The sequence below is a fragment of the Bactrocera tryoni genome, chromosome 4 (assembly GCF_016617805.1).
Source record: "Bactrocera tryoni isolate S06 chromosome 4, CSIRO_BtryS06_freeze2, whole genome shotgun sequence".
Taxonomy (NCBI): domain Eukaryota; kingdom Metazoa; phylum Arthropoda; class Insecta; order Diptera; family Tephritidae; genus Bactrocera; species Bactrocera tryoni.
The window spans coordinates 5,832,956-5,977,134 of NC_052502.1; the positions used below are offsets into that span (position 1 = coordinate 5,832,956).

General features: G+C 38.8%; 2 protein-coding genes across 3 annotated transcripts; one reads left to right on the plus strand and one right to left on the minus strand.

The window, feature by feature from the left end:
* The first annotated feature begins 26,381 nt into the window (after nt 1-26,381).
* LOC120774314 lies at nt 26,382-28,366 on the plus strand. Its single transcript, XM_040103849.1, has 4 exons — nt 26,382-26,868; nt 26,996-27,164; nt 27,478-27,795; nt 27,866-28,366. The coding sequence occupies exons 1-4, from the start codon at nt 26,498-26,500 to the stop codon at nt 28,277-28,279; spliced, it is 1,272 nt and encodes a 423-aa protein (XP_039959783.1). The 5' UTR covers nt 26,382-26,497; the 3' UTR covers nt 28,280-28,366.
* Nucleotides 28,367-36,945: 8,579 nt separating this feature from the next.
* LOC120774318 lies at nt 36,946-113,319 on the minus strand. Of its 2 annotated transcripts, none has more exons than XM_040103855.1 (2): nt 112,219-113,319; nt 36,946-37,501 (listed from the first exon to the last, which is right to left on the minus strand). In XM_040103855.1, the coding sequence occupies exons 1-2, from the start codon at nt 112,454-112,456 to the stop codon at nt 37,392-37,394; spliced, it is 348 nt and encodes a 115-aa protein (XP_039959789.1). In that variant the 5' UTR covers nt 112,457-113,319; the 3' UTR covers nt 36,946-37,391. The 2 variants fall into 2 exon arrangements, with proteins under 2 accessions (XP_039959789.1, XP_039959790.1); XM_040103856.1 differs by lacking the exon at nt 36,946-37,501 and adding an exon at nt 111,797-112,065 and having other exon boundaries at nt 112,219-113,274.
* Between the last annotated feature and the right edge of the window lie 30,860 nt (nt 113,320-144,179).

A 144,179-nucleotide genomic window follows, 5' to 3' on the forward strand; every position in this document is an offset into this window, starting at 1 on the left:
CATATTCCTCTTAAAGAATGTCAAAAAATGCGAGTTTAGTACATATACCACAGATATTTTTCCTTGCTAGCTTTCCACTTACAAACTTTTTTTCTGCTTTCATCTGCTTCTGCTTTTCAGCTAATAATTTATTCGCGTTTTTATTCGCATTTGCCTTGTGACCATATTGTAACCAATTTTATTGCTTTGTTTATTAGTTTCGCAATATTGGATTTCAGCCAAGCAGATAATAAATTGCCGCTAAATTTATGAATTTATGCCAACTCTTTGCGGAAACACTAGAGTAGGGATTTATTTTATAAATGGTAAGAGGGGCATGGATATTGTGGTGGAAACCCGACAGCACTCAAAGTAATTAGGCTGACGCTCGACAAATAGAAGCCTTATTTGTAATGGAGAGTGCCATACGTTGCTATTAAAGCAGAAGCTTGATATTAGCGGAGCGGTAAAGGAGTTGCTGTGCATGGAGTAGAGAGAAGGGAGAAAACGGCACTGACAGCGGAAGCGTTGGGATGCCGCCTTTGATTAGGTAGCTGCTCACAAGAAAGGCGGTGTGCGCCGGTGCGTTGTCGTGGTGCAACTTCTAATCGGCTGCGTTGTATTGTCGGACTCGATTGACCCTTCGTTTGAGTCTCTTGAGGACTTCCACATACAACTTGGTATTGGCGTTTTGTCCTGGTGGAACAAATTCATTGTGGAAGATGCCTTTGATGTCAAAAAAGACAATGATTTGCTCACTCTTCCGGTCTTCATCAGCGACCTCTTCCCGGCCCTCCAAAAAGGCCTGCTTCCACCGAAACACACCACTTGTTGCTTAAGCAACATCTGGGTAAGCTTGATCATATCAAACGTCTCTGTCGCATATTTACCGAATTTTACACAACATGTAATCGCTTACCTCTACTCAAACGAATGCTGCATGTTTGGCTTGCACCACTCACAGAAAATGTTTTTTCTGACTCTCCAGGCGATCGGAGACAACCATCCTCTCGTTCGTTAGCTAGGAACGCCCTCTATCGAATCCAGTCGGTGCGCGCACAGTTCGAAATATAGTCGCGGCCGAAGAAAATCAGTCCTATTACTTTCCGGACAAACCCTGTATGTTCTAACTCCTCCGGGACAAATTCCGTCTCCTTGTCGTGCTCCATACTGAGCACTGCAGAAACACTTGCCGAACACGGGCATAGCCTTTTGCGCAAAGATTTGGTTTTGCGGCATGGAACAAGAAAGTCCAGAACACCAGATTCAAGATTGCCCAGCAATTTGTAGAACCAAGCTCAAGTTATCACATCACCTCCATCGCGCAGTGCAAAACCTCAATTATTTTCTATCTACCTATCTACTAATAATATTAATCTTTAGAAAATGATAACCATTGATAAACTCTTGTGAAAAACACAGGACAGTCTTTTCAACTCACAAGGAGAGCCGCAATATGAACATAGGTATATAAGGAGTGCCAAATACACTTGTATGGGCATTATCAGCTACTAGGAACTACGAAATAGTCTTACTAACTACAAATATGCTTTGAAGTCGTATATAATTTCTTCTATCTTGGAACTATCAACACCACCAACAATGTCAGCCTGAAAATCTAACGCATTATAACTCTTGCCAACAAGTGCTACTTTGGACTGAGTAGGCAATTGAGAAGTAAAGTCCTCTCTCGACGAACAAAAACCAAACGTTATAAGTCACTCATTATTCCCGTCCTGTTATATGGTGCAGAGGCTTTGACGATGACAACAACTGATGAGTCGATGTTACGAGTTTTCGAGAGAAGAGTTCTGCAAAAGATTTGGGAACGATGAGCTGTATGAGATATACCACAATATTAACATAGTTCAACGTGGGCTAGATCATGTCGTCCAAATAGACGAAAACACTCCAGCTCTGAAAGTATTCAATGCAGTACCCGCCGAGGGAAGCAGAGGAAGGCCTCCACTTTGTTGGAAAGGCCAGATGGAGAAGGACTTGACTTCGCTTGGAATCTCCAATGGCAAAAAGTAGAAACGACTGGCGCGCTGTTGTTAACTCGGCTATGATCGCGTAAGCGGTGTCTACGTCAGTAAAGAAGAAGAAGAAGAAGAAGAAGCCGAGGGAAGGCTACTAAAATCATGTTCCGGTCCAATATTTTTGAAACAATTTTTTTCAAATTAAAATGGCTTAATATATCCGCTTCTAGTCAAAAACTCTACAAAATCTCTCTGTATTATCTTAAAAAATTACTATTCAAATTTAAATTTTAAATTTACAGTTATCTTTGTGAAATTCATTAACACTTTTACATATGTCATAAGGCGGCAGTAAAAACGATTTGTTAAAGATCACAATTTGAGAGAAAAATGCCTAATTTATCCACGGTATTATTATTAAAGCGGTTGGACAGTATCGTCGCTTAGTTGCAGCAACGAGCTGTCACAAGACATAGATGCAACCAGCTAAAAATAGGCATGTACAATTTATAATTGCCACACAGTTGCTTAATAGCGACAGTTTACAACAACAACACGGCAATGGAAGGAAATGTCAAGTACAAGCCAGAAGCTCCGCTTCAAAGAAGAACAGCAAATAAAATAAGAGAAAAAAGTCAATGCGACAAACGAATGCCACCCAACTGTAAGCGACAAAAGCGTGAGTAAACACAAAGCAGCAAAAACAACAAGCAGACTCGTGAAGAGTAAATCGCGCCGCCACCAGCACCGCAATTGCCGCCACGAATTCGCGAGAAATTCCTTGCAAAAAACCATGTCAACTGTCAAGCAACAATGCCGACGTTGCCACCACCGCCGCCACCACCAGCATTGTCAACCATCAGCCGTTGTTGTTATTGTTGCTGCCACCAGTTATAGGCAATCGCTAGTTTCTTCCATTTGAACATATTTGCAACGTTGAATTGCCAATTGTGACGCTGCAGTTACCTGTTCTGTGGCATGTATTTGCTTCTATTTTTACTGCAGTTGTGTTGCTCTTGGTGTTGCAAGTGTGCTGTCATGACTCTTCGCTTGTCCATTTGCACAACGAGGAAAACTATGCATGTCCGTCGCCGTTGTCGCTGCCTGTCCGTGTCCATCTAATCATCATTTTTCTTGCGTGTTGCATTTGCAACCGTCAGTCGGCTGGTCGGCAGCTGGACAGTTAATATGGATAGTGGTAGCAGTTGTTGTTTGTGTTTCTGCCGTTTCGCTTTGCGCAGATTCGATTGCCGATCAATTTGTCACTGAATAGAAAAATGACCTTCTGCCGCGCGCATGCGCAGTGAGGCTCGTGTGCAGCGGCACCCATAAGGCAAGTGCGCGTTTTGTGGCACGTCGCCTCGGTAGTTTCACAAACGCATGAGGCGGTTCCGCACAGTTGTGGCACCTCTTCACTTTATTTATTTTCTTCATTTACAATTTTGTTGTTGGCCAGGAATGCCTCATATACATTCATCTCTGGCAGACAGTCCATCCGCCTAGCCACCGAATCGGCATGTGTGTGCGTGCCTTAGCTTGATTATGTGAGTGAAAAATGAAGCCGCCAACCACAATAGGCCATTTGGCTATATGTGGCTGCAACATGCCCCCCTCTTTCCTGGTCCTTCACCAGCACTAAGGCCGCCTTCCTTGGTATTGCGTTTGTTATTCGCGGTGCCGCCATCGTTGCCGTCATTGCCACCGCACATCAGCGGTAACCTGCACTGAATACGCAATTTGTTGTGCAATTTATTAATATTCCATTAACATACGCGCTGGTCAGGCAGTTTGACTCGCCATCAGTCATGCGGCGAGCTGCGAGTTGCAACCAACCCAGTGCGAAGCGGCGTGCTCCCTCTCCATAGTTTTATACTCGTGTCAGGGGCGCTCAAAAGGTGGGTGTGCGATAAATAGTGGAGCAAGTACTGCTTGTGGGGAAGGTACTTTAAAAGATTAACTAAACTCGAAATAATTTTTAAACGCCATTGAGATCGTTGGGACATTCTGTATTGAACTTATATATGAAATGATATAGTTTTCATTTTGGATGCTGGCATATTAGATCAGGTTAAAATTAACAGGGATCTCACTAGGTGGGTTTAAGATGCTCGTTTTTTCCAATATAATTCATCAGAAAGATTCTTATAAATTAACAAAGCTCTTTGAGCTTGCTAAACATTTTTTGAAGTTATGTCTTCTGATTCGATTCCGAGATCTTATATCTGTTTTAATTATAATAACATCTAGACATCGTTTTTAAATATCTAAAACACTGACAGCGTCTTGCTCTTTTCCGTTCTAAAAATGTTTTATTTTTTATTTTTTATTTTTCGAACACTTACTTTTCAAGAGATTTTTGGAATAATTCGCAGCATAAAATATTTAGTACCGAACACACACTTCTATTTGGTTTCTTTTCTATTTCGTTCACTAATGATGATAACAGCTGATCTAATTGATTTTTTTCGCAGCCAACTTCACTCTTAACCGCTTTAAAGTTATCAATTTGAATAGATGATATGTGTAGTAAGGCTTGAGTGTGACAAATTTCTGGAAGCACGCTTGAAGCCGATGTTGATAAAATAAAGTCATTTGTCGCTGAAAATCATCGAATAAGAACTCGAGTGTTTGCTGGAGGAGCAAGTCACGATCACTCACAAGCCCAACGAAACGTTTAGGAATAATTTCGAAGCTAGAGTTGCTCATGTTCTTACTCGTACAGTACGAAATTAGCTTCATCGCAATAATAACTGTCATTTGCTTATCAAACGTCAAAGAAGTGATCCAGTTTTGAAGCGTGTTGCTACTGGTTGGTAGTGAGCAAGAACTTAAAAAGTAATAGATCATGGTCTAAAAAGGATGAACCAGCTCAACCATTACTTACCAAAAAGTGGTTATGTTGTCTGTTTGGTGGGATTTCAAAGGGTTCCGGGACTTGGCGCTTTCGGACTATTACATGCTTCGGTCTCTGCACAATTTTTCTGTTTGGAGTTCTTTTCAGATCAGGACGTCGGAAAGCACCTTAAGCCAGCTTTTTGCCTGCAACGATATATTATGAGAGTGGAATCAATCTCTTGCCTGAAAGATGGCAAAAGGTATTGGATCAAAATGGGGAATATATAATGTCATAAAATCTTTTACACAATGAAAAAAATTGTGCTTAAATCGCACTAAAAATAAACGAAATTACTTAGTGAACGACCAAATGGTGTAGTCTCAGTCGCACCCTTAACGACTCTTTTCGTATTTGCCTCTAAATGTTTGTGATATTTATTGAAAATCTTCGCGATTGCTGATTTTATTGGTTTTATTGAGTGCATCGGGCGTGGAGGCCAATATAGAATTTTTTTACCCTATGCGGAGTCCCTCCATTACGGTTTTTTTTTTAAGTGTGGTCTTACAATTTATAATTGTGTGAAAACATTGATGTCGTTTCAAGATAATAAGTGATATTGGGTCGTCGAAAAAGTCTTTTCGTAGATGTAATTGCAGTCGTATATCTCCAGTGCTACCAATCACATTGTGTCATACCATATTTTGTTGGAAAACTGAAATTTTAAGCTTCATTTGCAGCCGTTCAAAAATGAGTGAAAATCATGATGAAGTTCGCTACATTTTGACATTTTTGTGTAAAAAAGGGAAGAATACCACGCAAGCCACCAATGAAATTTGTATTCGTTCGTCTAGCATAATAATGGCTCGCTCGCTTCCGTTCTAAAAATTTCGATTTGTAAGACACACCACGCTCTGGTCGAATGAAATCAAAAATCTCTGGAGGGAATGGTAACAGGAGATGAAAAGTGGATCAAATACGACAATAATGTGCAAAAAAGATCATGGTCCAAGCGTAGTAAAGCCAGGATTGACGCCTCGAAAAGTTATGCTTAGTGTTTTGTGGGATTGGCTCATCCACTATGAGCTGCTCCTGCACTGTCAACAACTGATGAGATTGAAGAAAGCAATCGAAAAAAACTACCAGGACTGATTAACAGAAAGGACTTCGTCTTCCATCAGGACAGCGCTAGACCACACACACCTTTGAAGACTAGGAAAAACTGAGAAAGTTTGGTTGGAAAATTTTGATGCAAGCACCTTGCACCATCGGACTAGCATTTGTTTCGGTCAATGCTGAACTCCCTTAATGGAGCAAATTTGGCTTCAAGAGAAGCCTGTGAAAACTTTTTGTCACAGTTTTAGTGCATTGTGGGTGAAATATATTATCATAAAATAATTTATTTCTCACGGAGAGAAACATATTGCAAAAGTTCTCAACAGATTTAATGAAGCTTAGAGTCTTTTTGGATGTATAATCGAATACTTTTACTCTTATAATTGCTTGAACATAAATCATTTTAAAGGTAATTGCTCTACTTTATATTGTGAACTTGACATTTTGGCTTTAAGATTTTTTTCTGTGAATTTCCTACCGGGTCTTTAGGATTTTTTTTAATTTAATATTTTTTGTGTTTGAAAAATGGATGTGTACGAAGAATGCGCTATGAAAAATAGCGATTTAGTGGTGTAAGCGCGTAAGTGAACATGCAAAATGATTTCAATTGCCAAAACCAACAAAACCGCCGGGCGCTTATATGCGGCGGCATGTGGCATAAAATTGATGCGGCAGACTTTGAAGTCGCTGCGGTAATTCTGGGCTAATTTTTCATCAACAGCATCTGTTTGCTGCAGTTCACTGGCTGATCGTTTTGACATTTACTCGCTCGACAAGGTGTGGGTGGTACTGCACATGAGCGCGGTAGGTGGCATGCAACAAATGTACTACTAACGGCTACTTTTCTCAATTTATCTGCTTGATTTTGCGCTGCAAGACAGTATAATGAATTGCTATATCAATTTACTGGAAATTGTAAGTATGTGTGTTCATGTGCGCGCATGCGTGCCACTGGAAACGAGCTAATAGAATACACCGTTGCAAATATGTGTGAAGATGTTGCATATACTTACTATAATAGCATAAACTACAAAAGAAAAAAGCATAAATAAATAAACATAAATAAGTATGTAGTTGCTCAAGAGCTGCATGTTGCATCCACATATCTGTTGCAACGCCGTGTGTTTATTGCAATTTGCCGGCGCACGTACTAATTTGAGTAAACATTTGCGCACATGCCTACATACAAAGACCGCTCGTATCTGCGGGCATGCCACAAGCGAGTTGATCGACTGAAATTGCGCATGCGCATCCACCTCACGTTGCACGAATTCAAATGTGCCTCCTGCCATTGTGAACTCGCCGAACGCCTGCTCGCGCCGAAGCGCTTATGTGTTTAGACGCCGCCCGATAACCGGAGCGGACCTAATACTCGCTATTGATTTCCACCACTCACTTGCCACATTGTTGTTGCTGCTGTTACAATGTGTTGTGCGCATGCAACTTATGATTGAAATCATGCAATGCCATAAATGTGGCTTTTACATGACATAAACACACACAATGCACCGCAAGGAGTGCTCCAGCACTTACCTGCCACATGCGGCAAGTTGCAGGCAGATGTCAGCCAAACCAGCAGAAGCAACGTTGGCGGTGCACCCTTGTACGTGGCATTTATGCAACTCTTGTTGTTTTTTGTTAGTGTGTGTGTTGTGTTCGTTTGATTTCTACATTTCCGTCTTTGCCAGCGATTTCTGGCATTAATAAAATCGCAATAATAAATTATGTTGGCGTATGTGATTCTTATTGCGCTTTTCTTGCAACATTACTGTTAGTGTAATAGTTGTTGTTATTGTAATTGTCATTACTATTGTTATTACTCGCACCGGCACTTCGTGCAATCTTTTGTTTGTTGCAACAACGACCGGGAGTCCAATATATATGTATGCATACATGTATGTGTGTGTGGCTTGGTGGCTTTTGATAGATTGCGCGTCCCACTTCGCTGTGTCGGATGCGATTTGATTGGTTTTTCGTGTCAAATGAGTATTTGATTTGGTTTATCTTTAAATATGTTTAATGCTCATATTTTCATAAAAAGACTTCATATACATTTGTAATATTTTAAGGATCCATGTTGGAAAAATCTTTATATAGTAAAATAAGTATCGCAGTAAGGTGTGTTTTGTAATGCTGGGACTTGAATCAACAGCGTATAATAATATGTTCATATGGAAGATCGATGAAGGTACTCACGTTCTAAATATTGCACGATTTCAAATACTGGTTGACATACTATATAGTATAAGGTCAATCAGAGGGACAAAAATCTTGAAACGATAAGTGGCGACTAAGAGAATTCTTTTGATCGTTTCTGTAACAATATTGGCACGTATTAGTTAGGATAGGTTAGTGATGCGAATATATGGTAAAGTCTCTCAACTACACCACGGTGCACCCTGTCGATTATAAAAGAGGCGCTGGTGACCATTTATTGGCGGCATAACCCTAATTATCTAGGCAATTATAAGAAGAAATGGCAACTTGACGTCTTAAAGTTTAACAAGCTACCACATAGCTGATAGAATTGACAACCCACTCTGCGGTAATGACTTGTTATGAAAGCATTTCATGAGGCTCGGTAAATATCCCAAAATCCAGCGTTGGCGACCGGAAAACTCGTAAAAAATGTAGTGAATAGAAACACGGCTCTTGGAATATAAGGAAGTTGCTTGCTATTTGTGAAATGGACATCGTGACCCTACAAGAAATGTGATGGAAGGGCTTTGGATCAACCCGAAGCTCACAAGAAGCTGTAGCGCCAAAAGATATTGATTAGTTCGAGTAGTGTGTTAAAAAATAACGGGAATTTATTTATTCATTTTCTCTAAAGCAACCGCTAAAGCTAGATTGTTTTCATGAGCTGTGTGGTTTTCGTTTGCTAAGAGACCACATTTCGTTGCATGTTCGTGAATTCTAGATGGCAAAGACTCCATAATCGCCAAACATGGCTCCGTCTGAGTTTTTCCTATTTCGAAGCATAAAGACAAAATATATGTTTTACAATATAGATGAAAATCGCGGAAATAGCTAAAAGCTACCTGGTAATAATCGGGTTTGAGAAGTGTTTCGAAGATTGGAAGAAGATTGGAACAACATTGATATAGACGAATCAAAAAATTTCTTTTTCAAAAATCGAAATTTTCCGTTATTGTTATTCTTCATAGAAACTTTGTATTTTTACTTTAGAATACGCTGTTTTAAAGGCTTATAGGGTAAGTTATTTTCCAATTATTCTTATTTTAGACGTAGAAGTATTTGTCCGGAAAGTAATAGGACTGAATCGATTTAAAAAATTTATTGAACCAATCATTACAATTCTTTAAAAAGTTTCAAAATAGGTTCCTTCTGAAGCCGTCCCTGAAGGCTTTTTCCGGAACAGCCTTGAGAAGGCAAGGAAACAAAAAAGTCCGGGGGCCCACATCTGGACTGTAAGGCGGCTGCAAGGATACCGGCCTTAGGATGCCGACCTTGCTTAGGTAGCTGTTGACAAGAAAAGCGGTGTGAGTTGGGGCGTGGTGCAGCTAGTCTTTTGGGGACTTCCTCGTAAAACTTGGCGTGTACGGTTTGTCCAGGAGGAACAAATTCATGGTGGAAGATGCCTTTGATGTCAAAAAAGTCAATGAGCATAGTTTTCACTTTGGATTTGCTCATTCATTTGCGACCTTTTCTCGGCCCTCCAAAAAGGCCTAGTATCACCCAAATTCCTGCGTTTCACACAGAATTTAATCGCGTACCTCTGATCTAACGAACGCTGCATTTTCGGCTTGCACCACTCTCACAAACACATCGTGCGAAAAGTTTGTCTTGACTTTCCAGGCACTCGGAGACTACTGACCAGCCGCTCGTTCGTTAGCTCTTCTGAATCCAGTCAGTGCGCGCGCTCTCCGAAGTACAGTCGCGGTGGAAGAAAATCAGTCCTATTACTTTTCAGACAAGCCCTGTAGTTTTCAGCAGTGAAAGTTTTCAAAAACTTTGCAGTTTGTGACTTGTTTTCAGGAGTTATTTAATTGATTTTAAGCACTAGTTTACGCTGAGTGAATTACTACCACTTATAAAGTTTTGATCAAGTGCTGACAGGAGTATAAGTAATGAATTAGAAAACAGAGTAGCAAAGGCCAGTGACATAAGACTTATGGATTCATTTCAATATTAATCTATAAGAGCGAGCAAAGTAAATTGAACTAATAGAAGTTCCCTATGGCTCAGTGGGGTTCAAGTTTTCATTGCTCGAGCAAGTAAAGGATTAAATTTATAATTTAAGCTTCATTAATTATGTGAAAATTTAGAGGAATTATTATTATACTCTGAACAGGGTACATAGTACTAAGTTTGTCACGATATTTGTTATAACCAAAAGCAAAGACCAGACAAAATAAAGTATATGAAAATGATCAGCGTGACGATCTGTGTCGCAAGCTGCGATTTTCAAAGACATTTTTATATGGCTGCCTTACTAAATGACCGATCAAAGTTGTTGCCAGGAATCTTTTGTTCTTGTGAAGGGTATTATAGCTTCGCTACAACCGAAGTTAACGTTTTTTTTTTTTTTTTTGTAAGGCAATAAATTCAATTCATTTGAGAAAGAAAATTTAAAATGCGATTTCAAATGATATTTTAATGATTTAAATATTCATATTCTCGTGCATTTTTTTTGTTTCTACCACTTCATGTGATTACGATATTAATTACAGATTACAAATAATCGTAAATACGTATGCGTGTGTCCTCGCATTTGTGTGTGTGCCCGAAAGACCGCATGTGTGTTTGCTTGCTTTGTGTTGAAGTGAAAAGTTTAAATTACCTGTTAATTGCCGAAGCCAGCCACAAAAGATGCCAATATAGAAGCGAAAATCAACAACAATACAATTTTGTTTATCGATAATCGTATCAACAGATCAAAAATTGATTTACACACTTATCTGCGTCTGCATCACAAATAAGTGGCAAACAAATGATTAAAATCAAACGGCAAACAATGCAGCACGAATTGTTTCAAGCATTGTAATTATGGCAGCAAACCGCACAAATGTAAAATAATACACCGTTGTTTATACTAACATGCATATGTATGTATATTGATATATAATGTATTAATTTATATACTATGCGGTCATAGGCTCAATTTCGAGAGCGCAGCAATTTAAGAAGTGAATGCTAGAATTTAATCGCACACAAAGTGTTGTTGTAATATTTGTTGTTGTCTTAACATCTGATTTAATTGTAATTACAACATGCACATTTACAATAATTTGCAGATATTAATGATGTACAGTATTTCCTAACATGTAACTTTATAATATGTACATATATATAATTTGATGCTGTGGATTTTACTAATACATTACTCCTGTTATACTTTCAACTCGTCTACAAGAACTACCTAAATCACTTTAGAGCACTTAAAATTCTTAAATTCCTTTGAAATTAAAAATAATAAAATTAATATGATGTAAAATATTTAGTTTGCTCGAGAGCTATCGTTTTCCTTATATTTAGATTAAAATAAAATTATCTGAATTCTTCATTCATCTTTCATTTAGTCTAACCTAACCAATTAGAGAACAAAACAAATTTTAATCAACAAAAATCGCCTTACTTCATTTCAAAATATTCGCAAATAGGATCTTTTGCATGCATTTGAACCAATTGTCGAAGCACTTTTGCCACTCTGCTTGAGGTAACTCCAAAACATGCATTTTTAACATTTCATTTTCAAGTGCCTCTTCAGGTGTCGCCTTTGCTTTATATCAGGATTATAAGGCATATGACTCATCAAATTGATCTTTTGACTGCTCAAAAGTTCGGTTGTTTCACTCGATGTGGGGAAGGTTGCATTGTGGTGGTGATAAGTAATCCGTCACCAACGGTTGATTTTCCTGATTTCTTAAAAGAGCAGGCAAATAAGTGATTGTATAGCACTCAGAATTTGTTCGAAACAATTGTTAAAGTCAATTTCGAGAATAACCTTCAATGTGCGTAGCGATTCGCGTTTAATGTCTTCAATTGACTCAAAACGTGGCGGTCGCTTAGGTTTGCTGAATAGCCAGAAGTCACACGGAGCTAAATCAGGCAAATACGGTGGTTTCAGCACGACATTGGTTGGCAATTTGGTGAAAAACTCAAGAAGAATCAATGCAACATGCGACGGTGTATTATCGTGATGTAAAAACCAAGAATTGTCGGCCCATAATTCCGGCCTCTTTTTACGAAAAGCTTCGAGCAAACGACGCATAACACATAAATAGTATTCCTTGTTGACAGTTTGGCCGCTCGGAAGGGATTTGGAGTGCACCACACCTCAATAATGGAAGAAAACTGTCAACATAACCTTAATGTTTGATCTGGGTTGACGACCCTTTTCCGGCTTCGGCTCACCTTTGCCACGATATTCGGTCGATTGATCGTCTGTTCCAGGTTGAAAGCATAGATCCAAGACTCATCGCCAGTAATAATTCGTTTCATGGCATCGTGGTAGTTGGAAATCATTATTTCACAGATGATGAGGCGACGTAGTTTTTTAAAAGATAAGAGTGATTTTAAAACCAATTGTGCATTCACTTTTCGTAGGCTCAAAATCATCATTCAAAATGGTTTTCACTGATCCTATCAATATTTTAACGATGGCAGTAAAATATGTGACTGTTAATCGTCGATTCTCAACCCCCGATTCCTTTGTTTTATTGACATGTTTATCATCAGTTTATGTTGATGGCCATCCTGGACGTTGTTCAACGTCAACGTGTTTTCGGCCCTCGTGGAATAGTTTCTACCAATCAAAAACACTTGTTCGCGACAAACAATTATCACCGAAAATATTCTGAACGTTTGGCACCAGAAATTTGATACCGCATACAAAATTTAATGAAACTTCTTTGTGGAATAATTTCACTCATCGTACAAATCGCCGAATGCACTTTATGTACTTCAGAAAGAGAAGCGTACAGGTATGTACTTGTATACCAAATACTAATGGTTATTTAAATATGACATTTGGCAGAGATGTCACTGACAGTCATATCAACATAGAAACAAAATATTTCGACAAAAGGTTTAAATTAAATAGTGCTACTATTTTTTGCTTGCAGACGTTTGCGCACAGCATCAATAGCTTCCGAAACAACAAACTTTTCACCTCCACGAAAATCGTCTTGGAGTGATCTACGACTACCATCGATAAGCACTGAGCCTTGATTGAGTTTAATCGTCAAAAATTTAATTAGGTTGATCGACGCACAGCTGTTGAGTTAATCCACGTCGAAAGTTGTAAAAACTAATCATGCGAAAATGCTAGCGATTTCATTCAATTTTTGGCGAAGATGAATATTTTAAGTTACCATAAACAACACAAATAATATTCGCATGTCAAAACATTATGAATATGTAATAACATCAAAAATTTCAAATTTTACGATAAAGTTGTAAGTTGCCAGATTGCAACACTAGGGTTGACAGATTTCGGAATATATAAGGCAACCTACGTACCGATTAAATAAATTTTTTGTAAAAGAAAGCTCAAAATATTAGAAATCGGGTTTATATTCTAACTCTAAGTAATCTTTTGCCAAAAACCCGTTAATTGGGTGTGACAACTAAATAAAATCACCGTTCATATGTAAATCAGCTTGGCAAAAGCCGAGTAAAAGATCTCAGTTTCGGCGCAGAGAAAAGAAAATTTTGATTCAGAAAAAAGAACAAAAAGACTAGGAATTGATAAATGATACCTTGTCAGTTTCGACTTGAAACACAAACAAACTTTCTAAGTTCCAGTTCCAGTCTAAAGTTTGAAGAGCAGCCATGTTGTCCGGATTGATTTTTCCCGCTGCGACTGTACTTCGGAACGTGCGCGCACCGACTGGATTCGGTAGACGGCGTTCCTAGCTAACGAACGAACGGCTGGAGAGTCAGGACAAACAGCTACGCGCGACGTGTTTCTGTGAGTGGTACAAGCCGAAAATGCGGCGTTCGTTAGAGTAGAGGTACGCGATTAAAATCTGTGTGAAACTGCGTTAATCTGCGACAGGGACGTTTGATAGGCTCACCCAGATGTTTTCTTAGCAAGAAGTGGTGAGTTTCGGTGACACCGCCCTTTTTGGAGGGCCGTGAAGAGGTCGCTGATGAAGACCATGCTGGGAGACCTGCGACTTCAACAAATATCGAAAATGTGAGTCGTGTTCGCAAAGTTTTGAACTGAGACCGTCGACTAAGTATTCGTTTAATTGCCCAGATGTTAAATTTAAGAAGAAATCTTTCGAGTGGCACACGCCGACAGAGGGGATCCAACCAGCATGCACCTCGGCTTTCAAGGCTATTCCGGAGAATGCTTTCCGTGACGCATATTTTGAAAGTTTTTAAAGAATTGTATTGATTGGTTCAATAATTTTTTTTTTTAAATCGACTCAGTCCTATTACTTTGCGGACAAACCCTGTAAGGTAACCATTTATTCTGGAACAAAGGAAAAAGAATAAAAGTTCTCTCCTCTATAGATAATATTTTTGACATTTTGATACAAAATGGTAACTACGGGGTTATGTTTGTAACCGAAAGAATTTGCTAAAAATTGTTTATAAAAAGGTCGCTAATAAAAAAACCTTACGACGTTTACTCGATAAATTTACCGGAAAGCTATTGTTCAAATTTGGATGCGTGAAATAGCCTCCGAGTAACATTGGACATCACCTTCCGATTTGTAAAATGTGTTCTCGAGAATAACTGGCTTAAAGTTTTATGTACTAAAGCTGGTCGGTATTACAGCACATTGGACAGGGTGAACATTTTGACTACTATATGAATTAAATAATGTTTCTAAAATCTTACTTTAGTCATAAAAATTTGGGTTTCAGAACTCACGATACCCTATTGCACATTTATTAAAAGTCCAATCTGTTTATAAGAAGTGAGGCGAAATTCGAATGAACAGAAAAATATTTCTGTGATCATGTAGAATTAGAAAAAATTTAAATAGAAATTTTGCATTTAGAAATGCACATTTGAGTAGACTTTTTGATTATTCTAAGGGATATTCCAAGACCGCTGCGATGTCTTCGATTTCACTCAGCAATTTAAGTAAAAAATCATATTCGAACACTTATAGAACGCTAAGGAGGTGAATTTCTCAAATCTTTTCGTTTCTGATTTTCTAATTTTAAATCAATAAGGTCGGATTTGGTCAGTAAAGTATAGAGATATGGAACATTTTCTTGCTGGACACAAACCTAATATATCTAGACAAGCTGGTTGCTCTATCTTACTAATGCTTGTATGTGTAAAGTGTTCCATGAAAAATATTTAGTACTTTTTCACCACATAAACTTTAAAGCGAATTGTCTTGAAGTTGCTATTTTCGTTTGAATTCTATCCTTGGACCGTAACACGGATAATTAAGTCATATATTTATTTTATTTTTAGTACTGCATTCGCGTACATGCGCGCACAATGCATACAGACATAAATATTTATGATATCTCCAGTTGTCATCGGCAGCGGCGAGCACTCTGCGACCCATTCACTGCGCGCTTCGCCCATTTATGCGCGTAATGCAATATTTATTATTTATAATGACACAAGTAAATGTTATCTAAGTGCGCGCATCCCGCTCGGCTACTATAATCCATGCCGATAGCAATGGCTGCTGCTGTGGCAGCCACTACAAGCTCAACTCGTGGGCAAGAGCAGCAGGCGCGTGGGGAGCAGACGAAAACCGCAATGCTTAAAGTTTGCTAAGTTCAACATACATACACGCAGCAACAACAACGGTGGATTTATGTTCGTTGCTGTTGCTGTTGTTGTGAGTGCTGCTGCTGCTGCGCCCATTAACGCTTATTGCCGACGCGCACAAAACGCCCCTCAGTTGCGGTAATTTGCACTCATCGCTGGCATAAATACCCCATCAAGGCAGCGCTGGGCGACAGCGGGGCGAGAGAGGAGGACGCTCAGGACGCTTAAAGTGTGAACGCCAAAAGATTAAAAGCGTGGGGAGCGGCGCACGTCGAGTTCGGTGTGCGGTTGCATTGGGCGGTCAAAATGCATTTACAACATTTATGCAACACACCACAAACACTTCCAATCGCTTGCTGCATCGGCCAGGGCAGCGAGGTTCTACTCTGATCGGCGCGCTAACTCATTCTCGACGGCTTGAATAGCTGATTGTATCGAAATTATTACGATGTGGTAATTTTATGAGCATACAAGGCGACGCAATGCGCGTAGCTGCCACACCAACAACACCACAACAGTAGTCATAATAATGAGCGTTCCGAAACAAAAGTGGACTGTGTGCCACAAATTGGATTTGCTAAGATTTGCCTTATGAGCGAATAAGCCAAGCCACCGACTGACCAACCGACCGGCCTACCGATTCGCCGCTCAGCGCGCAAGCTCGCGTAGCTCTCAAGCAAATGTATGCTGGTGAAATGCATATATTCAGTAGTATATTAAATATATATAAGCATATGCGCTGCACCGGTTGCTTGTCCGGGTGAATTGTGTGCAGATGGCAACGTTCTGATAAGATACTCGGCCGGCGATATCGGCTCATGCTTACCTCCGCTCTGCGGTTGTGGCATGCAGCCTCAATGCAGTTGCATTGGTAACCGCTTACGTAACCAGCGCTGGGATTCGTACATTCCTAAGTTGGACTATAAATTGGTCATTGCGAAGGTTAAATGACGGTTTTAAGGTTATTAATGAAATCATATTATTATACATACATATATACATTTCGAGCTACCAACTGATTGGTGCATGCACCCTACGAACGGATTTACTTTGTTGCACGGGTGAAATAAGAAAAACGCATGTGATGTCGGGCTAACACTTCAAGGCATTTTCTTTAAGAAGATTTTTTTTGAGTTATAGGTTTAGCAGAAAATTGATGATTACATTCCTGTTTCCTGCGCATGAAATATTACTGTTTCTAAAGATTTTAGCACGATTCTTTGCTTTAATTTGTATAATTATTAATTTAGTTTCTCATATACTTGTTATAAGCCTCGGCTGGGATGGCTTTCAGAGCCTGAAGCGACTTTGGTTTCGACTCATTTGTAGAGCGTCATTAGCTATGTTGTTGGCTGGTTTCGATGTCATATTTACAAACCCAACATTTCATCATAAGAATGCGTCCTCAGCTGAGTTATCAAGCATATCTTTTGCCGTCTCTATTCGCCGTCGTTTTTGCAAAATATTCAGGACTTTTGGTATGCTTCATACCCAAAATATTAACCAAAATATATTGAGGAAATCCATGAGAGACTTTGAGCTTCTCAGCTATGTCTGTGATGCCAATACGACGATTTTCAGGCAATGTTTCCAACTATCATAACACACGCCCACCTACTAACGGGTAAAAGCCAATCCATTTGCCCCCTTTGCGATGACACCGCTTCTATCAAACACTTACTCACACTCTGTCCGATGCTTCACTCAACAGCCCACAACTCTGGCAACATTGATCTCATAAAACTACTAAGTGAACCTTCAGAAAAAAACGTTAGGATTGTATGTAGATTCTTAAAAACCAACGATTTCTTAAAACATATTTAAGCAACTTACATCTTTACTAACCCGTAGCAAATAGAATTTTTTCACCTAGTTATAATTACAAGGCGGCTGAAGGCCTCGTAGCCAGTGCTGCGTTTATGTATTTATATAATAAAACTCTTTTTGTTATATGAATTATTATAAATAAATAAATAAAATAAATATTTATTTCGAAGTTAAGAGCCTGAGCCAAGTTTTCATTAAAATGTTCATTAAGAATATCAAATTTTTAGTGATGAGGACAAAGCTGAATTCTTTCGTAAGAGAATACAAGTTGTATCATCATCCAAAGAGCAGCCTGTTCAGGGATTACCGGGACTGTTCGACTGATGCGCTCAATATACTCTTCCATCAACTACCCATAGACGTGTATACTTTGAAAGTAGCGGAAAGTTCTGCTATTAGGATTAAGAAATTAGGAGGATGGAGTCGAAAAGAGTACGGACATAGTGCCATCCTTAAAATCAGATTATATTCTCCCAAGGTTAGATTTCAATGGATACTATGAGGTTTCCTCTAGACGCGTACGGAATAATAGAGGAGGAGGACGCTACATCGCTATCTAAACCGATGGGTCCAAAATGGACTGCAGAGTGGGAGCGGGAGCATACTCCAATTATCTCTATAACCTCTATATTTGTCCGCCTACCAAACTCAGCCAGCATCTTCCAAGCGGAAGTACTAGGTATAGAGCACGCCTGTGAAGTTCTATTGAATAACAGGGGAGGATACAGAAATCAATCATATATACAAACAGCCATGCGGCTTTGCTTGCCTTGTCGGCACCACAGATTTATTCAAAGGTAATCAACAACTGGTTTTAAGCTTACCGGCAGGATAACTCCACTTGTCCATAATTTGGGTTCCTGGTCACAGGAACATTTTCCGCCACGAAAAGGCGGACGAGTTGACAAAGTTCGGAGCCTCTTTAGACGAGTCCGAAGCGGAGCCAGTACTATGCCCGCTGGGAACGATAAAAAGGTAGCCTTTTAATTTGAACAAATTGGACAGAACAGATGGAACACAACAATTAGTTGCAAGATGACAAAACAAATGTAGGTCGAAATATGACAGGAATAGAACAAAGGACCTGCTATCGAGATCTGGAAATAGCAAATACACACTTACAGGTACTATGACGGGACACTGAACTTTGGACACTTTTTATGCGAACCATCAGGAAACATCAGGCACAAAACATTGAACGGTTGTCCACAAAAAGCATAACGGACATAAGTAGTTTCAACAAAACGGAATAGCAAAGCTTTAAGGTCCTACGACAGTTCACCATAATGGCGCATCCAGCGAAAATTGTGCTCCTGGTGGCGGCACTCGTACCAATCTACCTACCTTTATCTCAATTTCCCAATGTTCTGTATGAAATTGTGTTTATCGTCGCCAAAAAAACGATCACGTTCTCTTTTAACTGTGAGGAATCCTTAAATGCAAACACAATGATCATATTTTAAGCTACCTGATCTTGCTCCTTATAACCTAACCTAACGTAAGCATAGCGGTAATATAGAACATAACTACATGAATTTGCCGAAGATTAAACATTTGCTCGTAAGTATGGAGTGTTACTGGTTGAGAGTTCCTTCAGCGTAGAAAAGGTATTGAAAACTTTGGAGCTTACTGCTGTGTTTTGAAATTTTTGCCACTGATTTTTCATACTGTACTTGGAGTAAAATACCTAAGTCACTTCCAGGACACTTGAAATCAGTTCAGTTTTGTATAAATTTATATGCTTAAGAGTCTTTGTAGCCGTTAGTTTCAGTATATTTCTGCGTTCTAAATTTGTTTGGCTCAAATTGAATTATTTCAGCAACACCTTGGTCGCTAGTCCATTGCAGTTAAGCTACACAAATAGTAGTTGAAACTCCGGACAACAATTTTTCTGCTGCAGCGCAATATTTTTTCGTTGTTGTTGTTATGTTATGCCATAAATTCATAACAGAGTACACATTAATTCAAATCTCGACCATCGACAGTTCATTTGATAGCCTCAGGCCATTGACGCTGATTATTATGATTATTGTTATTGCGCGTCATGGACACACACAACCTTGCACTAGTAAATGTGTATATGTATATCACATAAATGGTGCAGCCGACCAACAGCTAGGATGCTCAAGCACGTGGGTTGGGACAATGAGGCGGAAGGTGCGATTACACATACATACTGATATACTCGTAAGTCACCAACAAAGTGGTAGCACTATATGTTTTTATATCTAAGTTATATATTTATGTTGCTGGCTACAATTTACACATATACTTATTTATGTGGTGCAGAGTCAGCGTAGTGAAAAACCTCGACTATGATATGCAGAGTATTTGCTACTTGTAGTTTGTGCTGCTACGCAATGTGGCATGAACGAAATAACACATCGCTAGCTGTCAGATGAAGGACACCAATCGACGGTGGAATGGGAGCAGAACAAAAAAATATGAATAAACTGAAATTTGTATGACTAGAGGCGGCGTTGCGCCAACAACTTCGCTGCATGCTATAATAATGAAGTAAGGAAGAAATTCATTACAGTGTAATTGAGCAGCGAAGCGGAGCCTGCGCTGCCGAGGGGTTTGGGTGCGCGCCACTCGGGTGATGACTAGCAAACTGGCGGATTGGTATATGGCACAGCAATGGACGCTGCAGTTCCCCTGCTGGCGGCAGTCGCGCTAACAAACCAAAGACATTTGAGCGAAGGCTCCGCTGTGCGAGTGAAGGTCGTTGGAAAGCGGCGGAGAAGGCTACTTAGTTAAGCAACATGGGTGGGTACAAGCCGCCTGAGAGGGGTGTTGGCTGCCGTTAATTTCTGCTTTGCTTCCGTAGCTCTCTATGCTCCAGCGAAGTTTGTGCTGGCTGCCGTTTTGTTGCGATGCTGTAGCTGCCACATAGTTGCTCTTGCAATTCATATTCATTCACTTGGAAATCAACAGAAAGTTCTTAATTCATAATCGACAGCAGTAGCGGTGGAACAGTGTATTAATTAGGGACAACAAGGCGTAGTATTTTCATTGAACTTAAGCTTTTCAACAAAAAAATATTTGGAAAACGTTATGCTCCCCAAGAGTTCCTAAAAAGCAATTATTAGGTGCGCAACAAAGTTCTCGCTTCTGCTTTTTTTGTTACAAATGCAATTTTATTGTAAAGAAATGTTAAAAAATGAATTATTCGAATAGCCAAGCCATTGTACGATGTCGTCTTGTGAGTGGAACTGCTTTTGAGCCAGACCAAATGCGATCGCATGGAAAAATATTTGGGGAATAAGGCAGGTGGTGTAGGATTTCCCGTTTAAAAGTTTCCAGGTGCCGAGCTTTGTCACGTGCAGAAACACTTCTTCGTGACCTTTCCTGGTATTGAGGTCGTAAATAACGCAAGTTCCTTGTTTCGGAATCAAAAAATCGGGCATATTCACACAACTAGAAGTATATGACAATATAAACAACTTCACTTTCTCAAAAGTCTAGGTTAAGTCTATCAGCGTTACATCAAAATCGATCACCACTAAAGGCTTCTACTTCTAGATAAAAGAGAACTTAGTATTAGTGGAGGGGTCATCATAGCGCATCTACTGGCTAGATGTATCAGGCTTTGTCTGGTTTCCAACTAGGATTAGAATAGGCTTAGCAAAGGCTTCAATGCAGCTTCCTGCGGTCTAGTGCTCCTCCAATTTCAACCACCCAGAAGTCTCATAAAGTTATCTCATGAATGTTCTCTAATCACACACTCTTGAGGTGACTATTGAGAAATCGTTCGAAGGTATATGGTAGAGTCTAACAGAGATGGAACTAAAACCATATATGTATATTCATATATCGATTTGGATGGTGAGTCAAAAATCATTTCCGATAGGAAAACGTCATGTTACACAAATATCCCGCACGCCTTTCGGCAGAATTACAAAAGAACGGAAAACTTGAAACTTAATTCAAGTAAACCAAATTAAAATATAATTAATATCAAATGACAATAGTTTACATAGTAATTTTATTACCAATTTAAATCATTTCAACATATGTAATCAACTTCAAGTAGCAGGCTTCCAGTAGAAAGCTTTCGAACTGATAATAATAATATATTGTTCATGTCGAGTGGTAAGGTTTGATAACAGCTACACGTTAGGTCATTTATCACGTGTAATTTTTAATCACCCTCTTGAAATTGTAGACAATTGTCTACTGGAGGTAAAACTCAGAAATCATCCTTCTTCCCTTGAAGCACATATATTTTCGAAAAATCTTGCTATAAGTTCTGTTAATGCTGTAAAAATTAAACTATAATACATTTTTTAATAAAGCTAATTTGTTTAAATTAAAAGAGTAATTTACCAAATTTTATACGAAACGGTCACCTTTTGCTTCCACAGAAGTTCTCAAACCATCCGACGATCAATGCATAATGTTTTCTAAGACGTTTAAAAGTTCTTATGGCTATTTTGCCCTTTTCTGCAGAATAAGCTCATTTGTCGGAACAAGCGATATCAGATCACTATAGCAAATAGCTTTATACAAATCGATCAATGAAAATCAAATAGAGATCTTTCTATAGCCTTCTATGCTATAAGAAATGCTCGTGATTATAGCTGCTGAGAGTTGGTCAACAAATATTTAATATTGCAGTTGCTTTTTGCCAGCATATAATGGAGACCTCATACTGATAATACTGTCAGAAATGACTATCTTATCAAATACTTAAAGTGTTAATAACGGCTATTTGGGTAATTAGAAGCTTTATTGATCTTCCTAAACTCTTATTAGCAAAGGTCAGAAATGAGAATTAATTCACTGAGCCGAAAACACGATGCCGTTAGAATATGTATGCACATGTAGGGTGTCAGTATAACCGCAAAAATTAAAATATTAGTGATAATCAATCAAACAAACTAATGCTAATAGTGAAAAGTGATGACTTGACCATACCTAATATTATTTGCCAAAGTGTGTTATAACATTGGTCAATATTGATAAATAAACAAAAGGTACACTAACTGAACACCCGCAAAGCAAACAATGGCAATTATAGCCAATCTGTACTCAACTGAAGTGATCGAGCCGAGCACTCAATCGCTCATTAATTAGCACTCACATTCATTGTACAATTTGACAAAAAAGTATCTAGAAATTGTAAATGAAAGACAAAATATTTAATTATTCATCAATATTTATTTTATGTCGCCTTAAGAGAAATCCCCATTAGTCCTCGAAACACATTTCATAAACAATTTTTAGGATGACCTTCATATCCTTCAGAAAATTTTGTTTTATCTTTTCGATCGACCGAAAATGGATTCCACGGAGTGGCAATCTCAGTTTGGGAAACAAGGTAAAATCACTCGGAGCCAAATCTGGTGAATACGGTGGTAGACCGGTGGTATTCATTGCGTTTTTGGCTTTAAATTCGGTCACAATCGTGGTTCGATAAGATGGTGCATTATCAACGTGTAAAACCCATGTATTGTTCTTCCACAATTCTAGAACTCCTTGTTAACCGTCTGTCCCTTCGGAACAAATTCATGATGTACCAAACCAAGAAAATCGAAAAAATTAATGAGCATCACCTTGATTTTTGAGCGGCTTTGCCGAGATTTTTTTAGTTTCGGCTCGTGTTTTTCCCTCCATTTCGATGATTATTGACTTATTTGCATGTCACACTCATAAAATCATGTCTCAACTGCAGTTTCAATGCTCTCCATGAATGTGGGATCGAAATACACACGAACAACCATGTCCAAAGGGAATTTTTTACGGTACTTTTTTTGAACAAAATTGAGCTTTATCGAGACGAGTCGAGCATGAACGCGCTTCATACCCAAATTATCCACCAAAATCATTCGAGCAAACTCGCGAGAGATAACGATGGCTCTTTTGTCATCTTTCTGACACTTGCCTGACGATTTCCAAGCACCACATCCTTCACTTTTTAATATTTTGAAAGGTCCAGAACGAAGCATGTTCAACGACCTCTCGACTGCCATTGCTGAAAACCACTCATGGTTCGCACACGAAATATGTTTAGAAATACAACATTTGAGACCAACTCTTTGTTCGATATTTTTATCCATTGTAAAAATCGCAACGCACTAATGGGGTGCACCGACTTAAGCAGCTGTTGTAAACAAACTGGTTAGTAATTAAGGTCAGCCCTACCAACTTAGGATGATACCATTTTTGAAATATATATGTATTTAACCGGGAAATTTAGTTACAATTTCCGGGAACTTATTTGTCACATTATATGCGAAATGAGAAGTATTTTCTTCAATGAAAGGGCCCTGTTAGCGCTGTATACAAGTAACCGGCATTTCATATCTCAATTGTGCAAGCTGACTTCACACGTACTACATATGTATTTACGCCAGAAAAAATAATACCCATGGCCATGTTGTTAAGATAAATGTGCGCTGAACGAAAATTTGTTTAGCATTATGAATGCTTTGTGGTATTAAAATGATTGTTTATTATTTATATAAGGAGCCCATATTTGCACACAGTTCTGATTAGTAACTGATAAAATATAAGATAAATGGAATTTGGTCTGATAATAAATATGTCATAATCTTACAGTCTTGGAAGCCCCTTTCATTTATTTTCTCATAAGTTGTTGTTTTGTCGGTGCTCAACGAGTAATGGAGAATTCGCTCTAAAACTGTTGCTTCTCCGTGCTTATTGGTATATGATGTGTAGCTGATAACTGCATTTGAGATGAATTTTAGCCTACGCTTGTGTACTGATTTGGAGTTTGGCTTAAAAATGCACTGTAATTTCATTTCACATACAGTTCCTCAAATAATTGATCAAATGTTTGCGGTGTTAACTTAGATATTCATGGATAAAAGAAAATAAAACCAAAATTAAATCGAAATATATTTTATTAACAAAAGGAGAGGTTAACGTTTTCTAAAACCAAAGCATATTTCATTCAAAAAGTGAAATAAAACGAAGATAAAGCCATTCGATCATTAATTTGAGGTTGAGCTCAATATTTCGTATAGCCACCGCTTGCTTGCAGAACGGCTCTTATTCTGGTAGGCATGCTGCTCATTAGTTTCTGGCAGGCTTCTATTGTGATTTTGCTCCAGTGCACTGTCACTTGTTGCCAAACTACGTCAAGGTTTCGGGGAATTGAATCAAGAATCTTTGCCAAGAATCTTTTGAGTTCTACCACCCAAAGGTGTTCTATTGGGTTGAGGTCCGGTAACTGCGGGGGCAATCGAGAACTTTAAGTGTTTTATCTTGAAAGCTGACCTTGAGCTGCTTATTGACTTCTACAGCTTTATCACTTTGCACCTGTCCTGATTTGCTTAATTATTTTACGTTTCAGTGACTGAGACAGAAGACATTTTCGCAAATTTTCTATTTTGTTACGTATTATGGTAATGGTGGATGTAGAGCAATGAGTCCTGCGTGCTATCTCACGGTAGGAATCAGCAAAGAAATATTTAAAAAGTTGTGCACACTCGATCAATAAATTGAGGAACTGTAGCTCTTTTCAGCATAAATTATTTGTCTTTATCACGAAATCGATAAAAATTTTAAAAATTGTTTAGCAACCAGCCAGGGTGATACATCATATAATTTTCATAAGTTCTGTTACAAATTATAAAACTCAAACAAAGGAGCACACACAGTTCTGTTGAAGCAAAGGGTCAAAGATTCTTAGAGACTCTCCAAATTTCTTCGGAATATTGAACAATTCATCTTCTCTAACCCCTACCACCACCTACTATAGCTATGAAGTCAGGAACATTATGTTTAAGCCACTGGATTTTAGTTTTTGCATTGTAGGCTGGAGCAAATCCTTGCTAGAAGATTAAATACTCTCCATCTAAGAGAGTATTGCTTAATTGCTTTACCACGCCTTCTAAAACATCCTCCTTGTACACTTTTGCTCCAGTTTTAATCCCTTCATAGAAGTGAAGTCGGTTAACGCCTTTACAATAAATTTCGCACCAAGCCATTACCGCAGGTGGATGGAGACCACGTTGACCCTGGGTATAACATTTGTTGTGCTTTTGGTGGTTTTTGCGTCGATTTCTTGGGTTCGCTTGTTAAAAGGCTTGTTCCCGAATAAGTCTTGCCATTAATTTGGTCGATATATCCATTTCTTCTCAGAAATTTTTCTGTTATGTATGGAAATTTAAGGGTTTTTTTTGGCTACTTTGTCCTTCCCAGTCAAAGAAGTTCATTTGCCGGAATAAGCGATATCGAACCAATTTAGCAAATTAATTTAAATGCGAACTGATCAATCAAAATCCACACAGAGATCTTAATACACTCCCTTTTAATATAATAAATGCAACTGTGAAGGGCTTTATATCTGCTGAGAGTTGGACAACAAATATTTAATATTGCAGTTGCTTTCTGGGACATATAATGGAGACGTTATTAAAAACGACTATCTTATTTCTTTGCGTAATTAAAAGGTGAAAAAAGTTCGGTCTTCCTAGAATGTTAATGTTAGAAAAGAGAACTAATTTACTGAACCTAAAGGTCTGAAGCCGTTAGAATATCTATGCCCTTGTGGTGTTCACTCGAATAGTCCAAGATATCAGTGTAACGGCAAAAATTAAAACATTAGTGATTATCAAACAAATAAACTAATGCAAATAGTGAAAAGTTATGACATGACCATAACTACTATTAAGTATTTACCAACGTGTGTTCTAACTTTCACAAATATTGATAAATAAAAAAGGTGCATTATCTAAATCACCACAAAACAAACAATGGCAATTATAGGCAATCTGTACTCAACTGAAATGATCGAGTCGAGCACTCAATTGCTCATTAATTAACACTCACACTCAATCTATGAGAAATGAGAAGTATTTTCCTTAATGAAAGGGCCCTGTTATCGCTGCCCTTTTATAGCTGAATTTCAAGTGTGAACTTGCTCGTCTATAAAAGCGCATCATTTGACCAAGCAAATTTTAGTTTAGTGAACTGCGCTGAACATTCTGGTTTGGGTGATTCATTTTGAGCTAAAAGCTGTCAAATAAAAAAAAAAAAGTTTATTTTCGATAAATAAAGAAACTAGTTATAAAAATGGTTATCAAAAATCCGAACAATATCGTTGTGCCCGATTATTTGAACGAGAACTTCTTCGTGGCCGCGCTCGAGGAAGGTTTGCGTGCAATCCAGGTGACGGTTAAAGAATTAACTTTCGAATGGGTCACCAACCCCGGTGATAATTACTGCTCACGCATCTATCGCATCGTGGTCACCTATGACCGTCTGGTTGACGCTGATGAGCCGCCAGTACAAGAGCAAAGGTCCTTAATCGTCAAATCGATACCGGTTTCGAAAGACACCCGTTTCCTTGAAGATTTAGGTGCTTTTCTTAAAGAAAAAATTTCTTTTTTGGATGTATTGCCACGGCTGCAAGTACTTGTGCCATGTCCGAAATTCGGAGCCACGTTAGTATACTCAATAAAATTGTGGAACATTTCTCATTAATTTTTTTTTGTAAAGCAATTGAATGTTTTAAAATGTATTGCAATTTTTTCGGGTATTCTCAATTACGATTTCTTTTATTCTGTTCAGCTGCTGTTATGCAATCAAATCCCCCATTAACACCCTTGTTTTTACTGACTTGAAGTCTGAAGGTTTTAGGGTTGCGCCACGACAGGACCAGCTAGATTGGGCACACTGCGAATTGATCTTGCAACAAACGGCGCGCCTGCATGCCACCTCAATGATTTTAGCCCAGCGAGTAAGTATGTATGTATATTGAAGAGGCCTAAATAAGCATTTTTTATACCATTATTGCTCAGTGTATAACGGGAGTTATTCAGAAAGGAGCTGTTAGAAATGTAGTGAAGATGTCCTTTGTGCAAACAAAAGCAACTCAAATGCTCCGAAAAAGTAAGGTTTTCAGGGATAGTATGAATTTTAACTGAGATGTTCATGTCTCATTTAGTATATACTGAAAAACGATATGAAAAGTGAATGAATGTTTTCAATTTAATTTAAATAATTTTCCAAAATCGTGACAAATCATACGTATATACTTATATCATCTATAGGATCCCGACATTACCAAGCGCTTGGTTGACGGTATGCTGTGCGAGAAGTCTATAATGAAGTCTGATACCTTTAAGCAAGTGTTCAGCGTTTCGCTGAAGTACTTAGCCAACAATGCAGCCGAGTGGCCCGGTTTTGAAAAGATCGCACAAAAATTGCACCATTTCAATGATAATTTCAGGAGAATATGCGCACGCTTATCAGATCCTCGTAAAGGCGATCGTTTCGTTGTGATGAATCATGGTGATCTCACGGTATCAAATATCATGTACGCCTATGATGATCCCAAGCAACCCAAGAAACCAACCCGCGCTATTTTTGTAAGTTCCACTAAAATCCACAACTTTTTATTTCATTCCATTAATACATTAATATTTTATGAACTTTCAGGTGGATTTCCAACTTAATTTCTATGGCAGCCCTGGCTGCGATCTCAATTTCTTTCTCAACACTAGCGTACGTCTAAACGTGCTAAAGGATCGACGAGATGATCTCATAAATGTGTATTATAAAACACTCAAGGAGACGTTGGAGTACCTTCATTATGAGAATATACCGACTTTAGATGATCTAAAGTACGAATTGCGTGCTCGTGAACTTTATGGTCTTTTCGCTTTGTTCGGTTTTCTGCCCGTAATTACTATGCCAAAGGAGCTATCCGGAGATAACAGTATTGAAAATATGATAAATGAAGAGAACGTCCGTGAAAAATACCAAAAAGTATTTGCACAAGAACACTTAAAAGCCCAGCTGAAGTATGGACTTAAGCGCTTAGAGGATATGGGTGTGTTGGACGAGTTTTAGTTACCTTTGATATTGGGTACAACTACTTTATGGGTGTTGGGTACATGTAAATATTTATATATTAATATAGGATATATAAAATTGAAGTGAAAAATGTTAAGCTGCGCTTCTTCTTTCCTTATTTCCTTACCTGTCCTACTTGTGTATAGCGTGTATCCATACAAGCGATGCTAAATGAATTCTCGAATATGTTAGACAAGAATATGCTAAAAAAGATGAAATTTAGTTTCTTTGAACTTTTTAGAAATGAACCTTTGTTATTCACATTTTCTAAAGGAAAAAGGTCACCCTAGCAAAAAGGGTCACCGTAGTAACATGTCCATTAACAAATTGACTACTAACTGACTTTTGTTATTGCGCTGTTGCAAGTGATTTAGTCTGCAAAGTTTTTTTTTGTCATTAGTGCTTTATCACACAGCAGCACACACACACACGCACACATCCGCACGCATGCCGAGCTGGACCGGCAATAATTTGCTTATTGTGCGCAGCAAACAGAGCAGACAAGTCTCCGCAACACTCCAGCGATTCATTGTGTGGCACATCATGCCACTGCGTAGCAAATTCAAGCGCACACATTTTCCAACAGATTTCAAGTTCGCCAATACAATACTTCCGCTTGTTAGTAGTTACAAGCGCATATCCGTATACACATATCGGCTGGTGTTATTCATATTCGTAGAATTCTTGTGGCCTCCACCACTGTGCTGCACGCTGTTGGCATTGCATTAGCCTCGCAAACTCCGACACTATCATCATATCTATCAGCAGCAACGCGCTGCCACTTGGATCGTACTGCCAGTTGCTGCTAATGCTGCTGCCCGCTGCCTGCTACCATTGCGTTGCGTCGTCTGCCTTTGGCTTTGCCGTGGCCATAGCCATTACCGACTCATATAAATCATTCATCGAGTGGACCCCCAATTATTTGTCAATTTATGTCTCCTTCAAGGGCAGCAGACTATAAATAATTGTACTACCGGTGCTGGGCTTGCAGTTATTTTATTGCTATTGTTGTTGCTATTGTAATGTTGTCGTTATTGTTAGAATACTACGAGTACAAGTATTGTTGCCACAGTTGTGTTGCGATGTCGAGCTCTTCCTGTTGCTGCTTCAGCTTCCCTGAACATGCGCTAAATATAGTATACACATACATACATATATACATATATACTTTTGTGTGTGTGTACAAGCATATATTTACAACGTTTTACTCTACGACACAGTTGGCTTGCAATGCTACGATTATTAGGCTCGTGCATGCGATGCTACGGACTTAGTAATGGATACATACATACAATAATGCATAACTACATTCTCATGCCAGTACAAGTATTTTATATGTATGTATGTGTGTTAAATGGTTGTATCAGCATACTCGTAGCCAGTTTTTTGCTTAGAATGCATCCTATGGTCGGAATCGATACTTCCTAACATGGATCTGAATTTGCAAATGTGGGCGTGCTAAGAGATCTATTGCTTATATCACACATTATATATTCCAGCTTATTATTATGTGCATATATAGGTAGGTTAGTTTAGATTAGGATACAGTTAAAAGTTAAGGGAATCGTATACCACATTTTGAATTGAAATCAATAACGTATTCAGACTTGGACTTCAACAACAAGTTGGAAGAAAAAATATACATATATAAACAAGAACATATTTTTCATTCCTCTGGAAGGAAGTTCGATGCCATTATGTATGGAACTCGACTTCGTTTGCGTAGTCACCACGGGTACGCTTGCAGAAGTCCAGACGCTGAACCCAATTCTCGACGTACGAAATACATCAATCGTCGCTGGCTTGTTTGCATAGACCATAAACTTCACTAGAAAGAGGCTAACGGGGTCAAAACGCACCACCGAGGCGGTGAGATAACATGTTCACCAAACTTGGTTTTCAATAAATCGATTGTGACATTCGCTGTGTGGCTTGTGGCACCATCCTGTTGGAACCACATATTATCCAAGCCTATATAATCCAATTCGGGCCAAAAATATTCGGTTATCATTGAGCGATAGCGATTCTCATTCACAGTGACATGCCGGTCTTGATCATCACGGAAGAGGTACGGACCAATGACGCCGCCATAAACCTCGCCAAACCGTAATTTTTTCGGCATGCAATGGTGACTCATGAAGTACGTGTGGAATGCTGACTGACCAGTAAGGCATATTTTGCTTATTGACGAAGCCATTCAACCAGAAATTAGCCTCATCGCTGAAGATGATTATTCGATGAAAACCCGGAACATTTTCAAGTTGTTGCTCAACTCAACTTTAGCGGCGCTATTGAAGATCCCGTTATTTGTGTTGCTTACGGCAACTTAAAATATTCGTCTTGGCTAAACAATGGAATTAAATGGCGAGCATTTTTTCGCAACTTTCGACTTGGAATATCTCCTCATTTTGTGACAATGAAACTCAATCAAAAAGCAGTTTGTATTGATGTTGCGGTGAGTTCTATCGAGGTCATAGATTACTCCAAGACGATCTTCCTGAAGGTTGTCCAAAGCTAGTTGTTCTTTCGAAAACTAAACAAACTGATATTGCAAGAGCGTCATGTGACTTGTCCCGATATAGAGACAACTATAGGCTTTAGTGGAACCAGCATACATTCAGTATTACATGAACATTTGATTGAAAAACATTAAAGGAATTTTCGTTGATGAATATTAGTTTTTGTTCTCTAACAGGCAGTAACAATTTTTGTTTATATGCTCTCCAACATAGAAAAACGAGTTCTTTCGCTGATTCTAGAAGTTACCCGTATATGTCTCTGAATGACTTGTTTTAGCCAATGGCTGGTGGACCATCAGAATCGTACTGAAAAGGTTGAAATTATCCGAAATATGTTGCTTTAGACATATTGTCATGTTCCCTCTCTCTGATATTGGCCAAAAATTACAAATCCTTGAGAGTGTACTCGAAGACCTTGGACAATCGATTCGGCGCCGTTCACAGTAACTCAGACTGACGTATGAAACGATTTGACGCAGTTTACGTCGAGAACGCGTACAAAATGCAGCTTGTGCAAGAATTTTTGTTTAGCGACGAGACCAATTGGGCATGTTAACAAGCAAAATTGCCCCATTTGGACGAAGAGCAACCTGAAGAGATTCAAGAGCTGCCATTTTCATCTAGAAAATCAATCCAGCTATCGCTCCATCTTCAAAAATGATGACGTTATCACGCCATGATAACCGACCATTTGATGATTGAAATTGAAGCTCGTGATCTCGGCAACATTTGATTTTAAAAAGACGGCGCCACTTCCCACACATCGCATCAATCAATGGATTTATTGAAAAAACACTTCGATGAGGAGATAGTTTCACGTTTTGGACCGGTTGATTGCCTACCAAGATCGTACGATATCACACCGTTGGACTTTTTCCTGTGGTGATATGTAAAGTCTACAGTCTATCCGGACAATCCCGCTTCGATTCGGGCTTCGGATAAAAACATCACGCTTGTCATTCGTCACTTACCAGTCGAAATACTCGAACGAGTCATCGAAAATTGGATTCAATACGGCTTTGGACTCGACTTAATAATAATCATTCCCCATTAAAATGGAAGTATCTATGTTTTTTCTTTAAAAAAGTAGGGAAACTCGAAATGAGTCGCCCTATATAATCAATCATCTATCTATTTTTTTCTAATAAAATTTTTTAGTAAACAATTTTCAATAAAAATATTTTTTTATAAAGCAGCTTCTGTTGCACAAAAATTAGTGTGGTGGGGGTCTTTGTAGACTACATATGAGGTAAGGCGTCAGTAGCGATTTCTTCAAGAAAAGGTCGCTGTACAGCTTACATATCACAGTAAAATAAGGTTCAGTTTGCATTATTTTGTATGCCTAAAATGTCAGCTTAATTGAGGTAGTCCACGAAATTAAATATCGATGCAAACAAACTGAGTGCGCCTTAATAAAATCTTCCAGGCAGATAAACGAAATTGTTGCGTTCCTCGCTTTGGCGCAAAATGTCAACAGAAATTAATAAGTCAGTCAGTCAGGCGCTGACCCACACAAATAACCCAAAGAAATGAAAGAATGTGGGCTAAAATTTCTATACCGTTTATATGGTATAATACACGAGTATAGCGACGACCCAGTTAGAAGAAGAGGAAGCAGAAGCAGAATACCGTGAAATGCCAACGCTTTGACAGTTGAAGTGGAATTTTGTTGGTTTCTTTGAAAGAGGTGCTTAATGTAATATGACATGAGAATATTACACAGCTGTCAGCGACACCACTGCATTCACACAGACACACACACAAACACATTTGTTGATATTTATCAGCATTTTTGTATATAGACTGTGCAGTTTTGTGTGCTAACGCCTGACCACTTCGGAGAAAATGTGTTTATTAATAAAGATAAAAGAGAAGGAGGAGGGGGTGGCGATGAAAGCTCAGTTAGACAGCTGGCACATGCTGGCAAATATCACGACGAGACGACGAAATGGAGAGAGTTGGAGCAAGAAATTCGATAGCAAGTGTTGCTTGGTAGCTTCCATTGCTTGTTTGCCAAGCGACAAGCGCTGTGACGCCTAAAAAGCTGCTACAAGCAAAAGGCTACAGAGCTGACTACGCGTTGATAGTGGCGCTGACATGGAACAGATTCTACAAGTAATCGATACCAGCGTCCGCACCCAAAATCAAACAGCCACTCGACATAGACTCTATTTATTGGACTAAATGAAAGTGGTCACTCGACAGCCCGGTTGCGGAGGCGACGAGCGGCAGTGCAGAGCAAAAGGGAAACCGCAAATTATACGGCGTTTTGTGTCGATTGTTGACTTTGGCGCTTATGTAATCACTCGAAATTGTTATTTTGTTATTTCAAAGGGAAAATATATACACACTTTGGCTGCGGAAATTGTAGCGGATGCAATTTTTGCGATTGTCAACCGGACGAAAGGTAAACAAATCACGATTTTGTTTTTGAATAAATAATTGTCGATCAAACAAATGCAAATGAATTGGTAAACACGGCCATTTTTTTACCCTTTAATTGTGTGCGTGTAATTAAATAATTTATTAGATAAAATTGCGACTAATTTTTTTCTATAATGATTTCTATTCTATTTTAATAATGAAAGGGCAATATTATTTTGAAATATATATTATGATTCGAGTGATGGACTAAAAATGTGAATACGTTAAACTAAAGTTGTTTAGTGCCTAAAAAAGATAGATGAATGGGTTTCAGTAACTTGAACGATTTACTATGATTGAAGAGACCACTGAGGAATCTCGAAGTGGATTTCGTAGTGGAACTGGCTACCAAAACACAAGTAATTTCAAAATTAGCTTTTACAAATATGTAGATATAATATAATGTTGCCATATGTCTACTAGTTGCCTCATAATATTGAGTAGTCGAAAAAGTCTTTTCGCATTTTGTCAATAGATGTCGTTGCAGTCAGTATATCTCCAGTGCCACCAATCACATAGTGTCATACCAAGGTGAGATTTTAAGCTTCATCTAGCCAAAAACCAAATAAATTTTATTCGGAGAAGTTAAAAATACCACGCAAGCCACCAATGAAATTTTCGAAGTTTATGTAAACGATGTGTAGCACAAAAATTGTTCGCTCCCTTTCGTTCTGGCAAGTACGATGGGAAAGATTCACCTCGCTCTGATCGACCTATCGTTGAAAAAGTCTATGAAATTATGGAAAAGATGGATGAATGCAACGTCTCGTAAGCAGCCATGGCATCGCTAAGGAACTTAACATTCATCACCAAACGGTTTTGAAACATTTAAAAAAGGCTGCCTACAAAAAGAAGTTCGATGTTTGGGTACCACATGAATTGTACGTGAAAAATTGTATGGACCGAATTAACATCTGCGATTCTTTGCTGAAACGAAATGAAATCGAACAATTTCTGAAGCGAATGGTAACAGAAAACGAAAAGTGGATCAAATACGACAACATTCTGCGCCAAAAATAATGGTCCAAGAGTGGTGAAGCTCATCAAATGGTCCCATCGCCAGGATTGACGCCTCTTGAGGTTATGCTGAGTGTTTGGTGGGATTGGAAAGGAATCATTCACTACGAGCTGCTCCAGCCTGATCGAACGATTGATACTACATTTTATTGGCAAAAACTGCTGATATTAAAGCAAGTAATTGAAAAAACGGCAAAAACTGATCAACAGAAAGGACTTTGTCTTCCATCAGGACAGCGCTAGACCACACTCATCTGTGATGACTCGGCAGAAACTGGGAGAGCTTGGCTGGGAAGTTTTAATGCATCCACTATAGATACAGCCCTGACCTTGCCAGATCGGACTACTTTTTGTTTCGGTTAATGCAGAACTCCCTTAATAGAGTAAAATTGGCTTCAAGAGAAGCCTGTGAAAATTACTTGTCGCAGTTTTTCGCCGAGAAACCAGAAAAGTTCTACACTGATGGAATAAAAAAATCTCGCGGAAAAATGGCAAAAAGTGGTTGACCAAAATGTTACTGTTTTGTTCGTTATTGTTCATTATAAATATAAAAATGCGAAAAGACTTTTTCTTCTACCCAATAATTCGATAAAAAAATCGTTTTGAATTGTGCCAGCAAAGCACTCATAAGCGCATTTTCATTGGCTTCCCCAACACTCACCTGAAAATTTGCGGGATTTTTAATATGCAACACCATTATTTAAAACAATTTTAAAGCAGCCCATTTGCTATTGTTGTTGTTGTGATCTCATTATGCCTTTCGACGCTTGTGTACAGAATTTTTAATTATGCTCCACCCTCCGCCAACTCGCCACTTGCCACACGCCGCTAACGCTGCATTTGACTGGCTGTCAGACTGTTTTTGACTGCCAAACTGCCGAGCGCGTAAAAATTGCGCATCAAATTAAGTTTTTAAATATTGATTTCCTCCTGCCCACAATTGGCACGCCCACTGCACCACGCACAGCCAATATCGGCAATTGCGCGGACCGTTAAAGTGCAATCTGCGTTAATTGTGACATTATTTAGTTGTTGTCGGTTGGCCGAGTGTTGGCGAAAATTAAAATCACGCTGTCCTGCAACGCATGCGGCACGCACTCGCCGGCTATGCCCCACAGCCGTCGCTTGGCGTGACGGCGCGACTCGCGTGTGTGTCTGGCAGCGTTTGTTGTTTTCACTTAAATGCCATCAATATTGGCAAACAACACACGGCTTAATCAAATGTAAATTGGAAAATTGCGGTTTTTACTATAATTTAATATGGTAAATGTGTTGGTGCACTGGTTGAACGCACCACTCGATGAAGGGGCGCTGTGCAGTGGGCGGAATGCGTAAAAAAATAATTTTACCTTATACATACAGGGACAATGAGTGAATATATGCTTGTGCTAACCGAGACTTTTATTTATATAAATTATTTACATACCATTTAATGCTGCCAATTTAATGCAACCGTGTCCCGCTCCCGCGCTAAATCAGCAAATGTGATTTTCTATATTAAATAAATTCTCTAAATTTTACTTTTTGTAATTTAAGCGTTTTATTTGGTATTTAAGTGGACTCTGTCAGAAGTTATTTTCATCAAAAAAGTTGCTGTGATGCTCTAATGTTGAAAAATCGGGTTTAGAAAAAAACTTAAAAATAAAAAAATATTTTGAAATGAAATGTGTGAAATTCAGAGAAAAGCTCTTGAAAATTATCAAATAATTTGGACAAAAAACATTAAGTACATACTGTAACAAAATGAAATACCAGGGTTGCCTATTATATTTCGGGATTCGAGAATAAAAATATTAATAGTCGAAAATCGCTTAATTGCCTTTCAAAATATTCCACATCGTGATCTATTTGCAGGCGTTTGAGCCGGTTGTCGAAGCACTTTTGCTACTCTGATTGAGGTATAACCAGTCAAATCGACGATCATTGCTGCCAAGTCAGGACTTCATCAAATCGACGATTCATAAAATCAATGTTTTGAGTCGTTATGAAAAGTGATCCGTCTTCGGCGGCTGGTATTCCTGATTTCTTGAAAGGCAACTGGCAAACAAATGATTGTGTAACACTGAGAATTTACTGGTAAGTCTTGTTCCAGTGCTGTGGGATGTGGTATGCAAAGTTGTGATTGCAACACTATGGTTGCCAAATCCCGAAATATGTTCTACATTGAAACTGTTTTCGCTAAACTTAAATCTTGGTGCTGAAATCGAATTTATACAGATAAGTTCTTTTTGGGCTGTGTATTGTTTTATGATTATGTAAACAACACCAATAGGGCTTTTAAGCCAAAAAATTTTTAGGGAAATTGTAATACACATACATTTGCCACCAATTTTTCCAGTCCTCGAAATACTTTTCATAAGCATTTTTTAGGGTGACCTTCAGCTCCTTCAACGAATTTTGTTATATCTTTGCGATTGACTGAAATCAGGTTCCATGGAGCGGCAATTTTAGTCGGGCAAACAAGAAAAAATTACGGGTGAATATAGGGATGATTTTTGGTTCTAAATTCGGTCACAAGCACGTCTCGATGCGATGGTGCATTATTATGAGATAAATTCCATGTATTGATCTTCCATAATTAGGCTGAGCTCAAACGCCACAGTAGAGCCAAATAGAACTCTTTACTGACCGTGTGTCCCTCCGGAACAAATTCAGGATGCACCAAACCACGAAATTCGAAAAAAGCAATGAGCATCACCTTGCCTTTGAGCGGCTTTGGCGTGTTTTTTTTTTTTTGTTCTTTGGTTTTGGCTCGAACTCATAAACCCATGTCACGTTTTCTGGCACTCGTTTTCTGGCAATCATCGTAAGCGTTTTAAAACATTCCTAACGATACCGCACACGAAATTTAGTTAGAAATACAAAATTTTAGACAAATTCTTTCTTCGATATTGGTATCCATTTTAAAAATTGCAACGCAGTACTTAGGTGTACCGACTTAAGCAATTGCTATAAACAAACCGGCTGACAGATCGCGCTCATATTGGGCGTAGTAATGAAGAACAGTCCTACCAATTTAGGGCTTTTTTTGAAATATCATTTAACCGGGAAATTTAAATTACAATCTCCAAGTACTTGCTTGTCACAATGTAATATCTTGGTTCTGAAAACTAATTTATACAGATCAGCTCACATCGGTCAGTATTTTGTTATAAGAGAGCGATCACAGTGCAGAATTTTATGTTTTTTTCTCTGTGGACTTCGCGTTCATAAGTTAAGTGTATTGGGTTCATCAGGTCGTTGCTCGCTTGTCTGAAGACTGAAAGTAAAAATAAAGTTATTTAGTAAAATTTAATATGAAAAAATATCTGGAGACCTCAATAAAATATTACTATTATATCTCTAATTTATTATTTATTACCTAAGATCATAACGAGGTTTTGCCAAAAAATTCGAAATCGAATTTTTTATTGATTACGAAACAACACCAAACCATATACAGGGTCCAATTAAAAAAGCCCTAAATTCGGTTTGGAAAATTATTTTTATTTATTTTAAAGTACAAAATGTGTGAAAATAATCATAAATTCAGGACCAATTCACTTTTGCTCGATATGATCACCTTTTGCCTTAACTATGGCCTTGGGGCGGTCAAAAAACGAATCGCAAGCTGCCCGAATGTGCCAGTATTTTGGCCCACTCACGGACAATGGCTTTCTTCAGCATCCCGAAACTGATGTATTTTTTACTTCGAACCTTGCTTTCAAAAATGGCACAGAGAGACTCATCCATTGGATTCGCATCTGGTGAATTCGAGAGCCACTGTGTGGTCATAATGAAGTTCGGAACGTTGTTTTCAGCCATTCCTGGTTCACTCGCGCTTTGTGAGACGGTGCTGAGTCTTGCTGAAACGTCCATGGTTTGCGACCGAAATGTTTGTTTGCCCACGGCTTCAAAGCAGCCTCCAGAACACTTTCCCGATAATATGTCGCATTTACTTTGACGCCAGGCTCGATGAAAGCAATTGGAGAGCGCCCATTTGCGGTAACAGCGGCCCAAACCAGTCTTTGTGGCGGGTGCTGCCTCCTGGCGGCCAACCGATGACTTAGATTCTCGTATGAAGGGTCGGTCAAGTAAACCCTATCGTTTTGAGAGTTTACGAATTGCTCAATTGGAAAAATTTTAATGTTCGGAATTTGACCACTTTCGGCCAAGCGAAGCACCTGCTTCGCTCTCTCAAGTCTTTCTTGTTGTTGCTTCGGTGTAAGATCATGGGCCTTTTGGAACTTGTAAGGCTTGACCTTGAGCTCATTTTTCAATATGCGTCGGATGCTGCGGTCGGATATTTTCAGTTCTTTAGCCATTTGATTGGCACTTCGTCGTGGATTTCGCTCAAGTCGCTTCTTTACTTTCCGAACCATCTCACGTGACGTTGCAGTCTTTTGGTGACCACCTCCATGGCGTTTTGCGATGCTACCAGTATCATTGCAACGTTTGATGGTGCGATAAACAAAAACTTTGAGTTTTGTGTTTGAGCTCACGAACAATTACTGTCTGTGATTTTCCAGCTAAATATAAACCAATACACTATTATGCTTGAATTCCATCGCTGATCATTTTTTTGCGTTCACTTTTGGCAAAACGCTTTTGTACAATTGTGCACAATACTCTGAACTGTCATTCAGCAAATTTATAAACAGCTGATACGAGTGCGACAGCTGCGTGAACGGTCTGAAGTTGGTTACACTTCGAGTGTAGTGACCCTGTATGCAACATTTCAACCCTCTGCTATCAGATATACCCAACTTGTAAACAAAATCCGTGTGGGACTCCTAAGCCACTGAACCGATTTTAGAAAAATTCAGCACACTGTGCCCAGTTTAAAGCAACTTAGAAGAGAGGATAGTTAAAAAAATTCTGAAATAAGAAATTCAGTAAAGCTGTATTAACTGGGCGCTCTATTAATTCGACGTTCCATTAATATATTGATCATATAATACAGTTGAACTTCCATAATTCAAAACTTCTTTAACTATAAGGGACATTTTCTCAATATCTGTTTAGCAGTCATTTGTAAGTTAAGTGGTTACCATTTTATGTCGTTTTCTCGTTCTCTTATAAACTTACGAAAGGTAAGGTTATGTGTTTTCGATTTTTTGGGGGTTGATATGTGATTTATGGAAGCTTATGTTTACGATTCACCACTCTGATAGTTCTAACGAGGCGGTTTGTTTGTTCGTTTAGCATCATATGATTACGTTAGTAGTGATTGCGTTTAAGACTCGGTTTCTTCGTAATCATAATAGATCAAAATTTTTCATATCTCATACACCATGTGAGGTTAAGTTATTTAAATTTTTTGGATAACATAGCAAAATTTCCAAGCTACTAAATCTTTTTAATTATAATAACTCAGTATTAATTAGATCAGGCTTAGAATTATTGATTGATCAGCAGCTTGTGCCCAAAAGTCTACCAAATCACTATGAATAGTTATAATTTCGATTCTTAATACATTTTAGTGCATATTATGAAAAAGGTATTTTTATATTTATTTTAGTTTCCTTCCATTCACTTTTATTGACAAAACAAAGGCTCATAACTTTTATGCCCATCCACAGCTTTAGAAACCAATATATAATAATTCAAACTTTTAGTGGAAATTTTCACTTAGTTTCACTGCTTTGAAGCGCGCTCCATATTTAACTGAAAATCCGCTGAAGTAAGCATTCAAAGTCGCTTGCTTTCATCTTCCTTCACTGCAGCAACCAATAGTTGTAGTAGCTCGTTTATCTGTAGGAGTTACGTGCGCGTAATGGCAAGTGATGAAGGTGTTGCAAGCTTTGAAAGGCTTTCACTCACCTTTGTGGCACATTCAGGCGCTTCACAACTTATTCATACATTCACGCATTCGTTTATTTATTCATTCAATCGTTCATTGACTCGCTCACGGCAGTGACGCGCTTCGCCTGTTGCCTGCTGCCATATTATAATAGTTTTCCTCACACACACATATGCACATCCACACACACGAATTGTTTATCTTGTGTGTGTGTGGCTGCTTGTGTGCATGTACCTTATATGTACTTATCTACTTTCGTGTAATGCTTCCATTCAGCGCATTTTCCTATTCAACTTGTGAAAACACGATGTGGCATGCAACACAAAATATTTAACAGCAAAAATCTTAATGACTGACGCGCTCAAAAGCTTCAGCATAAATCGCATTTAATACGCGTGATCAGTCAGTAGGTGCGAGTGCTTCCCATACATACAATATACACACATTTATTTATATGTGTGGGTGTGTGCAAGTGTTGCCCGTATTTTTCAACTATAATTAAAACTTAACGTCGGAAGCGGAAATGTTAGTATTTCATTTAAAATATACTATATATAAGCAAACAAGCTCCACAAATAGCACACCGGGTGCATAGATTCGTTACCCAGCGGTATATTGGTTTGTTGAATTATATAGCGAGCAACGTACTTTACATTTTTTCACATATTATAGATATAAATACTGTAAGGAGAAAATATTAAACACTCTACTGCAATTAACAGCTATTTTAAGAATTTTGGAACCGTTATTAAAGTTCCAGAACCAATACCGGGGAGGTCTTGTTTTGTGCTTCCATAGCCAATTATTTGAAACGTGAATCCAACGTTATACGTCTCACTAACAGATCTTGAAACGTTAGTTTAAGCTTCTGGATAATTCTTTTGAAGAACCAGAGCCTTATTTTGATCCATATGCCCGCTTTCGAGACCATTTTTGTTAGAATGCGTAGTTGCTGAATGTCGAATACTAACAGAGAGCTAACAGAGACTGTCAATTATCTACATTAGAAAAGGTTCTGGATAACATTTGTGAAACAATGCTTTCCTAGGAGTCATGAAACATATTATTACTGTCTATGAGCCTTGCGTTAATGCTTACGACCCGAAAACAGACGATCAATCCTCCGAATATCGTGGCAAAGGTTTGTCGAAGCCGAAAAATACATGTAAAATCAGGTCAAAAATAAAGGTTATATTGACACTTCGAATTTCTGCAAGGAATACTATTTGAATAGCGAGGCTATTGGTAAAAAGAGGCCGGAATCTTGGCCGAGAACTCTTGGTTTCTGCATCCCGTTAATGCACCATCGCCTACTTCATTGATTCTTCGTGAGTTTTGCGCCAAACTATCAACCAATATCGTGCCGCAACCACTATATACGCCTGATTTAGCTCAGCGCGACTTCTGGCTATTCAGGAAACTCAAACGACCGCTCCGGGAAATCATTTGAAAGAAAATTTAAAATTACTATTTTTTCTGAACTAACTTTTCTAACCGTCTACTAACGGATCATAGCTATCCTACCAATCCTAAATACCAATCGTTCGACTCTGTTTAACTTTAGTCATAAATTCGGTAACTTTCGAAAAAAGATTTTGAACAAGTTTAGGAGCTGATAGCGTCATCAGGGTTCTTCTTGGTACCCTTATTGTAGGAACACTCACAAGCCACATTTAGTACAAATCTCGAGGGGTCTCATATCGAACTAAAGAGATATCGCACAATCATTCCACTTTCCAAGGAACCGCTGGGTTATCGTCTTTAGCTCATATATAATATATGTACGATAGTATTTGTGCGCATCCCTTTAAAATGTAAACAAAGGGCCTCACCACATCATTCGGAAAGAGATGTGTATGAAAAATGATATCATTAAAATTAATTAAAGTTTAATTGAAAAGCACTTGTTGTGGTTTTCCTTTTACATTCGGCGCATTGGGGACTTGGCGGTATTCACTCGGAAGTAGAAGTGAAAATGCAGAAAAGCTAACAAAGGAGGCAAGAGCTTTTCACACGCCAAAACACCACAACACCACCACACATACACACAACAAACGAAAGGTAGCTGGCTGAACAGAAGTAATTCATTGTTGTTTTTGTTGCTGCGTAATACCAGCCGTTGCCATATTAATTGCAGTTGCTCAGCGTATGTCCGTCTTTCCGCATGCGATTTCAATAAATCAATCAAACCGAAATTACGCAGAAAAAAGGTGTTCGCGAATATTTACTGATGCCACCAAAAAGCGACGGGCAAAAAATTATAATGATCACACGATATCAATGATGCCGCATACCCCGCGACCGCAGCAGCCAAAAATTCATTATTAATAATGACATTTGCGACGTGCTACGCATACGAGAGCACAACGAAATCGCCAATGACAGAGGAGCCAACAACCGAGACCATCTATCGTCATTGCGTGAGTTTGTTTGTGTACAAATTTATAATTTACCGTCTTTCAAAACTGGCAAGAATATTATGCAGGCCGCACGAAATGCATGCTTGCAACACGCTGTTTTTTTGTGTTGCCACATATCAACTGTGCACTCGTAGCAACGCACGCTTGACAGATACAGCAAAATGCGCCAAAAATTCGCAAGATAAAATGATATAAAATATTTCAAGCAATATTGCGAAAATTGCAAGCGGAGCAAACAGCAGTCGCTGTGTAAAAAATTGATGTTCCAAAAAAGTGCGAATGACAAATCATACTGCATTGTTGCAACATGTAGCAACATGCTTTCGGACATTTTATCATAATTGCTTGAGAGGGTTTCTTGTTGGCGCAAAATTAATGAACTCATTAAAAAACAGTGCTTTTTTTTGGAGACCGTCGCTGGATCCATTACACTGCTGCCGCAAAATGATTTTGATGATGGCAGATATTCAGTGGTGATGGCAAGCGACAGCTTTAACACATATTGGAGTTCTAAACTAAATTATTGAATATTAGTGAGAATCCCTCAGAAAATAGTAAAATTAATTCAATAACCTTTTGAAAATAACGTCAGCAAGAAGTGCTTACAGACCAACCTCTTGGACCTATGTAAAATAATGTTTGCTGACAATTTTCTTTTGCAAAAATCACCTAATTGGTCTTTTGTTTATTTTTAAGGGAAAAATGAAGCGATTTACAAAATATGCAACCGACTCCACACGACAAAGATTTGTTGACAATATTTTCCATAGAGCAACAAAGATTTTCCATTCCTTGCTGAGCCACGAGCTACAAATATCTATATAATAATTGGTTTCTTCATTATAACTTCACACTTCATTATATGCCATACTAAGTGCTCAGTAGAGTATAAATCGGGCGAGTTTCAAAGCCAATTCATGTGTTGAATACTTAGATCATTAAATGTATTACCCAACTAAAAATAAAAACTCGAGTTGAATAGGATTATACCATATATACTTACATATATTGTATAGATGTTTTAAAAACGATTTGTTTCCAATATAAAATTTAAAAAATAATGAGGTTTTTTTTCTTCAGCTTTTAGATTGGCTTCGTCAGTAAGCAAAATATGCAGCAATCCACGCGAGTCACCATTGCATCCCGAAAAAATTATAGTTTAAATGGGCGGTGAAGTCATTGGGCAGCACTTCTTCCGAAATGATCAATGGGCATCGCTACCTCTCAATAATATCCAGATATTTTTGGGGCGTATTGGATGATATGTACTTGGACAATATGCGGTTCCAACAGGACGGCGCCACAAACCACACAGCGAAAGGTATAATCGATTTAATGAAAACCAAGTTTGGTGAACGCGTTAACTCAAGAAAAGGCCCAGTCAATTGGCTGCTTCGGTGGTGAGCTTTGATGCGACTATTACCTGTAGGGCTACGTCAAGTCTATCGTCTATGCCAACAAACCAGCGACGATTGATGAACTTTTATAGAAGTAAAGAATTTCATTGATATCCCAAGCCGTTTAAAAAAAAAATTGTAGCGCTTATTTGTATTTAAATCTATCTAAATTTTAGTCGTAAAAAAAATGTGACCCAAAGATATGCCGCTAGAGGAAGAGCAGTCAAGCGACAAAGGCAGAAAATGAAGACTTGGACAACAAATAAAAACACCGATTGCAGTTTATGAGGCTGCGCCTCTTTTATTCTACGCGTTTTTTGCGACGCATTCCAATTGTTGGCGCAATAAAGCAAGATTTTTTAATTGGCATAATTTGTTTGTGCGCGATTTCGCTTTGTGTCCTTCGCATTGTGCCTGTCACCGTTTGTGTTTGCAGTGTTCTTACTTTTGTTGCTGTTGTTGCACTTAAACTTAAGTGCTCGTTATACACTTGTATGTCATTGTTGTTACCTGCCTGCATTGTTTTCAATGTCGCTGTCGCAGTCGCTTCGCAAACTCTTTTCAGCGGAGGCAAAAGGCCACACCCGAGTGTGCCTACGCACTTCCTTTGGCGCAGCCGACGCATGCATGTGTGGCGCGTTGCCAGTTGGCTGGCGGTCGATGCGGCGTAAGTGCATTTGTGCTGCATGCGAAATCAAAGCGCCGCTATTTACCGCGTTTATGTGCACATTGCCGCCATGGCAGTGCTTGTTGATTTGTTGCATGCCACATTGTTCGCACATATGCGTATTTGCATGTTTGTTGCACACACAACGCGACATTTCCCCTATTGTTGTGCTGATTGTCGCCACTGCCTTAGCCGTGTCTGTTGGTGACATTCTACTTGCCACATACACACAAACCTTCCCCTATTCAAGCAACATTTGAGTTTATTAAAAATCAGCCACGCATAAAATCCTTTAGATATTTGCATTGCCTTGCTTTCCACGTGCTCGTTTCGTATGCACCCTTGCTTATTGCCAACGGCCGGGTGTTGCACGCAAACCAGCTATCAACATTTATTCGCATCCTTAAACAGTACTTCACATAATTCATTTCGTAATCATATAAAATGCAGATACGCAGTTACGTGCAACATCGTATGTGCAACAAGCAACAGTGCTGTGGGTGGCAGCATGAGAGTTGCAAGAAAAATATACGCACATGTGGCCAGTTGAAAGGTGAGGCACGTGTGTGGCGGTGCGATGTGGCAGTACGCACAATGCTGCAACAACCCAGTTGCCGCCCGGCAGGCAGCCAAGTGAGTGCTTCCAAAGAGTCAGGCAGTTACTTAGCAAGCCAGTTAGGCAGCATGGTGGCAAGGCAGAATGTGACATGTCCGTCGCCAAGTTCACACATACACACACACGCATAAATGTACTGCACAAGCATACTTGCCACATATATTTAAATCGTTGACTTGAAGCAACAGTAAAATTCTCGCATACAGCCACTTCCTTCAACTTGCAACAACACTTGAAGCATTCACCCTTCCACTCCGAGGCTTCGCACTTGCAACAGCAGCCAGTGTGATGCAAGTTTTCCAGCACTATGTTGTTGTTGCGCCTGTTAGACGCTTTGCTAGCTGCGAGCACCTTTTTGACTGCATCATTTTTTACTCCAGCCACTGTCGTTGCCGTCGCCGTCGCCGCCGCAGCTACTGCCAGCACTTAGACGTTGTTATCGGTGTGGCATCTTTTTCTCCCGAGGCTTTTAATTGTGTGCAGCGGCGGCTGCTGCAGTGGCTCCAGCGTCTTGGTGGCAGTGGCGATAAAAATAACAGCTTCCGTGTGCTAAACACAAATTAAGTGCGAGTGAGTAAGTGAGCGAGTGGGGGTAATAGGCGGCCGCGTTTGAGGCACTGCATGCAACTTGTTGCCATTTTAAAGATTTTTCACCCGTGATATGTGTCGCCTTTTCCTTGTGCTGCCATTTATATATTTTTTCGCCGTGCACTTTCGAATAGGAGCAAAGTGAGCGACGCGCGAGGCTTTATCCTTGACAAATCTTTGTAAATTGGGCGCGCCATGTGTATGTGTGTGGGTTTTAGATGTGTTTGTGTATTCAAAATTTCACAGTTAATGGGCTTAATTATTTAATTGATTAACGAAAAATTTTGAAATAAATTTTATGTAAGAAAAGTTGAAATAAAAAAACTAAATTTTGCCAAAAAAATATTTTCTTTGTATGGCTTACTTGCGCTGCGTCTTAAGCCTTACTTAGCAAGTTTTGTCTTAATATTTTTACCAGGTTTTTCCTTGCAACTTTCCAGCACTTTCCACATTTACGAAGTCACGTTGAACAGTTAACTATTTCGCGTTGGCGTAGAAGTTTTTCTTGCTGTAGTTGTAAAGTTTCTGCAACTTTGCACAGTTGTTTGGTTGCTGAAAATGCACTGCAGCGTTAAGATACTTTGTTGCAAGTGAAAGATACAGCCAGTTTAAGCGCAGCATTGAAATTCTAACGCTATTTTAGCCTACGTACTTTGTTTTTAAGACAGTAGTTGTAAGGGAATTATCTCAAAAGTTGGTGAATCTTTAGCCAAATCGACTTCGCAGCGGTTCAGCGCCCAATTTCTATTATATATAATTTCTCCAGCATGTCCTACAACTTCAAATATATATACACAGTATTAAATCTTGTAAATATATATAAATTATCGCCATCTAGTAGACTTAAGAGAGCTTAATAAGAGATAGACGAGTTTTATTTTGAGCTTAAAGCTCTTAAATGGTATCAGTAAGCACTTTACCATCGTTCTGGAAACAATTAAGAAAAAAATCAGATACTTTTATTAATATTAATATGAAGTCTTTCTAAAAAATTGAAGATAAACAAAGTTTGCTTTCGTAATTTTTTTATCACTATGGGGAGCTTTAGCACAAAAATAAAATGTTCTCCGTAAACCGATGCGTATATAATGGGTAGTCTAAAAAGTCTTTTCGTATTTCTAATAAAACTTATACTTATTTTTTTTATATTTATATTGAACTTTAACGAACCAAATATGAACCATTTTGGTCGACCACTTTTTGCCATTTTTCCGTTAGGGATATTTTTCCAAATATGTGTGTGGTCTAGCGTTGTCCTGATGGAAGACAAAGCCCTTTCCGTTGATCAGTTCTGGCCGTGTTTTTTCGGCTGATTGCTTGAATCTCATCAGTTGTTGACAGTAAAATGTAGAATCAATCTTTCGACCAGGCTGGAGCAGCTCATAGTGGATGATTCCTCTCCAATCCCACCAAACACTCAGCATAACCTTAAAAGGCGTCAATCCTGGCGTTAGGACCATTTGACGAGCTTCACCACACTTGGACCATGATTTTTACGCACATTATTGTCGTATTTGATCCACTTTTCGTTTCCTGTTACCATTTTCTTCAGAAATGGTTCGATTTCACTTCGCTTCAACAAAGAATCGCAGATGTTAATACACAACAATTCATGTGGCACCCAAACATCGAACTTCTTTTTGTAGGCAGCCTTTTGAAATTGGTTCAAAACCTTAGCGATGTCATGGCTGCTTATATGACGATCCTGGTCAATCTTTTCCATAATTTCATAGAATGTTTCAACGATAGGTCTACCAGAGCGAAGTGCATCTTCGCGACCTTAGGTCTATTGTGCCCTCAACACTCGAACTGATACAGCATTGTCTCCGTAAACTTCACAAATTTCATAAGTGGCATTCTTACCTTTTTTATTCAAAAGTTTCAAAATGTAGCGAATTTCTTCATTAAGTTTGTCCCGAAGTTTTTAACACCCAAAAGGAAACGTCAGTGACCCGTCTGTAAGTATAGTATGTATGTATATGAACTACACTAAAATTTGAAATTTTGCACCCGCCCTTTTCTTTTCAAAAAGCTGCTCATTCGTTGAAACCAATATCAAACCACCATAGCATATAGCTACCATACAAACTGAACTATCGGACTTAAGAGAGAGCTTTTTCATTTTTCATTCTTCACGAATTTTGGCAAGGATTTTTACCTAAACCAATAACTTAATCTGAAGAAATTGTTGAAATCGGATCGCTATAGCATATGGATGCCATACAAATTGAGCGAGCCGAATCAAAAGATTGTATGGAAAGCTTTTCTATTCGACGCGATATCTTCACGAAATTTGGCACGAACTATTGTCTAGGCCAACGATGCAATCCCCGAGGAAATTGTTCAGATCGAGTCACTATATTATACAGCTACCATACAAACTGACTCAACAAAGTTAAAATAATATTTGGTATTTTTGATGGCTATTATAGCTTCGCTAACACCCTAACACAAAATAATTGCATTTTTTTTGGTACCTCATTATTTTTTCAGTAATTGCCCTTGGGTTCAATTTTCCTCCTGCCACATAAAATTTTAGTAGCACTATTTGCTATTAATCGCCTGACTTGTAACACATCGTCTTTCGCTCCCCTTCCGTGACTTTTTAACGCAGTACTCTTATTTGCTGCTTTTGGCCGTTGCTTTAACTCACCGAGTGCTTTTCGCTGCTTTGTTGCACGGTCGACCTACATTTCGAACTTTCCACCGAAACTTTTTTATTTATTTTGCGCACTTTCGTTTTGCATTTTTAGGACTTGCAGCTTGTGTTTTTTTTGTTTTTGTATTTCAACTTTAGCAACAAAACAAAATTGCGCGCCATTTTTTATCTGAAAACTGTGTTTAAGACGCCGAAAAGTTTTCCATGCCACACGCTTGAGTTATGCCGTAAACTACTCTGGAGCTTACATGTCAGCCAACCGCTGTCTAATATTGTTCTTACCGAATTGTTGTTGTTTTTGTTGTATTTTTTAATACAAGCAGAGCAGTTGCTGTAACACTTACGCTAAACCACTTACTTTTGCTGTCAGCAATATCCGAAAATCCTAATAAAGCGCAGCGTTTTCGCAGCAAAGTTTGTGTACGCGCGCTCACTTCCGAAATTGGGGTAACTAGAAGAATACACGGAATTCAAAAACACTTTCCCGCTCATGCCAGCAGTCCTTCGCCACCTGTGCATGGGAGTGTACCTGCAACATGCCACTCAGCTTAAACCATTTCACACTGAAACACACAAAAAATACTCCAACTATTGTTGCACGCAGCACGTTCTGTTGCCAGTGCCATTGTTGTTGCATTTATAGCTGTCTCTCATATTTGCAATTTCGTGTTTTTCTTGCTTGTTTTGTCGCTAGCTTGTTGGCCATTGTTGTTATTATTGGTGGTGTCATTCCCATTTGCGGTTACACCCGCCGCCGACCACTTTCCATTCACTCCAGCCCCGACATACCGGCTCGCTTCAGTGAGATTGAGCGTCACCTGCAATGCTTTATTCCTTTGGCAACACGGGCATCCGACACACACACTCACACAGAGATGTACCTGAGTGCTAGTAAATACACTTCGTAGCTTCCCCTTACCCATTGGTTGATGTCATCTTATCTGTTTTGGTCTTTTGATGTTGCCGCCTGCTGGCGTGTTGACACAGTTTTTCGCGGAACTTGCAACTTTTTCGGGAAATTCGCTTTTATCTGCTGTTGGGATCGGTCGATAGCAACCGAAATTGTCTCACTACCAGTTGACGTTGGTGTTGGTTGTGAAAAGTTCGTTGAGTGGGATTTACATTGTTTGCCAGCAGGCTGCATTCATTCACTTTTTCCTTCCGCTTTTTGCTTTGTGTCAGCGAGATTAGGGAACTGGGGCATTCAGCGCTGACTTAAGAGTTAAAGCTTCAAAGTTCGCTACAAAACTTGAGTGCTTTAAAATTTGGAAATAAATTAAATGCGAAATTGTTTTGGCAGCGCGAAACTCATCTCATTTAATAGAGAAACAATCTTTCGAAGGATGCTTCCCTCTCATTGGCGATTTGAGCGCTTTGCGACTCACCTATGATGATTGACTCTCTAACAGGATTTAAGCTGAGTTTAAACTTCGCAAGTGCTAAACAGCAATATGGTTAGTGGAATCAGGGCTTATACTAACATGTGCCTATGAGCTAGAGCTTCGACTTTATTGATTCCGTGTGCTCCCATCAATATATCTCATCGACTGGAGACCTTGTAAGCTTATCGTCTGTTCGTTTTAAGCCAAAAACTCGAGTTTAAGGTTGTGACTCTAAGAATAAGAAATTGTGTTTTAGAAAATACACAGAAACTTCAAATCTAATGAGGAATGTTTATTGTCGTTCGAAAGAACATTCTTTGATATTCATTTTTTGAAGGTTATTACTGTCAAATGTTTGTCGCGGCTGCGTCTCAGATGGTTTATCCGTTGAGTCCAATTTAAGATGACTCGTTCGAGTTCGTTTCGACTGGTAACTGGCGAGTGAAACGAGTGATGTTTTGATCTAGGTCTAACAATGTGATAAAACAAGATCTTGGTGGCCCATCGGCAGGGCCTAAAAGTGAAAATGTGTGGGGAGTGGCGCCGTCTTCTTGAAAGCAAATGCTGCCGAGATCACGAACTTCAATTTCAGGCATCTGACTTATAGGTTACGACGATGGTATTCATTCTTAACCATTGCAGATGATAATATGGTGCGTATCTACCAACGAATTCTACCACTTCGGGTTCAAGTAGCGTTGGATGCGTCATTTGGTTTCACTGGCGGTAAACCTCTATAATGTTGCATTGACGGTTACCTAGTCCCCTTTAGCATGGTAAGGATTAGATAAGTTATCATCGAGGTCAACCCCCTTCAGGCCCAGGAAAAATGCTGTTTCGACGGGGTCGGACCGTAAAGCTTTCTCCTGGGTGTCTGATATACAGGGTTAGCAGGGAATGCAAAAAAGTGGTTAGTGTCTTATGTGGACTCGTTGCACGCTGTAGTAGGAGTTTAACCTTCTACTGTATCTAGAACGTAGCTGCGCAAGGGTCACTCTCGATTCTCGCGGCAATTCGAGCTCTTCGTCTGCAATAGGTTGTGGTTTGACTCCAAGTACGCCATTCTCTGAGAGGAAGTCGGTGAAGGTGCGAAAGCGAGAGTGTTAGGTGCCGTGCAGTGAGGAAGCGAGAAAGGTCGGAGAGCTACCTGTTTATGTTTGAGCACATGCCATCGTTCCCATTGCCCGACGTCATTATCGTTTAAAATTCGTTTAATTCTCCTCAATTAAGAGCTTTTACCTCAAAACAGTGCGGCTGATTGTCGACCGCTCAGGTAGTTCATAGTTCACCTCTGGATTCCTAGAGGGCGCGTAGATTTTTCGATGTCCTCATGTCTTCTAAAATCTTGCCATCTCCTCTCATCTTTGCGTTCAAACCATTCGGTGCTCCCAACAAAACTGCTTATATTTATGAAGGATAATATAATCTATTTCACTTTATTAGGCCATCATATATGCAATAAGGACACACTTTCATTTTCCTCGCATCCGTTAGTGACGACTGCATAAGAGCAAACTTTTCCAATAACATGATTTTCGTATTAAACTATGAAAAATATTACTTGTAATAAAATTATATTAACTAATGTTGCAGTTTAGCTAATTGCTTTGCGAAGAAAAACAAAGTTTTATGAATTTACTATGAGTGTGTGTCATTTTTTCCAATGCTTTGCCAATATTGGTTAGTTGCAGAAACTTGCAACTGAGGCCGCACATGCCCCGACGCCAAATAGTTGCCGCCAGATTAGTGAAGCAAAGTAATTGACCTGTCGGATTTTTTTTGTCAATTTTGTCGGACAAACCTCAAATTTGTGGCAAACTTTGTTCAATAGAAATTGCTTAGTTGCACAAAAACACAACAACTAGAGTGCGATAGCGTGTGTGAGCGCCACCATGGCAATGCCATCGACACACCAACACTTAAACCGCCAATATAACCGAGCATAATCACCATTGCTGCCACCATTAAATTCAAAGTGTGAGTTGGTGGACGAGAGAGCGAGGGCGGGAGGTTGGCTCTGGGAGGTGCTGCATGCCGTTGCCATTACAATGCGATAATGCCACAATTGCTGGTCATCAGAGTGCGCTAACACAAATTTTTGTCAATAACACACACCCGAGCAATAAAGAAATTGCAAACAAACGTCGACACTGTGAGTGGTCGAAGAGCGCCCTGACAGGGAGAAAGGAGCCATTAACGAAGTTACGAGAAAATATGACAAATACAAACAACAACGCACAACTAAAACACTAATATTAACTTTTATTTGTTGAAAGTGCGGGCATGGCAGCCGGAGCCTTATCTACGAGCACTCATGTTCATGTAGCTCAACTGTGTGTGGCGTAAACTCTAGAAACTCAGTCAACAAACCTCAAATGCACACATTGTCCGAGAATGACATGGCAACTGGGACGCAACGCAACTGGCCAATAGAAGCGGAAACACTTGACCCACAATCGGAATACAATGACGGGCATATTGATCTGGAACATAGTTCGGATTGAATATACAAACGGCTATGTATGCATGTATGTATGTATTTTGTTTCACCATAATAAAACTGTAGTTATGTGTCTGATTTAGCTTTTGCCGTTGCTGGACATTTTTGTGTTGTAAAATGGCGCGGTTAAACTGAAGCTGAAGTTGAGGTCTATACTTATATGACGTAAATTGTGATTTTTGTTTCAAATCTAAGCTGACATAATTGGTATTGTGATACCATTTTTTTTCAAGAAAACTTCAAAATATTCGGAGTTTGTAAGTCATATCTATATACCTTTTTTCAGGTTCTAAATGAATAAATGATATTTTTCTTGATAGATGACTATTGTTGAAATATAGTCATAGGATAGTATAAAGAAGAGAATAAAAATTGTAGTATAGTATATACATATAGATATGTATATAGATAGATTGAGGAGAATATGCATCGTGACCATATGTGTATTGTGTCCTCTGATTTATTTTGCTCAATTTTGAAGCTCTTATAAGAACTAGGATGATTGAAGGGTTGATTGTTGTAATCAATGACTTTGCTTCGGCTGCATGACTCCTAGATGTGTCAGCCTTCTTTTAGCCACATCATATGTGCACTGGTGTTTCGAATTTTAGATCACTTAGTCACTTCGCCTGCCTCTTTTCAGTTACCTGCACGGTACACTTTCATATCGTTACTTGCTGAATTGTATTCATAAGGTAGTCTAAAAAGTCTTTTCGTATTTGGTTAATAGATGTCGTTGCAGTCGTATATCTCCAGTGGTACCAGTCACATTGTCTCATACCATATAGTGTTGGAAATTAAATTTGATAAAGTTGAAAAAATTAATTGTCTGTGAAAAATTTAATTGACCGAATTGCTCCAGCCTGGTCGAACGGTTGATTCTATGTATATTTTACTGAACAACTGATGGGATTGTAGCAAGCAATAAAAAAAAACGGCAACAAAAAGGGCTTTGTCTTCCATGAGGACAACGCTAGACCACAAACACTTTGATGACTCGGCAAAAACTGGGAGAGCTTGGCTGGGAAATTTTGATGCATCCACCATATAGCTCTATCCTTGCATCATCGAACTACCATTTGTTTCGGTCAATGTAGAACTTCCTTAACAGAGCAAAGTTGGCTTCAAGAAAAGCCCGTGAAAATTACTTTTCGCAGTTTTTTGCCGAGAAACCAGAAAAGTTTTATACTATTGGAATAATTTCTTTGGGTCTTTAAAGTTCATTATAAATATAAACAAAATAAATTGAAGTTCGATAAGAAATACCGAAGGACTTTTTCGACTACCCAATGTATCTTTGCCCAACACTGTGAAATTCTCATTCTTATCTTGTTCTTGTTGCTTTCCTTCTTTCTGCGTCTCTAACCTACAAGGTTTGGCAAGAGTGCTACCAAACCTGCCGTTGAGTGTAAAGTGGTTTCTACTTATTCTGCTGAAACAGTCATCGTCCATGCATGTTAGCTTTAAGCAAGCTCTTTCTTGTAACACTTTTTAATAATTGCAACAAGTTGTAGACAAGTTTATACAAACCCGCTCCTTCTTCAAAATACTGGATGTATAGGATGGCCTCAGTATCCCATATATACAGACTTGGTGACATTCTTATTTAATATTGTTATCAGTTATATACTTCTTAGAATCTCATGTCCTGTACAAGTATTTGCAGCAATAATTTGGATTGAAATAATTTCTGAGACGTACCTAAAACTTGAGATTTTCATTCAAAAGGAGGAAGACGTGGCTTCATTAGGAGGCAACTTTCCTTCAATTTATTTTACCGGCAGTTTTAAAAAACAAGCACTCAAATTCAGAAATAACATGATTTTGGCCTTGAGATAGTGCGAATGCTTTAGCGCTCATTGTAAGTCCTGTATACCAATTTGATAGCCATATTGCAAAGAAAAATATTCATAGAGAAATATTCATATTTACTTTCGATGTTATCATTGTTTGTAAGTTTTCTAGGATCTTTGCTTTATACGGCATCCAAATGCCGCACACAGTATCTACTTCAGCAGGCCTTCTATATATTTGATTGGAGGAAGTTCAAAATTCTAAGAGAGACTCTTTCTTCGAAGTTAAAAGTACCATTCTAATTGAAGTAATGATTTCAATTAAAAAATCTTCCTGAAAGCTTGAAAGCATTGCTTAACCTTAGCATAAGGGAAATTTATTTAAGAAATCTAAGAAATAAACATTAACGAATACGTGATCACTTCACAATGCCGCAGTGATCAGGATAATTGCCGATGCATGTTCCATACAAAAGTAATCCGTCTCCCGACCGCATGCACGAATGTGCCGAAAAGTATGGATATTTACACGCTGCAACGCGGACGAAATTGGTTGAACTATGCACCTGACATTTTTGCTACTCGACAGTAAAATAAAATTTAAGCGAAGTACATAGCTCAGCGCACCAAAAGAACATACATACGTCCAATTCAAAGTGCAATACAAATGGACAGACTGGCAAATGTCCCATGACAACCGCGCAAGTGAGCAGGGATGCGCAGCTGGAGCGGCGCGCGGGCGTACGCGGGCTCAGTCAGGCGTGCTGGGGCGTTTGAGCCGCCGTCGCAGCAATAAAGTCGTGCAATTAATACATGATCTCGAATAGATTGCATTCGCACGACTTTAAAGTGGTACACGTGTTTGCTGCGCCGCGCCCCACCAACAACAGCAAACCAACAAGCCAACAGCCTACTACACCACATCTCCTTGAACGCCCGCATTTGTGTTGCAGCAACACACTTAGCCGTCATCTACATATGTATATTACGTGTATATATGCATCTGCGCCAAGACTTAACATGCAAAAGTGCACACACAAACACACACCTTCTCACGTGTGCATGTGGCAGTTAGTGGAAGTGATGCTGCTGCACGTTGCACGGTCTGTTTCGGTTGGGTATCTGCGGCATGCACGGCAACGCGCAGCGTCATGCAGCAAGATCGGTGTTTTTGAGCGCACACAGACGCGCGCACATAGCCATATACTTAAGAGCATGTGTGTAAGCTTTTAAGGTAAGCATGCAAACATATTTGATTTTTACATCTGCTTTTATTTTTCCGCTGTTATTGTCTGATTTTTTGCGGAACGAAGTGTTTTGTGGCATTGTCAACATATGCCATTACAACAATGTTGCCTTTGCAATCGATATTGCACCGCCGCGACGGCTGCTGCTTGACTGGCGCGGAGCGTCTACAACGTTTAACCGCCAACCGAAGCTTGTAGTGAACGACAGCAGCCGCGTTGTTGCCGCGTTTGCTTGTGTGTTGCTGCTGATCGGCAAATGCCGATAGTGCACGCGCAGTCAACAATGCGCGCAACGGCTGCCTGTTTGATTCTTGGCGCGCTTTCGAGTTGAATGCCTGCGCCTGCGCGACTCTTATTAGAGAAATTAGAAAAAATGCCTTAAATCGTTGACGACGGCCGTCGCCAGCGCACGCGATTCACTTACATTGCAGCTGTGTAATAAGTTGAAGTAGCTGCGGTGGTAGAGGCGCAAGCAGAAGAAGAAGCGCCGCGAATTCCAAACACCTCTTTCACACCTTCTATTCCATTTATTGTAAGTGCTATTTTGTTATTGTCGATGCTGTATCACACGATTGCTGCTAACAATGTGTGAATTTGAGAAAAACCACCGACACTTTCGTGAAACACGTGAGCCAATAGCTCAGGTAGCCGCAAAAAAGAAGCAATGGCTGCAAGGGAGTTTAGGTGGGCGGCTGGTGGTAATCAGGTATTTCAGTGGCGGCACAGCGAGCCTCAACAAAAACGATTGCACTGAATTAGATGGAATGATTACTAGGTTGAAGGCGTTGGGATGGGATCACTTATGTAGTGCATTGGTGCGATACTTGCGGCTTATGCAACGGAAAGGTGTTCGTATTGTAATTTTTTGGAGTCGGAAATGTCAAGGTACTAATTTGTGGACTGTGGTTGCTTTTGCATTAATTTTTGCGTTTTGTGCTGTGGAACTGTAGTAGTTTTAGTTCCATTTGAACAAAATTTGAAAAGAAAACGTACATAAAAAAAAAAGTTTGCTTAGTATTCCAAAATAAGCTCAAGGTAAAGGATTGGGGATCAATAGTTTTGTGTTTTCAACGAAACTGGATGGTGTCTTCAGTTCTTGCTACTAATTTTGACATTAAAACGTCTAGTATTTTAACTGTTTAAATGAGATCCCGTCCTTTTCGTCACACAGAAATTCGAATAGAAACGTAACCTAACAAGGAGTCAACTAATAATTAACATCACTAACAGTACTTAGGACCAGAAATTAAGGTTTTGTTTAGTAAAGTCAAGTTTATTTTTGGTAAAATCATTATTGTGAAAATATACATATGTATGTATGTATATCAACTCTAGAGAGACTTCTCTGAAAAAAAAAACTGATTTTTCTTTTAAGAAAAGTAGAAATTTACCTAACTCTTGCCAACAGGTGCTACTTCGGACTGAGTAGGCAATTGAGAAGTAAATTCCTCTTTCTCGACGAACCAAAACCAAACTCTATAAGTCACTCATTATTCCCGTCCTGCTATATGGTGCAGAGGCTTGGACTATGTCACCAACTGATGAGTCGACGTTGCGAGGTTTCGAGAGAAAAGTTCTGCGAAAGATTTATGGTCCTTTTGCGTGTTGGCCACGGCGAATATCGCATTCGATGGAACGATGAGCTGTACGAGATATACGACGACATTGACATAGTTCAGCGAATTAAAGGACAGTGGCTACGCTCGCTAGGTCATGTTGTCCGAATGGACGAAAACATTCCAGCTTGGAAAATATTCGACGCAGTACCCGCCGGGGGAAGCAGAGGAATAGGAAGACCTCCACTCCGTTTGAAAGACCAAGTGGAGAAGGACTTGGCTTCGCTTGGAATATCAAATTGGCGCCACGTAGCAAAAAGAAGAAGCGACTGGCTCTCTATTGTTAACTCGCCTATAATCACATAAGCGGTGTCTACGCCAATAAAGAAGAATAAGAAGAAATTTACTTACTTAAGTTCGGACTATCAAATTTGCAGCGAGTAAGATTTTTCTTACTAAAAGCTCTGGAAAGACTGATGGACTAGTACATAAGGAGGCGCATTCAGAGAGACTTTTTATCAGGAGTTCAACATGCTTATTGTAAATCCAAGTCAGTGTATACTGCCCTGCATACTACCGTTCATTGCTTGAAGAAGTTATTAGGGTTAAGAATTTCGCTGTTGGAACCTTCTTTGATATTCAGGGAGCTTTCAACAATGTCCTGTCGGAAGCAGTCGTTACTGCTTCGGACGGTCTTGGGGTTGAATTAAACCTCATTCTCAGAATTCTGTGCGACAGAATGATTGAAACGGAATGGGGCAACGCACGCGCTCTGCGAAATGTGGGTACCTCAAAAGGTAGAGTTCTCCCTCTTCTTCTATGCATCGCGGTCGTTAACAACCTACTTAAAAAATTTGAGGATTATGGCTGCTGGGTGATTGCCTATGCAGTCGCTGTAGTACTTATGGTCAGGTCAAAAGAAAGTTCCAGGTGTTTTCCATCGTTTTAAAAAATTTGGCGGTCGGAAGTGGTATCGCCATTAACCCAAGAAGAATCGAGATGATTTTATTTACTAGAAGAGATAAGATTCTGGTGGCACCGCTGCCGCAAATGGGAGACATCCATTTGCAAACGGCGGACGCAGTGCAATATCTAGGACTCATCCTGGATAGGAAGCTTTCATGGAAGCCGAATATCGAAAAGAGAGCAAAAAACCCATCGGTTGTTTTATACTGCTGTAGAGGAGTCATGAGAAAAAGGTGGGATCTCTGTGGTCCTCGGGCTCCTCATAGTCAAGCCCATTATATCTTATGAAGTAGAGGGTTCTAAAAAATACCACACTTACAAAGAAACTCAAGAGCGTTCAAAGGGCGGGACTCATCAGCATTTATAGTACACTGAGGTCCACTCCAACCAAGGCAGTTAACGCCATCTTTCACATAGTGCTCGTAGACATAGTCGGAAGGTGTATGGCTACGAAAGTGGCTATCATGCTCAGAGAATCTGGGTTCTTAAAAGAGCACGTATCTGAACACTCGAATATCCTCACACACTTTGATCAGCCATCTAACCTAATTTAACCCAAGGTTATCGAAATGGTAATGAAATTTTTGGATCTCATACTATATTTGTGTAAAGTATACGTATTAGGACCATGTAGGTCTATAATTCAAACTTTACACATAATTAAGTAACAATACTTGTATAGTCAAAATTATAGGCCTAAAAGATAGGCCTTGGACTAAGCTCTCATGTCAAAGATATTATGTGCGTATTGCATATATACATCTAGACTTGACTGCGCCATTTTAATTGATTTATGTGAGTTGTTTGTTCGATTCGCCACTCGTCACAATGTTGCGAATCGAGAACTTCCAACAATAATTAATATTGTGATAAATGCTCCCAAATGTGATATAAGTCCATTGCTGATCTCATTGTGAAGGGAAATTTATAAATAATCAAAATCATGTACCATATAAATTGTTAATTATAAACATTTATGGCAAGATTGCACTTAAATACAGATGACCTCCAGAAGTTAAGTACGCCCTGTGTCAATTTAACATTTTGCGCATTTTTGCAAATTGCGACAGATGCTTTTCGGCTTAATGTTTATTAAAGTCCGTTCCGCTAAATTAAAACATAGCGGCGATGGCAAAACGAAACAATTTGAGACGAGCATGAAAATAATTTATGAGACATTTTTTACAGTACGAGTAGCGGCTACGCCTCCTTCGGTTATTTACATACAGCCGCTTTCAAGACGCATCTGTTTTTCGAACACGGCACCGTAGCACCGCAGCAGCGTGGTCCTCAAGGAAGCTACACACGAACAACTTGGCTGTGCGGCACATAAATAAGCGTAACTTTCCGGCCCATATCAAATTATGTCAAAATTTCTTTTTGCTTTTAATTAATGACGAACATCTTTCTTCGCGAGCGCGAATATGAAAATGAGTAAAACACAAAAAAAGCGAAACACAAACAGAAGGACACACACAATCAACAGCGAAAGAAGAAGACCAACATTAAGCACTGAGAAAATAAACGGAGGTGGTGGTGGGGTGGGGTATTTTTTGTGCTGAGTGTCGAAGCTCCGTTGATGACTTGAATGGCGCGTAAAATGAGAAAATAAGCTGTACCGTAGGAAGGGGAGCGGGCGCCACCGAAGAAATATCAGCATAATAAAAAGATTACAAATCGCGCCGTTCTTACGGCATGGCCAAGGCAAGACTGCGTTTGCTCTCCGCGCGACTCTCCTGACTCGACAAGCCGCGTCGCAATGAAAGCAGCAGGTCGCACGGCACGCAGAGAGAGAGAGAGAGATGATGGCGGGTGAAACGCTGTTGGCTGCTGGTGTAGCCGGTATATTTACCAACCCATTGAAGCGAATTAATGTGCGTGTAATTTCTCACTTCTTGGACATGTGCGCGTTGAACAGCAAGAACAACAATAACAATTACGGACGTCGTATGCCTTCCTCGGCGTATATAAAAATTATAAAGAAAAGACGAAAGACGCCAGCAGCATTCGCAAAGTACGACCTACTGACCAAGAAGCTTAAGTTCTGCTCGTTTTTTAATTTTGTTAACTTCTCAACATGAGCGCCGCTTGCTCGGGCCTCAGCAATTAAAACGAAATGTGCAATTTTCTGCGAAATTTCATTTTATGTAATCGAAATTTTGCATCGCCAATCGCAGGGGCAGCGTGTGCACTACACATTGTGGAGGAAGGGGAATGGAAGAAAGGGCAAACAACAGAAAGCGCGTATAAACGTCGGCAATGCAGCGTGAAATGTGAAAGTCATGCGCCCATAAGCTTTGCTTGCGAAGTTTTGGTTGCAACAGAGGCAGTCATAATATTGACAAGACCTTTGGCACCCCTTTGTATGGCACAAAGGTAAAATGCACAAGAAAATGATTTGTGTGTGCGAAAGATTGAAGTGCGAGCGAAATTAAATAAAAAATGTACGAAAAAATTATGAAGGCTTTTACTTGGCTGCACTGCCTTCGCAAGCACGCGCAGCTGCAATCGAAAGTTTGCCGAGTTTCAGCTTGCTGTTCTGTGAAAAATCGCGTGCCGTTGCAATATTTAAAAACTTTTAATTCTCTTCATATTTTGTTAACGTTTACCCCCAGTTGGCATTGCGAATTTATTAAGTTTAAGGCTGTAATTTGCAATTCGTCATCTTGCAACACATACGCAACATGCCGCAGCAGACAATAAATTCACAAACACAAATATAAGAGCCTTTTTTCGGTAATAAATGAGTGCCAACTCCCCAAAAAGGCTTAAGCGCCTGAATGCAAGCCGCATTACGCTAATGACCAGCGCTTAAGCTACACGCAGAGCGTAATTAGTGCGGCGCAATTTTTCACTTCATTCCAAGCTATGTTATATGCTTTCACAATAAACGCGTAAATAAAGCGCATAAAGCATCTTTCAAGGAGTCAAAATTTAAATTTCTTGCGCTTCTTGCAAATTCTTGCAGTTTTGGCGATCTTTTAAGTGACTACTAAAAATCAATAAATGCCCACTTAGGCACCTAAGTCAAATGTTCGCAAAAGCGCCTACTCGTATATAGACATGTGCATAATTTTACATAAACACACAGTCATATATGTATGTATGTGTGTATGAGCGCTCGCCATTGTGTGCCTACTCGCAAAATTTATGCCGACGTTTGTCGGTCAAATGCAAATCTCCCGTCCATTATGCAAAATGGCCCATCATCAAATAGCCGAGAACAATCGAACACATCGATCATTGTGCTGCGTACTTTGCATGCACCATCCGCAGGAGGGGGACTGTTACGGGGTTATGGCATTACAGTGACATTTTCTTTGCTTTCTTGACTGCATCGGTGGCGTTGACATCCGGCGTTTGATTGAACAATACACGTTCATTTGATGACAATTTTTGGCACCAACGAAACGAACGACTCTTGCGCTCTGATGACTGTTGGAAGGGGGAGTATAGGAAATGTTTTAAGCGATTTTCTGAAGTGAAAATATTGTGCTTAATATAATTTAGTAAGTGGTTGAGACCCCTCAGCTTTCTAGGCTGGTTTAGAGTGCTCAAAAAAAGTAAGTTGCATCGGTGATTCTAAGCAGTCAATAGAATAAGCAGAACAAAAAGTTCTTGATGGAATGATGATTTGTCATTGAAAATAATTCTCTCCAAGGCTGGTGTACCAACTTATATTCGATCATAATTACGAGACCTATTCAAAGGTGTTTCTGATAAATATGATATGTTGATATTCTTGAATGAAATGGGATTCCAGCATAATACTTCTAAATCAAAACCAGTCAAAGTAAATGTACGGTGAGAGTTGTTGGCATTTCTTTGGATAATGGTACAAGTTTTCGAACGAAATACCAGATCGCTCCATATATACCAATTAGTTTCTGGGTTCGAAACCGCTTTGATCTTTCTTAAAAATGTAAATGTTAATATTTCTCCACACAATCATTAAATCATTCGAGAAATGTCAGGTCTCTTTATAAGCATTGAGTTCTTTATAGTGGGCGCTAGTAATTTCTTAAAACAAATTTCTGATCGGTTTCATTTAAATAATATTTTTTAGATGTCCCAGTTATCGAAATATGAAGATAATTCATTTGTGTGTCAACTTTCGGATATATAGAAGACCACAGAGTGGGACGAAACTGATGGAGAGAGGTATATTGAGCTTCCTCAAAGCTGGGTCGAAGTTAAGGAGAAGGGTAGGAGGTGGAGCCTTATGTCGGGAGCTCTCCGTCTACTTTAGTTTCAGGCTACCAGACCACTGTAGCGTCAAGCGCAGGTGGCTACTATTAAAGTAGCGGTAAATATACTGCAATCTCTTGCCCGGTCACAGCGGAATCGGCGTAAACTACAAAGCGGATGGGCTTGTTAGGGAGAGCACCCTTTGCTCAGTTTCATTCGACTGAAAGAGAATCAGTTGGCCTCCTGCGCTCTAGTGCAGGACCTATAGATCATCAGGGAGCTTGGCAGGCGCTGGTTTATATGCAGAATTTGTGCGACTGTGCGATCCTTCTAGCACAAAGTGAACTGCAAGAGATGCTCCGAACTACTGGCTCTTTGCAAGTCATACTGGCCGAAATTGTAAGTCAGCCTCGCTTCAAAGGAGTTCTGACTAGACCCTCTCCTTTAGGAACACAATCGGTATGACTAAATATTTTTCCGGACGCTCTTTCCCAAAGCTGTATGGAAAAAGGCGAGGTGAAATCATTTTGTCATTTTCTCCTCTATTCCTCTAGATATCTCGGTAGAAACCCTTTGGATAACCAAGCAAAGTAGCTGGGATTGATATCAACCGCCTTAATAAATTCCATGATGATGCCCTTTAAGTTGATTTGCTAAACACAAGAGACCAATATCTGTCCAAGTGAGATCCAACGATTTTGGTTCAACAGTACGACCTATTTTAACCCAGAAGATCAGCCTTTTTTGCCACTCCAAGCGAGTAGCACATTGACGCATTACAGAGTTCGTAACGCTACAATTAGTTGATAGAAGTGTCATATTGAGCACAGCTGCTGTAATGAGATTCTTTATACAGCGTCATAATCGTTATTTCCATTTCCTTTCTTTCGTTCCTTAGAGTTGGCACTTCATCACATTTTTTCGTCGCCAACACTTCCTACTTAGGGGATGTGGAAAGAGAAGTGATGCCGTCTGTAGAGACTTAGAATTTACTCAAGAAGACTATTATATATTTGATTTCGGCTGACTCAAGTGGGCTTTTTTATACTTACAACTTTTAAGGCTATGGTTACGTCTCAGATAAAGGTTTGAGGTAAAACTCTACAGAAGTAGAGACAAATTTGCAGAAACTCATGTTTCAAGTGTCCGAGCATTGTTACAAGACAAAAATTGTAGCGAATATGTATTGCGGAAATGACAATGGTTTCCTTGCATTAAATAATTTCTTAAAAAATATTTTTTGTGAATTCAAGCCTCACATTAAAATTTAAATTCAAATTTAAGCACAAAATTCCTACCGGCTACCGAAATCACTGCAGGCAAATAAGCCAAATAAGAAATGGAAAAACGTAACCCATTTCAATCCAATCAACGAAAGAAAGAATGGAATCACATCAAAAATGATAAAAACAAAAACAGAAAAGCGAACACGCCAAAAAGCACAACAACAAAAATAAACGCGGAGACGCTTATGGCTGTTGATGGAGCTATGTATTTTTACACCCGAAACTGTAACCTGGCAAACTCTTCCACTGGCAATCTGTGGCACCACACACGGCTATGAATGTGACATGTTGCATATGTAGGTAGAAGTCATTATTCAAAGTTACGTCTACTCAGGAGTGACAAAGTGACAACTCACAAAAATTTGAATACAATGGAACAACAGGGGCAATAACAGCACAACAGCAGCAACAACAACAATAGCAGCAATATTAATAATAGGCCGGCAGTAGCAACAGTAGCTGCAACAGGGCGACACGGCGTTTGATGAATGGTTGACTGCACCGAAAACGGTGAATGAGTGACACACGGACGGACGAGCGCGTGGATTGAAAGACACAGCGGCGGACAGACAGATAGAAAGGCAAGCAGCACAAAAGGAAGACAGCGAGTTGTTTTGTAAGCACTTTATTTCATAATAATCAATGGAAAAAATAACAACTGCCAAATGTAACAACAATAACAATCGCAGCCAAACGAGTACATGACATGGCAAGTGATGAGTATGGAAAAAGTCAATAACAGCAGCAACAACAACAACAGTATTTGCATGGAGACAGTCAGTGCCTTTGCGTCGAGCGCAAAAAACGGGCAGTCAAGCAGCGCTGGGATCTTTGGCCCCGATGCTGCCGACTGCCAACTGCTGTTGCCGGGTTGCTGCCGACACACACGTTATTGCAATTTAGCATATTGAGGCGCTATCAAAAAATGCTTAAAGAAAAATGTGCACAAAGTGCGACAAGAAAAAATTTAAATGAAAATTTCAAATCCAAGAACTTGCAACAATGGCGGCAATAGTTGCAGCAACAGTGTCGGCATGGAGTGACAGCGGCACTGACAGCCTGTGTGTGGCAAGGTAACACAGAAATGTCAGCAGAGGCGTTGACGCATGTTATCGGCGTCGGGGAGCGGAGAGCTCTTACACAAAGGTGAGCTAAAAATTGGAAAAAATTTCGTTTTGCTTACGTCGATGCTGCGAGCAATTGCAAATGCTCAATATGGAGCGTGTAATAAGATGCAAAATCTGGCAGACAGTAGAGGAGCAGCAATAATTGCATGGAATGTGAATTATTTGCGATTGTTTTAAATTTTTAAAGGAGAAATGGAAAAATATTTTTGAAAAAAATTTTCTTTTTTGAACTGAATTTAGATAAAATTTACTAGAAGAACCTGGGAGCACTTGACATTTGTAAAATTTACTTTCCGCAACGTTTTTAAAAATACTTTCAACAAGGTTATCAACAACAAATTGTATAAGCATATTTATTAACGGTAAAATATGCTAAGTCATTGTATCGTGCGTCATCAATCAATCACTTTTAAATCGCGGCAGGAAACCAGGAAAGTGTGCCACTGGAGAAGACAAGACACAAGTGTGTGCCTTTATTCACTCGGATATTTTTTATTCGATACTTTCTGCCACTGTTAAGGGTGTCTGTCTTGCCTATCGCATTACATTGTGTTCTACAAAGCAAAACACCGCAATTTGCGGCTCATTAGGGTTTTTGCAAAAAAAAATAAATTTTTTTTCCTTATGTTAACACGCACATATGACTTCATGTTTTTCTTTGTAATTTTTTTTTTTTCTTTTTTTAGAAAATTGTCATTGCTGTTTTGTTAATACTTCCACCTCAGGAGAAATTTTAAAAAAAATTTGAGAAGAAGCACCTGTAATCGAATCGAGAAAGTACTCTATTATCTATTAAACATATTAATCAGATTCTTGGTGTTAGGTTAAATAAGTCCCACTTCTCCACTCGGAGCATTTGAGGAGTCACCATCGATAAGTGTGGCCTGATGGAACAAAATTCCTCTCCCATCAGGCAAAACTGACTGACTGGGCAAATGTTATTTTAGTAGGTCCAATTATAGGCAGTACAAGTCCGATTTGAGAATTTGGTAGAAGGGAGCAGCTCATAGTAGATGATTTGCTGTCAATCCCCCCAAAAGCCTACGACGCAATACTTCTACGGCCGTTTTTGGTTAACGTTGCCCTAAGTGACACACCTTATAGTTATCTTCTTCAGAACTGTGTCGCTATTGTTACGAGTCATCAACAGAACGAAATATTCTCAGAAAGAAATTCGGTTCTTGTGGAACCCATACATCGATCTTCTTCTTTAACCAGCCTAATTTAAATCTAAACGATTTATTTTGCAATGTTTAGCTCCTGGTCTATCGAAACAATGCTTACTTCACGGTCGAAATCGATGATTTCAATATATTTATCGATACTTTCGAGAATTGGCCTCCCAAAGATTAGTTCTTTACTTTAATATTACCAAATTGTGCATGATGGACCCTTACATTATCAAAATAATGAACACTATTCCCATTTTTAACCGCCTGGTTTGAGTTTCGGCCTGATCGAAGGTAAAAAATACTTAAAGGCTGTCATAATTAACGCAAAATTTAAATTTGCCACCAGCTATGCAGTTAAGTGTGGACAACTCCAAAAAAAACTATACAAATTGACAGCTAACAGTTTGGGTTCAGTAAAAATGGAGCATACATTATAGAAAAACGTGTCTTCATTATTCCATTATTGAAATCATTGAACAATATATAATTTTTTATTAGTAAATGGATGATGATTCATTCCGATATTTGATGAGATTAATGCTGTTTCAACAAGACGGTACCCCTTGTCAAGTAGCCCTTGAAATACTTCATTAATTACTGCATAAGACATGTCTTTTTTTCTCTCTTGTTTTGTAGATCAGAATTAGCTTCCTAGATTTTGTAATGTAACACGTTTCTTTTTATGGAGCTATTTAAAATCACACGTCTATTGCAATAAGCCCCAATCATGCATGCCTCAACGGTGAGTCAATGAAATTAAGCCACATTTGTGCAGAATAATCATGAAATTTTTCGACGTGCGATTGCGAATGTGTATGGCAAGCCCTGAAGGCTAACTAACTACAATATTTGTTTTATAATTAAGTTAGCGATTCCTACGATGAGTCAATAAAATAAAGCAATTGGTGTTTGAGAATCGACTACTAATATTCAGAGATTGGCAACGCTGGAATATCGCAGGGATCTGTGAAAACCACGGTTCACTTTGAATCCCTTTTATTTTGCGTCATTTTCGGGAACCTAAAAGAAGCTCTTGTTTCTCTTTGTTTTCGCATCACAATAATGCACCGTTGCATACTGCATTGATTCCTCCTGTTCAATTTGAAAGGTGAGTTTTGTCCATTTCATCTCCTTCAAAGTAATTCCCACCCGCTGCAATGCACTTATGCCAACGAATTTTCCAATCATCATAGCACTTGGAACAATTCTTCGTCATGATAGCCATCAGAGCCTTCTTCGATTCAGATTTTATATCCTCAATTGAGTCGAAACGGTGTCCTCGGAGTGGTCATTTGAACGGCTGAATAGCCGGAAGTTACAGAAGGGTAAATCAGACGAATGCGGTGGTTGTGGCACGATATTAGTTGAAAATGTGGCGAAATGTTCACGAATAACCAATGCAGTATGAGATGGTGCATTATCGCACTTCTGTGTTCACTAAATTCAGACATAGTAAAAATCGAAGAATTCACTTTTAGAGCCTCACAAAACGACGCGTACCTCAATATATTACGGAGGCTGCTATATATATTTCTGGCCTAGGCAACACTAAGTGTTGCCAGGTGCAATCTGACATTTCCATTGGAAAGTTTGACATTTTTTAGCATAATATCACTCAGAAGGTTTGTCATTTAATCGCGAATTGTTTTATTTACAGGGAATTAAAAAAATCATCTCGGCCAAAAAATGGGATTAACTCGTGAACATTTTCGTGCGATCATTTTTCACAAATTTCGACGTGGATTATCACGACAAGAGTGCATCGATGAATTAAAATCTTTGTATGGCTATGAAGCACCATCCTATAGCACTGTGAAAAACTGATACAACGAATTCAATCGTGGTCGACGCTCGCTCAAAGACGAATTCCGTGAAGGTCATCCAACAACAGCCGTTGTGCCAGAAAACATCGATGCCGTAAGTGAACTGATAATGCAAGACTGTCATGTAACATACCATCAGATAGAGGCATACCTATGCATTTCTCCCACCAGCATACATTCGATATTGCATGAGCACCTGGCCGTAAAAAAGGTTTGTTCTCGTTGGATCCCGCACAATTTGACAATCGCTCAAAAAAAGGCTCGTGTGGATTGGTGTAAAAAAATGCTGAAAAAATACGATCGCGGTGCTTCAAAAGACGTTTATAAGATCGTCACAGGTGACGAATCATGGATCTATGCGTATGGGCTCGAAACAAAACAGCAATCGACCGTGTGGGTCTTCCAAGACGAGCCAAATCCAACGAAAGTTGTTCGTGGAAGAAGCACTTCGAAGCAAATTGTCGCCTGTTTCTTCGGCAAAATTGGTCATGTGGCGACTGTTCTGCTTGAGCAACGTAGGACGGTCAATTCTGAGTGGTGCACCACCATTTGTTTGCCTGAAGTCTTCGGAGAAATTCGAAAAACGAACAAGAGAAAACGAATCATTGTGCACCATGACAATGCGAGCTCTCACACATCGGCTCAAACCAGCGCCTTTTGGACCGGCCAAAACGTCGAATTGATGGGTCATCCGCCGTACAGCCCTGACTTGGCACCCAATGCCAGAAGATGCTGTTGAAGCATTCAAAAACCATGTTTTGGAGGTGTCTCAATCGGAGTGGAAAAAGTGCTCCGAAAATTGGTTTGAGCGCATGTAAAAGTGTATAAATCTTGTTGGAGAATATTTTTAAAAACAATAAAACCATTTTCGTTGATAAATATTCCTATTTTCATTATTAGGCCAGAAATATGTATATATAGCAGCCCTCGTATTATATATATTTTGACGTAAAATTTAGCACAGATGTCGCTAACAGTACTACAACCTACAGAAAAAATTACCAATTCTACCGACTCAACTGAAAATTTAAAGGAATATTTTGTTAGACGAACTTCGAAACCAAAATATAATTTTAAACCTCGGACTTTATAATATTTCTTTGTAAATATACGGTTAAAAATATAAACTGATGCGTAATATGTATCTTTTAAACTGAAATTAACTTTACTTTCTTATTGCTTTAGAGCATCGTCTTGCACTTCTTGTCTAGACGAAGTCTAAACGCGTGCAGAATTGCTAAACAGGAAGAATTTCCTTTAGTTTTGCTGTTAATAAGTAAGTGTGTGCTGCTTTTCTATTTCGTACACACTGAAATCCTTGGACATACAGTAAACATTTTCATAAAACGGATTGAATAATATTAAACATGCTTGCACACATGCGGAGAAGTGTTTGTGTTTTTGTGTGAAGCATTAAAGTGTATACTAATTACTAAAGTAATATCATATGCTTGAATTATACACATTTTATTTAAATGTATAAATCAAACGATCAATCAAAATAGTTCAGTAAAAACTTTCAAAGTATTAATTTAGGAGGAAATAAACTGTTGAACTATATGGACTGGATATGAGCTTCTCTTAACGACATAGTTATGTTTTGTTCTAAAGCTCTTCTGGATTTAATACAGTTATAGTCGTTAAATTTCAGCACTGAAAACTTTTTTTAGATTTTTCTAAGTTTTAAACGTTAACTTCAGTGAAGAAAATTAAGCACATATTAATTTTTTAGAAAGCCTGAAAAATTAGCAAGCAAAACACAATAAAAAATAAAAAATATCAAATTAAATAAAAACGAAATACTTTCTTGAGAAAACACATGGCATTAGATAGCTGTAAAAATTGCTGGGATTGAATTTCCAAGAGTGTCTTACATAACTACCAAATGCGGCGTTTTGAAAGCCACGTGTGTTGCAAGCAATAACAGTTAAGGTTCAAGAGCGATGTAACTTGAAGCAGCAAGTGCACAGAATAGTAGTAGTAGTTGGTAACACAGCTTGGCAAGACACTAAATGCCAGCACATAAAGTTGAGCGGAAAGGATACTGATATGCGTAAATATGTATGCACGTATATTTAAATGTTTGTATCGTCTAACGACAAATAAATGTGATGGCTGCTCGTCCTAAATATGTACATATGATTGCACTCTGTAGTGAAGCAGAAACGGCCACAAAAATTCTTTGTATTAGAATTTGAATGTATCAGTACTTGAAAATCTTAAAATATATTTTTTTATTTAATATAAATAAATGAGTCTAAAGCGCCACCTCTGTATGCCGAATCTCGAGTTTGATGATTTTTCGGAGTAAACTGGAAGTTTTTTTATTCAAGTTTTGTCCCTGTTCTCTTTATTCTCCACTTTTTATTCTATGCGTGATAATGACAATGAAGCTCAGCGCACATATTCTCACCTATGTATACTTATGATATTATACTTTATATAGAAGACTCAGTTTCCAATTTTTAGACCTTCGCTATATTGAATTCGCTAAGCTCTGAACTCGCCGAAGAAGTACTGAACTGGCTACTTTCCTTCCATATGTGTACGAGATATAAAAACATAGAAATATGTAGTTTCTTATATAGTATATATATACAGCGAGATGTTCAGAAGCATCGCTAAACCCTTTTTGCTGACTTATGTGTCTTTTAGAAAACAAATACATATCTTATTTCTCGTAAAATATTTTAGGAGAAGAGGGAATAATTTAGTGCTTTTTTTTATTTGTTTCAAAAGCTTAAGAGTAGAGATATTGCTTCCTGAATCTTATATACAAGTATCAGGTGATTTTGTAAACCAAATAAAAGGCTATTGCAACTAAATAATTGATAAGATTCTAAAGAGGTAAATACAATGTATAGTACCTTGTTAAAAATGCATTGCTCATCCACTATGTATCTCGCGCAACATTTTTTGTTTTGTCTTTTTTGTAAAATTGCCTTTGGAAACCCAACAGCATTAATGGCAAAATTTTGGGATTTCACTATCAATAATGTTTTCAACATAACCACTCAATTATCAAATTTTTTCAAAAATTTATTTTTGAGTAGGCTTAAAACTAACGGGTGATCCAAGTAAAAGAACTATTTTCAATCACGCGTGAGTCGTGACAAGCTGTTAGGTACTATTCGCAACACAATCACCCATCTTGAGAACCAGCATTCATTATTGGATAATATTCGACCGAATAGACACGTCTAGCACGCAGTAAAGAAAATAAAGCAGCCCTGACTGAGAGTGTACAAAAGAGTCGATTTGGTGACCTACATATGAAACGACTTCGCACATTTTACGTCGAGATCATAAATTAAAAACGTGCAAAATACATCTTGTGCAAGAACTGATACCGCTCGACCTTCCCTAACGAGTTCAAAGAAGATCCGGCGTTTTCGTGCCAAATTCTGTTAAGCGAGGAGGCCCATTTCTAGTTCAATGGGTATGTAGGCAAGCAAAATTGCCGCTTTTGGGACGAAAAGCAACCAGAAAAGATTCAAGACCTTCCATTTCATCCAGAAAAAAACAATGGTTTGATATGATTTGTGAGCCGGTGGATTCATTCGGTCTTCGATTCCCGCTTCGATTCAGGTCTTGGAGCAAAATATCACGCAGTGAAAGTTACCAGTCGAAATGCTCCCAAATTGGTCTCAACGGATGAACCATCTAAGAAGTAGCTGCGGCCAACATTTCAAAGAGATAATGCTCAAAAAATAAATGCCAAAGAATGTTCTTTTGATTGATAACATTCCCCATTAAATTTATAGTTTGTGGGTTTTTTTTTTTTTTTTAAAGTAAGGAACCGGGAAATATATCATCCTTTATATTTCTAGATAACACATTCTTTTTGAATCATGTCTGTTCTATTTTCAAATCAATCATGATCATTACTATTTTAAATTTAATTGGCTTGAGAACAATCATAACTGACTTTTTGCTAAGATATTAGAAAGCATTCTCCAGATTTTAAGTTTTGAGCTTTTCTAATATTTTTCTTTATAAATTTTTCTTACAGTTATAATTCAATCGGCTTATAAGACAAAATGTAGCTGCTATTTTCGCCAGACTGCAGCGGGAATATACATACATCTCGTATACTACATTAGACCCTGAGAGTGCACTTGAGAATTTTATATTGTACCGTTACTTAAACGTTCACACACATAAACACATAAATGCACGAATGCACCTGTGTACGTTTAGAAACATTTACTGAGTGCGCCGAAGCAAATATATTTGCATTTGATTTTCACTGCCAGCGCAGTGTCCTTGATGTCCTTGTGCTCGAAAACTCATTTCGCCGATGCTTTGTGCAACACATAAACAAAATTTAGTGCAAGCATAACACAGAATCTCCATTTCGATTTTCATTTATCTTTTGCTATTGTTGTTATTGCCATTCCTTAGTAGGGGGTGCGCAAATAGCCGAGTGGGTGCAGCGGTGCAAGCGAGGAGCAGGGAGAGCACCAATAAAAGTTCGTGCCGAACAAAATGGGCAGCAAGTGGAATAGCGTATGTTTTGCCTTGGTTTTATTTAGAATTTTTTTTTGTGTGAATTTAAGTGGAATTCGAAAAGCACAAAGCGACCATTTGAGCAGCCGACTCTAAGCAGTGTCCTTGCTGCACATCGTTGCCTCGTTGCAGTGCAGCTGTGCCACACATTAGAAACTTTTAAAAAGCAATTTCAGCTCACTACGAAAGTAGTTTGTGTTGTAAAAAGGACATTCAACTGCAGTAAATAGATGTTATTGTTTTTCTAGTTTACCGCTCTCCCCTACTTCCTTTCTCCTGCTGTTGGTGTGGGTGCAACGTGGGCTGCTGCTTCATTTGAGTGCATCTGTGCTTTCAAGCCCAAGATAGCATTTAGACTGCACTTTTGTTGCAGACATTAATTGGCGACAGCTGTTGTGGTCATTTTGGTTAAGCAACGGCAAATTCTAGAATGTGAGTTGGAATGCTTTAAAGTGGATATGTTTATATAAGTACAAAAGAGTACATAATGCAGCAATGCAGTTTGGGGATAGCCTTTAAGGTATTAAAGGTATTTTAAAATAACGCAAACTTTTTCTCACGCTTTTGAATAGTTAGATTGAATTTGTTCATACATTTCGTATCTTAGCAATATTTTAGACACACCATTTAATTGAATTTGAGTTAGACTCACGGCAAAAAATAACTCGGTCTTCACGTATTTTAAACAAATTTTTATTACGGCCTTCAAACATGTCACCCATAAAGCCAATTTTCCATGCATATGTTGTAACTCTCGGCAGGAATTTCGGCAGTGCTTTACGTTTTTTCATTTCATTTTTGGAGCACCATTCCTTACATAGTTAGAAAGTTTCGACGGTTATTCGTTAATCCAAGTCTTATCACCATTAATGAAGCTTTTGAGGAATACGAAGTCCTTGGTTATGTTGTGAACCATATCTTTTGCGACCTCTATTCGTTGCAGTTTTTTCAAAAGATTCAGGACTTTTGGTACGAATCTAGCATCGGCACGTTTCGTACCCAAGACATTAACCAAAAGAGAATTGTGTCGATCCAAGAGAGATGTTGAGATCCTCTGGTATGACTCTCCGTCAGGATCGGGAAGGACTTCTCCGAGCCGTTTGATTCTAAACGAGGTTTCAGACAATGCAACTCCCTCGACTTCTAAAATCTACTGCTGAAAAAAAAATTTTTTGAGCTGTAGTGCTTAATCGAGCAGATACAATCTTCTATAAGAGTGTACAGCAGCGACGTTACGGGTTTTCGAAAGAAAGGTTTTACGAAAGATTTATAATCCTTTGCGCGTTGGCTACAGTGAATATATCATTCGAAAAAACGAGGAGCTGTATGAGATATACCACGATATTGACATAGTTCAGCGAATTAAAAGGCAGCGGCTACGCTGGCTAGGTCATGGAAGGATGGATGAAAACACTCCAGCTCTGAAAGTATTGGACGCAATGCCCACCGGGGGAAACAGAGGAAGACCTCTACTCCGTTGGAAAAACCACGTGGAGAAGGACCTGGCTTCGCCTGGAATTGGAAACGACTGGCGCGTTATTGTTAATTCGGCTTTAATTGCATAAGCGGTGTTTACTCCAGTAAAGAAGAAGAAGAAGAACAGATTTGCATGAGGCAAGTTTTCGATGACCTCACGATCTCCCTTAGAAACTCAAACTTCCCAGTAATTTCGTTGTTCTATGGTAAAAATCGTTAGACAAACCATTAGCCTCGTAAATGAACTGCTGCCAAACATTAGCTTATTGACCTATAAGTTTGATCTGAAAATTAAAAAAAAATTGTGTCAATCCGCTTTTATCGACCTGTCCAAGTCAAATTTGGTCATATGATATATTAGAGGAAACGGATTGATAAAGATTCTCCCCCATTAAACTTGTCGTCAAAAACAAATTTATTCCACAGCGGATTATTATCAATGGAACACCTTTCTAGGCCCTGTTGAAGCATTTTTGAGACTGAAAAATCGTGTCTATGCCTGAATCGAACTTCTGCTATGAGCAATCTAGGAGATGAAGTTACTAGAGGGCAGTTGCTTCTTTGTCACTTCCTTTTGATCCCAAAAATATTGCAATTTAGTGAAGATAGCTTAATTGTCTTAACAGTGCGATCGTGCTTCGTCAACAGCTACGCCTTCGGAACCTCGATATGTTTTTTCCGAATCATACATACTAAGCGATAAAATATTAAAAAAAAAGAGCCAAAACTATTAAAATCCGTTCTCGTCCCGAATAAAGGAACTATTACAATGTCGGAATGTTGCAAAATTTTGGAAATTAGTCAAAAGGAAAAGAAAAACCATTGGAAATTGTCGAGTAAGCTGGCCTTAGTTACTTCCTATTTAAACTCTACAAAGTCCGATTCAAATATTAAAGAAATATTGAATAAATATTGAGAAATCTTGGAACTTTAAGTAAATTATGTATTTGAGGACATTCTTTGAGAGGAAAGATAGCCAGAAACTCGGAATCCGGCTTTGTAATTTCAAATTCATGCCTGCCCATAGCGTTGACTACAAAATCTTAGTTGCGTGCGGGCATAAGCTCTAAATTCCAATTATCCAGGTGGTAAACTGCATTTCAAGATGCCACCAATTTAACAAGCTTTTCTTTTCGCTGTCATTCTCTTCTTATTAGTAAACCACTTTCAATTGCATAACTACTCTTTGCTGCTTCTAATAGGGAAATGCCAACATTTGCAACTAAAGCGAGTAAAATTTTGCAAAGCGCCGGTGGCAATGAAGTCTCGACTTCTGCGAAAAAGCGAAAAAGTCAGTGCGCATCGCTGCCAAAGTCAGAGCGAATTGCCGCAAGTGACAGCCGTTACAATGAAGTTTCTCCTGCACATTTCCATAGCCGGCTTATAGTGTGGGACTGGCAGCCACTGCATACCAACCAGGGTCTCTTGCACTTAACTACCACACACACACGGTTGCGTGCTTTCTTTGGTAAGCGCACTGCTGGCTGCTGTGACTTTCCTTATTTACTTGCGCTAAACTTCAATTTCTATGCAACATCTCTCGCCTTTGCTGCTTGTGATGTGTAGTTTTTACCGTTAGTTGCCATTCGCTTTTATTTATTTATTTTTATGGAGTTGCTGTACTTTAGGGCCTTTGAGCAGACTTGCATATGAGCGCACCACACCCACACGGGCGCATGCCACTTGGCGAGCCAAAACTATTCCGACGGATGTGCGCTCACGTTGCAGGTGCATTTAAATGCCAAATTGCCGGGCATATCCTGGTTGCATTGCGCACACGGCTGCCCTGACATTCAGGCAATTGTGTACGTTGTCTCTTTGTGTGCAACTAAGCACTTGTATCTCCGTGAGTGTGTGTGTGTGCGTTGCATGCGAGTGTGTCTATAGGGGCATATGATTGCCAGTCGTTTGTGCAACAAAGTTTTAATTTATTTCAACTTCAAATTCAACTGCAGCTTCTCAACTCCAACTACAACTCTAACTCTGTCTCGAAGTTTGTGTGCAAGTGTGCGTGTGTGTGTGCGCACTTTTGTTTGCTGCTGCATCTGTCGACAAAGTTTAAATGCCCGCCAGCTTCTAATGCCACTGACTGCTCTTGAACCAGCTACCAGTACTTAAAAATCCAACTTATGGACCAGCCGGCCACTCACTCCCCACTTCGGCGATTGCCGATGTGAGATTAGTTTTTTGTCCATGAGGAGGACGAGGGTAAGGCTAAGGACACCGCACATAGAGGTAGTCAGTTAAGGAAGTTGCATTGAAAGGAATACACTTGAAGCGAAAATGGCCGTGAAAAAAGTGGAGAAAAGCCGAATAGAAATGAAAATGAAAATTACGCCGGCAATGAACAAAGTGCCGGGCACTTGCAGGCGAAATCGCATTGCTGCACAGAACACATTTGGCGTGCAGTCTGTGCCGATATTCGGCTCACTGCCGCTTTGTGCACTTATTCGCTGTGCATTTGGGCAGGCGAATCGTTGAACGAAACGCCAGACCACTTATGCACTTTTTAATTTCTCCTGCTATGCTTTCAAATTTCTTGCTTTTGCCGCATTTGCGAACGCTGCTGGTGTTGGTGAGGGGTGTGCTGAAAAGTTCGTTCTGCTGTAGTTTTTAAAGAGTTTCAGACAGCTGTAGATAATGCGGCTTTGCATCACGAAACAAAGCGAAGCGGTTCTTTTATCCACTTTTGTTCCCAAAGACTTCATTAAGCAGTCAAATATTGGGAAGCGATGGCTGAACTAAATAAAATCTTCTCTGTTTTTTCTCAAGGTCACTAAAGGCAGTCAGACGGAATTTCGGACGCCGTTTAAAGTTTATAGATTTTCTAATTTTTCTTTAAAAACGTTAATGTCTCGTTCCGTTTATTAAAATACTTTCTAAATATTTTTAACTTCGGCTATAATGGCGTAAGCGGTGTCTGCGCCAATTAAGAAGAAGAAGAAATATCTTCAACAGTTATAAGTATATTTAAATTTCTCTGAAAATTCGTCAGTAACATTCTCATGATCTCACTTTCGATATGCTAGACTTGACATTCAAGCTGGGTAAGTACTTTATCTGTAGAAAATAGTATTCAGCTTTCAGCTATACACAGTAATCTTAACTGCACCGTTTTTGAGGTGAGGTCGTAACACATGAAGATTCACCACGTCACGTGCCAAAATTTCATATAAGACTTTATAAAACTCGTGAGTTGAATAATAATCCTCGTAAACTGGCACATTTGTTTCAACTTCAATGCGTTGAGTTCAACAGTTGCATACTTTTTGCGATATATGTAAACTGAAGTGGTGACAACATCAAACTATTTTCATTGAGAAAGGCTACAAGAAAGGACATTATCGTCAACTTGGGCGCTAGTACCAAACAATTTGGCTGACGGAGTCGCAAAATTCACGAAGCATTATAGCCTTATGTTCTCTTCCATGTTTAAAGATAAGTTTTTCGACTGATTGATTGTGTTCGTCAACATCTACTAGACAGACGCTTAGTATTTTCATGGTGAAAAAGGAACGCTTTGTCAGATGTTTTCGTACTCCAAGCACCGTGCTTTCAAAAGTGGCACCTTACTGCTCAATACTATTTGAAGTGAAGTGACTATAAATTGACTGAAGAACGCCGTTTTTTGAGGTAACACAAATACGCTCAACGCTTTGAGCCAAAATTTGTTGGGATGGTTAATATCTCTTTCGGCTATGTCTTCTGGTTTGCCGAAGGTAAGACCACCGAGATGTTTCAGGCTCAGTCGTTCAAACGCTGGACAATGAAGAAGAACCTGCCCAGGTGTTTCCACAATACCATCCTTCACACAAAGTTGACCATTTGCATCTGACAAGATTTTTACCAATACCGCATGGATGCCTATTTGACAGTTTCTAGTAAGAACTGCTACGATTGCGGCGAAGGAGTGTCAGTAATTCCGCTATTACAAAGCACCTAAATTAGTCTGATGATGAAGTAGCTTGATGCTATTTCTTGTAAAGATAGACATTTCTTGACTAGCTTTGAGCGCATAATTAGCGAGCTCATCACTAGTATTTCCATTCTGCTAAAGGAGTGAATGCCTCGTAATAGTATGTTTACCGCCACCTTGATAGCAGCCATTTCCGCTTGAAAATCCTACAGTGACCCGGTAGCCTAAACCTTAGCTTGGCGGAGAGTTTCTTATAGAAAACTACCCTTCCAAGCTGCCCTCCTATCTTCGATCCATTTAAGAAGAAGCTCACTACGCCTTTTCTCCAGTGACTTCTGCCCATACCTGGTATGTGAGCAGAGAAAATGACACCACGAGTGGCCTCTACGACACAGTGATTCAAGTTTCCAGCGAAGCAGTTGAAGTAGGAGAGAATTTCAGTGTCTACTTGTTCGGATCTTTTCATGTAACCAGCTTCCCTGAGCCGTAGAGCTCACTTTGCAGCCACACACTTGTAGGTAATGTCCGGTAATGCACCGGAGATACCGTTGAGAACCGCTCTTTGAACACGGACCAGCTTTATAGCACGTGTAGCCTTTTCAAGCGCCTGCCACCGCACGAATACACCGTAGATCATTATTGGCTTGACTATGGTTTCATAGAGACAGAACACCACCTTTGATTAGAGTCAACACCATATCCCTATGGCTCCCCTACAGCAATAAGAGGCAACCGAAGACTTCTTAAATTCCGTGGAAGCTTTTTATCAAGGATAAGCCTTAGGTATTTGACCGTGTCCACAGGATGAAGGCATGAACTCCCATACTGCTGGAGCCAGAGCCTGAGTTAAAACATTACTTATATGAGCAAGTATATATTTTTTGGTTAATATAAATAACACTTCCCACCTCTCTCTTACATTTTCTTAGCCAACAACATTCCTTTGCGCTGCCAGCATGATTGAAGGGAACACCATATCACTCATCCATTCATGTCCGTGGCTAAACTAACCAAGCCAAAACATACTAACAGCTCACCCGTTCCGAATGCACGCGCAGGACGCGCGTGTAATGAATACAAATCACGTGCCTTAATTTATTTGAGCACTCAAAAAATGATCTCTCCACTATTTCGCCAGACGTCCGAACGTCTTGAGCTGACCGACGACGGGACCAACACACCTTGCACACTTAACCGCCTCATTGTTGTTGTGCTATTGATACCGGCACTGAATAAGTTTTAATTTTACTGTGGGAGTTTTGCTTTTGTTGCATGAAATTCGATATCCTCTCATAAGCAGCAATAATAAAATGGAGCTATTGAGATTGTTGTTGCCCACCTACAAGCGGCTGCGGATGCCGCATGGAAGGCACAACGAAAGGTGAGTGAAAAGATGAAGCAGTCAAATGCAACACTTGAGCTTACCGGCTATAGAAAAACACCAACAACAAAGGTCTTCGCAATCGCTGGAATTGGTAGACAGACACGGAGTCAGCGGGTAAGCGCTGGTCGGCGGGCAATCTGTACGACGAGTGAAGGGCACGACTGACATCACTGCTTGCAACTTAATGCCGACACGCACGCGCACTTGGCAGCAGCCACACCTTATATATTTGTATTTGTTGTAACTTTTTCTTATTTTCACTACTCAAGTTCAAGTGGAAAGGTGTAGCGAATGGGAGAGATTGTGTGCATCGAAAATTTCTGTTGAAGTAAAAGTGAAGCAGAGAAAATATGATGGGGCAATCTAAGCTGCACTCCAAGGACATTATAACAATATAACTCGATACTTATAGAAATATTTATATATAAAGAAAATCTAAAATGGCATGTCTGCTGCGCTGACACTGAGATGCTCGCTTAGAAATCTTAAACTGTTGATAGTTTTTCGCATGTCCTCTTGGTTCCATATTTCCACTCTTCTTCGATACATATGTACAAGTACATATGTACTTATAAAAGCAGTTTTATGTTGACCATGAAATCAGCGCTGATTGAACATTTAAATGTGAAACCTGCAATTTATCCTAACGTGGACATATTTTATGGCTCAGCGAGTGTTCTTTACCGCACGAAGAACACACCGATAAAGAACAAAGTGTAAGCAGTAACGAAATACAATTGTACACTGGGATAAACCTCTTCTTCTCCTTTATTGTCGTAGACACCGCTTACGCTTGTTCACTACCAGACCCATTTTCTTCGCTTCTTTATCCAGTCTAGAGGAAGAAGAACTAAAGGCGAGAATGTTGAGGCCAAAGATATCAATATCATCGGCTTACGCCATCAGCTGTAGACTTTTATAAAATATTACATTTTCTTGATTGAGCTCTGCAGCTCGAATTATTTTGTCCAGTACGATAGGGAGTCGCCTTGTCTGAAACCTCGTGTGGTATCAAACGGTTCGGAGAGGTATTTTCCGATCCTCACGGAGCTTTTAGTGTAAGTCAACGTAAGTTTACACTGCCGTATTAGTTTCGGGGGGTTACCAAATTCAGACATCCCGGCATTAAGGCAGCACCTTTTCGTGCTGTCAAAAACAGCTTTGAAATCGACGAAGAGGTGGTGCGTGTCGAATCTCTTTTCATGGGTCTTTTCCAAGACTTGGTGCATGGTGAATATCTTATCGGTTGTTGATTTGCCAGGTCCAAAGCCACACTGATAAGGTCTAATTAGTTTGTTGACGGTGGGCTTTAATCTTTCACACAATACGAGCGATAGGACTTTTTACGATGTTTAGGAGACTTAGCCACGGTAGTTGCCGCAGATTGTGGGGTCTCCCTTTTTGTCAATTGGGCCGAGCACACTGAAATTCCTTTCGCTGGGCATGCTTTCATCCGACCATATTCCACTGAGAAGCTCATGCATGATCCTTGTCGGTTCTTCGCCGTTGTAATTGAATAGGTCGGCTAGCAATCCATCGGCTCCTCTGTTGTTTTTCAGACGGGAAATTGCTATTCGTTCTTCTTCATGGTCGAGAAATGGAACGTCTGCTCCATCGTCATCGATTGGGGAATCAGGTTCGCCTTCTCCTGGCCTTATGCTTTCTTTGCCATTCAGCAGGCTGGAGAAGTGTTCCCTCCATAATTTTAGTATGCTCTTGGCATCGGTTACTAAATCACCTCTGTAGGTTCTACAAGAGTATGCTCCGGTCTTGAAACCTTCTGTTAGTCCCCGCATTTTTTCGTAAAATTTTCGAGCATTACTCCTGTCGGCTAGCTTGTCAAGCTCTTCATACTCACGCATTTCGGCCTCTCTCATTTTAAGTCTGCAAATGCGTGTCGCTTCCCTCTTCAACTCTCGCTATTTATCCCATCCCGCACGTGTTGTGGTCGATTGAAACGTTGCTAGGTAGGCAGTCTGCCTTCTCTCCGATGCGACACCGCACTGTTCATCATACCAGCTGTTCTTTTTGCATTTCTCTTATGCCGAATTGCTAATAGTGCTTTCAGAGAGTAGGAGTGCAAGTCGAATAGAAAATCGTTCGGCTGTTTGCTGTAATTGCAGCTTTTCGGCGTCGAAGCTTAGTTGTGTTTGTTGAAGTAGGTTTTTTGCATCACAGAGGCGAGTGCGTGCGTATCTTGGCTGCAACAACATAGTGCTTCGAATATTCTGGCAGTGATATTAGCTTTTGCTTTTACGAGGACATCAACCAGTTGGGCAGCAACTCCTTCGCAATTAAAATATCGGACATTCCAGTCGGGTCCAAAACTCAGCGCTCAATCCTGGGGAGCGATGTTTCGCTTTTTTACTATAGCTCGCCTCCAAACGGATGGTTTTTGGTCTAAGACCACAAGTCGTTAGCTGATTGAGCCATATATTAGATGGAAAGTTCTTCAAAGTGAATGGCGTGCTAAGACTACTTTCCTCACTTGCGTGAAGTTCTATACATGACTTTATTATCAGTCAGATTTAAAGACACAAGTTCTGAGAATTTTAGATACTCAAAAACCAGTAAAGAAAGGCGTAACCCAAAATTTTTTTTTTTTTGCAATTCGTTACACAACCAAGGGGTATTCTTATGTAATCACTTCGAAAAATCGATTTTTTTTATATTTTGACAGTAAAACCTATTGAAAACATGCTGTGAAAAATTCGGATCGAAATTCATAGTATTTGATAAGTTACAGCTCATAGTCGCCGACGTGTCGTAAGCGACTGTCTACCAGTCGCTATGACAAGTCTGCAGCTACTACGTTTCTAAACGCATTTTTCTCGAATCATCATTTTCTGAAACTGTCATGGTCCTAAAAAAAAGTATTCAACCGATTGCTTTAAAATTTACGTATGTTCTTCTACTCATTTATAGTTATCGTCCCTACCAGAATTGTTTATATTCGAAAATATTTTCATATATTTTTGAAACGATTTCTAACGTAAAAAAAACAAGATCTACGTGGCTTTTTTTTGAAGTTCGACATTTTTTTTGTTTTAATGAAATTGAGTATATTTGGTAGGGACGATAGCCGCAGAACTGCTGAATAATAATCCATTCGATTTTTTTATTTCAGACAACATGAACAGCCGCTATCACCATGCCCTTTTTTGTTGGGGACTACTTTGATTTAAAAAAACTAAATATATTAAAAATGTAAAAAAGGAAAAAGAAATTTTTTTTGTACATTTCAAAATACAAATAAAAATATATTAAAAAATTAAAATGTTTTAATTTTGTTGTCGCATAAACAAAATGTCCCTAAAAAGTGGCAAAATGTATGCGTTCACATGAGAGTACCTCGTTAATACATTATTAAACTGGAAGAATTAACAACCAGATTTCATCCATTTTAGATTTACAGTAATTTATTACTTATTTACACCGTACATGGAATGTTTAAGGGATGTAATGACCTGATTTTTTCCTTTTTTCACAAAAGGGAAATCATTGACTGATAATAATCCCAAAAATTTTCAGTGTGAATTTCAATAATGGACCTTATATCTTGACCTATAGTTTCAGTAAAAGATCTTAAGCTCTTAAGAGAGAAAGTCAATTTGAAAAATCTTCTCACAGTGTATTTATGTCCATAGTAAAAGCAAACAAAACTGGCAACTAATCAAGGGTGTTGATGATACCAAAGACATCGCTGCCGCGGCCGTCAACGACACAGCAGTTGCAGATGACATTTGTGCGCAGCCAAGGCATCAGCGCATATAAGTTGTGGGAATTTATGGAAGGAAGTGCAGCCAACAACAGTTTTTGCAGCCGTCCGCCTGTCTGTCCACCCAACCGCCGTGCGCATTTCACACAACAATTCTCGCTTAATATCCGCCAGCTTGTGCATTTTGCATTTGTTGTTGCATGCGCGCCGCAGATGATTTTTATATGCCAATATTATTGTCACACAATTTTCGCGAAAATATGCAACGGCGCAACAACAACAACGGTTTGATTGTGGCATGGTGTTGCTGCACCCAGCCATCCGCTGACTGGCACATCGTGCAACACATTTTACTTTGCAATTTATGCGCTGCGCTCATTTAAAGCTCATTAACGCAGACATTTTGTCTAATGAGCAGCAGTCGTAAAAAATTGCCGCTTTTACTTTTGCTCTTGCTATTTTGCTGCTACATTAACGCCCGTTGTTGTTGTTGCTGCTATTGCATTTTGGTTGCACACCCGTTCAGCATTTCTCGCGCTTTTTACGACCGTTTTGCGCATGACTGCCGCATGAATGTGTGTGTGTGCGTGGTTGTGTGTTGCCGCGCGGCTTGTGCACCGTTGTTGCAACAGTTATGAGCCAACGGAAATATACATACACACGCAGACAACTCCATAATTCGGTACGTGTTCGTGGTAATAATTTTATTCGCATTTCCATTATGAAGTCCAGCATTCATTTAATGTCGTAAATTTCGCCGTTTCTTTCGTTCGCCTTGCGAAAACGCGCAATTCCCCTTAATTGACTGCGAAATGTCATGACTTCATTATGCCTCATCAGCGTCGGCTAAGCAACAGCCCTTGTGTGCCCCTTTTTTTGCGAATATGCGTAAAAGTATTTTTGCAATTTTCTTATGTTATTTATGAGATTTTTATTAAATCCTAAATTAATAATTTTAATTCTTAAATCTTGAATATATTTTAAATATTTTTTTAACTTTTAAACCGATTCAAATATGCTACTGCAATGTATATTTCTCCCTAATGTGGTCTCCAATATCAAAGTTTCTACTTACAGTCTTTTACTTTAAAAATTATATTATTATTATATTTTCCAGAAATCTTCTTTGGATGTTTATTTGCCGCACTTTCGTGGTTTTCGCGTTTCGCAAATTGTCTGTTGCATTTTCATGTTATTCTATTAAACCATTTTGCGGTCAGTTCAGCCACTTTAAAGCTATTACAGACTGCATTTTTAACTACCTGTCTTGCTTTGGCGTGTGCGGCGCGGTTGAAGGCTCATCGAATAGCTAAACATTTCGAGATTGCGGTTTTGTCTGCAATAAAATCATATACATATATTCACGGAGAACTTTTCAAATTTAGTTGGTTGGTATATACGGAAACTTATGTAAACACTGGTTGCGGAAAAGTAGAGAAATCAGTAAAAAATAATAATAATTTATAGATATCATTAATAAAATGGTCTCTATCGGTAATTTTGAGTATTGAGTACTGATCCATATAAATGGTGTACCAAAATTCATTGAAGATTTAAATTAAATAGAAATCTCTGTTTAGTCTTTCGATTGTAACTTTTTATTAAATAGTAAAATACATAGGATAAGGTTTAACCTATCGGGCAAAAGGCTTCTACGGTTTCGTCAGTCGAAATTTTTACTAAATAGTAAAGTACATAGGATAAGGTTTAACCTATCGGACAAAAGGATTCTACGGCAATACATACAATAGAACTCAGTTATCATGTTGTGATATCGGGCACCAGTAAGAGTCACTAGCCTCATTTCAAACAAGTATGGTCCTTTAAGCCTAAAACCCAAAATTTACACCAAACAATGACACGTTATGGATGCATCTGTTTTTCGACAATCACATCTCAAAAGCGGCAATTTTAGCGATTAACAAACACGTCAAGGTGAATATGTTCTTCACCGTTTAGGATGATTTTGCTCGAAAACTCAGATTTCATAAATTACGGCAAATTTATATCTTGCGTTAACTAGACTTACTAGAACTAGTAATGAAGGGCTAACTTCCGGTGCACCTGAACATTTTATACAGGAACTAAAGCCTGGCAAATACCTTATCGCGTAAAACGTCAACCAGAGGATCGGATTCCAAACAACTTTATATACATATTAGCTTTTTACCCGCGGCTTCGCCTGCAGTGGAGCCATTAAATAAATATGAGCGATAAAGTGTAAAGGTATAATAATAGAAATGAGTCAATATGATAAAGGTAGCTTTCAGCTCGTGGAGTTCGATCAGCATGAATGATAACTTTGTAGTTGTCTGAAGGCCAGTTGTCTATTACACTTTTAAAGATTTTTACCAAGACATTGTGACTGAGTAATATTCGTTGAATTTTCAATACCATTTCTCTTTCTACTCCTTCAATATATTTGCAACGACGATTTACTTCATTTTGTTCATCACCTATAAGGTATACCTGCAGAAATTTATGCTGATCATCATCTTCTGGAAATAGTGATCCAATTTGATGATATATCTGTCCTTGTATAGTAAAAGTTGGGAATTCTTATCGCTTTATCAACTCAAAAGTATGTCATTTGAAAGCAAGAGTTATACTTACTTATTTTGCATAGAAATTGCTTTGACTCATCTCTAACATTTAATAATAAAGTTTTAAAAGACTCTTTTGATTCATCAAGTAATGAAAGTGAAACTTTACCACCCGAACAGCACATTGCAGCAGTTTCATCTTTCCATTTAAAAGCATCGCAGTACAGACATTTTTTATTCATTGAGCCAATAACAATCAATGGATGATTATGATATTCAATTGAAGGATCATTTTGAAACCCAGTACCATTAAACACAGCCCAATCATTACGCATGAAATTTCGGCGGCGCGTGGTCTGCATGTCTGCATTATGAATTCTTCTCACCTGCGATTGTTCTGGTGTTTCTATAGCTCTTTTAGTTGTCTGCAGTGCAGCTTGTCTTTGTAAACGAACTCGTGCTAAAAGAGGCGTTTCAGCTGCTCTCGAAACTCTTTGTCGCTCTGCTTGTTGTTGTCTTCTCAGCCCTACGTGAGCCGAAGTTTCTTGATTTCGTGCAACTTTTGCAGCACGGGCCCGCGATGAATTTTTGGATAGACCAGATTTCCGCTTCCGCATTTTCAAAGAAAAGCATGACATTTCATTGATTGGAAATTTTTGCGTTTAAAGTGTCAGTATGTTTATGTTATTGGTGCGAAAATAAGCTTTGAAAAAAGAGCCAACATACATTTTGTTTTAAAATTTGGAAAAACTTTTATCGAAACGTTACAATTGATGAAACATGTTTATGGCGATGATTGTCTATCCCGTAGCAGAGTGCACGAGTGGTTTCAATGTTTCCAAAGTGGCCGTGAGGACAAAAATGGCGATCAACATGTGGGCCAATCAAAATCCGTGATCGCCGGAAATTCCATCGAAACTGTGGGTGAATTCATCAAAAATAAGCCGAAATCATTATTGAAAATCATGGAAATGGCATTGAACATCTTCAAAACCTCGATTTATCGCATTTTGACCGAATATTTTGAATAAAATGAATTGATTTTGACGAGAAAACTGCATATTTCTCCCTAATGTGTTTTTCTGTTTTCTTTTCTTGTTTGTTCTGTTTTCTTTTTAAAGTCCTGTTTACTTTGGACCACTCCTTGTAGTATAACCGAATTGTATGAAGATATTCAAGGCGATAATACTTCTTTCGATTCTAATTTTTTATATAGAAAAGGTGTGGGAAAATAACACTAACCCGGGGATCCTCATAAACAGTTTTCTCTAGAAGAAAAACTGATCAAACCCACATTTTAGTTACGTGATTTGTATCCAAATTTTAAATACGTTGAAAAATACTGTGCGCCGATAGAATCAAAAATATCCTTAAAGTCAATCGACAACCATTAGTAAACTGTTGTGAAGCAAATCAGTTGCTCATTATTCAAAGAAACTGCTGTAAGGTAATGCGAGGAGAGTAGATCACAGAAAGTGAGCAGCATAAAACAGCGAACAACTGCAAATTGCGCCAAACAGAAGGAATCAAAATAGACAAAATACTTACTCATATTACAAAGATAAAAGAAAGAGTATAAAAATTAACACCAAAAAAATGAAACACCGTGCCTCTGAAGACTGAATCTGAACAAATCCGCAAAAGACCATTAAGCTATTGCCGCATACAAATCCATCAGATACATTACAAAACATGGCAAATAGATAGATTGGCATTTCGACGGCTAGCCAGGCAACCGTCCAGCATAAAGCTACCAGCGAAAGAAGACAAGCAACTGCAACATTGTTGCAACAGTGCGGCTATGAAAACAAGTGGAACGGCTGCTGGTGTGGCATGTCGACCGAGGAGGACTAAAGGCCGTCGTGATATGGCGTACAAGTGCGGTAGCTTTGGAGTGTACTCACATTTAAAACCAAAAAGGGGGAAGAAAAGATGGTAATGTAAAACTCGAAAAGGCGGACGCGAGAAGGAAAACAAAGCAGTGCCACATGGATCTCTGCGATCGACAATAAATGAGATGTAATTTCGTTTCAATAACAAACTAATGCAAGACGACTAGCGTGCATCGCAGGAATCTGAGGCAGCGACGCATCACAGCTAAAGTAGTGTAGCTAAAACAAAAAAGACATGAAGACCAGCACAACACGAACGCTTATTCACCAATGAAAAGCCGCAACATTGTGGCGAACAATGGGTTTGACCGTGTAGTCCGGTGGCATGCAGCCAAAGAGCGTGAATTGCACTGCAACCAGCATATGTAGCCAGAGCTGAAGTTGGATGAGACTGCTGCGGATTGTGGGAGGTGTCGGAAAATCGTTCAAATCGCCATAAACTTGTTGCTGACTCAAGCACTCGAATGCTGCCGAGCTCTGGAGCTCACTGCTCAGCCTCGACCAGCAGCTTCTTTTCGCTGATGCGTATCTGATGACTAAACGATAAAGTGAAGGAACGTCCGAATGAACGTACAAATGATGGAACTGCTGCAGACTGATTCCTGGCTGAAACTTTAAGCACTCGCCTCCGAGGCGTCTGTATGTTCCCTAGATATGTCATTCAAATGGTTCATCAATATGTTCGCACATACATTTAGCATACATGGTACGGCTGCATATGTGTACGACCAACACTTGGAAGTGAGCTGCCGGTAGTCGGTGTCGATATTTGGAATTTAAATGAGCAAATTTGTTGCTCCGGCTTGCGCTTCACTCGTCTTTGGTGATAGCCGTATTTGAATTAGCGAACGTCCAACTGAGCTATCAGATAGCTAATGACGCTGCTCCATTAATGTTGGACGAAATCGGTTACTATCTAGGAATTTTTTTGTTTTCACTTTCACGCTCTTTGAATTAATTGGCTCCTAGGGTTCTGGATGAGAACGAAGATTTCGAAGACTTGAATAGTCAGCAAAGTTAGCAACTGGAATAGGCTTAAAGACCTAAGGACCAAGCCCGCTAACATATCAGTTGAATTTTTTCGAGGTCTATAAAGAAATCTTGTGATACATTATTGAACTTCGTTGCCTTCGAAGCTTACCTGTCTATCAAAGAACTTTCTCCCAATCTATATAACAACTAAGTTTTGCAAGGATTTCAGAAATGATTATAGCTAATGAAACTCAATGTCTTGGAGCTCTTTTGCGCACCGAAGAGTAATATCCTAAGTCACTACTGTAAATCGTAGCTAGTTTCGAGTGAGCTGCAGTGAGAAAGCGCCACCTTCGGAGTCTTTTTACGAAAATGATAAAATAACATTTGAATTTTGGACCTTAAGCTATTTTTTCTATTAAATATTTTCAGTAGTTAATCTGCCAGTACTTAGGCGATATGCTGTTGCAGCTGCAACCTATACAAAGGTACATGCATTATGAATCGCTAGAAGCATTGCTACACACTTTCGTGCAACTCAATTGATTTGTGGATTATATTTCGTTTTATTTGTGGCTCAATTTGCATTGCGATGCCCGCCGGCTATTGTAGGTTATGTTAGTGCCTACAAATGTAAGAATCGCTCTGTTGCTGCTGCCATTGTAAGTGGCACGTTCTGTGCAATTGTTAAGCATGCTTGTGTTGTTGTTGTCTAGTCAACCAAGCGCAAGTTGGTACAAGTGTTGCAACATGCTGTCATTACATATTTATAAGAAAGCATTTTATTGTTATTGCAGTTGTTGTTGGGCACAATTGTTCGCTTGTAAGCTCATCTGTTATTGTCGCCTTCACGCGCCCGTCACACATAAAGCCACACAAGCTGAGGCTTAGTAGCAACATAGCTATCGTTGTTGCTGCATACAACGGTGCCGGTCAGTGCCAGCCCATCGGCAACAACAAATACACTTCGTACATTTCGCACAGCATCTTACACAGCTGCGCTTCTCCATGGCATTGTTGTTGCAGCTGGCGCTGGCGCTGCCATCGCTGCTGCTAATGTTTCTGGGCGAGCAATTGTTAATTTGCATTTTGTAACCAATGCTCCGTAAGCGCTGCTGAGGCTGCTGCTATTGCTGTTGTCAGTGTCAATGATCGCTCATAAATTAGTGCTCAGCATATCTGTACATTTCCATGTTGCACCGCCCGCCTGGCCGCCCCCACATTGCATTTATAGCAATAGTCAACGCCTTCATTGAGGGCCATCCAACTGAAAATGTGCGTACGTGTGCTCACGAATATATGAATATATCTGTTAGTGTTATTTGTTGAACTGTCGAGCGTCGTTTGCGAATGACATCAAGTGGGCGTATAACGGTGTTGAAATGCTCAATGAACTCTGAACTTCGTTTTTTGCTCGTAAGTGAATTTTTCTCACTACGAAAATTTTACATTCTACTGCGGTAATATGCAATTTTTGATGGGCGGATACTTAATAAATTCATTGGTTAATATTAAATAAAGTAAAATAGTATTATTTAAAATACTTTGCATTTAAACAAAAGTTCAGAGCGATAATGGAAGTCATGGCGTTTAGTTACAAAAAAGTGAATAAAAGATTAGTTCGAGCATACAGACTTTGACCTTTTATACTTAAGCTTAAACCTAGACTTAAAATTAAATTTAAACTTAATCTTAAACTTAAACTTAAACTTAAATTTAAACTTAAACATAAACTTAAACTTAAACTTAAGCTTAAACTTAAACTTAAACTTAAACGTAAACTTAAACTTAAACGTAAACTTAAACTTAAACTTAAACTTAAACTTAAACTTAAACTTAAACTTAAACTTAAACTTAAACTTAAACTTAAACTTAAACTTAAACTTAAACTTAAATTTATACTTAAGCTTTAACCTAAACCTAAACTTAAGCTTAAACTTAAAATTAAACTTAAACTTAGACTTAAACTTAGACTTAAACTTAAACTTAAACCTAAACTTAAACTTAAACTTAAACTTAAACTTAAACTTAAGCTTAAACTTAAACTTCAACTTCAACGTAAACATAACTTAGACTTAAACTTAAACTTAAATTTCATCTTCGGTTTCAACATCAATTTCAACTTACATTACAACTTCAACTTAACTTAAATCTTAGCTAAACTTAAACTTGAAGGTGAACTTATGGCTAAACTTAGACTTAAAAAATTTGAATTTTAATTTCAAGACCTTACTTTTTCGAATTCATTCTGCCTTAAACAATACAACAACATTTTCAGTCAAATTAATAAGGCTTTTGCAATCTCTACAACAAACATACGCCATATTATTTTTGTGACTTAATGGCATTATCATAATTAACACATATCGATGTCGTCGATAAATTCTGAGTGGCAATTAATTTGCGAGTGAACATTGAATGACCCACTTTCTGACAGCGCAGCAGCAGCACATCCAATAATTGTGCAGTGCAGCATACAGCAGAGTAACAGCAAGAGCTTAAAACGTTAATGGTTTCTACGGAGCTATCTTTGGCAACGAACAATCGACAATACACACATATCGCTTATACTTATATCGAACGCCTACATTAGGGTTAGGACATTTTAATTTTTATTATATTATCCGAATGGACTTCTTACAAGAGAGTATTTGAGGACCTCATGGAGGTGATATATGTATATATGTATATGTAGGTGGTCGAAAATATATGACATTCTTACATTACCCAAAATTTGTTGTAGTAAATTAATATCTATTTAGGAGACAGTCGCATCCCCATTGGAGCTCACATTCATATTGATAGCGTTGTGGCATATAGATCAATTTTCCAGTTCCGACTACCCCACAAAATCAACAATGTGCCAAATGATTTGCGAAATTACCACTGGCCCATAGATCTATAGATACAAGAACACATGCAACCACAAAAAACACACACTATTTCTGGTACATTATGTGCTTGTAAATAATTGCGGAGCTAAGCATTGAATGGCTGAATCATATTGATGTTATCCGAGAAACAAAACAACCAAGACAAGAACTAACATTAAAATACTCGCATGCATACAAATATATTTATATATAGTACGTAGTTAAATGTTATTTATTATATATAAGTATGTGTGTATATGTGTTCTTGTAGACTATGGATTTAATGAGCTGAGGAAGAACTAATTGTATAGGAGAATGTCTATTGATGCTAAGGAGCAAGCTTCAGAAGATATTGTGGCACGCATTTAACACTGTTTGTGCTTGCGATTTTGTAATGAAAATAATACCGTTATTGGTGAAGTGCAATAATCTATAATTAATTATTACTGCTGGGAAGCAACAAAGGCACATTTGAGCTGTGCGCAGCGGTTAGAAGCAAAATGTGCTGAAATGAGTACATACATTATAGCTATTGGCTTTTGTTGCAACACGTGAAGGCATTTAGATTACTGCAAATATGCTTTATCACTATTCGGCTGTAGTGAATGCTTTTGGTATTTTAAATATATGAGACTATTTGGTAGTTTATTGTGTGAAGCGAGAAGGAGATTTATAAGCCATAAATAATTTATTTTCATTTATACAAATTTAATTTGAAATAGAGCGTGTATTTAGAATACTTTAATTCCACAAATTTGTTAAAAAGAAGACCACATTGCGTATCAATAACATTAGCATCAGTTGCACCGAAAAAAAATTACAAATATAAAAGATTACATATAAGAATTTGATTTTGCTTCGCCACTTTGTATAATGTCAAAATCCAAGCCAAATTTTGTGACCAATCGAAAGCCGGTCCAAGCTTTTGAATCTCTTCAGGTTGTTCTTCGTTCCAAATGCGGCAATTTTGCCAGCTAACATAACCGCTGAGCCAGAAATTGGTCTCATCGCTGAACAAAATTTGACTACGTATGCGATGTAGCTTAGGAAGGTCGAGTGTCTTCAGTTCTCGCATCAACGCTTTTAATTTAAGATCTCGACGTAAAATGCGACAAGTTGTTCCATACGTCAGTCCGAGTTGCTGCGATTGACGGCGAATCGACTCTCCACGGTTTTCGTGTACACTCTCAAGGTCGGCTGCTATATTTTCTTCACTGCGTCCTGGACGTGATCTATTCGTTCGAATATTATCTAATAATAAATGCTGAGTCTCAAGATGAGTGATGGTGTTGCGAATACAAGGCTCAGTATAACGATTATGTTGACCATAAGTTGAGCGAAGCGCGCGAAACATTTTCTTTATGGAACGTGAATTGTCGTATTAAAGTTGAACGATTTGTAGACATCGTTCCGGCGTAAGTCTTTCCAAATAATATGGCAGCTTGACGCGACTCACACGGGATCTGTCAAAAGAAGGCTATTGAAAAAAGTACCTTTTCTTGGATCACCCGTTATATGCTACATTGATCCGATCTGAATAATTTCTTGACGAATTGGGCCATTTCCTTAAAGAATAATCCGAGTTGATATCGTTAATATGTCTTGTCAAATGAAAAATTTTTCATAAAAGCACTTGATTTTTTCGGTCAGTTTGTATGGCAAATATATATATATATATGAAAAAGGCGTGAGGAAACTGTGAGATCTATGTGTAGTATCTCAAAAACTGAGGGACTAGTTCGCTAATACACAGACAGATAGACGGATCTCCATCATATCAGCTCATCACATTATTTTTAGGGTCTTGTATTTTTCCTTCAAAGTGTTATAAACTCAGCGACAAACTTAATAAAAATATTTAGAATATATAACGGGTTGTCAAAAAAGTCTTGCGGTATTTTTATTTAATATTTTTTTTTTATTGAAATTGAAATGAATTTTTTATGACTCATGCCTAGCTCTTGACCGATGCCACGGCGCTACTATGCCGGTCTCTTCCGACCAATCCAGCGATTTACGCCTTCCGGAGCGTGGCGCATTTTCGACCACCTCTACACCAGAACGTTGAAACCTTCGTAGTGCGGTGGAAATGGAAACTGTATCGGGTCCATAAACTGCACAAATTTTATTGGCGGCTTGAGATGCTTTTTTGCCTTTATCGTAGTAGTACTGTAAAATATGCCGTATTTTCTCTTTATTTTGCTCCATGCTTGCGACGCTATAACTCACGAACGACTTAGAAGAAACAACAATCAATCAAACACGTGTTAGCGCGTGAAATGAGCTTTCCAAAAAGGTATAGCATGACCCGATGCGACGAATAAAACTAGAACTACGCGCTTTCAGCGCCAATTAGCGAAAGTACCGCAAGACTTTTTTGACAACCTAATATATAGTAAAATATATGAATAAATTAATGCACTTAAAAACTTCAATTTGACCTGGTGAAACACCAACAGACCGCAACAGACCCACAAACACAGAAATACATGGACTCCAACGTTGCATTTAAAATTCGCTGCAATTACTAAACAATAACAAAAGCTTTATGCACACATTTTCCGAGTGCACATGCAAGCCGATTGCAACAAATTGTGCCAAATATGCATAATAAGTACATTTACATACATATATGTATATTTAATAGCAACTGCTTTTCCTGCGACCCATCGCTGCTGTGGTGTGTCCCTGCATAATTTCTGCTCCAAAAAATCAACATAATAAATTAATTTCGAATGCCATAATCCATCATAATTAAAATGCCTAGTTTCGTATCTGTTTGCCAAATAGCTTAAGCGGTTTTCAATAAAGCAATCGAAATTTAATTTTGTTCATAAGTAGGCAAGTCCGCGCAGCAGAGACATCTACTTCTGGGTGTGTGTGTGTGTGACTTGTGCTGGGTAGGGTGCGAATCCGTTACTTTGCGCAGCCAAAACCGCAGAATAATCCTTTTTAATTATGTTGACAGTGGAAGTTCGCTGTAATTTGCTTCGTTTGCGGAAAAGGTAGTTTTGCCACCGGGTAGACAGACCGTTGCGGTCGCCGATAATTAAGCTTGTAAACTTGTAAAATGGGTGGAACATTATCACCAATTTACTCACACAAATATATATACCAGTAAATATATTTTAATGGTTGTTAATTATAAGTAAATTGTTATTATATTTTTTTAGTAATAGCAGAAATTTTTTGAATTATATATACATGTATGTATATTTATATACGGTATACAATTTTATTAAATGTTAAAATCATTATTAATAACATCAAAGCCTACCTTGCGATGGATGAATCATATCTGAAGTAGTGTATACGTAGTCCAGAAAGCTTACAATGCTATAAAACGAGGCGCCCAAGGCAATGAAATGCATATTATTAGAAAAAAAGAATAGTTCAACGATACCTTAAATATTTCAGTTCTGAAGTATAGATGAAAAAAATTCCGAAAGTCTTGAGATATCTGCTTTTAAGACGTAATACAACAGTGAGCCTAAGCAATATATTAAATAATGACCTAAGCTTTTGTTGAGTGATATTAACTTAATATTGACTATCACATAAATATTTATATCGGGTGATTTTTTTGAGGTTAGGATTTTCATGCATTAGTATTTGACAGATCACGTGGGATTTCAGACATGGTGTCAAAGAGAAAGATGCTCAGTATGCTTTGGCATTTCATCATGAATAGACTTACTAACGAGCAACGCTTGCAAATCATTGAATTTTATTACCAAAATCAGTGTTCGGTTCGAAATGTGTTTCGCGCTTTACGTCCGATTTATGGTCTACATAATCGACCAAGTGAGCAAACAATTAATGCGATTGTGACCAAGTTTCGCACTCAGTTTACTTTATTGGACATTAAACCAACCACACGAATGCGTACAGTGCGTACAGAAGAGAATATTGCGTCTGTTTCTGAGAGTGTGGCTGAAGACCGTGAAATGTCGATTCGTCGCCGTTCGCAGCAATTGGGTTTGTGTTATTCGACCACATGGAAGATTTTACGCAAAGATCTTGGTGTAAAACCGTATAAAATACAGCTCGTGCAAGAACTGAAGCCGAACGATCTGCCACAACGCGACACAGCTCGCGATTCTATGGCCATTTTGAGGGAAAACTTCGGAGAACAATTCATCTCAAGAAATGGACCCGTAAGTTGGCCACCAAGATCATGCGATTTAACGCCTTTAGACTATTTTTTGTGAGGCTACGTCAAGTCTAAAGTCTACAGAAATAAGCCAGCAACTATTCCAGCTTTGGAAGACAACATTTCCGAAGAAATTCGGGCTATTCCGGCCGAAATGCTCGAAAAAGTTGCCCAAAATTGGACTTTCCGAATGGACCACCTAAGACACAGCCGCGGTCAACATTTAAATGAAATTGTCTTCAAAAAGTAAATGTCATGAACCAATCTAACGTTTCAAATAAAGAACCGATGAGATTTTGCAAATTTTATGCGTTTTTTTTTTAAAAAAAGTTATCAAGCTCTTAAAAAATCACCCGATATTAGAGCTGTTAATCTTACGGCAGCCTGGAGTCTCACATTCACTTGTAAGCCCTAAATACCGAGTATTAATATGCGATCAATCTATTGACACAGAGATAATGAAGAATGTAAAATATTTAAGGGTATGGTGTGACAGTAAAAATGTTTCAGACAGCGCCAAAAATCAGATAGAGAGCGAAGTTTACTCGTATCTAAATTTTTTGACAGAAAAGATTTCTCTAATTGTGGCTACTTGCAGTAATATCGCTAGAAAATATTATTCAAAGAAAGACAGCAGCCAAAAGTAAGTCTATCTGACAAATTTTAAGAATTGAGAATTGTTTAAAGGTGCTTGAAAATTGTTAAACCTAAAAGAATCTGGTGGAACTTGAACCTGTGGGCAAAAAATAGTAAGACTTTCTAATTTTATTTCGCCTCCGTTCGGCGTAATTTTATTTTTCTAGGTTGGTATGATTATCAGCGACATCTGTGCCAAATGTCACATCAAAATAATCATTAGCGTTTAGTATACTTTTGCCTTTCTGAAGTACGTCAAGTGGCGATTTTTACGATGAGTGATATCATTCAATAACCGGCATCGTTAGAATATCGGAAGGATCAGTAAATACCATTTTGATAGATCATTTGGACCTAAGAAAAGTGGAAGCACAATTGGTTCAAAAATTACTAATTTTTTCGATAAACAGAGTCGTATTAACGTCCGTGAAACAATGCTTTACGACTACCAGGATGTCTAAAACGTTTTACTTATAACGATGAGTCTTGGATCAATGCTTATGACCCGGAAATAACGATCAGTCGGCCAAATATCGTGGCAAAGGTGAGCCGAAGCCGAAAACACATCAAAGCAGGTCAAAAATCAAGGTTATGTTGACAGTTTTCTTCAACTATCGAGGTGTGGTGCACTAAAAATTCCTTTCGGCAGGGCAAATTGACTAAAATAAATACAATTTGTGTGTTATGCGTTGTTTGCGCGAATCTATTCATAAGATAGGGCGGAATTATTGGCCGGCAACTCTTGGTTACTGCACCTGGACAATGCATCGTCGCATACTTCATTGATTCTTGGTGGGGTTTTCGCCAAATTTTCAACCAATATCGTATCGCGACCACCGTATTTAACTGATTTAGTTCCGCGCGACTTCTGGCTATTCAGCGAATTCAAACGATCGCTTCGGGAAAAGCGTTTTGAGTCAATTGAAGACATTAAACGTGAATCGTATTGAAGGCTATTCCGGATATTAACTTCAACATCTGTTTCGAAGATTGGAAAAAACGTTGGTATAAGCATATTGGGGACAAAGGGGATTACTTTGAGGGCGACGACGTAGATTTTGAAGAACTATTTTTTCTCACAGTAGTAGGTTAACAAATCAATCCTTAAACGAACTCAGATTAATCGGACAGAAAAAAGTAGCATACTCATTTTGTTTGAGATTAGATGAAATATGGGTTGAAATAATCCAATTTTGATTTTATTGATATTTGCTCAATGAATGCTTTGATTTGTTTTCTATATTTCTGTTGAGGTTACAGTATTTGTTCTTGTGGGATTGAAAAAGGATTTAGGTGAATTTTGGTTCATTATGGATAGATCTAGTTCTGGTTTGTATTGATCCAAAGATTGCTGGCGAAACAACTTATTTAGTGGAGTTACCAAATCTGTTTAAAAATAATGAAGGATTTATGCTTCGAAATATTTCTGGAATAGTTGAATGTTGCAGTTTAGACTTGGATTTGAGTAACGATGCGATAAGTGTTATCAAAAAATTGTAAACTACCAAAAATGTATAATTGAATTCGTTTATAAGAGATCCGCCAATTTGATTCCAGTTTCTGATCTACGAGAGAAAGATGTTTCAATAGAGCTCACTTCTAAGCTAAACAGTTACAAAACATTGAATATCTGTATACTTTAAAAAGGCTGCTCACAAGATCCATTTTACTTCAGTTGTCTCCTTAAACTTTATTATAATATTCATATTTCAGTCGAATTCAAGGAGGACTCCACAGTTAATGGCTCGAGTTTAGACCGCAGTAAAATGTTTATGTTTTATATTACTCAATAACGGTCGAATATAATATTTTATTGTGAATAAGAATATGTGCTTTAAACTTACTAATATTGGCATTGTCGCAACTTTGTGAACTAAACTTTTCACCAACTTCGTAATAAACGCTTGTTACAAATTTCATTCAAATGCACGTGTAAATATAACTCTGCCGGCTGCTGCTGCCCACTCCCTGACCAACACATGTCGGGCTGTCAGTTGGTCCGCCCCGTGCTGCCGCCGCCATGTCGCATATGCATGGACACGAATAATGGAGCGTCTACCTTTCTGCTGCCAGTTTTTGCCCGCCTTTCTGATTGAAAATGTGCGCACTGCGCCTCTGCCCACTCGGGCAGCAGCCGCAACGTCCACAGCAGAAGCGCACTACTCATTCATTCATACTTTAAGTCACTGACTCACCAACTGATTGCACCATTTGGCTGGTGGATGAGACGATTGCATGGCTTGACATGCAATGTTGTTTGCTTTTTGCATGTACTTGTTGTTTTCTGTTGTTGTTGTTGTTGTTCTTTTGCTTTAGATTTGCAATGTCCTGTCGACTTCTGTCGGTAATAAATTCATCTTTTGCTGTTGACACTTGGTTGTAGCCATGCTTATTGCACGCACAGACACTCCGACACACAGCAGAATTGTTCACAAGCAACAAACAATAGTTCTTATGGCAAGTGCTGTTGTGTTGCATGCTTGTATACACTCACATAGCCACATGTTCGGTTTTTGCTGCAACAAGCGTTCTTGCAAGTTGCAACTTATCCGCCTGTCAGGCAGCCCTTCTACCACCAGCTGCTGCCGCTGCCACAGCTAAGGCAACATTTGTCCGTCCGTCCGGCCGTACGTTGTTGCATTTTGTTGCACTACTTGCCGTAACATGACGAGCAGCAGCGTTTGTTGCACGCTTGCAGTTTGTTGGCGTTAATTTATAAGCGACACAAATGCTGAATTAAATTCTGCTTTTTGTTTTATGCGCCATTTTTGTCGGCTGCACCGCCACCGCGTGCCGCGTGCCTGCTCCTTCAAGTGGCCGTCCTTCTAAAATCGTCTTATTTTGTTGCAGGTTGATTTGTTCGGTGTTCTGTGTGTTTTCTCAATTTGATTTTTCACTTTTTGTTTTTGTAGTTTTCGTAGCCGCTCTTTGGTTGCCATATAAAATCGTGTTTTTATGAATGCAATAATCATAAAAAGTGGCACAACCAACAACAACAGCACGAGCTGCGCCAAACATTGGGTACATCATCAAAAGCAACAACAACAAAAAAGTCCAGATGGAATTCTGGAGCTGCAGAGATCCCAAGAAAAACACCAAAATCAAGTCGGACAGATTGAAGTGAAATTGAGAAGAGTCACAGTGGGTAAAAATGGAGATGTGTAATGTAAAACTTTATGATAAGAATTTGAGCAAAATTTAAAGAAATATGAAAGTGGAGTTTAAGAAAATGACTCCACGATTCAGTACATTCCATCTACCATACATAGTAAAAAGATCTGAAAACGTCGTTTTGAAAAGACATATTTCTTAAGATCCGAATTTAAAAGTGAAAAAAGAATCAAAAATGTTCCCAAGCCCCTGGTAATCTTCAAGTAAAAAAACTGTAGCCTACATTCAGGGTGATATTAAAATTTAATTTTCAAAATTACCTAGTCTGACCTCCATTTTTGGAACCTAATTAAACAAAATTGCGCTAAAACCCAACACACTGTGCTCCAAACTCCTAACTTCGGTCGGCGATTCGTCGCGCTTTTTATGCCTTTTCGCATCATTTTCGTAATTTTGTAAACATATTTTATTTAAAACCTACTCAACCTTCAGCCGTTCAGCCCCTTTCTGTCCGCCGTTTGTCAGCTGTCACTTTGCCTAAGACAAACGGCGGCGCACACGTACATGCATGCTGTCTGCACTCCCCGATGCCTTTCTCCCACCTGCGGCGGCTCATAGTGGCAACTCGTCGCTCACATGCGCGGCTGTTGCAGCGGCATAAGCAACAGCAGTGGCAACTACACCCGTTTCGGTTGCAACTTGCAGTTGCAAGAACAATTAAATGTGATTACAAATGGCATTGAGGGCTCTTCGGCGCAAAGAAAGACTTGAGGCGGCGGCTGCGTCTTCATTCCGCGCTTTTTGACTTGTTGACAAGTTCGCGGCATTGCTGCGTCCTCGTACCCGCTTCTACGACGAAGTGTACTTGTTGCAATCTGTTGTTGTTGTCGGTGTTTTGCTCTTCGGTTTTTTGTCCGTAAATATTCGCTGATTAATTGGAAACGCATGTGATATGCGAGCGCAGAGTGAATTATTGCCGCTGCGATTTAATTTATGACTCTCACGACATTCCTTGCCCTTAACATATTTTTTAACAATTTGCGCCTTTTTATATAAATTTGTTGCTTTCGGCAACTGCGAAGTGCTTTGTAAATGCTTGCGTGTATGTGTGAGTGTGCTCTCGGGCTATTTAACCGCCGTTGTCAACTGGCTAATTGTGTGGAGTAGTGAAAAATAATTGGCTGAGATAAATGTGTCAATAATATGGAGTGGGATGGAAATTGCATGCGATAAAGAACACTTGAAAATGTCTAAAAATAGCAACAAATAATTTTGCAATAAATTAGCAACTGAGACAGATGACTTGGCCAAAATATATACAAACGCAAACTAAATTTAACAAAAGCGTTAAATATAGCAAGTGAAGTATGTACAGTCAAGTCATTCTTATATTATTATTATTTCACTTCAAAAAAATTAATAATAATAAACAAAACCTATTAAACATTTAAAAAGCTAGCGATTGCACCGGAGCCAGATATCCTTCAGAAATACAAAAGGTTTCCTACAAGAACTTGATTCCGACCTTTCAGTTTGTATGGCGGCTATATCCTATAGTTTGTGATCTGAACAATTTTTTCTGAGATTACATTATTGTCCATGTCAAATATCTGAATATGAAAAAGTGAAGATCTCTCGATATATGAAAAAGTTTTCCACACAAGAACTTCATTCCAATCGTTCAATTTGTATTAAAGCTAAAGAGTTATACAATTCGAGGTTCCCTACTTTTGGAGAAAAAACACAGAAACTTCAAATTTAATGGGGGAATGTTTTCTATCATTCGATAGAATATTTTCGGCATTTATTTTTTGAAGATTCTTTCTTTCAAATGTTGACCGCGACTACGTCTCAGATGGTCAATCCATTGACTCCAATTTTCGATGACTTGTTCGAGCGCTTTGACTGGTAACTGCCGTATAACACTTGTGAAGTTTGCTCCAAGGCCTGAATCGCAGCAGGATTGTGCGGATAGACTTCACACTTTACAGAACCCAACAGAAAAAAGTCTAATGGTGTGATATCACACGATCTTGGTGGACAATCAACCGGTCCAAAACGTGAAATTATTAGCTCACCGAAGTGGTCTCTCATTAAATTTATTATTGCCTTGTATGGGAAGTGGCGTCGTCTTGTTGAAGCCAAGTGTCACCGAGATCACGAGCATCAATTTCTGGCATTAAATAGTTAGTTATTATGGCGCGATATCAGTCAGCACTAACGGTTACGTTCGTACCGGTATAATTTTTACAGAAATATGTGCCAATGATTCCAGCGGCCCACAAACTATAAACTTTTCTGGATGAAATGACAGCTCTTGAATCGCTCTTCATCTCAAATGTGGCAACTTTTGAGCCAAAAATGGGCCTTATCGTTGAACAAAACTTGGCTCGAAAATATCAGGTCTTTTCAAGAGCCCATAAAGCGATGCGACGACGCTTGGGAAGGTCGCGGCTTCAATTCTTGACCACGCTGTATTTTGTAAGCTTTCAATTTAAGAACTAGACGTAAAATGCCTCAAGTCGTTCCGTACTCTCAACTACGGCTGCCATATTTTCTTCACTGCGTGCTGGACGTGGTCTATTTGGTGAAATACATTATTATCCTATAAAGAATGCTTGGTCTCAACGCTCAGTAAGCCGATTATGTTGACCATAAGTTGAGCGAAGGGGGCGAACAACATTCTTTACAGAACGTGAAGTTTCGTAATAAAGTTGAACGATTTGTAAACGTTGTTCAGACGTAATTATTTTTATGATGAAATGCCAAACAATACTGAACAAAATTAAGATGACAGATTGACAAGACTCTCGCGTGATCTACCAAAAAAAGACTATTCAAAAAATAACTCTAATTCGATCACCTGTTATATTTGTATGCTATATTGGTTGGATATCGGCGGTGTCGACAAATAAGCAGCTTTTTGGAGAGAAAAGACCGTATGCAAAAACTTAGAGACCATTTCGCCTTTATACAGCTGGTCATGCTGATCATTTATATGTATGTATGTATATTCATTACTGTCTCAGCCGTTCCTTTCAATGTGTTATAAGCTTTCGTGGCAAATTTAATATTTCATATTCAGGGTATAACGAAACTGATGCCAATAATGGCATCATGTATATTAACCGTGCTCTGTGCTAGGTGAACAAGGCATGTGCGAAACGAAGAGGAGAAGGTCTTTCACATGATAGTGATGAGGATGGACTTTTACAAAAGTCTTTTACGGAGGAACAATCAAAGAATTCTTGAAATGATTTTAGAAAATAAAGAAGAAAACATGAAGTTAGATAAGATGGCCGACACTCTAAATATATTAAAGGAAAATCGCAAATAAATGTGGAAATAGTTTTAAAAGACCAAATACTAATCTTAGTGAATTGTTTATGTAAGGTTCTTTCATTTTTATATGTTTCAGAAGAATTGGAATGTTTAGGTATATTTGTTGTGTTTTATGGACACCACTTCAAAAAGATTTTGATTAATTTTTAGTTAAAATATGCTATTGTAGTTATAGTGATCAGTTCCATTAATGGCATAATCTAAAAAAAAACCGGAAATAGCTTGGTTATGATTTTTTCAAAATATTCGGTTATATTGAAAGAGGTTTTTCGAAGGCACTGATTTATGAACATTCCAAAGAACTTTTCGGTAATATTTATTGAGTAGAGGTCATAAAAGGGACATTTACTTAAATCTAAAAGTACTGAGATAGGAATTGAAACTACTTGACTCTCTTGTGCTAGGCCTAAAAAGTCACAGTTTATACCAATTCAATTGTACGCAGGCTGCTTATTATTACTAAGTTATGTAGTAACCTCTCTACTAATAAAGTTTCTACAGGTAGCAACACTTTTCGCATGCACTGTACTCGGTGTGAGTTTGTCTGCGAAAATTAAAAAAGTAAAAATTGTATGAAAACTTTATAATGAAGCTTAAATGCAAATAGTCATAAATCATCTGTGAAATGTGATATGATATCGGCCAACCACAGGCAGTGCAACAACCACCATGTAGACACGCGTGCATGAGCTTGTGTGCAGCGAACGTCGATTGCAAGCCGCCAAACGTGCTGCAAGCACTTTTCCACCGATTTTTGCCTGACGGTTGGCCGCTGTGGGCTAACGTTGGCAGATTTTGCTGCTCGAGGCCGGGAACACTGACTCTGCAGAGCGTCTAACTGCAATGTATTGTGCCACAGTTGCCTGTAATTATTTGCAACAAAAATTTGCTTCATACGAAACAAGGAAATTATGACGACCAACAACAAATTTTCAAATGTACAGTTACACAATTTCGAAAATAGCCACAAATCACACAGTCATACATACGTATGTAAAAAAAGTTGAAGAAAATTACCTCAAACTAACTTTCAAAAAATATGTGAACAAGTTTTTTTTTTAAACTGGTGTAAGCGCCAAAAAAATCTCGTGAAATTAAATATGCTATAAATATGGAGCCGAATATTCTCAATAATCCGCGGCGTGAATTTTAATTTATTGAAATAATCTCGTATTCCAATTGCGCCATTGAATATCTCATTTAGCTTTTAATTGCCTCATTGACACTTATCGTATGACGTTGCATGTTGTTGTTGTTGCATAAAAAAGCGCATTTAGCATTGCGGTAGTCGGGTGCGGTCCAAAGTGCTAAGAATGTCGCCAATAATTTATCGTGCCACTTGATCGCACTTGAAAAGAGGTGTTGAAAATTAATTTATTGCCAACGGAGATATTGAATTCCAGTTGGCCGTGGCAGTACGAAGTATGTGGATGTCTGTCTGTCTGTATGTGCTACTTGCTGGTATTTCACTATCTGCCGGACGATTGCCTTGGCTGTACACCTTTTTCTTTTAGTTTCCGTTTTTGAAGTGCTCTCGTTGCTAGCAAAGTATTTATAATTTGCCACTCTATTTGAGTACGCACCAAAGCTTCAGTCTTTCGGATTTTATTAGTTTGGTTTGTATTCCGATTGGAGTGGAAAAGTTTAAATTAAAAATACGAATGCACTATATAACATTTATAGTGGGGTGAAAGATGAAAAATTATTTTTTACGAAGTTGCGGTTCAAATTTCGGGATTTGGCAACCCTGATGTTGCAATCTGGACTCACTTTACACTTTACTCTTTATCGTGAAGTTTGACATTTTTGATGTTATTCATTCTCAGAACGTTTTGAGATACGAGCGCTATTTGTGTTGTTTACAGTAACTTAAAATATTCAGCTCGGCCTAAAAATGGAAATAAATCTCGAACATTTCAAGACAAATTTCATGAAAGTCGTCCAAAATCAGTTGTTGTTCCGGAAATTAAACAAGCTGATATTGCAAGATCGTCATGTGATCTATTGTACATTTAATATTGCATGATCATTTGACTGTAAAATAAATGGTTCCCGTTGGATCCCACACAATAAGTCAAGCGCTCAAAAACGGCTTGAGAGAAATGTAAAAAAAAAAAAACGATAGCGGTGTTCCGAAACCCGTCTATGACTTCGTGTCAGGTGATGATTCGTGGGCGTTTCCGAATGAGCCGAATCCAACAAAAGTTGTTGGCTTTGCGCATCGTTTTAAGAGTCATATACCTCATAATCCTAACTTGAAGTAAGAGGTCAACGTTTTCCGACACCGGAAGAGGCAGTGGAAGTGTTCAAAAAGCATGTTTCGAGGACACCTTAATCTGAGTGGCAAAAATGCTTCGACAATTGGCAATTGGCTCAAACGCATGCAAAAGTGTATAGATCTTAATGGAGAATATTTTTAAAAGCAATAAAGTGATTTTCGATGATTAATAATCCAGGGATCCAGGGAAGAATTTAAGAGAGGAACTAAATAATTTAGTTTTGATACATATTTCAACATTTACGGTGTTTGCTCATTTTACTAAATCTTTCTATTACTTCTTCTGGTTCCACAGCAACGTCGTAGTTTATGTAGAGAAGCGCTAAGCTGTTCAATCCTCTTTGGAGCATCGCTATTCTGAGCCAAGTCTTGATTCGGCGCAAAGAAGAAAAGTATCGTTCAGCGCTAGCATTTGAGGCTGGCAATGTGAAAAGTACATGAAGAAGAGTACTATGGCCTTATAAGGCAGAATGCACTACCGTTCTCGTAGTCATTTGCATCTTTCATTGTTGTTGCCAAAGCGCTACTTCTGCTTTGAGCTGCTTTCCTGGCAAGATTTTCCCAAAACGACATAGGCATTCAATGAGTACAATTACATCTTTTTCCTCTAAATTTAGGTTAAGTTTTGGTAACAGCCGACTTAAATTGAAACTTTTTCAAGAACTTCATCGAAAAACCGCGTTTTTAAATCCTGCGTAACCGTGTCATTGAGTGGAGTACCTATATGCAGAAACCCTGTAGAAGATGAGAATTTCTTTGAGATGAGTAGTTGTTTCGATGAATCTGACGACCACATGTTCCGGGTTTTTTTACTTCTACATCTAATTTTTCGGCCATCTGTGTAACATTTGAAAAAATTTCATTAAAGTGATGATCAGCATGCATTCTTCGTGTGTTCAGTGTTGCATCTAATGTTGTTATGACGTTTGATGCTTTCGAAAGGTCGATTGATTCATTCTACAGAATCACACTAAGTGGCTGCGTCAGTGACAAAACATCACTGAGACAGAAAATTCCAACAATAAATTCGAAGTTGCACAGTAGAGTGACCAGATTCGATGCTTTCGGTGAAGTCGTTCTATTCTTCCAACCGCCTATTTTTGTCAGTGCTTGAACGATTTCTAAAAGGGCGACTGGGAATTGAAGAACGGCATCATATTATTGTACCCGCCTTGTCTCACAAAGCTGCACAAATTTTTTGCCCAGGAATTGAGCTAAAACCGTATTACGTTTCGGTCTTGAAACTTGAAAAAACATTATAACCTCTCTGAATATTTCACATATCTCTCTATTATCGAATGTTTAAGTGTTGATTTTTTATGAGTTTTGTGGCTCATTAGAAATAATATATAACTTTTAACTTTTGGGGGGAGCTACTCTACCGCAGCGCCCCCCGTTGATCCGCCCCTACACTATGGCTACTTTCGCTAACCAAGCAGTCTTCTGAATAGAAATCGCTGATATGATAACACTGTTACAAATTGCTGAATCATTTTGTATTGATCACACAATCTAATATTTCTCAAAATCGCAAAAGCACTCGGCATTAAACCAGCATTACGGTATTCCGGAACTTACAACTCTTTATGCCACTTAAAGCCGCTTTACCATCTATTACCTCAACAGTGCCTTAATTGTTCATACATAAGTAGGTGTGAAATACTTCGTTTGATTATTTTGGAAAAGTAAATACTTTTATATTTGTAATGCCCCACATTAAGAATTAAGCAAATATAAATACTAGTTTACACATGTATTACATAAAACTATGTATACATAACAATATAAATTTTTTATACTTATTGAGGTAATGCCAACTTTGCGTTGACGCTATCACAACCAACTTAATTGTCTGTCATTATTTGCCTTTTTCAGTTGCTAACCTTTGTTTGCTTAAACATAGAAAGATAACTGCTTGTAAGTACTTCAACACACACACAGGGTGCGCCATCATTTACGCCCTATTACTAATTTACATTTTTAGTTGGTGTTAATGAGCAAAAATTAGTCAAAAAATATTCACTCAAGATGAAGAAACGTTGTGGCATAACCGAGATAACGAAGGAAAACATCTTTGGACCATACTTTTTCAATGAAAATCTAAGCAGTCGATAGAAATCTATACCGATGAATGTTGGAAGTTATCATTAAGCAGATCACTGACGCGCTTAATGCAAACGTTGGTGCAGAAATCACTGCAATATCGTTCAAGTTGCTTGGAAAAGTATTAAAAATATTGAAAAATAGCAATTTTGATTATGTTCGAAAAATGTGGGAAGTGGAATGATTTTGTTCTTAAAAAAGTATCCTAAAGAAATCGAGAAGAGCCAAACTGAAAAGGTCAAGTGTTTTTCTCAGAAAAGTATCTCAAATACTATAAAAGACCAAATTGTTTTCTTAAAGTTGTTCAATATTCACAAACCGGCATGAAAGAGTACTCACCCCGTACAACAGCTACAACATTCCGTTACACTTATGTTTAATTCTAACTATGTAGTTTTCTCTTTAAAATTTTAAATCACTTACCTTAATAATAGAAGCTCTGCTCCTTGATTTCATTGAAAGTTATTAAACAAATTTTGTTAAATCACTCAAATATTCGAAATATTTTTTCTTTTGATACTTTTGTTTACAATCGATTTTCATACTGTTTTTATTTAATTCTGTTACTGGCCATAATATTTATTGTTACACAAATGTGCGAGTTTCTATTTCTCTTTCATTATGCCTTCGTTTATTTATTTAATTGATTTTATTTGCCTAAAACAAAAACCCACAAAAATGTTATGCTGCAATGTACAGTAGTCATGTTGCATGTGGCGTCATAAATATGGATGTAAGACTATTACAATGCAATGTTTTGTTTCAATGTGAAATAAATAAATTCTTACCTTATATTTTTAGCTAAACAATTTTTGGCTAAAATTCATAAACGAAATCAGAGTAAAACAAATAAATCACAAATAAAAGTTATCACAATTTCATTCAAAGATATAAATGGACGCATTCCCAGCAAACAATGAAATTTGATACATTGGTTTGACGTAATTTTGGATTTTTTATTTTCAAGTCAAAAAAGTCTAAAAGACGTCATTTCCGGTGATCCCCCGGAAAAAAGATGCGCACGCGTTGACAGGATAGCTCCTTAATTGTAAAAAAAAAAATCCTTGAGCCAAGTCTTTAAGAATTGTATCTCAAAAACCTGTGTAAAATTGCATGAAGATTGGTTGAGGAGTTCTCCAAAAATTTTGCCAACCGACTTCAAAACCACAGTTTCGAGAAAAATAAGTTTAAAGACGGCGCACTTAGCTAGCCTCGAGCGAACAAGTTCTCAAGGCTGTATCTCCGACACCATTACTCGGATCAACTTGAAAATTTAGGACAATATTTCAGAGATGTTATAGAATAGAAAGCTGTAAGCCCTTAAAGTCTAATTGAGCCAAATGTTTCAAGTGTTTCATGATCTCAACCTCAATAATTCTATCAAATTATTTACAGTGATCCTTGCTCAATTCCAAAACTTTGTGTTCTTAGTCACTTGTCATTTCTACCATATATCTAAAAGCTTTTCTGGTTGTAAGTTAACAATGTTCGAAGAACACTTAACGAAAACGCACTTGGTGACCGTTTTAATAAAAATAATTTGGAAAGCCGAGTTTTCTAAGACAAAAATTTATATATACTCTGTAATCTTTTACACCTGGCCACGCCCTTCGGCAATCCAACTAATTGTTTATATTGTTGTGCTGTTAATTTACCGGATATTATGACAAGTTTTTCGTTTGAAAGAGTAAAGTTCAAAGCGTTTCAGAGCTTAAACAGTCAAATTTATATGCAAGAGCTTGACTTTTGTGCTATATAGGCTGGTTATATACTACTGTGAGCAAAAAATACTAAGACCTTTTAATTTAAATTTCACGCGAAACTCCATTACATTTTGATTGGTAAAATTTATTCAACGAGGGTCAAGACCACGTCGACGATCATCAACATCTACTCATGATCAACACGTCAATAAAATATAGGAATTGGCGGCTGTGAATCAACGGTTAACAGTCAGAGGTCTTACTAGCCTCGCTGAAATATCGAAAGTATCAATGAAAACCATTTTGAAAGATCCGTTGGGCCTAAAAAAAGTGAAGCCACGATTCCAATATCACTAAATATTTTCAAAAAGACTGCATGTAATGCTTTCCGGCTCCTTACGAGGATATCATGGAACGTATTTTTACTGGCGATGAGTTTTGGATCAATGCTTATGATCCGAAAACAGACGATTAATCGATCCAATATCGTGGCAAAGGTGAGCCGAAACCGAAAAAATCCCATCTAGGCAGTCAAAAATCAATATTATGTTGACAGTTTTCTTCGATTATCGAGGTGGTGCACTAAAAATTCCTTTCGGCAGGGCAAATTGTCTAAAATAAATTCAATTTGAGTGTTATGCGTTGTTTGCGCGACTCTTTTCATAAAATAGGGCGGAATTATTGACAGACAACTCTTGGTCTTTGCACCACGATAATGCACCGTCGCATACCCCATTGATTCTTTGCGAGTTTTTCGTCAAATTTTCAACCAATATCGCGCCGCAACCCCTGATATAGCTCCGTGGGTCTTCTGGCTATTCAGCAAACTCAGACGACCGCTCCGGAGAATCCATTTTGAGTAAATTGAAGACATGAAGCGTGAATCGCTACGCGCATTGAAGGCTATTTCGCAAATTGGCTTAAACATCTGTTTTCAGAATTGAGACCAAAGGGAATTAATTTAAGTGGGACGGCCTAGATTTCGAAGAATAAATTAAGAATTTTAACGTTATAAACAAAGTCTTACTATTTTTTGCTCATAGTAATATTATATATTATATAATGTATATAAAGCTGTAGCGAAAAGTTTGGCCGAATCGGTTCATGTGTAGAAGCATACAACTGCAAATATGTATGAATGTATATCGAAAAATATACACATATGGAATAAATATATATTTATATACGTATATGTATATACATAAGCAGAAATTTTAATTCTATACAACCTCCATTTATTCTTGTAATTTGTAAGGCTTTTCAAAAATTTAGAATATCATTCACTTACTTGTTGATTTACTAAACAAAAACATAAATTAATTCTTTACCTCAAGTTGACGTTGCACACAATTAGCATTGCAACAACAGTTGCTTCAAGTAGAGAAACAACAAATTTTATGTTCATTTCAGTTAATTTTTCTTTTTAACTGGATAAACTGCGTTTGTTGTATAAAATGCTGCACATATGCAATCAACTTACATATGTTTGTATATGAATATAGATATACTATACATACATATATGTATGTATACATATTTGTATACAATTGTCAATAAACATATATGTACACATATACATAGATATTCAGAAGTATGTATACGTTCATAATATTTCAAGCATTTCTTTCCAAACTTCAATGGAATTTCAGCGCAATATTTGCACAGCTTTTTCTCTGTGCAACAGCAAAAAGACTAAAGCAAAGCAAATGCTCTTGAACATAATAAAAATTTAAACAAAGCTTTCTTATAAATTGTCTATAAACAAGTCAACGACTGAAGTGGGAATGTACATAATGATAAGTGCACAAATTTAATACTTTAACTTGCCTTTAAATTACCTAAAAATGTGTAGTCACAAGCCATAATTAAGCGAAGAATAAGAGGAACCGTACAGAAAGTCAAATAAGTAAGCGTTTAACTAGCGACTGTTTTTTTTTGGCAAACAAAATAGCGGTAATTATATTTTATCCACCAATTTGTCACATTTTATTGTTTGGCTTTCTATGCGAGTCGCAGACATAAGCAAGTAAGTAATATAAGTATATTACATAATAAAAATTTTATTGTAAAAGCGTGCGCCGCTCGTTAAAAATAGAGAGGAGAAAGAAGCAGTTTGCGAGATACCCAGTTCGCTCGTAGTAAACAGTTGATACGCGCTCGAACGCCATTCATTCAGCGAGTCATTCATTCCAAGCGGCACAGCAACTGTGTACACACGTCACTAAATATAGTTTTCTTTTGCGCTCTCTTCAAGGTCTGCACAATGTAGTGACGCACTGTCGTAATCGCCAGGTGATTGTCCTCTTGCTAAGTCAGTATTCATATTACAGTAAACTTGTTAAATGCAATAGGACACGTTCTTTTTATAAATGAGTCATTCAGAAAACTTTTAATTCATGAATTTCATTTAATATTCGCGCATTGTATTGCTCATGAGAATATCATGTGTTCATTTCATATAAGACAATAAATAGTTCTTGAGAAATAAAATTGCTCATCAGTTTACTAAAATGCAAACATTTTGTGGTAGGTCAATATCTTGAGAGGGATGAAAAGTTCGTATCGTTTTTATGGAAGAACGACAGATTGTAGGTTTCTACTTGGATCTAAGTATATACATAGAAGATCTGTCCTTGAATACAATTTATCATAGCCCTTTGTTACAAATAGAGATTGTCAGTTATAAATTCGTCAATATTTTCTTTAATGCTTCTAATGTTGATGGTTCATTGTTTCAAAATCTAAGTCATAGTCAAAACAAAGGTTCCTGAGTGCAAGAGTTAATGATCAAACTAACAATTTTGTGAAAAAAAACATTATTTAATGTTAAATTCTCAATTTTTATTTGTTTTTGAATGAAACGATTGTTTTTCACTTATTTTTAATTTGGTGAAATCTCACACACTATAACTGTAATATCTATAATATATATATATTTAATAAAATATAGCTCCAATGCAATCTCTAATAGTCAGACATAAAACGGAAAACTTTCTGTTTATAAACTGGTTTAGTCCTATGTGGGGATCTGCAGCAGATTCCGACCTCGTAATTTCTAGCGTCTAGCACACAGTGAAGAAAATATAGCAGCATGCAAAATACAGTCTGTGAAGGAACTGATGCCGCTCGACCTTCCCAAGCGAATCTCCTTCGCTCTATGGGCTCTCGAAATGTTCCAAGAAGATCCGACGTTTTCTAGGCAAATTTTGTTCAGCGATAAAGCTCATGTTTGACTCAGTGGGTAAGTAAACAAGCAAAATTGCCGCATTTGAGACAAAGAGAATCCTGAGAACGTAACCGTCAATGGTGACCATTATCACGTTATGTTAACCGACTATTTGATGCTTGAAATTGAAGTTCGTGATTTCGGGGACATTTGGTTTCAACAAGACGGCAATGGATTTATTAAGAGAACACTTCGGTGAGCAGGTAATTTCCCGTATTGTGTGGGTCGATTGGCCACCAAGATCGTGTGATGACACGAAATGCTCGAAAGAGTCATCGAAAATTGGACTCAATGAATGGACTATCTGAGGCATAGTCGCGGCCAACATTTGAAAGAGAAAATATTCAAAAAATATTGCCAAAAAATGTTCTTTTGAATGATAATAAAGATTCCTCATTAAATTTGAAGTTTCTATGTTTTTTCTTTAAAAAAGTGCTAAGCCTCGATAACCCTTATTGAAGATTAATATATACAAGTATTAAATAATATGGAACCAATTTATTTAGATGACTTTATTTTTATTAACTAAAAACAATAACTATTACTTAACATAATTTGTTTTGTATTTTTGTAAATAATTAAACACATAATAACTAAAATTTTTATAGATTAAAATATCGAACTATAATACAAATAAAATTTCTAAAATTTATCGCTTAAACAGAATGTAGTCTTTGGAATGAGCACATTGGTATTTTGTCATAATTATCAATTAACATATTTCAGCTAACTACTACTCGACTTAGTTTTACATGAATCGAACACTCAGTTTCAATTAATGATTAACATTGCAGTGATTGTAGTGATCGCGTTGCCAATCTGTAAATAAACTCGCGAATGCAAATATTTTGCGACGAAACACAATTAGTCATCAAAACACACGAAACCGTGCCAAAAGACAGTAAGAAGGGGAAGAGAAAATAAAAATATCAAGTTAGAAGGCGCTCGAAAGCTTCCTATGCAAGTACTCACCGCTGCCGGTCAGGCAATTCTCGCGCAGCATATCACAGTGGCTGTAGAAGAACTGATGATCGCCGTTATATGAAGCGCAAATCGCTTTGAACGCGTCGCAGCCATCTAGAGCGCCTGCGCACGGGTGACTGCCGAAGATGGCCAGAGCGATGAGCACCAATACCAGTAGCAAAACAATAACACTGACTATTAGCCAAATGGCGAGGCGACACCAAGGCGCTTTGCACGGCGCGAACATTGACACGCCGTTGGAGCCGATTAGAACACTGAGACGATAGCGCGCACAGTCCAAAAATAGCGTAAAGTAGCGGTGTTCGCAACACCTCGATTCTGAGACTTATTTTTATTTCTAAGTAAACGTTATCTAAGCGCTAAGCCATCGAAGTAGGCTAACCGTTTGACAAGCGCGCGTGAGCTTGAAACGCACACGAGTGGAGCGCGCACCAAGCATAGCTGAGCTGAACTGAACCAAACCGAAGCGTTATGATCTGAAATGTATTGAGCTTAGCAGCGCCAGCGTCGCGCGTTCGCGGTTGGCTGTGAGTCAGTCGCTTGCTGGCGGTGCGTGCTCCGCGGCGTCCCTAATGCCACTCAAAGTCACGGCGCGTCGCGCACGAATTTTCGCTAAACTTATTTACGCTCTTACTCTTGTTATTGTTCGGCTCTATTAACAGCACTTTAATATTTAAATTTTTCACAGTTACGCTGCTAATTTATCGACCGCTTTTCATGCACTCGCTCAATTTGAAAATTTTTTATAAAAACGTTGAAAAAAACAACACTTGGTGAAATCAGTTGGGCCGCGGCTCTGCTTAAGCATGCAAATAAGCACCTTTTGTGGTGCTGATAAACAATTGTCAGACACAATCAGTTGCTGTCGTATTTGTTGTTGCACTTATTGCTCGCCTTATTTGTGTGTTTGTTGGAATTTCGTTGTGCAAGCTCTTTCCGCCTGCCAACAATTGCTCGCCTTGTCGAGTCTGTCTATTTGCTCGCCTCTTTTGCATTTACTATTATGAACTACTTAGCAAATTTTTTCATTTATTTTTTTTAATACGGACAATTTTATAGGTTTTTATACAGTTAGTCAAGCTCATCACTGTTGCACCGCTGCACTCATTCTACTTCCGTAAACGACTGTCAGTGGTTCACTCACCGCCGTCATAGAGCAAGGTAATATCTAGTATCTGTGCGCACAGTTACCCACCTTCACTAGCGGTATAGTTATAACCGACAACAATGAGCTTGCATCACAATCACTCAGAACTTAAGCAGCCACGCCAAGGCACAGTGTTGTGTGACAGCAAAAAACAGCGCGTAATTTCGGTATGTGGAAAAATATTTGCTACATAGCTCAAAAATTCTAACAACATTTAAATTTTAAGCTACTGTGTCATCTTTATCATACATTGTTAACCTTACTTAAAATTAGATACATTTTGCCTTTTTTAACGTTAAAAACATTTAATAGAAATGAATAATAACAATAAACCCCAGGTTTTAAAAATATTGGAACCTTATAGCTAAAAATTTTCTTATCCACGTCTGTTAAACCTTCTTCTAAGTTTATAAATTATATACTACTTGAGTTATCACCAAAATAAACAGGAATCGGATTAGATATAGCAAGTTATGCGTAAGGGTTTTTCAAAAAGACGCAACAAAAGTAGACCGATAGAGATGTCTTTAAATTCTTTCTCTTCAGTAAGGTTTCATCATAGAAAGATGTACGATCCAAGAATGAGGCGAAATTTTTAAAATTTTCTATCAAAATTCGGAGTCAGTGGCCTCAACTTTAAGTGCGCTACGTCCAATTTATGGTCATCATAATCGTCCTATCAGATCAATAATTGAGCGTCTAGTGAAAAACTTTGAATTCACAGGCACAGTATAAAATGTTCCGTGCCAGAGAGACAAAGAAGTGCTCGTAGTGTCGATAATATTAGTGCCGCTAGCGCATTAAATGACGAAGACCCAAATCAGTCTCTCACACGTCGTTCTCAAGCGTTGGGCATCTCTGTGATATAGTTGTGTCGAATTTTGCAAAAAGATCTTGTCCTAAATCCTTACAAGACCAAATTAACACATGAACTGAAGCCGCTTGCCCACCAGAATCGTCGTATGTTCTTGAATTCAGCTGAGCAACAACTTGAAAATAGTCCGGATTTCCATCGAAAAATCAATCTCCAGCGATGTGGCTTATTTCTGGCTGAATGGCTTCGTCAATAAGCAAAATATGCGCTAATGGTCATTCAGCATTCCACACGTACTCCATGAGTCACCGAAGAAATTACGGTTTGGTGTGGTTTATTGACCGGCGGCATTACTTCTTCCGTGATGATCAAGACCGTTAATGTGAATGCGATCGCTAACGCTCAGAGAATAACCGAATATTTTTGGCCCGAATTGGATTATATAGGCTTGTGAACTTTAATAGATACTTGATATGTTATGATATCATATTTCATCGAATCCCTTGAACAACAAAGCTCCTACATATCAAAGCATAGTTCTAGATAAGGCCGAACAAAAGCAAGTGAGATGTTCCGGCGTCTCTCTCAAGCCTACGTCCCTGTACTTTCTACATGGGCAACAAGTTGTGACAACCTTACAGCAATTTTTTCGAGACCGTCTGTGTAGGAGCCTTGCATGTTTTCCTTCCTCCCCTTGCACTTGATCTTGGCAAACCTGCGTGCCCCTACCGCTTACCATTTCACCTTGATCCGGCTATCAGCCACTTCGGAAATTTCATTGTGTGTGTAATTTTTAACGAAATTTATAGCCATTTTCAACAACTGTGAACCACTGTGCGATGGTTTTGGCGCATTATGCGCCACTTGTTGCCAGCATACACGCACATTGTGATTTGATGACGGCATAGCGCAGCAAACACATTCAACGTGCCACAGAATTTCCAAAGAACCAACTATGAATGTGTGTGGGTATGTAAATACATACATACAAACACAAACACACACAATAGTATGGAGTATTTGCTGTTTGAGTGCAGCGCTGCTGGTGCCATGGCAACCGGAAAACACCAGCAATTGTTGTCATTAATTGTGCAGTGTTTTAGGTGAATGGCTGCGGTTGAAATTCCATACAATTCGGGCGATGCCAAATGGGCAAGTGGTGGGAATTATATTACATGTTGCTGCCACAAGCCATCAACTAACATTCGCTGCCAGCCACTGACATTGCTGCGCCACACAGATACCCGCTGCTCAAATGCTTCGCAGTTATCGGTGTGACCGACAGCGGCGGTGTGGTGTCAAGGGAGTGCAGTTTCATTTTCCGTTGTATTTAGTTATTTACCTTTTGGGTTTTTTTTCAGCTGCGCTGTTTTGCTTTTGTTTTTTTTTTGTTTTTGGTACTTCACTTCCCGTCGACAATTACAGTTTTTGAAGCTTTTTGTGTGCGCAGCTTTATTCTGCGCTGCTTTGCCGGCTTTATTATTATTATTTAAAAAACTTGTTGTTGTTGCACGTTCTGCTCACTCTTCGCATTGTCATTAAATCTACGCTGTTGTTGTTAGTTGTAAGTGTGGTGGCATGTTGGTGTTGTTGTTGTAATTGGGCGTTCAACACGATGTTCAGCAAAGTGGAACTATGGAACTGTTGTTCGACTGTTTTCATGCGATATCGTCACGCCAACAAACACATGGGCACACATGTACATATACTATTAGTTTATAAATATTCATATAGCAAGTACTTGGGCGTGTATACCTTCATATACTATAGATATGATCAACATTGCATATGTTTGCACTCACTTCTCGAGTGTATCTCTAAGACGATCCATCTGCATTTTAAACTAATTATGGTAATTTAAGTGCTAATTAAATATATACAAGTGACCATTAGGGTGACTCTTAAAAAATTTAAGTTTTAAATCACTCACTATCAATATCACAGTACTAGTCCGATATTCCGTAATGATATAATTCTAAGCGGGTTCTATATATATCTAGATATATTTTTGACTATATACTATCTCTGGTATTTACGAAGGTAGGGTTTAAAGTTCAAGATAGGGCTTAAAGTTTGGGAAGTTCATCGCAAAAAAACACTTGTCATATATATGGTCTACCCTAATGATCGCAGCTGAAACGTCTTCATTGTATTCATCTCCGCAGTCATGTGAGTCTAATATTTCTAGCATTATTATTAAACAAATAGCAATATTATGCTGTTGTTGTTGTTTTTGGCTTGGAAAGTATACATATTTTTAATGTTTGTTGTTCGTAATAAACGAAAAGCCATGCTTTTATTTGCTTAGAGCTGCATAAACTTGCTAATTAACTTTTTTCTGGTTCGCACTTTTTTGTGAATTAATTGCGAAATGTTATTCTTCCACTTTTGGCTACGAAACTGTGTCGACAATGAAGTGGATCACACATAGGGAAGTTTGGAACTAGTTTACACTCACATTGTGGTTCATTTCTCATTTAAGTCTATTTGTTTTTAAAAGTCTAGATTAAAGGAATTCTCTATTTTTATTATGAAGTGCGCCTTAAAGTAGGTACAGTAGGTTGTTGGTTCCAGAGTTAGACTCATCTTTGACATGATCATCTTTGATTTTCATCACCGGAACAAAATTGACGAAACAAAAATTGCGCGAGATTGGGAGCATCTTGATATATAGTAGATCATAAGACCTTTACAAAGCGATAAAGCGCATTGAGCCTATCACAATTTGTTGTGGCGACCAATATCAAATTCGTCCATGTCTCCTTGTTCGCCGACGATAAGACTGCCGAGATGTTTCAACCCCAGTGTTTCGAAAACTGGACAATGAGGAAGAAACTCCACTCCCTCCGTATTTCACAACTTGTGTTTTTCAGGATTTTTAGCCTTACTGCATAAATAGCCATTGTTAGTGCGTCAGTGTCCAGTAATAACCTTTACTATTGCGGCAAGATGAAACTAAGAGTAAGTAGTTCAGAAGATCTCTCTCATCGATCAGCGCCTGCTAAATGAACACGAGGTCTTTTGGTCCGGTGTTAGAATGCAAGATGTAAGAACCAAACCCATTGCAGTGTGAATGGAATAAGGGTGCCGTCACTGGCTAGCTCGACGGCCTTGCAGTTACCAGAGACTAAATGTCTCTGATGGGAAAGCAGCTTGATGCTATTTCTGATGACGCCAGATACTCCTTGATTAGCTTTGAGCGCACAGTTAGCCAGCTAAGTGTTAGTATTGCCGCTCTGCTGTCGAAGTGAACGCATCATAGCATATGCACAGTTTCCTTGAGCCTCAGAGCGCACTTCGCAGCAGTGTACCTACTGGCAATGACCACTATGCTTTGCTTTGTTCTATTATACTTGCTCGAATATGTAAACATTTCATGACATAAGTTTGTGGTTCAGAATGACAACGAAGTGCTTCTGTATACGTATTTAATTTTTGTAAAATAATGATCACAAGATCTGTGTGCATATTCTCACTTTAAATATGGAAAATGTTTCTTCTGTGAATGGTTCTTATGAAGTGATTAAAGTACTTTCCGCCGGGCCAAACTTTCAATAAAGAATATTACTTGGCATTATGCGCTTTTCTATCAAGCTTATTGTCTGAAACGACTAGAATTATGGCGAACAACGCTTGCTTTCTTTATCACTATAATGCACCATGCCATATAATCAGTGGTTCCTCGCAACTTTTTTGCCAAAACTCGACTCAAAGCTTTCCGCAACCACAGTACTCACCTGATTTGGCTACTTGCATCTTCCGGCTTTTCAACAAACTCAAAAGACCAATGCGGGGACACCGTTTTGACACAAAATATAAATGATAAAAGCAGAATAGAAGAAAATATTGAAGGCTATACTGGAAAAAGCATTGACAAAAGTGAATTGTGACGGTCGGGGATTACTTTGAAATGATGAAATTGATTTCAAAGAATAAATAAAGAATTACATTTGGGAAACACATTTTTGATCACAGCATATATCAAGCTCCTTGAAAATTATTATTTTAAACCGCAAAAACTCGCCAAATCAACAGATCTTATAGTCAAGTTATTTGAAATATCCGAAGCTAGGCAAAGACGTGTATTCCGATATGAGCACATGCGCAGTGGAACAAGGCAAAGATATGCCAGCAATTTGCCATGCAAATCAACGCACTTGTGGGCAAGGCGGCGCATCTGTGACGGCATCCGCATAATCAGCAGACACAATTGCTACATGCGCAGTAATCATTTATTGAATGTCGCTTAAGATAAGATTGTCGCGCACAGCGGCGTGGCGGCACAAGCAGCGTGCATGCACCGGCGCAGACTGGCAGCCAGCCAGCTGACGCATCTAGAAACGCGCACACGCAAAACCTTCAACAAAGAACCGAAGCTGAGGCACAAGCGTTGCAGGTTTCACGTATTTCTGTGTGCCTACTCTGTGCTTTGTATGTACTTATGTGTAAGCCTGCACCTTTTTTGCTTTATTCCTTGCTGCGGATTGATGTTTTCATTTTCACTTCGCGCTAACAAATGTGTCGCATTTAAAATGCAAATGCGTTGGCTCGAAAGACTGGCGGGTCTGAGACCAGTTCGGCGGTGCGACGCGCATGGCACAGACGCTGGAGCGACGCGGTATAAACTTTTTGTATATAACCACAACTACACGCGCATTGCAAGCCATCTGCAGCAGCAAAGCGCCAATGTCGGTGTGCTGTTGAGTTGACCACGGGGCATTAGCTATTTTGTGGGGATAATCTGTTGCTTTGTTGCCCAACTCGTTCCGCGGCACAGGCTTATCAGTTCCGAACGGTTGCAATTGCTGTGCGCGATATCGTCGTCCATTGATGGGGCAGCCGCATCATATTGATTCAGTTCGTGTGTGTGTGTGTTATATCGGCGGTGGCCGCTGGCGGCAACTTGCGGCTGCCACGCAAGCTCATGTGACATTTTATGAGCTGCAAAACGCGCAAAAAAGGAAAAGTGAAAACTCGCCGACATATCGGCGCAACAAATCGCCATAAGACGACGAGCATACATATTTACAGATATTCAGTTTTGTTGTTGCTGCTGCCCTTGGTCACCGGTGGACAATGTGTGATATTATTATTGCATTAATGAGGCTCAAGACGATATGAAATTGCAGCTCAAAAGATTAAATGCCGTTGATAGTGCAAGCAATGTTGCAACATCATGGCGACAAGGCGCATTGTACATTGCATAGTTGCATCGTTGGCAACACTTTGTGCGACTTGTTAACATTTTTTGCAATTCGCTGGGCACAAAAATAAAACACGACTGCAGCAATCCAAATCGTAACGCATGTGATTTGATCGGCAATAAGCCAACTTTTATTGCAATAACTTCACAAAGCCCTTGCCACACATTTTGACACCCCTTTGCAGTTCGTTGTGTTCATAACGATCGTTTAAGCTGCTTTGTTGTGCGGATATTCACACCTGTGTTTTGATGCATTTTGCCAAAATCGCAATAAAATAAATGAGGCGCGTCGGTTTAGAATGAAGTAGTGAAATATATTGTCTGTGTGAGCAGAATGGGTAAAAGCGATGTTGCTTTATCAAGTCCGATGTTCTGCGACAAATCATTTTGGTTTTTCTTTGCTAAATAATGCGCCCTCATACGTCTCCACAGAAATATGATAGTTGATGGCAATACTTAGGGTTTCCTTTGAGATTATTGATATTTCCACAGTAATCTCGATCGGTAAAGGATCTCGAAGGAAACCTTAATCAATGAGTTTGTTAAGTTAATAAAGGATTAATCAAGTGCAACCAAAATTAGCCTCATACTTTTGATTCTAAGAAGCAGTGCGAGAAGCTAAAGACCATTAACTCAATTCAGTCGAACTTCATCTTTGCAAATTCTGTACACTTCACAAGTATACGATATCATAAGCCGGATAAGTAGTGCCATCATCTATCATACATATATAAAATTGCTTATAGTAACGAATGAATATAAAGCCCATACTTATTTTCGGTACATTAAAATTTACAGACTTTTAAATCTAAAAGTCAATCATAAATATAACTGGCATCATAAGACAAAGATAGAGAGGTTTAAATAACGAGGTATCTTCATATCTTCTCAAACTACTAGTTACTCATTTTATTCGCGAAATAATATTCGAGCGGTGATTATTAATTTTTTTATCGAAATTTTTATTTTACTCCACGGATCATGTTCTATGTGACCCGCTGAGCTTTTAAATGCAAAACAACTTGCATAGGGAGTTTGCTGTAACGAAAGAGACTTTGATTATTTCACCAAAGCAGTCCGCTCTCTTCCTGTGCTAAATATGGTGTAACTGTGTGAGAGACAGAGCTGAAGAAACACTCGTTAACCATTGAAAAAGGCAGTACAACTCCAATGGTTTTCCTCCCGTTTTAGCTGTAACATTTATAAATTTATTGGTTAGTATTTTTGATTACCCTATACTACCCCAAATGAAATTCAAATTACACAGGTCAACACGATTTTTGGGTCTGACATCTACATGTTAAATTTTAGTTTCTCCTATGACAAAAATAAGGAAAAATTTTTTTTTTCCAGTTAAAGTTTTCTTTTGTAGAAATTAGAGCAATTTTTCGATTTTTAAGCAGAAATGACTGATTTTTATATTTTTTATACAATTTCACTATAGATTATAATTAAAAAAACTTTTTTTTTGATACAAGAGTCGTTTTTATTCAAGATGTGTGAAAAAAAATAATATATAAATGTAAAATAACAAAAAATTACTGTCTAAAAGTGAATATTTTTTGTATTTCTTTTATGCGAATATGAGCTCTCTCGTATTAAACCCCAAATATACTTATCGATGTAGATCAGCCCAAAGCAAACTTAAGAACTAGAGATTAATATTTAAGTGTTTTTCAATGTCTAGGATCAGAATTCAAGCATGAGAACAGAAACCCAAAAAAAAAATTTTTAGTTGACCTGTGTTATTACTGCTGCCTTTCCTTTCAGTCTGCTCACATTATTTTGGTTGTTTGAACAAACCCGATTCTCCAATCGATGAATATATGAATTACCCGCCTGACGGACAATAAAGCGGCAGGGGCCGATAGATTACCGGCCGAGCTATTCAAATATGGCGGCGAAGAACTGACAAGGTGCATGCATCAGCTATGATCGCATGAAAGCATGCCCGATGGTTGGAACCCAACTGTGCTATGCCCAATCTACAAAAAATTCTTAATTCTTCAATTTACTCATGGAGAAAGTAAATCGAGCTGCAGATCCGAATTGAGAAGAGATCTTCTACAAAAATGTAAAACTGCTGGAGTACGCCGATGACATAGATATCATTCGCCATAAAAGTCGTGCCGTTTGTTTTGATTTTCTCTAGTTGGACAGAGAAGCGAAGCAAATGGGTCTGGTAGTGAACGAAGACAACATGAAATATCTCCTGTCATCAAACAAAAAGTCGTCGCAATCGCGGCTTAGCTCCTATGTCGCTGTTGACAGTCATAACTTCGAAGTCGTAGATAACTTCGTATATCTTGGAACCAGCATTAACAGCAACAACAATGTCCTCGAAATCCAATGCAGAATCACTCTTGCCAACAGGTGTTACTTCGGACTGAGTAGGCAATTGAGAAGTAAAGTCCTTTCTCGACGAACAAAAACAAAACTATATAAGTATATCATTATTCCCGTCTTGCTATATGGTGCAGGGCCATCTACGATGACAACAGCTGATAAGTAGACGTTACGAGTTTTCGATAAAAAGGTTGTGCGAAAGATTTAAGGAATATCGCATTCGATGGAACGATGAGCTGTATAAGATATACGACGGCATTGACATCGTTCTTTAAAATAGAGTTATGCCAACACCTGAAGGTATTTCTTAACGGTTACACCCGAACTTAGCTCTTTCTTACTTGTCTTTTATTATGTCTATATAGTATAGTTTTGCCGCTTGCTTTAATACCTACAGACCACCCCTCACAAAGCATAAACTTTACCAGTAAACTGGTTCAACAGTCATCCACTTGGTAGTCGAAATTTCGAAGCAATTATTTTTTCATATTTTAGCACAATTTTATAAACGAAAAAAAAATCCATGAAAAATCTACCTTAACTATATCTGCAGGCTTTATTAGACACTATGTATTTGTGAAGTGAATTACAAATGTGAGCTTGGTCTGAGTTTAGATGTCTACTCGTTTTTTAAGGAACCTTGGTTACTTCGAATTTGCCAAAAGAAAAGATATAGATTTAACTATTTTTGGTACGTGCACACTAAATTCCTCCACCAAATCTCTTGTGACTTTTTATGTACATAGTATGTATGCTCCTTTTCGGGAACATACAATTTTCGGGCAGAGAAATAATCAGTTAGTTGGATTTTTATAAGAAAGTTTAGACCTTCCTTCCCTACTTTTATAGATATTTACTTAAAAGCCTCTTTTTATATCTACGGTGTAATCCGAATTACCTTGAAATATTTGTTTCGACACTTGCTGTGAATTGTGTGACTACTTGAGCGGGTCCTTTGTCCTTTGCGTTGTGCTGTCTTCTGGCAACTGCCCTCTGTTACTGAATAATTTAATTAACTTATCAAATAATATAGAAAATATGGTTATTGTTTATTCCTGGCCGCACACTTGCAAGGCTCCGTCGAATAAAAATCGAATAGCCGTAATTTTCATGTGGCAGGCGGCTGGCAAAGCACCAACTCTTCGCATCACCCGCTGTCTTCACCGCCTGTGTTGCACCTCTCCGTAGGGCAGTCAATTTTTATTACCTTGGCCCTATGCTGATTGCCGCAACATGTTCGTATATCCGCATATGCGGCACCGATTCCGACAGGGCTTCCACCGCCAACACCCCCACTGCTCAGCACCGCCGCCATCCGCCACCAATAAAATAATTTAAATTTCTTTTATTTTGCACTGCACTCGATTTGCAATAAAAATCAGGCGGCCCATCCGATTGTAGGTTTTTCAGCCGCCTCAGAAATTTAAATCCAGCGCCAAAGCCGCGACGGCTGATCCTGCAAAGCTCGGCTGGTTGGCTGGTTGTTTGGTTTGTTGGCTGGTACTTTGGCTGCCAGAAGAATTATTGCCGCCCAATAAAAATGTCTTTAGCGTGTTGCAACTGCAGCAAGTAACTGAAGTCGCTTGCCTCCTTTGCCGGCGGTAGCTGTTTGTTGCATGTGTTGCATTTGTTTTTGCGCTCCGTTTGTTGTTTTTGCTCGTACCGCCGCTTCATTTTGTACTGCAGTGAAATTCCATATTGAAAATTAATTTTTACGATTGAAGTAATAAAAATGCTGCGACTGCAGTGAAAATAAAACAGTAAATAATCAACATCAATGAAAATGAATAGCAACAACAACAAAAGTAAAACGCATGAAATTGAAGCAACAAGCAACCAAATTGTACTCGTTTCGCTGAAAGGCAGTAACAAAAACAATTATACATTCGTACAAAATGAAAAAACGAAAACTAACTTCGGTTCTTTTTATATTGCTATGTGATTTCGCTGTTTCTTTCCACAATTCGTTTCCCAACTAACTCTCGAAATAGGTATATAGGCGCGTAAGCTTAACCTTAAGCTCCCAGTGAGCAAAAAAAAAGGGTTTTAATTATCTTATGTGTTTTAGATAAGTTGTTTTTATAGTTTTTGTGTTTGTGGCGGTGAAAATATTGCTTAGATAACAGTCATCCGATAGCATTGACTCGGATCCCTATCCTGTTGTAGCCATGATACGCACCAACTTATGTGCAGCAAAACCCGCTCGCCAACAAACACAAGGAAGGTTCGACGTCGATAAGCTGTGATCACAACAGACAGCCGAACGATTTTCTACTCGACTTGCACTCCTGCTCTCTGAGAGCACTCTTAAGCAACTCGGTAGAAGAGACGGCATTTCAAACGCCTTGCAAACAGCTGCAAACCAAACCATTGGATTTCGGAAAATGCAAAAGAACAGCTGGTATGATGAACAGTGCCGTGTCGCAGTGGAGAGAAAGCAGACTGCCTACCTCGCAACGTTACAATCGACCACAGCACATGCGGGATGTGATAGACATCGAGAGTTGATAGTTGTTTTGCTTACAAAAACAGAGATAGGCCGAAATGCGTGAGTCGGAAGGGCTTGAAGGGGTAACGCTCGAAAAATCTAGGAAAAGATGCGACGACGAACCGAGGGTTTCAAGACCGGATCACAATCTTGTAAAACCCCCAGAGGTGTTCTAGAAACCGATGTCCAGAACATACTAAAACTATGGAGGGAACACTTCTCCAACCTGCTTAACGGCAGTGAAAGCATAACATCAGAGATGTCGAACCCGCTTCCCCAATCGATGACGATGGAATAGACGTGCTATTGTCCGACCATGAAGAAGTTGGAGTAGCAATTGCCCGTCTGAACTTGGTATCCCCGCAAAACTAATTCTGCTGTCCAAACTGGCGTTGAACAATACTAAAAGCTCCTTCAGGAGGGGAAAGAAACAAAGTTTCACACACTCCAGCTCTGAAAGTATTCGACCCAGTACCCGCCCGGGGAAGCATAGGAAGACGAAGACCTCCACTCCGTTGGAAAGTACAGTGGTGAAGGATATTCCTATTAGAATTTACTTTACCTTTTTAATCAGTTACATGTCGACAGTGCTGTGCCCGTTTCACAAGTTCAAATCCGATGTCAAGGCTTGCTTTGCTTGTTCTCTACCACTTCTCTCCCACCGCTGGCGATAGCGCAAGCTGCACACTCTACATTATTTCTTAAATGACCTAGTAAGGTTTGGTGAGTTTTTGACCCTTTTAGCTATAAGTCCATTAAACACTTACTATACCCTTAAAGGAGTTTTCTTTTGACTGATTTCAAGACTTACAGTATTTATGTGAGAGAAGAACCGAGATGTTGTCATTTATTTAGTAACAGGTGTTATTTCGGATATTCTTCGCTCAAAAGTAGGTTCAGAAATATCCAACTTTTTCTACGAATAGAAAAATAAAACAGGAAACTTTTACGTTCTTGTAAACAGTTTGCTACAGGGTCCGGCACTCGAAGTGTAACCAATAATTAATTTATGGCTTTTTATTCCAGTTTTGGAAAACTATTTTTATTTATTTTAAAGTACAAAATGTGTGAAAATAATCATAAATTCAGGACCAATTCACTTTTGCTCGATATGACCACCTTTTGCCTTCACTATGGCCTTGAGACGGTCACACAACGAATCGCAAGCTGCCCGAATATGACTTGCCGGTATTTTGGCCACTCACGGACAATGGCTTTCTTCAGCATCTCGAGACTGGTGTATTTTTTACTTCGGACCTTGCTTTCCGAAATGACAAAGAGAGAATAATTCATTGGATTCGCATCTGGTGAATTCGAGAGCCTTTGTGTGGTCGTAATGAAGTTCGGAACGTTGTTTTTCAGCCATTCTTGGTTCACTCGCGCTTTGTAAAACGATGCTGAGTCTTGTTGAAACGTCCATGGCTTGCGACCAAAATGTTTGTTTGCCCACGGCTTCAAAGCAGGCTCCAGAACACTTTCCTGATAATATGTCATATTTACTTTGACGCCAGGCTCGATGAAACAATTGGAGAGCGCCCATCTGCGGTGACAGCAGCCCAAATCATTATTTGTGGCGGGTGCTGCCTCCTGGTGGCCAACCGATGATTCAGATTCTCGTATGAACGATCGGTCAAGTAAACCCTATCATTTTGAAAGTTTACGAATTGCTCAATTGGAAAAATTTTTCGTCAGAAAACACAATGTTCGGAATTTGACCGCTTTCGGCCAAGCGAGGCAACTGCTTCGCTCTCTGAAGTCTTACTTGTTGCTGCTTTGGTGTGAGATCATGGGCCTTTTGGAACATGTAAGGCTTGACCTTGAGCTCATTTTTCAATATGCGTCGGATGCTGCGGTCGGAGTTTTCGAGTATATGCTGCCTTCGAACGCACTTCCAAGAGATCCTAAATAATTATGTTCATTGGTTTGCATTTGCTTGACCCAAACAACACGAAACAACCACCAATCGGGTAGTGTATGTTTGCTTGACTCTGATATTCAGTATTCAAACAAACGCATCTAAATTGGGCAATAAAATTGAAACAACTGCAGGCGTCGTAGAGCAAACGTAAAAAATGCGCACACTCGCAAAAATAATCAAGTGAGCAAAGCAAAAATTCAGCTCACATGCATAAAAAGGGAGCACATCTATAAAAAGTGGAAATCAATAAATACCTATGCAGATATGCTGCATGAGCTACGGTGTACGGTGTGCCGGTTGTGTATGCGCACGCTGGGTACAACGGCATTGCAGCACAGCGCGCGTCAACAATATGGAAATTGAATTTCACAGCCAAATTGGCAATGGCTTGCTGCTGCAGCCAGAAAGCGACTGAGCGCTGTGCCAACGTGGGGATCCTTGGTTGCGGCGCATCTAACCGGATTGCAAGTGATTTGAAATTTTTATAATTACGGCAAATGATATAAAGTATCTGTTTTATGTTGCGGCAGTGAAGTAAACAATTTCCAGCATTGCGGCGACAGCGGCGGTGACTGTTGTTGGCGAATTGCGGCATCGGTTCGTAAACACTTTAATAGTTTCGCAATTTATGTGCACAACAGCGCGCTGATCCACCAGGAATTCCTACAATGCGCTCAACTGCCGCCCTTCGTTTTCACTGCTCAGTCACAGTTTGGCTCGTAATGAAGGCCATAAAAAATAAATAATGTTGTTGTAGTTTTTTATGCCAATAACAGCATTTCAAATGGCCAACAGACATTTTGTCAGCTGTCAGTAGATGTCATTTTAATTATATACCTCAGTCGCAGCAGACCTGTGGGTAACGACGGCAGAACGACGAGTTACTGTATATACCAGGAAGCAGTTATATATGGATGTGTATAAAAAGGATTCCAAGAAATAAAAGTTCATCTTTTTGAAATGTATGAAGAAATTGACTTTCATTAGAGCAGTTTTTCATGCCGGAAAGCAATGCGTCGAAAGTGCGTAATGAGGCCCTTTTGTTTCAATCCCAATGTGCGTCAAGCAAACAGCGGTCAGTAAGTATGTCCTGTTTGTTGCCATTGGTTAGTGTAAAGAAATTCTCAATTTAATTATAGGCCCGCGAACGAAATTTCTGTCATTTCTCATTAATATAGTATATCCGATTTTCTCCTATGAAATTTCACTTGATATTCAAACAGCGGCCATATTTTGGATCGTAAAAATAACCCAATTACGCATCTGTATTTTAACAGGGGCTTCAAACCATATAAGGCTAATTTCAAACCCCATTGCATTGAACAATGTCGAGTCTTTTAGAAATTCTTGATTTTTGAAACAATCTCACCATGAAACATTGTATAATAGGGAAGCAGTATGCTTTGAATTCGACAAATGGAAAGTCCAAAGGTTTGAAACGCGCACCTAATATACCCACCCACTATATATATTATATTACAGCTTACTTATTACTCGAATAGATTTTTCTTTGATTAGGAAGGGTCCAACAAAATTCTTAAGAAATATTGTCTGACAATGTTCGAAAAGCTTGCTACTTCTATTAAATCCAAAACATTTTCAAACCACAAATAAAATTTTGATAACTGTTCCTCCGGACTTTAGCCTACGGTGTGCACACCCCACTTCGATGCCGCCAAAAAATCCACGGCTACGTCCTAATCCACTGGAATATGTATATGCAACCTGTCGACGTTGGTCAGCAACTCTTTTACAGCCAATAACTTTGTACAATCTACAGAAATACATACATATAATAACTTAAACGCGTTCAAAGCGGAGCCCATCAACAATTCCTTTGCGCTGCGGCATTTTTAAGCATGTTGCCGCTGCTGCCGCTTTTCAAAAGTCGCTTAAAACTGTCAAAGTTGTCAACAATTTTGACAAAATCCCGAAGAGAGCGCGTACGCGGCGATTCGGCGACAAAGCAAATGAAATGCCGAACTGTACATCCATATATATAAACGAGTATTTATTCAATTTGCCAATATATTGTTGGTATATCCATATGTAAGTGTTGAGCGGCTGTAAATGGAAGTATGGACTGCTTTGCTTTTGAGTAAGTGAGTGCAATTTGCAACGCATCCTTATGCAATCCGTTTCTTTCTTTAATATCTTTGTGTTTTCTTATTTTTATTTCCACGAAATTATTTTATGATATTTACGATCTTCACTGGTTCTGTGTTCAAAATCGCTGGTGATGACAAAACTTTCTATGAAGGCTCCAATCAAGACAGAAACGACGTAGTTATGTTCATGGAATAATATAGGTAATAGTTATTCGATACTAATCATGGTCGGGCAATGGAACATCTATTCCATCGTCACTGATTGGGTTCACCATCTCCAGTTGTTACACTTTCACTGTAACACTGTTCAACAGGAGAAGTGTTCCCTCCATAACAACAGTATGCTCTGTATCACCACTTTGGGTCCTACAGGAGTATACTCCGGTCTTGAAAACCTCCGATAGTCGCCGCATTTTTTCGTAGAATATTCAAGCATTAGCTCTTTCGGCCAGCTTGTCAAGCTCTTCATACTCACGCATTTCTGCATTTCTGCCTATCGCTTGTTTTGTCTGCAAATGCGTTTCGCTTCCCTCTTCAACTCTCGGTATCTATCCCATCCCGCATGTGTTGAGGTCGATAGGTTTGCGAGGTAGGTTGTCTGCTTCTTTCCACTCCGACACGACTGTCCTTGTCATATCAGCTGTTCTCTTGACATTTACGAAAACCAATGGTTTCGCTTGCAGCTGCACGTAAAGAATTAGAAATTCCGTCCCACACTTCCTTTAGAACGAGTTGCTGATGAGTGCTCTCAGAGAGCAGGACAGCAAGTCGAGTAGAAAATTGTGCGGCTATCTGTTGTGATTGCAGCTTCTCGACGTCGTACCTTCACTGTGTTTGTTGACTTGCGTTTTTTGCTGCACAGAGGCGGGTGCGTATCTTGGCTGTAACAACGTAGTGGTCCAAGTCGATGATGGGTCCATCTATCACAACGTGATCAATCTGCTTTCGAACTTTTGATCTGGAAACAGCTAAGTAGCTTGATGAATTTTCTTTTCTTTGTATCTAGCACTAGAAATAACCATATTTCTGGCCCCTGCGAAGTCGATCAGATTCAAACCATTTGGAGAGATTCCGTCATGAAGCCAGATGCCTGACGACTCGATGACTTAGTTATTCTCCCACCACGAATCATACACCTCATTTTCACATCTTTATACTCATCTCCGTCCTTTTCCCGTCCATTTCATTAAATAAAAAAATAAGTGCAAACACTTGTATCCCTACGTCTAGTGGTAGAAAAGTTCACGATCTCAGACCCACTATATACATCTGGAGTTCAGTTTAAATTTATTAATATTAAATAAATTAGAATTCGTCATAAATTTAATACTTCTTTCCTTTCTATGCTCACTTCTAACCGCATTGAAATCAATTGCGGCACATTTGGTAACTTCAAATCCTCTCACCACAATTTTTCTACCCTTTATAAGCATTACAATCTTCCATAAAAAATTAAAAAAATTCAAATGCTTACTCGTCATCTCACTGATTATTGTGAGCATGCACTGAGGCGATTGTAGGTGGCACCCCCTATTTCCGCTCACAATTTTTTCCAACTGCGTCAGCAGAAGGGATTAGATATTGAAATTGGAGAAAAGCAAAACGAACCGACAAATTGTGGGTTCACTTCCGCAATCATTTAAGCAGGCGCCTTAGTGTGTCTCTGCTCTTCTTCCAACTGCTGAAGTTGCTGCATCTAATACTCTTTTCCCTTCCATCGGCTTAGCTAAAAGTGATTTTCTTCATATTTTGTCAGATTTTCATGTTGGAGATTTCTTAACACATTCTTTTGCCATCTTCACTTGTTATCCTGTATTCTTATTTCACTATTTGCACTCTTTCATGCTCATTGTTATGAAAATAAATCAGTTGTATTGTGTGGCGCTTCGCACAAGGCGTTGACTGCTGGCTTGATGCACGTACTCTGTTGGCCTGAGCTCATCTATTTGTCTGTCATTTCTCGCCTTCCTCCGCACGGTTTTTTCTTCATTTAGTCTGCACTTTTTTCTGTCGCTCGTTTGGCATTTGTCGCATGGAATCGCTGCAGCATCAGTTGGCTTTGGCATATCCTCGGGGAATCCCTTGTCAAGTTTTCCATACAAATCAATTCAATGACTTTCTTTCAATGCTTTTTTGTCACTCGCTATTTGTGGCACTCATTTTTTTGTTGCCTGCAAAACCGCCTTTTGCGTGATGACAGACAATTTTGATTTCGATTTATGCATTGAAAGTCGCAGAAAAGCCAAGCAAAAGTTGCTCTTCGAAGCATTTTGTAAACTTGCTTTAATTTCAATATTTTTTCGCTCATTTGAACACAAATAACTGTGTAAGTAAAGTAGAATGCTTCCTATTTCGCTGTTTAACTTTATTATATATAAGTTGCACGAAGATTTTATCAAAGCTTTTGCCATTAAATTGCTTTGCAAATAATTTTAACTTCAGTGAAGTTTACTTTGTTCTACCTGTGCATTAATCACACTTAATAAAAATTGCGGTTTGCCTCCGGGTAAGTGTTTTTCTTTGCAGCGCAGCACTATCTCCTTCACTCGCTCCCTCCCACTTGAGCCTTCTAATATTTCTAAAGTCCTTCTATATGTAAGCCTTTTAATATTTCCAGGCGTGCTTGCTTTCACCTTCAACACCTCACAACACACAATTCCGTAAGGATCAAGCAAGTTTCGAAATTTCCCAACTTTAACTCCGAACGCAAAGGCTTTTAGCATTCACTTGCCACTCAGCGGGCAGTTGGGCGGGAGGAAGGTCCGGCGGAAGTTGGTTGCTGAAACTATGCGCCACCGCAAGCGTCAGGTGTGTAGATCAGCATGTTGTGCTCGCATATAGACGTACTAGTAAACTTTTGCCACAACATTCCTATGAGTTTTGATGTGAGGACTTTTGTGTCATAAAATTTTGTTGCCACAAACACATATTTATGCATTCATACCCTTAAGCTGATATAAATTTTCCAAAATATATTGCACACACAGGGTACAGAATTACATATACAAATTTTTTTTCTATATATAGTAGTATGTTGCATGTGGTTAGAACCAAACATTTCTTTACTATAATGCTTAATGCTTGCAACACAAGCAAGTTAAAGCGGCAGGTTACTTAATTTTCAATGTTTCAGCATAGAATATTTGCAGTTTTGAAGGTGTGTCTCAGTGTACTACTAGTATTAGAGTTGATGGTTTGTGAAAGCGTTGTCCCCATAAAGAGGATAAGAACTGGTTGCCAGGACGCTTTGGTAAAAAGACGGTGCGGCAACTTATTAATTACCGGAAACAAAATCCTTCCTCGTGTGCCAAACCTTTTTTATATATTTAGTTGTTTCTTCTGGTCTAAGACAGGCGGGGTTGAAGATTTTATTAAAAGTATGATAGAACAATAATCCAGCGAGTTACTTTGTAATAAGACTGGTATGGATGACAGATCACAGCAGAATTCCAGCCAAGAAAATTGTAAAGATGATGAGCTGGCAAGGTAGAGTACCCTAAGCCCGCTATCAGAAGAGTGGCAGCGGGTCGGGGTCGGTGCTTCCCTCCCCTCATGTGTTCTACTGCTGGGTAGCTGGAGTTCGCGAGATCTTGGCACGCGCTGGGCTACCGTCAGTTCATGCACTTTCGCAAGATCCTCTTGGCCCAAGATCGATCCAGTGATCTTTGCCCTCAGTAAGTCTAGTACTTTCCTAGCCGCATAAGCTGTATGAAAGGAAACGAAGAGAAATCATCTCTGTATTCCTTCTTATTGTCCCGCGATCAAGAACACCTTGGAAGCTAAAACTTTCAGATGTTGAACTGGTAGGAATAAAAATTAAACGCTTTGTCAAATTTGTATTGTGTTCAAGAAACTTTGCTGACTTCGAGCTCGAATTGCAGGGTTTCTATTTTAATGGCAAAATAAAGGATTGCATATAATAAGTAATTCAGTCTTTAGATCAGCCATCAAAACTAATCTAACCTAACCTAACATAACCTATCAAAGAACAACAATTGCTTGCTTGACCTTCAATTATCTCTTTTTACCTAAGAATAATTGGTTTCTATTACAGGGTTTGTCCGGCAAGTAATAGGACTGATTTTCTTCCGCCACGACTGTACTTCGGAGCGTGCACGCACCGACTGGTAACGGTATGGGGCGTTCCTGGCTAATGAACGAGCGGCTGGTCAGTTGTCTATGAGCACCTGGAGAATCAGGACAAACTTTTTCGAGGGACGTGTTTCTATGAGTGGCGCAAACCGAAAATGCAGCGTTTGTTAGAGCAGATGTACACGGGTGGAAATGTGCCAAGAAAGTTTGAACATGTGCGAAAATGACTCCCAATTTTTTAGATAACGTAATCATAGGTGACGAGTCATGGCTCTTTGAGTGTGTCCCGAGACAAAGAGGTAATCATTCGAGTGGCACACGCTGGCATCTCCTCGCCCAAAAACGGAAAAAATGAGCAAATCCAAAGCGAAAATGATACTCATTGTCTTTTTTGACATCAAAGGCATTGTCCACCATGAATTTGTTCCTCCTGGACAAACCGTCAACGCCAAGTTTTAAGTGGAAGTCCTTATGAGACTCAAACGAAAGGTCAATAGGGTCCAACAAGACATCGCAGCCGATTGAAAGTTGCACTCCGACAACGCCTCGGCTCACCTAACCAAGGCCGGCATCCCAATGCTTCCGCAGCCGCCCTACAGCCCAGATGCGGCCCCCTGGACTGTTTTTGTTTCCTTTCCTGAAAATGCCGATAAAAGCGAGGCATTTTGGGACGACAGAGGTGATCCAAGTAGGATGCACCTCGACTCTCAATGCTTTCCGGAGAATGCTTTTCGTGATGCTTTCAATGCTTGGAAATTGCGCTGGGAACGCTGCAGTGCTGCATCGACGCAGAGGGCGCCTATTTTGAAAGTTTTTAAAGAATTGTAACAATTGGTACAATATATTTTTTTTTTAAATCGACTCAACTCTACTACTTTCCGGACAAACCCGTATCTTCTAGAAATAAGAATAAAACTAAGAATTTTTGTCAATGAATTCTTCGTGTCAACAAATTCGTTCTTACAGGTTGCTGCATAGAATACTTTGGTGCGTTGGGTCTGTGACTTCTTACTTCGTTCACTCCAGTCCTGAAATTGTTATCCAATCAAGGTTGAAGTTCAGCAAATTAAGATCAAATGTAGTTATGAGGTGGATTCGAAACTGTGGTTTTTGTTAATAAAGAGACCATAGTTCCAGAAGGATCCGTAATGGGCAGCTGAGATTTTCACTCCTTTGTGAAGTCAAGATCAAAAAGCCGTCATATACCGTCAAAGCACTTTGAGCCACTCAGAAATCTCTTTAGGTTAGTATGTATTCCAGGCAATTTACTCCATTGCCCGAAGTCAAGAGTTCTAATATATTTTGACCTCAGTGTAGCGAAAGCTGTGTCGTGGAAAAGAAAGTGAATGTCTCAATCTCACAATCGTCCACTACGATTTCTATACTCAAGGAAGTAAGTAGTTTAAGTAATTTCATTACGGGACAGAAGTAGTATGCAGTCCCACAATGCTGGTTGTCGACCATCACTTTCTGAGAACCGTAGATCCAGCAAGAAATATTCAATCTTTCACGGTTCAAGAAAAGCTGTGGAGTCCGGAGAACGTCAAAGACAATTTCTTCGATGCGTCAGATAAAGAAATGAGAGAAAAATTCTAAATCGAAGAAAATGGTTAATATATCTTTAAATGGTAATATAATTTTCCGAAAGCTGAAACTTATCTAATCGTCTCTAAAGCATTAAAGTAATTGTAATAACTGCCCAAATGAAGCTGCCACATTTTAAATTCTCCACATAATTGCACAATTACAGCTGTCTTATGCAGAAATGCTGGAAATTCACAACTAATGCGAGCTTGAAGTGGTTGCTCAGAGTTGCATTTAATTCCAGTAATATTGCATTTACAAGTACTTCTCAGTATCGATGTCCAATCACAAGAGAATTCAATAAGTGCAAAAGCTATTCAGTTGAAAAATGTCCTGAGTAATTTGTGTCCTGCAGCGGTCAATTGCAGCAACCAGCAACTGCAGAAGGACCTTTCACAGAGAAGAAGAAGGAATGCTCAGACACAAATACAAACGCAGCAAAAAGCATTGAGTCGCATTGAGACCAACTTAAAGCGCTGTAAACGGAGCTCCTAGAAATCAACCGAAACCATCGGTTGCACTTGACAGCGAAGCACACAGCAGAGCGATGGCCAGGCAACAGCAATCGATTTACCAACCGACCGTTATGTCAAAATCAGCGGTCGACAAGTCAAGGACGTCACCGATTGCTCCCATGCTGGCCTTGCAGTCAAGGAAATTGCAAGAAAACTCGCACACATTGCAAGCAAGTAAATGCTTTAAGCAGATTTTGTTGTCGTGGCATTCGTTGCATGACTGTAGAGTATATGTTTATACATACTTGACCGATATATCAACAATCATTTTAATAATTAAATGCTATAACAAGTCATTCTAGTAAATGTCACGCTGTCACTTATAGCTTGGATGCGTTTGAAGAGCCACCACTGTCAACGAAAATCATTTTCTTGCAACAATTTTCAAGCGAAAAATGGAAAAAGATTACATTTCTACAAACATGCTATAGAGAAGAGCAGCGGTGCGGCGTGCAACTGCCAAGGAGCTGCAGCAAATAGTTCAAGGATATGAAGGCGACTTACAGCTAGTTACTATAAGCTGCTTTGTTGTTGCTTTTTGCTTGTTTTTGTATTTTGTAAATAGACTTTTCGGCTGCTGCACAACACTCCAGCGCGAACAGCATGTGAGCTTCCTACAAATAAAAGCTTACATTTTCAGCAGAAAATAATAATAGCTGAGCTGAGGCAGCGGCACGAACAACAAGTAAATACCTTAATAAGATTTCGAATGTCATCGATGACAACACACTTACACAACTACACAGGACACGGCAAAATAAAGTTTATTGTGCTGGAGCAACTTGCGAATAGTGTGCGGAGAGGACACGGTGCAGCACGGTAAATAGCTCTTACGTGTCCTTAACCAACCTCAAGCGTAGTGCGAGAAAATATTTGTCACAACTTTGACATTGAAAGTTCAGTTGCTGAAATAACTGTTCGCCGTGTGACTCCGCACCTGCCAAGTTGTCTGCTCGCTCGGAGCAAAAGCCCGCCTCACACACCTGTGCGTTGCGCACGGTCTTCAAGGATGCGAATCAATGACAATTCTGTGCGGACTGCGCGCACCCACATCCCCGCCCCTCCAGAAAGCGTCTTTGTTCGCAATTCAGTGGTTGACGCAGAGCATGAAGAATAGCTGGGCGTCTTAGTTCACATCCAATAACACGCTTCATTGACGAACTGTTGTCGAACGCCGGTATATTGTGGCATAAAGCGATGGCACATGCCACAATCAAGCAAATCACCTTCAAGGTAGTCTGCCAGCAGGCGCTCATATGTGTGTGTGTGTATATGTGTGTGCTGTGACAAATGACGAATTGCCAAAGGAGCAAATTAAATCTGGAAGTATGTTGAGGGGGGGGAGGGGTGTGTAGTGGTGCATTTCAAGTGACAATTGGCGTGTGTACAAAGAAAAATAATTCCCACAGTTAAGCTTACAATGCTGGGTATCTCTATGATAGCTTCCTAAGTGAAGTGAGGGAGGGGGCGTGAGATTTTATGTAATGTATATATCCAGAAATATGTTTAACATATGAGTTCGAATTAAGTAACCACACCCATAATAACATGATTGTTGTTAGTTCACGTGAGAGAGAGGTCATGGAACAAAACAAATTTGAAGAATTTAGTTGTCGGTGCTGCTTAAATGCCTTCTAAATATCCTGATTATATACTTTGTATTTAATCTAATCCATACTTTCTTGTATCTATTGATCTATATACAATAGTACTATATATATTTTCTCCTGGACGTTATTATCCATAGCTGTCGTTCTCAGTCCTTTCCCATAGTTCGAGCGTGCTTCTCTCCAACTATTTTAAAGAAGTTTTTGGCATAAGTGCCAGCTGGTCTGATTAAATAATTGGTATGGCTTCGCTACTCTCCAACATTACAACAATAGTTGACAGCTTACCATATATCTGTTCTTCCTTTCCTAAGGTTGTGTGCAGAAAGCGAGAAAGCTTAACAACAGAAGATGGTAAACCCGATTCCCTAATCGATAACGATGAAGCGGACGTTCGGTTGCCTGAGCAAGAGGAAGTTTGATTACCAATTACCCGCCTGGAGAACAACAAAGAAACGGCGCTGATGAACTGCCGTCCAAGCTATTCAAATACGGCGGCGAAAAACTGATAAGTAGCATGCATACGCTTCTTTGTACGAAAACATGTCCGACGATTGGAATTAAGTGTGTTCTGTGCAATCCACAAAAAGGGAGACTCCACAATCTGCATCAACTACCGTGGGATAAGCCTCCTCAACATCGCACATAAGGTTCTATCGAGCGTATTGCATGAAAGACTAAAGCCCACCGTCAACAAACCCCTGGCAAATCAACATCTGACGAGAGTTTCACCATGCACCATATCTTGGAAAAGACCATGAAAAAAAGATCGACACACACCACCGATTTTAAAGCTGCTTTGACAGTCCGAAAAGAAGCTGTCTTTTTACCATTATATCTGAATTTAGTATATCCGCAAAACTGTTACGGCTGTGTAAACTGACGTTGATCAGTACGAAAAGCTTTGTCAAGATCGGTATCAAACAAGGTTTCAGACAAGATGACTTCCTATCGTGCAAGTTCTTCAATCTAATCCTGGAGAAAATAATTCGAGCTGCAGAACTAAATAGGGAAGGTAGTCTCTTCGATAAGAGTGTACAAATCCTGGAGTACTATTGATATTGGCCTCAAAACCGCGTCGGTTGTGGATAAAGAAGCGAAGCAATTGTGTTTGGTAGTAAACGAGTGCAAGATCAAATATTTCCTGCTTCAAATAAAAAGTCGTCGCCCTCGCGACTTGGCTCCCACGTCACTGTTGACAGTCCTAACATCGAAATCGCGTGTAATTTCGTCTATCTAGGAACCAGCATTAACATCAACAACAACGCCAGTTTCGAAATCCAACGCAGAATAACTGTTACCAAGAGGGGCTACTTCGGACTGAGTAGGCAATCGAGAAGTAAAATCTTCTCCCGACGAACAAAGGCCAAACTTTGCAAGTCAATCATCGTCCCGGTTCTTCTGTACTGTGCATAGGCATGAACAATGACAACATCTGAGGAGTTGGCGTTAGAGTTTTCAAGAGGATGGTTCCGCGGAAGATTTATGGTCACCAATCGATAAAACGGTGAGCTGTATGAGATATACGATGACATTGACATGAGTCAGCGAATTAGGAGACAGCTGCTACGCTGGCTGGGTCATGTCCGAATGCATGAAAATACTCCGGCTCTGAGAGTATTCGATGAAAGGAAGCACAGGAAGAGGAAGATCTCTACTCTGTTGAAAATACCAGGTGGAGAAGAACATGGTTTGAATTGGAATTTGCAATATGCGCCAAAGAACGAAAAGGAAGAATGACTGGTGCGCTCTTGTAAACTTGGCTATAACCACATAAGCCATGTCTACGCCAATAAAGTAATCTATAATTTCCTATCATTTTAGTATTAATTATACCTCTCTAGACCCTTCATTTTATATTTCGAACAACTTATCTTCCACTAAGCATTATTTTCTACCTACTTCGTTAGACCAATTACCTCTTATCTGGTGCACTGTATGATAACCATTTCTTTTACCTTTTCTGTTCAGTGACAGTTTACCGAACGATAACGCAAAGTGACATTTCACCTACATCAGTGCTCAGACAAATTCAGAGAAGACGCCGAACTCTAATAGATGCAATCAAGCGGATACTCAGACAGCTAGTAGTTCTACAGTTTTTTTGCTGAAGGTCACAGTTCAGCACTCTTATTGTATTAGTTCTCATCTTCTCTATATGATTTTTCTGTTCGCTCATAACAAATGGTTCTAATGAATGTCTTTATATGTTTTGTCGCCACGCGTCGGCGTCGATTGTGTGAAAGTTTGGGGCGTGACAACAACGGTTTCGCACTTTTTATGTTCACCTTTTTCTTTGTATTTTGTGCTTGTGTTGGCAAATTGGGACTTTGTTGAACGGTTTTACTTTCTTGGATGGGCTCATTTTGATAATTAGGCTTTTGTGCTGCTGTGGCTGGACAACGTAGTCTGTGTTTATTGAAAATTTTGTTGTGAGCGCTTAATACTTTCATCTTATTTTAAGAGTTTGTGGATTAGAAATAATGCTCCAATTACTGAGGATAAGATGACCTACAATATGGCCACTTAGGAGTTTCTTTTTCTATACGTAACTGCTGTAGACGTGTTTTAAAGCTTCTCTACAGTTTTCAAAGTTTCGTTAGAAGAAGAAAACAAGTTTACAACAGCAACATAAATTTTGACTTCTCCGAATATCCACTGTGGCACGCTGCAATAGCATGAGGCCTATGGCTTGGAGCACCCTAGTTAATCGCGTCCAAGTGTGTCATAAATTTTTTGCAACACTTTGTTTTTGTTTTTTTTTTCTCTTTACCACATTATATCCTAAATACATTCACACTTCATATTCATAAGTGTTATGCCTTCAATAAAAATAAAAATGTCCAGACAAACTGGTTGGTCTAAAAAAATAAAAAAGTAAAAAATAAGCTTCTATGACTAATCGCATATATGCATGTTTGTATGTATGTGTATAAGTATTATTTATGTTGCTGCATATTTAATTTATAGTATGCTTATGTATTTAGACTGTGTAGAAGCTTGAGTGATATGTAAATTTCGTTGTGCCTTGCCTGTCAAAAATGTGTCCACACGTTCACGAACGGCATATCGGTGCATATTCATATTTTTACACGTTTTTTTGTATGTATGTATACATAAATGTACTGTAAGTCGCGACATGAGCATTAAGCACGCACAGAAGTCTCGTTAAATGGACATTTCAGACGTAAACGTGAACATGACGTGTCAACACCCGCTCTAACCCACTACGAGTTATACGCATACATATCTACATAAACCACAGTAAATGTAGGTATGTATATATTTATAAAACATAAATATTAGCTGAGAGGTAAATAAAAAATGGACGAAAATGTAGTTTAAAGCTTGGGTGGTAATGTTTTGTTTGTACCCAGTGCTCCATTCTGCTCAGAGCCGTACTTTTCTCCATATTTGCGGTGTGTGCTTTAGTATCATATGACAAGCAAGAAAAAACGTTAAGATCCGCAACCGATGCACTAATAACCTTCACGACTAAAATAGTAAAGAACTTCATCGGTCAGTTCGGATGGCAGCTAAGAATATCTCATACTGGTCTGAACTGAATAATTTGTTCGGAGATTGCACCGTTATCTAGGATAACAATCTATGCCGTGCTTCGGGAAGATCGTCTAATAAAAAATTCCATATAAGAATTTGATTTTAGTTAAACTGCTTTTGTGACAGCTAATTGCCATATTGGGCCGTTATATGCGGTTCTAACCAATCAGAAATTCTTTGCGAAAAAATGAGCAAAAACTAGTAAGATTTTGTTCATAATTTAAATATTTTTTATTTATTCTTCAAACTCTATGTAGTCCAAAGAAATTCCCTTTGGCCCCAATACACTTGACAATACTTTCTTACAGTTCTCTAAACTGTTGTTGAAGTCAATTTTTGGAATAGCCTTCAATGCGAGTAGAGATTCATGTTTAATGTTCTCAATTGACCCAAAACGGTCTCACCGGAGTGATCGTTTGAGTTTGCTGATTAGCCAGAAGTCACACAGGACTAAATCAGGCGAATACGGTGGTATCGTGATCTATAACTCCTGCTTCCATAACATAACACTTAAATAGTATTCCTTGTTGACAGTTTGGTCGGTGGGAAGGAATTCGAAGTGCACTCCATTTGGATCATCGAAGAAAACTGTCAAAATAACCCTGATTTTTGATCTGCTTTGACATGGTGTTTTCGGCCTCGGCTCCCATTTGCCACGATATTCGGTCGATGATCGCCTGTTTCCATGTCGTGAGCATAGCTGCGAGGCTCATTGCCAGTATAAATTCGGTTCACATTGTCGACGCCGTTTTTCGAAAAATTTTTGGAAGCAAACGTGCTTTTACTTTTCTTAGGCCCAAATGATCATTTAAAATGGTTTTCACTGATCCTTCCGATATTCTAACGATGCCAGTAAGATCTCTAACTATGTATAAGCCGTCGATTCAAGCAACAATTCTGTTATTTGATTGACGCATTGATCATCAGTTGATGTTGATGGCAGTTCTGGATGTGGTTCGTCAACTCGTTCTCGAACCTCTTTGAATAATTTTTACCAATGAAGAACACTTGCTCCTGAAAAACAATTATCACCGAAGACCTTTCCCAGAAATATGAGCGTTTCGGCACAGAAATTTGATTCTGCGCATATAATTTAATGGAACTTCTTTGTTGCATAATTTCACTCATCGCAAAAATCACCGAATGCACTTTAAGAACTTCAGAAAGACAAGCGTATACCAAATACCAATGATTACTTTGATGTGACATTAGACACCGATTTCACTGACAGTCAACTCAAAAAAAAATATTTACACGAATGGGTTTTGAAATTTAAATTAAAAAGTCTTACTGTTTTTTGCCTACATGATTATTATATATAGTAAATATATTATAATATATGTATGTACATATACATATATTGCTTAAGATATTGCTTTCTGAGTAGTACACATTTCTTTAGAATTTAATGAGGACATCTATATATATTTAACCGATATAAAGGGTGCTGGGATGGTCATAATAAGGGTTTTCGTAGAAAAAGTATACTCAGAGGACAGAACTACGAGAAAACAAATGCCTTTTGATATAAGTCCGAAACTGGGAGCGGACACAGGTCTTGAGTATTGACTTCTTACAGCATGAAGATGATTTCAATACCAGCGAAGACTAGATATAAAAACTATCCATAAGCTATTCCTCTGCATCCTGGACTTTTTCAATTTAAAATTTCCCCTTTTGTGCCTAAAATGGACATCCATAAAATAAGAAAATCCCTTGAATCTTTTGAACTTGCATTCATTTCTCTCCGGAGACAATTAAATCATGAGAGTTGTGAATTTTTTTATAAACATTTTCTTGCATTATCTATTTTACTAAAACATGTCCTGAAACTAAATTATATGCAGACCTTTAAGGAGTTACATGGGTAAACGGTTCTCGAGTAAGACATAGGTGGGGAGATATAGCCTACTTATTTAAAAGAAAATCTTGTGGAATTTTAATTTTTTTGTAAACATGTCTGCCAAAAATCGATTTTCAGGTTCTCTTTTTTCTTTCATTCAAGTTCTAAGTTAAATTTTTAACTAAAACACGTATATTTTCATTTTAGATGATTCTGTAAGGAGTTATTCTGCCAACGAGGTCGCATCTTTTGTTCGAGGGGTCACCGGAAATGGCGTCGCAATGGCCGAGTTTCAAAATTTTTTTTGTTTGTAACAATCAAAAATTCTAATAAAAAATTTCGTTTTTTATATGAGAAAATAATTGTTGAAAATGCTGTTTTTTAACCGAGGAAACCCATATAACCCCATAAAATAAACAAAATTGGTCACGCGCATTCATTCACAAATACACACGGTTTCCGATTTAAAACTTGCTTCCGTTCTATGAAAATTGTGTATGATTCAAACAAGCATGTGGAAGTAAAAAATTTAGTCATTAGACATAAAACGGACATGTGTATGACTACACCTAAATGAATGTAAAGCTCAGCGACCACTCATTCCTGAAGTGAACTTAATTCCACCCATTAGGGCCGCACCCTTCACGACGAACTTTAAATAAAATAAAACGCTCATTTCAAGCAAACTTCACAATATATCCGTTATAAATGCACATAATATACATATGTAGACATATAGATTTAATATTTGCACTTCTCCTTACGCCTCATATGCGCGCCTATGTGTGTTCCTATAAATGTGTGGGAATGCACTTAAGTGTGAGCACAATGGCTTAACCAAGCGGCCAATTGCGCCGGAGTATGCTTGAATTTATTTCACATAATTGAAAATGATTTCACAAGTATTTCAGTTTTAGTTTTTGCTTTTGCTGTACATTTTTTTCTTTTGTGCTCCGCCATTGTCGACTCCGGCTGGCCGTTTGGTGCGCCAGCGTATTAAGTAAGTGATTTTTAAGTGCCACTAAACATTTTTTTAACGGAAGTAATTACTGTTGTAGTTGTGGTTGAATAGCTAGTTGCTCGTTGATTTTTTAACGTCCCGACAGGAGTGTCTTCTTAAGAGCGCCTGTACACACACACACACACTTATGCGATTAGCGGCATAATGGTGCAAACATTTATGCAGACTACACACTTGCGCCGTGAGTACCATAACAGTTTAGAGCGCTGTTAAAGCTTAACATAAGCTTTTATTTGATAGCAGTTTTTTCAGAATTTTAAGGACTTCAGAAGTGGCTAGTGAACTTGAAAACTTTGTTAGGTTATGCAATACGTTGCATGTTTAAATTTCTATGTAAATTTCGATTTAAGCTGTGCATATATAAATGGTTGTAAATAATGCTAACAAAATTAGTTTCTATGTGCGGTGTTACTTCAATATAATAATTTTAAATAAATTTACTTATTTTTTTATTTTGTGCGCTAAATTTTAAATCGACAACTCCAAAACTGAAGGAGCTGTTTCCGCATTTTGTGGGTTTTTATACGTTATACCGGAAGCAATCTTTTTTGGTAGCTGTGTGTTTTCTCATCTGAATGTTCGTGCAAGCGACAACTTGAGATTTCTTGTTGAAACTATAAACATGCTGATTACTAATTGGGAATTTAGACAATGGACAACGCATATTCATCGACGTTGTCTGAAAAAAGCGATATTTAATTGAGTCACCGAAAACATCCATTGCGATGTACAGAAAAACGTCAGAAAAAGTGCAGTGAAGAAGATAATATAGCAGGCAGGAATTTACAAGATGTCGAAATGATGTTATCATCAGCAAGAAACAAAAACACTGTAACGACCTACATGAAGAGAGGGATGAAAATTGTAGCAAAGAAGAAACTGAATTCAAAGGAAAACGCTCAAATTTCTATGGCGGTTCCATGATATGAAAGAATATGATCTTAATGTAGCTGTAAAAAAGTATACCTTTGATGTATCTGATAAGCTGCCCAATGAAGTTATTCACCTCAGATGCATTCGCAGAGACCAAAACTCGAAAACTTCACTTCTAGGTTTCCAATAATTGAAGACTATAGGATTTTAAATCGCATGCTCGAAGAATAGAGCCAAGTGTAGAAGTTCAAGAAAACGAGGAAAGTTCTCTGAGTGCCATTCACTTGGGAGCGGCCTGAAACGATTCTCTTACATATGGCTCGTGACTTCCCGTCTTAGACCAAGTATGCACTGGTTAGCCTAAACATTCGTTTGAACGCAAGGTATAGTGAGATGGCGAATCATTTCACCCCAGGGTTGTGAGTTGGGTTTTGGCCTCGCCAGGGTAAAAAAGCACCTCCAATGAAAAGGACTGTACAGACTCGGATGAGAGTGTCCCCTTTCGATAACAATCCCTGCAAATCTATGGCACCTGAAATGTTCTGTCTCTTAACTAGAACCGTTGACCAGCTGGTTGATGTCCTCGTAAGAGTAACGGCTGACATTACCGCCGTTCAAGAAGTACGATAAATAGGAAAAGGATTGAGACGGTTGGATTGCCGGCCAAGCTATTCAAATACATGGGCTAAAAACTGATAAGGAGAATACATCGGATTCTTTGCAGAACATGCTCTACCCAAACTACAAAAAGGCAGACCAAATACCGTGGGATAAGCCTTCTCAACATCGCACATAAGGTTCTATCGAGCGTACTATGTGAAAGATTAAA

Excerpts from the sequence above, each read along its gene's own strand:
- LOC120774318 (XM_040103855.1), bottom strand. The coding sequence starts at position 112,456 with ATGTTCGCGCCGTGCAAAGCGCCTTGGTGTCGCCTCGCCATTTGGCTA. Across the intron at positions 37,502-112,218 it reads GAATTGCCTGACCGGCAGCG|TCTTCAGACAAGCGAGCAAC; the intron begins GTGAGTACTTGC and ends TTTTACTTTCAG.
- LOC120774314 (XM_040103849.1), top strand. The coding sequence starts at position 26,498 with ATGGTTATCAAAAATCCGAACAATATCGTTGTGCCCGATTATTTGAAC. Across the intron at positions 27,165-27,477 it reads CAATGATTTTAGCCCAGCGA|GATCCCGACATTACCAAGCG; the intron begins GTAAGTATGTAT and ends TATCATCTATAG. Across the intron at positions 27,796-27,865 it reads AACCAACCCGCGCTATTTTT|GTGGATTTCCAACTTAATTT; the intron begins GTAAGTTCCACT and ends ATGAACTTTCAG.